A 114,938-nucleotide genomic window follows, 5' to 3' on the forward strand; every position below is an offset into this window, starting at 1 on the left:
ACAGCCTAACCTGCTGAAATGAGCATGCTTCCATACAGGTTTTATAGTTTTTAGAAATCTGGTGTGTGTGTAATACCTAGCATTGCTTTTTGTGTTTTAGTAACATTGAAATGTCACAGATGATAACAGCAGAATTACAGTTCCATAAAGAGAAATGAAATACTCAGGTGGTGCTATGATTATTGACTGTCCATGTGGAAACGGGAAAATTAGGTCTCTACCTTATATTGTGCACCAAATGTCAAATTGTCAAAGACCTGCCCTCTCCAAACTGTTTCTTCCAGGGACCTGATCCTGACCTCCCAGCTAAAGGCCCTCAGGACACCAGTGAGTCAGAAGTCTGGCTTGCCTTCCTGGATATTGCCTGAATGGAGCAAGGTTGGCTTCTGGGCCTCCTGATCCCACCCTGCCCTACCCACATTCTGCATACAGAGCCTCCTCTGTTTACCCATACTTACCTAAGCTTAGGTACAATACAAGCCAGGAGCAGCTGGGATTATGCTGAGGCAACTCTATCTCAGTGAAACAGGTTATCTGGAAGACAAAGAAACCCCAGAATCTAGGCTAGAGGTTATCTCACCTATTTTTCTCTTATTGATCATTGCTCATCCAAAACCAGCTATGTGAATATTTAGTTTAATTATACTGAACACCCCATGTGGAAGGTGGGTGCTTTATACATGTTAACTTCTTTAATCTTCTGAAAAACCTTATGAAGTAGATACTAATATAACCTGTGTTGCACAGGTTAGCAGTAGAGATTCAGAGAGTTTAAGAAACTTGTCCTGGGTTAAGTGTGTATCTCAAGACAGTTACGTCCACTTACCATTTTCCAGGCTACCCATAATCTTTTCTCAAGTGAATCCTCAATGGTTTTTGACAGGAGCTTGTGGTCCCTCATTAGGTTGGAACTCCCTCAGGCTTACCTCAAACACTTCATGATTCCATCCACACTAACAAATAAATTTACCATAAACTATGGAAGTCTACTGAAAGACTTACTCGGACCTGCATGACTTGCATTTTTATACTGATTTTCTTTTATCTTTAGAAGGGAAGAGAAGCGGAGAAGGAGAGATATATCAATGTATGGTTGCTTCTGGTACATCCCCGGCTTGGAACTGGCCCCTGCTGGTTACTAGCCTGCAACCCAGGCATGTGCCCTGATGCGGAATCGAACCACGATCCTTTGGTTCACAGGCCCGCGCTCAATCCACTGAGCTACACCAGCCAGGATGACTTGCATTTTTTTACTGATTTTTTTAAGAGAGAGAGAGAGGGAGGAAGACAGAGAGAGAGCACCACTGATTTCTTTTTTCCTTTATTTATGCATTCATTCTTGCATGTGCCCTGCCTGGGTATCAAAACCCAGACTTTGGTGTGCTGGGATGACCCTCTAAGCACCTGCAGTACTGAACCAGGACCTTGCATGACTTGCACATTAAGTGGAGCACTCCATGATCTGTGCCCAGAAATGCACAGAAACACAAAACTGTGATTTCAGAACTCTCTTGGGTTTCCTTTTATTGTACTGCCACCTTGCTTTCTCTGCCTCTGGGAGAACCGGGTAGGGTGTTTCCCCAGTAGGGGATTTGGAGGCCATGTTGGCATTGTACCACTCTCTGAGTCAGCACCTGAAATCTGAGTTCAGAGACTAGAGTTCCATGTCCGCCTGTTATCTGGTTTGCCCCCTGGCATCTCCATGCCAGGTCCAGCCTCTGCTCTTCTATGCCCTGCTGGGAGGCTATTGCTGCATGATGACTCCCCCAGGCTCCCTTTCTATCTCCCTTGTGCTTGGGTTTGGATGATAGGAGACACCACTAAGAGCTTGGAGGGTGGGAGGGGAATGGGGCTGAGACATTTCTTCTCTGCTTCTGCCCTCTCCAGAATCACTTCTCTGGCAATATTTGCCCCTGCCAGACTTCAGGAATGCTGTCTTTTCCCTTTTTTCCTTCAGGTAAGTGATGTCTATGGGTTTTCTGCAGTTGCCAGTCTCTGGAAGCCACACCATACCTTGTTTGATTCCTTAGTTCTGTTATATCTCTAGAAAAAGCCCTGAATTCGTGTCTTTTCATCTGAAGCATCTGCAGTGAATTGTTTCCTGTGGGATCCTGACTGTTACAACCCAGGACAGGAAGGAGAAATAGCAGACTCTCTCCAGGCAAGGTTAGGGCCTGGGAAAACCTTCTTCTTTATCAGACTTTGGGCTGGGCAATTGAGGGCTACACCTGCCTCACTGTGAGGCTTTGGAGAATTCCCTGACCTTCTCTGGGCCCAAGTGGCTTGTTCCATCAATCCAGGAGGGACTGAATTTGATGATCCTCATCATCATCCTGAAAGTAGTATGGTACATTCTTTCCTGTCAAGTTTGTAGTATGGTCTTGTGATGAAGTTGGCCCTTTTCTGACCCAGAATGTCTCTTCTGGAGCTAGAACCTAGTTCGTGACAGTGCCTCTCAAAAAGAAGACTGAAAGCATCATATGCCTGGCATTTGTGGAAGCCTCCCAGTGGCCTATATTGAAAAGAAAAGTAGAAAGTTCAGGCAAAGCTGATTCTCAGGTTCATTACCCGGAACATGGTATGGAGTGAGTATGTATGACTGCTTCATTTGGGTTAAATGAGGCTTCAGTGTGTAGAAGCCTCCTGAACAATAAGGTGCTTATATGAAAAGGCAGTTGTTATGCCAGTGATTTTACCAAGGAATTGATATTCCTTGTGGGATTTCTTTGAAGCCTGCTTCGTGGTTTCTCTCCAGCTGTTTTGAGACTAGTCAGCCAGGCTGTTTGTGCTGTTGTCTGTGACTTTTGGGGCTGCTTTCTCTTCTTATGAAGCTCCACCCTCTAGAATGTTGCTGCTGGTTTGGCTGGGGGCAGGATCAGGCAAGGTGCCAGCATGTAGAGTATAAGTGAACCAGAAAGGAGCAGGAGGAGCTTGGGTGGCTGCAACTCCAGCTATGGGGCCTGTATTACTCTCCCTGAGCCTCTGTCGCCTGTGCCTGTGGGCTTCTGGATTGATCTTGGTCTTAGGCTTCCTCAAGCTCATTCATCTGCTGATGCGGAGGCAGTTTCTCACCAGGGCTCTGGACAGCTTCCCAGGGCCCCCCACCCACTGGCTCTTTGGGCATGCCCTCGAGGTATGTGGGCAATGGTATGAAGAGGGAGGGGTAGAAAAAGGAAATGGCCCCTTTTTCTTCAGAGAATTCATCCCAGTCTCCTGGGGGCCAAGGCAGGAGACCCTTACTAGGGCAGGGAAATGATATCCTGGGAGCCATGGTTTCCATTCAGCTTTGCCACCCAATCTCCCCCTCGATCCACCTTCTTTGCTGTCCTTGCAGGGGACAATTTTAAGTTGGAGCTCAAGAAGGCCATAGACTCCTTTCCATCATTTTGAGATCCAAGGTTCAAAGAAAGGTTCTGCTAATTACTTGGTGATAACATCCGGGCAAAAATCCTGGACAGTCTGATAAAATTAGGCAATCTTGTTTAATGCTTAGTTAACATCCTCTTTGTTCTGTGCAATGTAAAGATTTCAATTTTATGACAGAGAATTATGAAGTGAAGGCAGAGATGAGTACTGTCACCCAAAGAACACCCAGGGCATCTGAGCTGTTAGTGTCATTAAAGGTGGGGGTTCTCCTGGCCATGGCTTAGGGCTCACTCAGGAATTGTGACATCTTTTTGGGTTCATAATCTCACTTGCTCTGCCAAGTTACTTCAGGGTGGAAAGGCCACCTTAACACCCATTGTCAGGAACACCTCTTAGCTCCCTACCTTCATGGGGATCTAGACCAGAGGTTTCTTCACAGAGGAAAAGGAACACCTGCAGTGGAACCAACCAGGAGAGTAGATTCCTTGTCCTAAAGTCCCTGGAGTACTACTTAGCATATTGCCAGTAGAAGCCTGAATTAACAAACTTCCATGGGGGTATTGCTCTTCTGCCAGGTTTGGGAGCCCAGGTGTGGATGCCAGAGATTAAGGCTCAGAGAGAGGCATAATTACTTCTTCTACCTCCTGAGTACCTTCCCTGATTCAGAGTGTGGGGAATTGCTTCTCTTCCATGATTGATGCTGGAAATGAACTTGATTTTCAGATGAGGATTGCCCAGGCTTGTTCTTGCCCCCACATAATTTCCTCCCTCAGGAAGTCCAGGTAACTTTGGAGACACCCAGGAAAGGAAAGGATGCATGAGAAAGGTGAATCAGACCCAGGCTCTGCTCTGAAGAAGCTTACTGTGTAAAAGGGAAAGCTGAGACCAGAGCCTTCCCTGCCCCAAATTGGGTTAAGTGCCTAACCAGAAGTTTGCATGAGCCTCTTGTTCTTGTCTGCATCAGCACTTGTCTCACTGGGGTGTCCTTTTCTGTTTATTTGTTCATCTTTCCCAATATTGACATAGAGATCTGCTTTGATTCACTCCTGTACCCTCAGGATCTAGCACAAAGCCTGGCATGGAGTAGGCATCAATGCATGAACAAACATTAGATGGTGGAGAGTAGGGAGGGCTATTGGTAGAGGAGAGAGACTGATGGAGAAGACAAGTGGAGGAAGCAGGAGGGGTTTGGGATAGTCTTTGATAAGTACAAAGGGAAGTGATGGAAAGGTTGAGGTAGGGCCCTAATGTTGCCATGAGAGGAATTTAGGAGACCTTTAATCCCTATTCTCTCACAACCCCTCCACTTTCTCTTGCCTCCAGTGAAGCTGGGTTTTCTGGATGGGCACCTTGCTCCCTTACCCTCACATCAGAGTTTGCTCTTTTTCACCCCCATGTTCCACCTTCCCCCTCTTCTTCTGCCCACTATAAGCCTCCTTGAGAGTATGTGGAAGGTCTGGAACATGGCTTAGCTCTGGCTATTGCCTCCAGCACAAGTATGTAAAGGGTCTTGGCACCCAGGAAGGGCATGGAGGTGTTGATGATCTCTGACACTACTAAAGTTAACTGGGGAACTGTGGCTGGCTCAACAAGTCTGCAGTCCTTTGGGCTTGGCACCTCTTCTCTGGTTGGATCCATGCTGCAGCTTTAGAAATAGAATGGAGAGAGGAGTGATTATATTCCCTAATTTGTATGTGTAAAAACTGAGGCTCAGAAAGGGCAAGGAATTTTCCTATGTTCATGTTGTAGCTCAGGAATTAACTTGAGGGTAGACTCGGGACTCCTACCTTTTCATTCAGGATAAAATCAAGGCATAAAAAGTGACTTCAGCTCTGGCTCAGTTCAGTGGAGTGTAGGACCACACACCAAAAAGTGTTGCAGGTTGGATTCTTCTTTAGGGCACATACCTAAGTCCCAAGTTCAATCCCCAGTCAGGGCATGTATTGGAGGCAGCAAACTGATGACTTTCTCCCACATCAATGTTCCTCTCTCTCTAAGAATCAGTAAATGTATCCTTGGGTGAAGATTAAAAAAAGTGATTCCTAGTCCAAGTGATAATGGCAGTAGGAAAGGAGGAGAAGGCCTTGGGTGGATGGAAGGGCCTGGGGCAGGGAGAAACTGTCCATGAGAATTAACTTCTCTCTTCTTGGTCTTAGGTGTAGCCTAGAGGTTCAGAATCACTTAAGTGTCATCCTTCTTAATTCTCAGAATGTGTTTCCTGGAGGCTGGTTTATGTCCTGCCCTATTCTTCTAGGGTTCTGCCCATTGCACTCAAGGGGGCTGGGAGGACTTTGCACATAATGAGAGCTCAGTTAAATTATTGCCCTAGGTTTCGGCCCCTGGAATAGACCCACAAATCTGAGTTGTGTTGAGGTTGGGAGAGGGAATGCCAGTTTCCTGCCCAGGAAAGACCATCCCTTGAAACTGCATGGAGACATCCTGACCTCAGCCCAGTGGAGAATGGCATGAAACTGACCATGTTTTCAGGGCAAAAGCACTGGCAATCAAAGAATTGAGGACACAGGTCCTACTTCAAAACCTGCCCATTCCAGGGGGAGGGTGGTCCCCACAGCATCCCTTTAGACCTGTGAGGCCAGGGGTGGGGTACTGTGTGGTTGGACCACACTGCACTTTTCTATGAGGGCACAGATGTGCAGAGGGATCAGGCTGCCTGTGGGCAGACCAAAGGGTGGGTGACCAGCTGTGTGTCTTAGAAGAGCTGGCCAGGCAGCCAAGTGAACCCCCAGACAGAGGACACCCCAGGGCATTGAATGGGGCTGCAGTTTCAGTAGTGAGGTCAGGTGCTGAGGGCTCCCCTCACTTCAGCTAGACTCCTGGGGCAATCAAGAACATGTAGAAGAAAGCTGGGCACGGGGAGGCAAGGGCTGGATCAAGCTGTGGACATGGTCAGCATGAGGTCAGGGCCTCCTGTCCTGCGTGGGGATGACACAGAGGGGCAGACTCATGACTGAGGAGGAAGGGAGTGGGCTGAGATGAAGCAGGTCAGTCCAGGGCTCCTTCCACCCTTGAGATCCTGTGAGTCTGGCTTCTCTGTGACTTAAGCCTGTCTCTGCCCCTGTCCAATCGAGCTTCTTGGACTTGGGAGAGATGGAGAGGAGGCCAGCATTCATGGTGATTAGAAGTTAAGCTGGCAGGGAAAACCTAGTAGGTCAGATGGAAAAATACGAGATGCTCAAGATGAAGGGAGCACTTCTAGGAATGCTAACCAGCAAGGAGGAAGATAAGGGGTCAAGGACAGCAGAAGTTTCCTCTTACTGGTAGATGGAAATGATGTTTATCATTTCGTGTAAAGATAAACTTTTTGACATCGTGTGCACCAGGTCAGTAAGACACTTACAATGACCTTACCTCAGCCCCTGGGTTAAACTCAGGATGGTAATTCCAAGGCAGTGAGTGAGAAGATCAATGGGGAGATTTCACTGTGCTGTGCAGAGGATCTGGGAGGAGAAGAGCCCCAGAGAAGGCAAAAGATGGGTGGCTGGAGACCAAAGTAGCCATGTTGCATGTCCAGGGCCCTTGGGGAAAGTGGCTTGGGTCAGGCATTATCAGATGCTCAATGTCCTTCTTGGAGGTTGTTTCCTGGCACAAGTGGATTTGTTGCATGGGTAAGGATCATGCAAGAGAACTTTACTTGAAGGAAAAACAGGGCCAGCATTTGCACAGAACTCAAGATTATTGTGCATAAATGTAGAGGATTATGCACCTGAACACAGCAGCCCTGACAACCTTCATTGTGCAGTAGGGAACCTGGGGGCTCTCACCTGAATTAGAGCAGTACCAACCTACAAGCAATAGGCAAGTTTGTTTATAGCTCTGAGCCTCAGTTTCCTCATCTGTAAAATGGGAGTAATTACCCATTCTGCATGAAGCAACCTATGAATTTACTTACATATCACCTGACATGTATAAGATACTGAATACATACCTGTTCCCTTCCATTTCCTATGTCAAGTGATAGAATGCAACTGTGACTGGTGAGGCCCATTTGTTGCACATAGTCTTTCAAAGGAAAAGGTCAACAGTTCAGTTCCTGGCCTGGGCACCTCATGGGTTGTGGGCCAGGTCCACAGGGCCGGATGCATATGACAAGCGACAGATTGATGTTTCTCCCTCACATCAGTGTGTCTCTTCTTCTCTTTCTCTCCCATCTGTCTAACATAAATAAATTTAATATTAAAAAAGAGAGAGCCCTGCCTAGTGTGATTAGTGGATTGAGTGCTGGCCTGTGAATCAAAGGGTTGTTGGTTTGATTCCCAGTCAGGGCATATGCCTAGGTTGTGGGCCAGGTCTCCAATAAGGGGCACATGGGAGGCAACCATACATTAATGTTTCTCTCCCTCTCTCTCTCCTTCCCTTGCCCTCCCTAAAAAAATAAATGAAATATTTAAAAAAGAGAGAGATAGAATATAGAAATTAGCAGAAAATGTAGATTAGCTAGAGCAGGCATTTATAGCCAGCTTGGAAAATCAAATAAACGTCTGCAATGTTATTTGAGCAAGACTTTTGCCTTGTATCTCATGAGACTGACTATCCCTGACCAGTGTCCACATTAGGCAGATGCTTTGTGTGCTGTCTCCGCACCTTTCTTGTCTTCCTCTTTTTCAGTTCCTCTATTCAGTGTATTTGTTCCACATGCACTTTATCAAGTATGTGGTGTTTCTGAGATTCTGTGCTGAGCTCCACAGTGACCCGGACATAGCACAGATGTGATCTGTGCCCTTGAAACTCACGACCCAGATTGGAGTCAGGGGTCCTGGGTGTGGATCCCACTTTTATTGCTAACTAACCATGTGTCAGAGCTTCCCTGCCTCATCTATGAAGTGAGAATTATGATAGTGTCTGTCTTTTTGGATTTTCTGAGGATTAAATGGAAGAATTTGTATATCAGGATTAGTTCAGTGTCTGACAACCTTAAACACTCAATGAACCCCAATAGGAACATTTTAAATATTTTTGGTCATGCAAGCAAGGAATTATAACAGCAAGCAGAGCATGGGTAAGGTAGTAACAGTGCTGGAGAGGCCCAGAGGAGGCAGATTTCACTCAGTCGAGGATACAGAGGTTCCTGGAGCAGGGCATTCAAGCTGGATGTCAAGGAACAGGCAGTACTCAGCTAGAGGGTATATGTGGAGCAAGGAATGCTATCAGCAAAGACACAGACACGATGCCACACCCTAGGAGACCATCTTAGTTTTAGACATTCAGACACACAAGGCTGCCCTAGACACAGCATCAGACATCTCTGAGGATATGGGCATCTTGCCAGCAAGGGCACTTCAGGCATTCCTCACAACATCCACATCAGCCATCAGTCATCCACCTGCTCCTAAGGGGCTGGCCAGGGGCAGGGAAATGAGACTCACGTTAGGGGGATGTATGTCTACCTTGTCTTAGAATCCCCAAGCCCTGCAAACACTCACTGACTATCCCAGGGTTCCTGCAAGAGCCATGCACTTACTCTCAGGAAAATCTAAAGCCTGAGTTTCTATCAAGTGTTTACTGCTCACTCATGGTTCTTCCTAGTCTGGATCTTATTTACCAAACAAAGTTCATTTTTGTTATAGCCATGTTGCCTCGCAACACAGTTGACATCCTACAGGTATCAAGTGTCCAATAAAACAAAGTTAGAGAGTGTAAGCCAAAGTCAACCTCCATGTGACAGGGGACAAGTTTTGGTTAGTCCTTTACCCATAGGTGGAATTAACTTAGGGCAGGTTCAGAGCACATTCTTTAGTGCAGCTGGGTGCATTTGGGAGTAGGAGGTTTTGGGAGATGCTGGGAGAAAGCTTGGAGGAAGAATTTGGGGAGAGGTGGGCTTGAAGGGGAGGGAACTACTTGTTGAGTGCTCGGCTTGTGCAGAATCTCACTCAAGGTCCTTTCATGCATATTTTATCCCTTCATGACTTCTCTAGTGCTGAAGCAATCCTATCAGCTAAGTATTATCACCCCCACTTTCCAGATGAGGAGGGTAAGATTCAGAGAGCCTAAAGAACTTGCCCAAATTCATGCATCTAGACAAGAGAGGAAGTTTGTATTCAAACCAGGTTGTCAAACTCTGAAGGTTGCTGGCCATGGAGTAAACGTTCCTGGTCCCCATCCCACTTCCCTTACAAGTATGTGATCCTTGGCCAGAAGTCTCAGATCTCTGTACTTTAGGCTTCTCTTCCCTCAAATGGGGCTTCATAGAGTTATTGTAACCATTGGATGAGGCCAAGATGTATGGTGCTGAGAAGAAGGCCTGGCACACAGCAAGCACTTAATAAGCATTAGGTGTTCTTCCTGCCAAATGATGCTCAGACTTCATTCTGAGACCCATGGGCAGGTCACTGAAGGGTCTAAAAGACCCTGTCAACATACAGAAAAATGGATAAATACACAATGGTATATCCATATAGTGGAATGATATGTAATTGTTAAAAAATATTGACGGACAGTTAAATGCACTAGTTTCAAAAGTAAGACAAGATATGTTAATTTATTATAAAGCAGGTCTGGGAAGGCATTTATATTGTACTATATTTTTACATGAACACCTCTGGGTGCATAGGTGTGGTTAGAAAAACTCCCAGAGGGCACACACCATCCTTGAAATGATCTCTCCCACCTCAACTCAGGCCACTGTGTCACTGTGAGGCAGCTGCTGGAAGATCCACATTTTTTCCCACCCCAGAGCCTCTGTACTTGCTGTTGCCTCAACTTGGAACTTCCTTCTCTTTCTCTTCACATGGCCAGCCTCTGATCATACTTCAGGTTTCACCTTAAATGTCATTGGCAACAAGAAGCCATGTGAATCACTGTAATCTAAGCAGTTTCCCCTGTTAGTCTCTCATTGTACAGTGCTTATTTCCTTCTTAGAACTTACTATCATCTCCACGATTTTACTTAACTATTGACATGAATTGTCATCTTCCCCATAAAATAAAAGGGCAGGACCATTTTTGTTTCATTGTCTTGAGACATCAAACTATGCCCTGCACATAGTAGATCCTCAAAAAAATGTGTCAAATGTCTTAACAAGATGGAATCATGATGGTTTTCCTTTTAAATAACAAGCTGGGACTATCTTTCTAATGAAGAGTTTAATGCTGACAAGAAATCTTTTTTTTTTTTTTTTTTTTTTTTTTTTTGGCTGCAGTGTAGATACAGGGTTAGTGGCAGGAACCATAAGGCATCAGGTTGGCCATTTGGGGGATGTTGAGCCACCCCAGGTGCAATAGGAGAGTGGTTTGTATGGAAATCAGTGGCTCTGTGGCTCTAGAGGGGACTGAATCAAAGTTGGATAGGACTGGGTGATAGGCTGGGAAAGGGGTGTAGGAGGGAGGACATATACTCCCTGGGACTTCCTGTGCAAGCTGAAGGGCTTATTATGGCTGGTAATGCTGGGTTCATGACTGACCAGCCCTTCTGTCACCATTACAGATCCAGCAGACGGGGAGCCTGGACACGATAGTGTCCTGGGCCCACGAGTTTCCCTATGCCCACTCACTCTGGATTGGGCAGTTCCTTGGCTTCCTGAACATCTATGAGCCTGAATATGCCAAAGCCGTGTACAGCCGAGGGGGTGAGCATTCTTGGGAGAGGGCGGGACATATTGAGAGGAAAGGGATCATGCTACCATGTGGGGAAGAGTCCTGGGACTGTACCTTAATTAGGGCAGCAGAGGTTCACATCCTATTTATCAATTAATCTTTTTTGGAAATCCCCCAATCCTGCCTGAATCCAGTCTTCTCTGTCTCCTACAGACCCTAAGGCCTCAGATGTGTATGACTTTTTGCTCCCTTGGATTGGTGAGTGGTCAACCTCTGTGCTCCTGGTGCTGGGTGATAGGATCCTTCCCTGTCCTGTCCCCACTCAGTCAGTAATCCAGGGAAGTGGGGCCCTGGTACCTTCTCCTGCTGGGTGTGTCTTCATCCCAGGACAGGTAGGGCAAGGGGTCTGGGAAAAAGTGTGAGAGTGAGGAATAGGTTCTTGGAGGGATTAGCTCCAAAGTTGATCCTAGGAGGTATTACAGTGGTGCTGCCCAGGGCAAGGGCTTGAGGAAAGGTATGGTCATAGGCCTAAGGCTGGTGTCACTAGATGCTATGTGGCTGGAAGGTAGAGCTGGGTTGGGGTGTGAGGTTGGATGGGGAGGACTAGGGTAAGGTTGGGTGAGATGGACCTGCTTAGCCTTGGACTGCCAGAGATGGAGCAGAGCTGTGTGCACTGACTAGATCTCCCTCTCCCACCCTTTCTCCAGGGAAAGGCCTATTGGTTCTAGAGGGGCCCAAGTGGTTCCAGCACCGCAAACTGCTCACACCTGGCTTCCATTATGATGTGCTAAAGCCCTACATAGTGGCGTTTGCCGAATCCACAAAGGCCATGCTCGTGAGTTCCCCGTGTCAACATCTTGGAGGCTGTGGCTTCTGGTCAGCCCCTCTATGCCCAGTTTTCCCTGGGGAAGGGCAGTGAGGGTATTGCTGAAGTCCTGAGGTCCTTCCTGCGCATAGCACTGCCAAATCTTGCTATGTCTGACACCAGATTCCTGCTGGGAGCTGACTAGGTGTGGAGCTCCAAGTGACCAGGCATCCCTGGCCCTTTTCTGCCCCAGAAGACCCAAGAGTTCTCCACAGATCAATGGGCCTCTGTGGGACCAAATATGGCTTCTGTTGGAGCAGATTTGAGGGATGCCTATGTTTGGGGATATGAGGAAGGCCATTCATGTCTAAGAAGTATCTCCTCACTATCTACAACAACTGCCTAAAACAATGCCTTTGGCACGTCTTCCCTTTAAAAGAAATGCCAGGGGTCAAAGTCAGATTCCTCATCCCAGGCCCAGATAATCTCCAGAGGTTATTCAGGGTGGCCTTTGCCCTAGCAGGGCACTCCTCTGCCACATTACTGCAGGCCTGACTTACACACATGCTCTGTTGGGCAACTCACTACCCCTAGGCCCATCAATTCCCTTCTATACAGGTAGCCTTGACAGGGAGGAAGTGTCTGTGCATCTTGTGGAAGGCCTGCCTCCTGGTCCTGCCCTCTGAGCCTGAAGCTTTTCTGCCCCCACCCCACAGTCCAGCAGGACAGAGGGCAGGCCAGGGACTGGGTGGCTGGGACAGGTTGTCTCATGGTCCCACCACATTACTTCCCTCTCTGGGCTCCAGGACAAGTGGGAAGAAAAGGCTCGTGAGAGTAACAGCTTTGACATCTTTGGTGACGTGGGCCACATGGCTCTGGACACACTCATGAAGTGCACCTTTGGCAAAGGACAAGGCGGGCTGAGCCACAGGTCAGAGGGCACTTGAGGCACCTAGTCCCAACCCTGGCCACCTTAGAGGGGAGACTTGGCAGGATCCCTGGGCCCTGGTCTGTGAGGAGACAGGGTCTTACCCTAGGGAACCCCTGCTGGGGGGACTGGGACTTGCCCAAGGCAGGGAGACAGATTCTGGCTTAATGGCAGAGAGAGGAAAGCAGAAAGTGCTGACTTGGGGCTGGATTCCTGGTTTGAAGCAGTGAGGGGCTGTGCTGTGGGTCAGGGTCTGAGCACCCCTCCCCCTCCATCTCTCTGCAGGGACAATAAGTACTATGAGGCAGTCAAGGATCTCACTCTACTGACACAGCAGCGTGTCGAGTCCTTCCAGTACCATAATGACTTCATCTACAGGCTTACTGCACATGGCCGTCACTTTCTGCGGGCCTGCCAGGTGGCCCATGAGCACACAGGTGGACCTTTCCCATTTGACACACCCACAGGAAGTCAGGACTCTAATGTCACTCCTTTGGGCCAGTCGGGACAGTGCCATTGTAGAACTTCTGTTCCCGTATGGGCAGAGGACGGGTTCATGGGCAGTGACAGAGTGTTCTCCTGGCCTAGACCAAGTTATCCGGGACCGGAAGGCAGCCCTGCAAGACAAGAAGGAACAGGAGAAGATCCAGAACCAGAGGCACCTGGATTTCCTGGACATTCTCCTGGGGGCTCGGGTGAGTGCACAGTTCCCACCCCTTCCTGTGAATGGGTTCAACTGGGGTGTTCAGGCCACCCTCAGGGGCAGGGACCACTGCACAGCAGCAGGATGGTTAAGCATTTTCCTCTTCTTTCTCCAGAAAATATGGCCTATTCTTTGTCCATGACACATCAGCAAAGGCTCATAGGTGGAATGGTACAGAGTGTGGTTGGCCGTGGCTGTGGGGGGAGATATAGTAGCAGGAATCCTGGTAACAAGCCAGATAGCCAATTCTTAGACTAATTCCAGGTGTCTAAGACTCTGAGGAGTCTCAGTGACCTAAATTTTAGAATCACAGAGTTCATTCATTCATCCATTTATTCATTCATTTACTCACACAGTCCATTGACTCACAGAGCCCTTTCCTGGATTCGTGCCTGTGGTAAGGACGCAGAAGAGGAGAAAGACTTGGAACTTCTCTCCAGATGTTTAGTCTAGTGGACAGGACAGGAGGTGGATGCTGACAAAATGTCTCCCTGTGTCTGGTGGTATTCTGTGTGCTAAAGGAGCAGTCAAGAGTCCATGCCCGGAAATGTCACAGGTCACTTGGCCAGAGGATCAGGGATGAGTTCCTAAAGAAGGTGACATGCAAGCTGAGTTTGGGAGATCAGATAGCAATCTGGGAGAAGGTCCTAACCTCCAGTCTGAAACAGAGCTTTCTCTACCTCCCTTGGACCTTCATTTCACAATTGCTGTTATGAGTACTGCTTCATCCCTACCCCAAATGCCTTGTCTATTATGCCTATCCTAACCCAGGATGAAAGTGGGAGCAAGTTGATGGATGCAGAGCTCCGGGCTGAGGTGGACACATTCATGTTTGAAGGACATGACACCACCACCAGTGGCATCTCCTGGTTCCTCTACTGCATGGCCCTATACCCAGAGCACCAGCATCGTTGCCGGGAGGAGGTCTGTCAGATCCTCGAGGACAGGGACACCTTCCAGTGGTGAGTGAGGCTATGGGTAGCCCAGGCTGTCCTGCTCAGCTCAGGGGAAAGGCTGTGCCCATGTTGTCTGGTCTCATCACTGATGACAGAGGACCATCTTGGAAAAAGGTGAGAACAGTGATCGCTGTCCTGTTACCTCCCTTGTGACAGGATGCACCCCTGACCCCATTCTCCTACAACAGAGCCTTCCCAGATGTCAGTAATGTAGAGAAGGTAGTGAACAGATGGCTGATTTCTTGAGTGTTGACTCTGAGGGTAGAACCTGACCACCCTTATGGCCTCCTGGATAGAGCAGGGAATGCTGGCAAACAAAGAGGTGGAAACTGAGGATGAACAGATTTGGCAAAGCCAAAGGAGCTGATCCCTTCCCACCTGCATTTGGGTGGTCATATGAGCCTCCAGACCTCTGGAAAAGAAGAAAAGGTTTTTTTTACAAACTCCATCACTCATCTTTGAATTATTCTGTCTCTTGGTGCAAGTTGGACTCCTTACCACAACACCACTGATGGTGACCTTTCTTTGCAGCAGGCTCTCTGGGAACCTCCCACAGCTCTGCCCTTGCATCCCTGTCTCCCTGCCTTCCCCCCTCTTGGCAGTATCTGGGCCAGGTACCTGGCCAGGGTGCAGAAAGTGCTTAGTTGGTGGCAGGAAGCTTAGTTTCATTTGAAAGAGACACACATAGTTCCAGTGTCCAAGATTTGCAGGATAAAGTCTCCATAACTTATTTTTAAAGTTTGGGTGTTGGAAGTCTTCTAGGGTGTCCAGCCAGATATCAGGTGCTATTGGGAGTGTGGGTGGGAATTCAAGGAGGAGGAGCCAATTTCTTGCTCTGGGAGTTTTCAGAGACATTAACTCACATAACTACAAAGCTAGAGAAAACTAAAGAATGAGTGACCGCATGTTGCAGGCAGAGACATCAGAAGAGGTGGGGATTAAGTTGGCTTTCTAAGGAGAGGTGAAAGTCAGGTGAAGAGAGAGAGAGCTAGACATTCTAGGTTGGGTAATAATTTGAACAGAGCCTGGAAGCAGGGAGTTGAATTTTTTATTTTTACTTCATTTTACCTAGAATGTGAAGTATCTTAATGAATACTTATTCCATAAAACAATAAACCAACGTGAAAAATGAAGACCTTAGGACAAATCTAGGGGCTATGGATTAGGGTATTGCCCAGTAGTTATAGTTGCACCTCACATTTGGTTCTGAGCTTCCTAGTGGCAAATAAGAACAGACAAGAAATATATAAATACATAAACAAACAAACATATATATTTACCAGAGCTCGTCATTGCTCATGCATTTATTACTGCACTCAGCAGTAATAAATGACTACTAGCCCCTGTTTCTTTCCATTCCAGCTCCAAGAAGGAAACCTAACAGACACTAAAGAACTGTCTCTTGTGGGGCTTCTCTGGGGCTCTCAGAGACACAGGAGTGACCTTGTCTCTGATGGCTGGGTGCACTCACACATCTAAGGTCCTGTGCTTTCCCTTCCTAGCAGTGAGGATGGGGGAAAGATGGAGAAAAGTGGAGTCAGAGTCCCTGGTCCAGGTGGCCACCCTAGTCCAGTCTCCTGAGCACCTGGTGCATTTGTGTTTCTGTGAGCCTTGGGTGTGTGATGGTGGTGAAGGGGAAGTGGGGGCTGGAGCCTGTCTTCCTGCAGTACCTGGTTGCTACCCATCTTCAGAAAAGGCTGGTTGTGTTACTGGCAGGGGTGATCTTGCCAAGATGACCTACTTGACCATGTGCATCAAGGAGAGCCTCCGCCTCTATCCGCCTGTACCTCAGGTGTACCGCCAGCTGAACAAGCCTGTCACGTTTGTGGATGGCCGCTCTCTACCTGCAGGTGGGAGAGGGTGCATTTGGGGCTGGAACTGGGGTCTTTGAGGATGTTTCTCTGACACTCTCTGTGCCTTTGGCTGAGTCTTTGCATCCATGGCAAAGAACTCATGCTTGGTGCTGGCCTGGGTCCAATCCTGGCTCTATAACATGGGTAAACCCCTTTACCACTAAGTTCTTTTTCTTCTTTAAAATGGGTCTGAGGAAAGATCTGCCTTACAAGGTTGCTTCCTGGAGTAAATTATCAGGGATATCCTGTATCGCCGTGCAAGTTGTTCCCTGAACAACTTCAGGAGGCATCATTCACCTAGACTATGATGTGTGCAGCGCCAACCTGTGCAACTCCATGAGGGAGCTTCATAAAGAAAGTTCAACTCCATATCTGGCACATGGTCCACATGCAATGACTGGTAGCTGTCACTATTGATAGCATAATGCTATGAATAACTTCTTTTAACAGTCAATTCACTGAGAGCCAAAAGCGTGTAATGGTCCTTGTGTGTCCCGCCTTGTGGTGGGTGTGAGTTCAGTCGCTTTTTGTTCCATTCCACAAATGTCTGTGTCTGATGCTGTGCCCAGTGCTGACCTACAGAAAGTAGGCATGATGATAATCAAAAGCACTTAATGTGTTGAGAGTTGTCATGAACCTTCTGTCATTAGCTGTGCTGAGGCAGAGGCTGGTGTCTAGTTAGGCAGACATGACGGGAACTGGGCATTATGAGGAGGTGGGCCTGGCTGCCCAGGACCACCTGGCCACCTTCGCCCTGCTCTGCCCACAGGAAGCCTGGTCTCTTTGCACATCTATGCCCTCCATAGGAACAGCGCAGTGTGGCCTGACCCTGAGGTATCCCATTCCTGAGGTTGGAGGTCAGAGGGGGAGGGAGGCTGTGGGGAGTCAGCCTCCCTTTGTACCTGGTGTGTATTTAAGCCTGGCTGTCCCCTCAGGTCTTTGACCCCCTGCGCTTTTCCCCTGAGAATGTGGCAGGACGCCACCCCTTTGCCTTCATACCCTTCTCTGCTGGGCCCAGGTAAGGAGAAGCCCCACATGTCCAGCCCCTCAGGACTGAGGAGGTGGGGTGGAGGATGTCTTGGGGGAGGCATCACTTTGGGGAACTGTGTGATGAGGGGGGCCATGCTGGGTTGTGCTGATTCTAACACAGGGTAAGTTCCAAGGACTTTCTTCTTGCCATTAGCATATTCATGTTGCTAGCAGGGGGAGGGGTGGCTGAGTCATTGCAAGAGAGACCCCAAGCCAGAATCCTCAATGGGAATCTACTTACCAGTAGTCTGGGACCCTACCTTATGATCTGTTTCTAAAGCTCAGGTTGATCAATCCATCAGGCAATTAGTCATGCAAAAATAGTTATTGATTTCTGTTGGCCACTGAGAGCACTGGATTTCACCACTTCAGACACCCCATTCCTGATGCTTCTTTGTGTTGCTCACTGCAGGAACTGCATCGGGCAGCAGTTTGCTATGAACGAGATGAAGGTGGTCACGGCCCTCTGCCTGCTCCGCTTTGAGTTTGCCCTGGACCCTTTGCGGCCACCCATCAAGAAGCTACAGTTGGTCCTGCGCTCCCAGAATGGCATCTACCTTCACCTGAGGCCACTGTGCCCAGGTTCTGGGAAGTAGCTCTGCCAAGAGTAGGGCCCCAGACAGCCCAGGCTGTGGCCTATCCCTGGGCACTGTCCTGTCCAGGCTGGGTTGGGGAGCAGCTGTGGCTCCCTGTCCTTGGGAGGCTTGTATTATAGAAGGGGAGTTGATATTCCCTAGACAGTCACCTCGAGGATGGTGCCAGAAACCAGGTGTGTCTATGAATGCTTACTGTGCATGTTTCCTGGAGCTGACTCATTCATTCAGCAAACATGTGGTGAGAACCCACTTGCTTCTAGTCTCTTCCTTTTCTTTTTGTAATGGGCAATCTTTCTAAAATGTAGCAGGAACTTACACTCCAGTCTGGGTGATACAGTGAACACAATGGAAGCTGTGCCCTGAGATTCCTGGTTATGGCCAGGCACTCCCCCAGTCCACATGACGGGGGTTGGCTTTGGGGGCTTGACCGTTCACGGAGATGGGTGTCTGGGTTTAACTTTGCATATGTGTTTGGAAAGTAGCATAAGGAATATTTGCCTAAAGCAAAAGTGTTCAGAACAATGAATTTCTAAAGCACACACCCAGGTAACCACTGTCAAGGTAAAGCAATATGGAATATGAACTCACAGGTATTATTTCTACCCTCCTGTGATGGGACTCTGTGTCACTACTGCCACTGTCCATCTCTGTGTCAGAGTCACCCGGTGCCCTGGGTGTATGCGCTTTGGCTGGTGAAGGTGGCAGAATGACACTAGAGAGGAGCTTTAGGGGAGGGTGGTGCCTGAATCAGGCCTTGAGGCAGGGTGTGGTATGAGGTGCAAAGAAGGAGTTTGGGGGTGAACTTCATTTTAGGCCCACATGATGAATCAGGGGTCCTTCCCTGGTTGTCTCCACAGCATTTCTTTGGTGGGTACATGTACCAATAGGGTTCAAGGTCTGTGGGAGGAACTGCATCTTGCAGAATCCTCCAGTCCACCACAGGCGGTGACCACATTGTGCTGGACACAATCTTGCTTTTCTGGTGGGAAAATGGGCAGCAATTCCCTCTAGTGGGGAATGCTCCTAGCCCTTCTCCCAAATGGCTTTTATTGGGAATGGTATACAGCATACATGGATAGCTCATAAATCAATGTCAAAAGGCTATAGCAAAAAAAATGGGTATTATCTATAGATAAAGACAGAAGGAACAGAGATCTGTCATAGGTCAGGGTCTGCTAGTCATGCTGAGAACAGAGGGTCTTTGTAAAAAAATTAATTGATTGATTACTTAATGATTTAAATTTTAATTGTTTAAATATAGTTTTCTGCTATTCCCCTGCCAGCCCACCACCCCCAGAGGGTCTTTAGGAAGTATTTCATGAGATAAGGAGTTTACTGCTTATGCCTTGAACTTAAACATCTGGTTTGCATCTACAGGGCTATATGAAGCAGAATAAGCCTGACAGGATACAATATATTTATCAGGCCTGAGCCCACAGGGACCTTCGGTGTCAGAGTCACTTTGTGCCACCTGCATTTTTACCTGGTTTTCCAGGGAGACTTACTAGCCCTTTTTAGGGCTTGCTCTCGTATATGTGCAGTCTTGGAAACCACACACAGGGGTCCCCAACAAAGGTATAAAGCCATTAGTGAGCTGCAATCCAGGAATGCGACAGGTATAGAGGGAGGGCATCTGACACCAGGGGAGGGACAAGAGAGGAGAATTCAGGCCTGGGACATGGGACCTTTCTATGTTGCTCTGAGGAGGGACCACCTGCAGACACGTTTTCTTCCTATTGATTCCACAGCCCTGGAAGCTGGGCCCTGAGCCCCTGCTCACTCTTGCAAAGTCCTGTTAAGACCTACAACTCACTGTGCACCTAAGTCTGGGATTCGGAAACCTTAGTCAGAGTGTTCACCATGCCAGCAACATTCTCCTATGTCCTGGCCCCGGACAGACCTCTCTCTACACAACTGAAGAAAATGGTTCAAAAGCTCTTAGCTGGGAACTGGGTCCAGTGGTCACAACTAAGTTTAGTCCATGGGTGATGCCCCCAAGTCTCCTTTTTGGACTGTCAGGAGGCCTGTGAGTCAGGATTGGATGAGGCCATCATCCCTCTTCAATATTAAGGGAAGGAACCTGCCAAGATGCTCATCAGGGAGGAGCCTGAGTGAGCTCCTGATTCTGGGCCCTTTTGACCAAGGCTCCACAGGTAGTACTGATTCTGTTTGAGGACTCCTGTTGGTGAGAAACAGAGCTGAGAGCTCTGGAGCCTGAGGGAAAGGGGAGGCTCCACGTGGGAGGGGGAGGGCAGAGGCTGGAGACCTGAGAGCACCAGAGATGAGTCCACCTCATGCTTCCAGCTCTCTAGCACACCCTGCTGTGCTGATCCGATCAGATGATCCTGAGCTCTGGTGCGTGTGTGTGGTACAGTGTGGTGTTGTTACCCAACCAGTGGCGTGGGTCCTTCTGCTCGCTGCCTGTGAGGCAAAACTCTAAACACAGGGTTTGGTGGAAAAGAAAGAAATTTTTAATTTAACAATCAAGAAAGGCTATTTAAATATTTGTCACAGCAATACTACATACACACAAGAACAAAAAATAACTCAAGAAGAAGCTATGTATGACTAAAGAAGGAATACTAACTTTGTTCTAAGACACACTAAGAAAAATCTTCTGTCACCCTCTGCCAGCTCAGTTTTTGGTTGTGCCAGGAACCTCTTCCCCCATCAGAAAGCATGGTAAATGTAGGTGGGTTAGCTGGTGTGTAGTCCCTGTTTCGCTTCAGGCATCTTTTGGAGTGTGTGCACCCAGGTTTCCTACTCCTGGTGTGCCTGTGCTGTTCCTGCCGCCACTGGAAGGGCTTGCACTGGCAACCCTTGCCAGGCACTGGTCACCTCCCCACCCACCTCTCCCACCACAGGACTGGTGGTGGGCCTGAGGCCTGTGATAAGGAGGGGGAGCGAGTTGGTTTGGGAGGCTAGGGGTCTGCCCTTAACAGAACTCTGCTGTGTTGTAATGAGTTTTAAATGTTGAAGGTGAGAGTTCAGGGTCCTGCTCCTAACAGGCAGCACCTCATCCCTTCCCCTTCTACAGCCCCTAAGGTCCAGGTCCAGGACTTCCTACTTTTCCAAGAAGGAGGGGATATCAAAGGAGGAGGTTGATTTCTGCAGCCTGCCCCTTTATAAAATGAATCTCCTGCAAACAGCTGCATGTAACTCCCTAGTTGCCAGGGGAACACAAGGGTCTGCAACTCCACCCCTCCTGTGTTTCTGAAGACGGAGTCCTGGTTTCTCCATTTACCTTGTTACAGTGTACAAGGGCACACACAGGAGTAACTGCCCAGGAGTGTGTCTATGTAAGCGTCAGGCATCTGTGTATGTGAACCTGGACTCAGCCTGGGTTTTTCCTATTGCTGGGAGCCAGTAGGGAATCTCCCTGGTCCTTCTCACTGCCTTGGAATGCTGTGGTTAGAGTACGTCAATGTGGCTGACCACCCAGATTTCCAAGTTCCCATTGTCCTGTGCTCTCTGATCATGGTCACTGAGCCCTTCTGCACCACCTCATGTCAGGGGACCTGCCAAACATCCTACTCAGGATGCTCCCAGCTCCCTTTCCTGCTCTATATCTCTGTCAAGCACTTGGTGCTCACCATGCTCCTCCTTAAAGCAGGGCTGAACTACCCCAGTGACCCAGGAGGCCAGGGGACTGGGGTGGGAGATCCTGGCTGCAGGGACAGAGTCAGAGAGAAGCACTTTGGGGAGGCAGAGTCGGTGCCTCCACCACAGGCAGAGGGTGCCTGGAGAGGTCTGTGTATGCATCCAGGGCCCTAGGTTAGGAATGGCTAGGGTTGGACAGGAGGAGAACCAGTGTTTGGAACCAGCAAGAGAACAGGGCTGGGCTGAGACAGGCTGATGGAGGAACACAAAAGGAACAGAGCCCAGAGTCAGAGAACCATGACCCACTTGGTCACCAAATGTAGCAGGGGTGAAGAAGCCCCTCTGCCTTGAAGGCAGCTGGCCAGAGATGCAGGGCCTGTCCTGTGGGGAAGGCATTGCCAGCTGTTTGCTGGTACCCTCCCTGATAGGAAACACATGTCTGCCTACCTGGGCTCCCCCAATCCCTCCTGGACAGCTATCCCCTCTCTGGGCTCTGAGGTGATGGGTTTTGGCACCTCAGAGCAGATATTATCTCCCTGCTTAGTCTTGTCTCTCTCCCCAACCCCATCTTTCTTGCTGTTCTCCATCCAGCTCCTCCCAAGGCATGACAGTGTGAGCTATATTCTGGGAAGGGTGATAGAAGGAGATTGTATGAGATTGATAAGTGGGTGTACAGGAAACACACAGAAGGGAACTGGGAACATGGACCAATGGCAGTGACTAGGGACCCATTAGGCAGAAAGACAGCTCAAAAGATGCCCAGGGTCTTATTCCTACAAGATGTAACTATGTCCTCTTATCTGAGCGAGTCCATGTAGTCACAAATGTCCTCATAAGAGAGAAGGCAATGTGAAGACAGAAGCAGAAAGGACATCAGAGGTGCTGCTGGATTTGTGTACAGAAGAAGGCTCCAGGAGACAAGGGATGTAATAAGGCAGCTCTAGATGCTGGAAAGACCAAGACAGGGGTTTTCTCCTAGAGCCCTGGAGGCGGTGTGGCCCTACCAACACCTCGTGGTGATCCTGTGAAACCCACTTTAGACTTATGAATCCAGATGCTAAGAGAAGATTTGTGGTGTGTTCTGTCACTGAGGCTACAGTAATTTATTATAGCATGTAAAGGAAACTATACAGGGAAGACAAGCAGGAAGAAAGTGAAAACGGCAGATTGGAGAGGCAGACAAAGGACCAGAGGGGGAAGTTAGGGAGAATGGCATGTGAGAAGCAGGACTTGGTTAGAAACCCAGAGGATGGCATCATGTAACAGGGAGACAGGATGGCAGGAAGGAGATCCTCAGAGCTTGCTCTTGTCCCAAAATGGATTAGAGGAGCTTTCTGAGCTGCAGGTGGATTCCATTCTTGGAACTCAGAACAGCTTTTGATACTGGGATGGGGACTCTAAATGGATCCACCGCCAGCTCAAAGCGAAGCAGGGTCAATGCCACGGCCACCTTCAGCTCCTTCATGGCAAAATTCTTCCCAATGCAGTTCCTGTGCCAGGGAGGAGAAATGACATGAGAACTGGCCTTAAACCCTGTTTTCAGCTGGGCAGCCATTGGCTACTGAGCCCTTGCTAAGAAACAGGGCATTTGGAGAATGCTGGGAAGATGGCGACGGAGTAAGATGGAGCTGATACTGGCTCCTGTACTCATGGGTGAAAATCCTGGCAGATCTATAGAGAAACAGCACAATAAACCATCGGTTACCCAGCATTTATGAAATTAAAAGACCAGAGATTGTGACTGACGCTGAAACACCAGATGGCGGCAGAGTCAGCTACTAGAGCAGGGTCTCACGCGGCCCCTGTGCTGCTGCCAGAGCAACAGGCCTGGGAGCCGGGGAGTCAGGTACGGAAGCCGGATACTCCAAGCTCCTGTGACGGTCCTGGGAGACAGAGGAATCAGGACCGGAGCGGGGACATTCTCGGCCCTTGTGCCGATGCCATAGCTACCGGCCTGCGCAACGGAACGGTCAGTTGCAGGAGCTGGGACACCAAAGGCCCCTGTGACGCCGCCATAGAGGCATGCCTGGGCCCTGAGGAGCCAGCTACGGGAGCCGGGACATTCAGAGATCCTGTTCCGCTGCCATAGCAACAGGACTGGACGGCAGGGAGTCAGGTCCGGAAGCCGGGACTCTCCAAACCCCTGTGACGCAGCAGAGGAGCACAACTATGGGAGCTGGGAAGTTCTCAGATCCTGTGCTGCTGCCATAGCATTGGGACTGGACCCAGGGGAGTCAGGTACGGAAGCTGGGACACTGAAAACCCCCGAGACAGCTCTGGGCGGCAGAGGAGCCCTCTACGAGAACTGGGACGTTCTCAGCCCCTGTGCTGCTGCCATAGCGATGGGACTGGACACTGGGGAATCAGGTACGGGAGTTGGGACATTCTAAGCCTCTGTGCCACTGCCATAGAGACAGGACTAGATGCCGGGGAGTCAGGTACGGAAATCAGGACACTCCAAACCCCTGTGACGGCCCTGGGCCACAGAGAGAGCCAGATACAGGGGCCTGGACATTCCCAGACTCTGTGCCACTGCCGTAGTAACGGGCCTGGGTGCTTGAGGAGGCGGCTACTAGAGCCGGGACATTCAGCAGTGGTAGGCGACGAACGCAGGGACCAGCGCGAGGACCACCGTGAGTGTAGGTGGAGACGAAGAACATCAAGAAACTTCAAGGAATCTGCACCACTGAACTTCACAAGGATCATACCACAGAAGTTTACACCATAAAACCAGGGTTTCAGAACAGATCAATTTTAGAAGCAGAGACTAACAAGAAGAGTCTCAAACAATGGGAAGACAAAGAAACAATCCCCAAATGAAAGAAAAAGCAGAAACTTCAGAAAGAATGTTAGATGAAATAGAGGCTGATCAACTATCAGACAGTGAATTCAAAGCACTGGTTATTACGAAGTTCAAAGAGCTCACAGTGAACTACCAGAAACTACAGGGGAACTATAATGATCTCTCTGCAAACTACAGCAACATCAAAAAGGAAATGGAAACTATAAGCAAGAGACAAGAGGAAATGAAGAACACAATTTCCGAATTGAAGTACACAGTAGAAAGTTTCCAAAGTAGGATAGATGAAGCGGGGGATAGGATTAGTAAGTTGGAGGACAAGGTAGAAAGCATCTCACAGAAAGAGCAAGAAAATGAAAAGAGGCGAGAAGCACTGGTGTAAGAGCTTGGAAAAGATGGGCTCTAGGACATGAGGGGATAACTGGCCAGGTGAGGAGAGGGCCACGCTGTTTGGGGCAGAATGGAGATCCCTGCAGCCAGGTGAAGAAGAAAGCCACATGCTTTTGGTGGAGTGTGAACCCCTACAGCTTTGGTAGAAGAGGCCCACACGGCTTTGGGATGCCCCCTTTGGCCACGTGGCCTGGAAAGCAAGAGAGACTTTGACTGGAACTGGGTACAAAGAACTCTTTCCAGTGGACCATGAGAGGGTACCACAGTACTTTGGATTAACTCGAGATCCTGCCTGCACGGTGACACAGCTGAAGGTGCCAGCGGCCTGCAACACAGACGTGTGCTCTTTTCCTGATTTACGATAAATAAACAGGAGGATGCTGGGAAGATGGCGACGGAGTAAGATTGTGAAAGTGGATAAGCCCGGACCATGGGTGAAACATCCGGCAGATCATGGAGAAAAAGAAAATGAAAAGAGGCTCAGAAAGAATGAAGAGGGATTAAGAGAAATGCAAGACAATATGAAACGTAATAATATCCGAATAATAGGAATACCAGAAGGAGAAGAAGAAGAACAAGAACAAGGGATAGAAAACGTATTTGAACGAGTAATGAGAGAAAATTTCCCTAATTTGATAAGAGAAAAAGTCTCACAAATGCAGGAATCACAGAGTCCCAACCAAGAGGAACCCAAGGAGGCCCACTTCAAGACACATCATCATCAAAATGGCAAAATTCCAAGACAAAGAGAGAATCTTAAAGGCAGCAAGGGAGAAACAGAAAGTAACATACAAGGGAGCCCCAATAAAGTTAGCTACTGACTTCTCAATGGAAACACTTCAAGCAAGAAGAGAATGGCAAGAAATATTCCAAGTAATGAGAACCAGAGGCCTACAACCAAGACTACTTTACCCAGCAAGGCTCTCAATCAAGATAGATGGCCAAATAAAGAGCTTCGAAGACAAAAGAAGTCTAAAAGAATATCCCTCCACCAAACCAGCTCTACAAGAAATACTAAAAGAACTGCTTTAAGGGAAGGAAAGATAAGAGGGAGACAGAGAGGAACACAGGTACAAAAATGGCAATGAATAAGTACCTATCAATAATAACTTTAAACGTAAATGGATTAAATGCTCCAATCAAAAGACACAGAATAGCTCAATGGATAAGAAAGCATGACCCACACATAGCTGCCAACAAGAGACCCACCTCAGGACAAAAGACCATCACAGACTAAAAGTGAAAGGCTGGAAACAAGTTTTCCAAGCAAATGGACAAGAAAAAAAAAAGCTGGGGCAGCAATTCTCATATCAGACAAAATAGACTTCAAAAAAAAGTCCATAAAGAGAGACCCAGAAGGTCACTTCATTATACTCAAGGGAAGAATCCACCAAGAAGACATTAACATTGTAAACATATATGCACCAAACATAGGGGCACCCAAATATATCAAGAAAATCTTAGAGGACTTCAAGAAACATATTGACAGCAACACAATTATAGTAGGGGATTTGAACACCCCACTATCAAAAATGGACAGATCTTCCAAACAAATTATCAACAAAGATATTGTGGCATTAAACAACACCCTAGATGAAATGGACTTAACTGATATATATATAGAGCCCTTCATCCCAAAGAAGCTAAATACACATTCTTTTCACATGCACATGGAACATTTTCAAAGATAGACCACATGATAGGACACAAAACGAGCCTCAAAAAATTCAAGAAAATTGAAATCATACCAAGCATCTTCTCTGACCACAAGGGACTGAAATTAGAAACAGACCCCAAAGAAAAAAACCCAAAGCACCCAAAATCATGGAGACTGAATGGTATGCTATTAAACAACAAATGGGTCAAGAATGAAATTAGGGAAGAAATCAAGCACTTTCTGGAAACAAATGAAAATGATCTCACAACAACCCAAAACTTATTGGACACAGCGAAGGCAGTCCTGAGAGGGAAGTTTATAGCAATACAGGCCTACCTAAAGAAAATAGAAATATTTCAAACAAACAACCTAACCCTACGCCTACAAGAACTCAAGGAACAACAACAAAGACAGCCCAGAGCAAGCAGAAGGAAGGAAATAACCAAGATTAGAGCAGAGTTAAATGACGTAGAAACCAAAAGCACAATTTTAAGGATCAATGAATCCAGGAGTTGGTTCTTTGAGAAGATAAACAAAATAGACAAGCCTTAAAGTAGGCTCATCAAGAAAAGAAGAGAGAGGACACAAATAAACACAATCAGAAATGAAAAAGGAGAGATTACAACTGATACCACTGAAATAGAAGGGATTGTAAGAAATTACTAAGAAGAACTGTATGCCAAGAAATTTGAAAACCTAGGGGAAATGGACACATTTCTAGAAAAATACAATCTTCCAAAACTCAGTGAAAAAGAAGCAGAAAATCTAAATACACCAATAACAGCAAAAGAAATTGAAGCAGTAATCAAAAAACTCCCATCACACAAAAGCCCCGGACCAGATGGTTTCACAGGAGAATTCTACAAAGCATTTAAGGAAGAGCTAACCCCTATTCTCCACAGACTATTCCAAAAAATCCAGAAGTATGGAAAACTCCCAAATTCTTTTTATGAAGCCAGCATCATCTTAATTCCAAAACAAGATAGAGACACAACAAAGAAAGAAAACTTCAGGCCAATATCGCTGATGAACATAGATGCTAAAATCTTCAACAAAATATCGACAAATCGCATCCAACAATATATCAAAAAAATCATACACCATGATCAAGTGGGATTCATCCCAGGGATGCAAGGATGGTTCAATATTCGCAAATCAGTAAATGTAATACATCACATAAACAAAAGCAAAGACAAAAACCACATGATCATATCAATAGATGCGGAAAAAGCTTTTGATAAGGTACAACACCCATTTATGATAAAAACACTCAGCAAAGTGGGAATACAGGGAGCATTTCTCAAAATAATAAAGGCCATATATGAGAGACGTACAGCCAATATCATACTCAATGCGAAAAAACTAAAAGCTTTTCCACTAAGATCAGGAACAAGACAAGGTTGTCCACTTTCACCACTTCTATTCAATATAGTATTGGAAGTTATAGCCACAGCCATCAGGCAAGAAAAGGAAATAAAAGGCATCCAAATAGGAAAGGAGGAAGCAAAACTGTCACTGTTTGCAGATGACATGATAGTGTACATGGAAAATCCTATAGACTCTACCCAAAAACTGCTCAAACTAATTAATGAGTTTGGCAAAACAGCTGGTTACAAAGTCAATATCCAGAAATCAAAGGCATTTTTGTATACCAACAGTGAATCAGCAGAAGCAGAAATAAAGAAAAAAATCCCATTTGATATAGCAAAAAGAAAAATAAAATATCTGGGAAGAAACCTAACTAAGGAGGTAAAAAACCTGTATGCAGAAAACTACACAGCCCTGAAGAACGAAATCAAGGAAGACACAAACAAATGGAAACATATACCTTGTTCATGGATTGGAAGAATTAACATCATCAAAATGTCCATACTACCCAAAGCAATATACAGATTCAATGCAATACCTAATAAAGTACCAATGGCATATTTCACAGACATAGAACAAACACTTCGAAAATTTATATGGAACCATAAACGAGCCCAAATAGCAGCTGCTCTTTTGAGAAAGAAGAACAAAGTAGGGGGGATCACAATACCTGATATCAAACTGTATTACAAGGCCACTGTAATCAAAACAGCCTGGTACTCGCATAAAAACAGGCACATAGACCAATGGAACAGAACAGAGAGCCCAGAAATCAACCCAACTCTCTACAGTCAATTAATATTCGACAAAGGGGGCAGTAACATAAAATGGAGTAAAGATAGCCTCTTCAACAAATGCTGTTGGGAGAACTGGACAGCTACGTGCAAAAAAATGAAACTTGAGCACAGACTTACACCATACACCAAAATAAATTCAAGGTGGATAAAAGACTTAAATGTAAGTTGTGACACCACTAAAGTCCTAGAGGAAAACATTGGCAAGAAAATCTCAGCTATTTCACGCAGCAACTTCTTTACTGATATGTCCCCTAGAGCAAGGAATGTAAAGGAAAGAATAAACAAATGGGATCTCATCAAAATAAAAAGCTTCTGCGTGGCTAAAGAAAACATTGTTAAATTAGCAAGACAACCAACTGTATGGGAAAGCATATTTGCCAATGATACCTCAGACAAAGGTTTAATCTCCAAAATATACAAAGAACTTACACGACTCCACTCTAGGAAGACACCCAACCCAATTAAAAAATGGGAAAAGGACTTGAACAGACACTTCTCCAAGGAGGACATACAGAACATTCAGAGACACATGAAGAGATGCTCAATATCGTTAGCTATCAGAGAGATGCAAATTAAAACCACAATGAGATACCACTTTACACCAGTCAGGATGGCTATCATAAACAAAGCAACAAACAACAAATGTTGGAGAGGTTGTGGGGAAAAGGGGTCCTTAGTTCACTGTTGGTGTGATTGCAGACTGGTACAACCATTATGGAAAACAGTATGGAATTTTCTCAGAAAAATAAAAATCGACCTGCCTATTGACCCAGCGATTCCAGTGCTGGGATTATATCCTAAGAATCCTAAAACATCAATATCAAAGAACCTATGCACCACAATGTTCATAGCAGCACAATTTACAATAGCCAAGAGTTGGAAGCAACCTAGGTGCCCATCAGTAAATGAATGGATCCAAAAATTGTGGTACATATACACAATGGAATTCTATGCTGCAGAGAGAAAGAAGGAGCTACTACCTTTTGCAACAACATGGATGGAACTGGAAAGCATGCTGAGTGAAATAGGCCAGGTGCTGAAAGACAAATACCATATGATCTCACCTTTAACAGGAAGCTAAACAACAAAACAAACAAGCAAGCAGAAAAAAAGAAAAGACACTGAAATAGAGAACAAGGGGATAGTGACCAGAGGGGAGAAGGAAGGGAAGTTAAGGGGAAAAAGGGGGAGGGATTTGGAGGAACAAATAGGAAGGACACAGGGACGAGAACTAAGGGGGGGTGGAAATGGGAGGGAGGTGGGGAGCAAGGGGCGGGGGAGGCTGGGATGGGAAAAATAGACAAAAAAACTGTACTTGAAAAATAACTAAATAAAATTTTAAAAAATTAAAAAAAAAGAAACAGGGCATTTGATGTGACTTAATCCAATCCCCTTTGTTTTTAGGACACGCCCACTTCTATCCCTCTGGTCTTGTTTCACATTCTGTACTTGAACTTTGACAAACCCTATCTCTGTATTAGGCATAGCTTCTAACTCCTACTTCTGTAGGAGGCATGAAATCCTAAGAGGGGAAGGTCATTGCCCTAATCCACCAAGTGAAGTCAAATGAATGATTGAAAAGTTATTAATTTGTTTTCTCCTACCACAACCAGTTTCTAATTTCACAATGTGGAAGCCAGGTCAGGGTATGATATGGAGTGGGGTGGGTCATACTCTTAGGTCCTCACTATATAGGGGGATGTCAGGATCTTCATCCTCACAGAGAATGAGAGACAGGTTTGTGTAAGGAAATCCAACTGGCAATGAGGAAGCTGCAGGGGCAACCAGGGATTAGCGACATTCAACCAGTTGCACCACCTGCTTCCCAATCCATGGTCCAGACTCCTGCCACTCCGTTGTCTCTTCAGTCCACCAGCTTCTGTAGCCTTTCTGTCCTACTGCAGAAATGTCCCTCCTTGACATTCATCAGTCCCCACACCTGCACTTCTCTGTCTCCTGAATCCCCTCCCCCTGTGCACTGAAGTCCCTTCCATGCCCCCATCATAGGGACAACATGTCCAAGTGCTTCATCTGGCATTAATCCTTCATGGACTGTTGCTTCACTCACCTCTCACTTGTCCAGCTTCACTTCCTAAGTGAGCTCATGTGGTTGAATCACAGACAGGCCCTCCCTCCACCTCTGCCTGCCACATGCTCAAGGTTAAGTCCAAGGACATAACCTTCACACCTTCACTGCCTGTACCTCTTCTTTTCTAGACCCCCAAGGCACCATTAGTGTTTTATTTGAAGGACACATCACAGTCCAATGCCTAGGATAGTGCAGAAAACAGAACATTCAACACTCTGCTCACTGAGTGAATGAGTGAGTGAAGGAAAGAAGGAATGAATGAAGTGTCTTCAGGAGATGGCTTGTTTCTTGACTGGGAACACCTGGGGGCAGGAACAGTGTCTTTCCCATCTCGTGGCACAAGACTTTGTACACAAAGACAGACTTAAGAAAACATGTATACTTGAATGAAGTTAATTGAGTGTAAAAGTAAATTAAAATTGGAAAAAAGAAAAATACAAGTTCTGAACTAGGAATTGAGCTTCCTAGGGCTCGCCTGTCCTCTAGTGGCAGGCATATGACTTGCAGCCATGGTCTAGGAGGAAAAGACTCAATCCTGGGAGAAAGCAAAGATTAGAGCCAATCAACCCCTGCAAGGATTTGTTCAGAGCCTATTCTGTACAAGTTGATTCAACATTTGAAGAATTCACAAAAAAGCTTGTTGCTGAGTCAAGTACAAAGGTTAAAGACATTACTATATTACAGGAAGTTTTCTTTAATCTGCAGATTTTCCAACAGCAGCCCTTCTGGAGTGTAATTGTCCAGCTCACCAGCTATTTCAAGGATGCTTTGTATTTTACACACCAGGAACCTTTCAAATGTTGTGTGCCATATACAAAATCGTGAATTTTCTCTCAAAAGGAATGGTTGTTCTTAGTTTTATGCTTTTTGCTAAACACTGGGCAGTGTAGATGTGGGGGTTCCGGAAATAATCCCATTTGCATAAACAATTCTGTCAACTGGAAAAGCAGTCTGCTTATGTGAATGTTAATGTGCAGTTAATCTTTTGTGGGGGTAGATTGCAAAAGCAAGAAGGCATACATTGGTGTAAAACACCTCGCTCTGCACCATTTATGAACAGGGCTTGAACCATCAGGAGAGGGAGGTGGCTGGGAATTGGAACACAAACAAATATTGCAGATAGAGTGAGTGGCATATCAGTGATATAAGTGAAGCATTGGCTGCCCTGCCCTGTGAGAAGAGAGGGGAAATTCTGTTTTTAAGTGTACTGGTAATGAATAAAAGCGAGTGGAAGCTTAATTTTTATGAAAAATTTTACCTTTGAGAAGTTGTATTCCTGAAGTGAGAAAGACACCAGAATAACTGAAGTTTAGAAGAACAGCTGACACTGATTTGTAGGTGGCAAATAGGAAAAGGAACTGTTTGAAGAGTTTGAGACCAATACAAGCCTCTCTGTTTTTGCTGCCTATCCCAGCAAAGGCTTTACTGCATAGTAATATTCACATAAGCATAACAGCTTGGTTCAGTTGGAAAGATCCTATGTATGATATGGGATTTATATACCATAGTTCCACTGTCTACATAGTCCAACATTGGCAAAAATCATAAACTTAAGGACAATCAAGTGCTTGGGAGAAAGTCAGTGGGTAAAGTGTGTGTGTGGTGGCCTGCTATGTCATGGTTGTTCTGTGCATATAGACAAGTGCCACCTACACAACACACCAGCATACAAAGGCATATGTTTGGGCACCACATATGAAAGTAGTTCACAAACTTCAGGGTCCCCATGTGGTGGTGGGCCATCCCCAAGTACATGATGGCTCACCTGGATCCTCCTGAGAAGGGCAGGAAAGCATGGCTGTGTAGATCAGAACCTGGTGCAAAACGGGAAGGGTCAAACACCTGCAGAGAGAGGACCAGGGTCAGGACAGGGAGGGTCAAGCCCCTCCTTCCAATGCAAGAGGGCACAGGACTCCTGGGGCTGGATAGAGGAGGAGGTATTGACCTAGAGAAATCAAGCCAACCTTCCTCCCACAGCCATCCTACCTCTGGATTGGGCCACACCTTCGGATTGTGGTGAAGACCATACAAAGAAAGGGAGACTTTGATTCCTATATGGCAGGGAAAACAAAGAAGACTGATCATACACATGGCAGTAGGGGACCAGTAAGTTCCCCAAAACTTGGGAGTTGTAGTGAGTGTCAGAGTGGAATGATCCTATTGCAATACCAGAGGGTGGACTTGGCAAAGCTCACATGCACACACTAAGAGTACATAACCATGTCCCACGACTGAGAAGCCAGACAGAACTGAAGGCTTACTTTCTGGAGCAACTCAAGATAAATCTCATATTTCTTAGGTGCCCTTAATGGGCCTTTGGGGATTATCCATTAAATCATTCAGTCTTAATTACATCCCTCCAAGGAGGGCACTCTTGTTCCCATTGTTAAGATAAGGCACCTGAGCTCAAAGAGGCTGAACACATTGCCTATGATCATAGCTAGAATGTGTCAGGGTTGGGATTCAGACCAAAGGTGAACCTTGAGGTGGCCTCCACCATGACGGGATCTCAGAGCTGATCAACATCTGCTCTCTGCCACCAATCTGAGGGCTCCTGGGAGACTGGACCACCTGACTCATGGCAGTGGATTTGCTGGTCTTCCTTCTCTGCCCAGACCCCAGAGGAAAGAAACCACATGTACCCCTTCCCCATGTATGGTTGTTGAGGCAAATCTCACGTTGAAGAAAAGTAGAGTTTTAGAGTGAAATTCTGGAAGCTGCATTTAGAGTCTAACATCTCCTTGTGAAGAAAATGCCATGGACTGAGTCATTCTTATGTTATCTGGTATGTCTAGAATGATTTGCATTTGTCACAGAGGAATTACGCACACATTACATCAAATACAGAGGATATTCAACTAGACATGAGAACGCAGACAAAATTGCCTCAGAGTGTTACAACTTGGAGCTGGGACTGGAGAATGGAGTGTTGGAATCATAGAACATTAGTGCCATCAAACCATCAAATGGAATTACTGTGGCATCATCAAACCATGGATTCTAAATGCAATAAGATGCTAGACTTGAGAATGATAGCAGCTTTGGATTTCACTTATGTGAGATGTCAGAACTGAGATGGACCCTAGTGAGGTAAATGTACTGATGTGATTCATTCTCTGATTAGAAATGGGGGCTAGTGTTGTCGTCAAACTGTATGACAGCCATTTTATATTCCTAATATAAACTACAAAGTAAGTTTACACTTAATGATGAAGAAACAAGACCAGAGAGGTCAGGATTACCCTAGGACACCTGGACCTCATTTGCTATGTGTTGGTGCAGAGTACCCAGGTTAGTGAATGTGGTGAAGTTCAGACCTCTGGGTAAGGAGCGTCCATCAGGGAAGGTGATTGGCTTGCTGAGCTCTCTTCCAATAAATGGTACAGGTGGATAGAGTCGCAGTGCCTCCTTGATGCACATGGTGGTATAGGGCATCTGATCCAGCTGATCCCTGAAATGAAGGCAGCCCTATCTGAGGGCAGGCAGGACCCAAGCAGACCTGGGCATCTTGTCTAGCTGAGTGAATAGGGCTCTCTCATCTCTCGAGTGCTCACCAGGTGATGGAGGTGCCACCTCCCAGGAGGCTCTGGATCTCCTTGCGGCACCTGTGCTGATGCTCGGGGTGTGCAGCCAGAGAGTAGAGGATCCAGGAGATGCCACTGGCTGTGGTGTCATGGCCCTCAAACATGAATGTGTCCACCTCGGCACGGATGTCCTTGTCAGGCAAGCAGCTCCCATTCTCCATCTGGGAAGGCACAGCGAGAGTGCGGGGTTCTTTCCTTCTTATGCCCTTTGGGTAAAGCCTCTGGCCCCTCCTACAAACACTCACTCTGGCAAAGAGGAGAATGTCCAGGAAGTCCAAGTGCCTCTTTCTTCTGACCTCCTCCATTTCTCCCTCCTCTTGCAGATGTGCCTTCCTCAACTTGATCACTCGCTCTGTCACAGAACAGTGGTCCCCGGGCAGGGCTCAGGGCTTTAGATGTCCAGAAGGAGCAGCTAACAGAAGACCCACATGCCCTTGCCCTGTTCTAGTCTGGGTGCCATGAGTCAGAATGAGTGTGGGAGTAGGGGTACACATCAGGTGGGAGAGGTCCATCACCACCTGATTGGAAGTCAGGCCTCTGCTCAACAGCACACCCATGGAGTAGGGTCTGCTTGAATGCCACTTGCAGGGGGTGACATCACCAGTATGGTGACACGGGTCAATCCCAGCACAAGCTCTGGCACTCTAACACATTGGTTCCCAAGCCTTGCACCAGGAGAGTACCCAGTGTGGGTATTTGCATTTCCCGAAGAGCACCAGTGGGCACTTTCTGAGGGTCAGGGCCAGTCCCTTTGGGATGTGCCTGATGAGGGACAGGAGCAGCCCAGGAGGTGAATCTAACCTGTGTGCTGATGGGCGAGCTGGCAGGCCCTGTGGTTCCAGCGGCCCTCGGGAGTCAGCCCATAGATGATGTCATTCTGGTAGAAGAAACTTCTCACTCGAGAAAAAAAGAGGTTTTTCACATCCCCAATGGCCTGGAGGTAGGAATGGGAGTTCCTGAGGGAGAAGATAGAGAAAAGACTAGGGTATTGAGAGGCCTCTGTCCTTGGGGTTCTAGGTGGGAGTTTCTGTAAACAATGGGGACAGGTGGCACTGAGGCATTCACTGCTTCTGTCTTCTTTCCCTTGGGACCCTCAGTCTTTTACAAGTGAAATGAACAAGGAGGGAAGATGGTGGTGAGTTAGGTGGGAGCAGAGTCCACTTCCCCTATGCACAGATGGAAAACCTGGCTGATCTTCTGAGGAGCAGACTGAACAGCCAGTGGTATCCCAGCAGAGAGGAAGATTGGAGGCTAATCTATAGAGGACATTGAAAAAACAGATGCTAAGGAGAGTGTTTTGGGTATTAAAGTTTCTGGTACCAGCTCAGGGAACAAGGCAGCTGCAGCCCCAGACCTGGCACCCTCTGGGTCTGATGCAGGATTCTTTGGAGGGAGTCAGTCAACATCCTCCTCCCCGACTAAACAAGGTTTGAGCAGCACCAGGATAGACCTGGATGCTTGGAGTGGCTAGGGGGAATAGGGATGAAGTGGGAAACACAAAGGGGCAGTGTGCACCCACTGAAACTGTGGATGGGGGCAGGGAAGAGTTGGTCTGTGATGGCCCCTGACGCAGATAGTCCCAAGTCTGCTTGGAGAGTTGGGCTGTGTGGGAGGCCAGGTGTTTGTTTAGAGTGGCAGAGTTGAATAATAAAAAATTTTCCAAAAGAAAAAGGAAAATAAAGCATTCAGTGGCTGCTTGGGGAATTATCCCACAGTAGCCGCCTGCAGCTCCCCTGGCTGTACCCTTGTGGCCTCTGCAGCCTCACCTGTGGGCCCACTTCCGCTGTCAGGTTGCCAACTATATTCCTAGCCCCAGCTGCAGTGGTGAAAGGCACCCAACTGTGCCTGTGAACCCAGTGGTGCACCACCAGCCCAGCCACCCCCCATGCCATTGCAGCTGCCATATTAGTATTGGAGGCTGGTATGCGTCCAACACCACCTCCTGGCCACTATGTTCTGAGTGGAGCAGCAGAGGCCGGGACCTCTTGCCCAAAGCCCAAGAATGACGGTGCCTGACCCTGCTGCCCAGAGGCACCTTGTGCCCCACCCCATCACCCTGTACCAGCATCCTCAATGGCAGCCATGACCAGAGCCTTCACCCTGCAGGGCCAACTGGCTCTAAGAGGAAGGTGGAGACACCTCTGCAGAGGGGAGCAGCAGGGCTCAAGGTGTCAGTTATCCCCAGAGAGACTTAATCTAGTGTGGGGGCTGACTACTCTGAAGAGTCTCTGAGAGTCCCTAGCATTTAGACAGCAAAGAGTGAGAAGGTGGTGTGTGAGGTGCCCCTAATTGATGCACCTCAAGGATAGCACAACTGGTGGACTGAAGTCATAGGTTAGGCTCAGAAGGGCCCTGAGGGCCCTGGCAGTGAACTGAGGAACTGGGCTGAAGGCTGGACAGCTGCAAAGAGTGTGGCTCAGGCCTGGCCCCCATCGCTGCAAAACCACAGGAGGGGAGAAAAGGGCATCCAATCTCCTTCAGCCTGATGCAGCCAGGAAGACCAGCAGAACTGGCTTGGCTTGTTTAAAGCCAGCAGGAGGCCTTTTAAAAAAATTCCTCCTTCCTTCTTTCCTTCTGTCTTTTTCAAAATTTTTCCTTTCTTCCTTTTTTCTTCATTTTTCCTCCTTTTCTTTTTTTTTGTTTATTATTCTCACAAGTGAGATAATAAAACCTGGAGCTGCGAAAGAACCAGAGTTGGACTGAAAGAGGGGACATCCCAACACCTGAGACAGTGAGACAAATTTAACTTGCTACTCCAGAGAAGTGGCGAGTTATTGTATATTTGTATTATTATTTTTCCTTATATGTACATCATTCATTTTATTAGTATTATTTTCAATATCTCTTCTTCCTGTTAAATTTCCTTCACTTGGTTTTTTCAATTGCATGACTTGACTGGTCTGCCTTGTTTGCTCTTTCATAGAGTATTTTTAATTTTCTGTCTTTCACTTCATTTGTGTTTCAATAGCACATTTCTCTAGGTCTTGTACTTCCTATTCTTGTTATTCAGATCACATGTATTCTGTCATATAATTGTTGTTCCATTACTATTGTAAATAAATGCTGTTCAATACAATTGTAAATACTACACAACACCCCTCTCGGATCTTAGCTCACTTCACTATTTCCATAACTTGATTACTGTTGTGGTAAACTATTCTCTTACACACTACACCTATTTTCTATCTTTACTCTCACTTTACCTCATAATCTGACCTCTCACAAGCTCACTGAATTCTAGATCCAACTCACAATCCTCCCCTCACCCGCTAGCAAGAGTCTTATCTTTTTTCCATCCTTTCTAAAAGTGGCTAATTGGGGGAAATTTCATGGTAATGAAATTTGGATATGTAAACACTTTACATACCCAAACACTTTACATAACCCCCATATACTGTTTACATTTGGATATGTAAACACTATACATATCTAAAGAATCTCCGATACCTTCTTTATGGGTTGGTATTTTAAATACCACAGAATACACTCCCACTGTCTTAAACCATTTTGCCTTCCCCCTTCAACTGATCACAAAAAGAGTAGGTTGGAGCTGTGTACACCAGGATACCTGCTGAAAGAGGAAACATACCAACAAAGAAACCACCAACAGATAACAACAGAAAAAAGTGAAGGAGGGAGTAGAAGACACACTAACCTCAACCCAGGACCTATCTGGAAATATAACTAAATGGTAGAGAAATTCCCCAGAACAAACAATTGAACAATAATGAGAGGCCTCAACATTTCATACACACAGAAGAACTAGTTTCAACGCAACCTGTCCACACCTACACAACAGAATAAAAGATGTGGTGGATGGAGTGACCTAACTCAGTTCACCAGTTGGAGGGAAAAACCCACCAAAAAAAACCACAACAATTAAAATGCAAAGATATACAGAGAGGCAACATAAACAGCAGCCCAAGACCAGCAAGCTCAGGAGATCAAGGAGACTGCACCACTGAATCTCACAGGTCTTCTACCACAGAAGTTCACACTATAAACCCAAGGACCCAGAACAGATCAATTTAAGAAGGAGAGGCTACAAGAAGAGTCTCACAAACAATGGGAAGACAAAGAAACGATCACAAATGAAAGGAAAGGAAGAAGCCTCAGAGAGAATGTGAAAGAAAATAGAGGCAACTCAACTATCTGATATTGACCTCAAAGGAATAGTTATAGGGAAGTCGAATGAGCTCACAGAGAATTATCAAAAACTATCGAGAAACTACATTGAACTCACTTCAAACTATAGCAACATGAAAAGGAAATAGAAACTATCAACAAGGACCAAGAGAAAATGAAGAATACAATTTCTGAACTGAAGAACACAGTAGAAGGAATCTAAAGCAGGCTCAGTGAAGCAGAGGATTGGATCAGCAAGCTGGAGGATAAGGTAGAAAAAAGCACCCAGAAAAAGCAAGAAAAGGAAAAGAGACTCAGAAAGAATGAGGAGGGGCTAACAGAAATTCAAGAGAATATGAAACATAATACTACCCAAATAGTAGAGATACCAGAAGGAGAAGAGGAAAAGCAAGGGATAGAAAACCTATTTCAAAAAGTAATGATGATCATATGGTATTTGTCTTTCCTATTTCACTCAGCATAATGATCTCACCTTTAACAGGAAGCTAAACAACAAAACAAACAAGCAAACAGAATTTAAAAAAAGACACTGAAATAGAGAACAAGTGGGCAGTGACCAGAGGGGAGAGGGAAGGGAATTTAAGGGGAAAAATGGGGAGGGATTTTGAGGAACAAGTATGAAAGACACAGGGATGAGGACTGGGGATGGGGAAATGGGATGGAGATGGGGAGATGGGGCAGGGGGGCTGGGATGGGAGAAATAGACAAAAAACTGTACTTGAAAAATAACTAAATAAAATTTTAAAAAATAGAAAAAAACAGCTGGCATTTGACTTTAACTATAACAGCTTTTAATTTACATGTCTGTAATGATTAGAAACATTGAGAATCTTTTCATAGTCTATTAATCTTTTATGTTCTGTTTGTAGAAGGGTCTATTAAGCTTCTTTTTCTATTTTTAAATTTGCATTGCTGCATATTTTGTATTGATTTTCGATGTTTTTAATAAATTTGAGATATTAAACCTTAAAAAAAAAGCAATGATGAAAAACTTCCCTAATTTGATTAGAGAAAAAGTCACACAAATCCAGAAAACACAGAGTCCCAGTCAAGATGAACCCAAAGAGGCCCACTTCAAGACACATCATAATTAAAATGGAAAAATCTCAAGACAAAGAGAGAATCTTAAAGGCAGCATAGAAGAAACAGGAAGGAACATACAAGGGAGACCCGACAGACTAGCAACTGACTTGTCAATGGAAACCTCCAAACCAGAAAGGATGGCAAAAAATATTCCAACTAACGAAAACCAAAGGCCTGCAACCAAGACTACTCTTCCCAGAAAGGCTCTCAATTAAAATGGAAGGCCAAATAAGGAGCTCCCCAAACAAAAGAAGCCTCAAAGAATATACCTCCTCCAAACCAGCTCTGCAAGAGATGCTACAAAGTCTGATTGGAGAACAGGGAGAAAGACAGTGACAGAGAGAGGAACACAGGTACGAAAAAATGGCAATGAGTAAGTACCTATCAATAACAACCTTAAGCACCTGGATGGTGTAGCTCAGTGGATTGGGTGTGGGCCTGTGAACTAGAGTATTGTGGTTCAATTCCCAGTCAGGGCACATGCCTGGGTTGCAGGCCAGTTCCCAGCATGGGAAGCATGAGAGGCAACCATACATCGATATTTCTCTCCCTCTCTCCTTCCCTTCCCCTCTAAAGATAAATAAATAAAATCTTTTTAAAAAAATTACAGCCTTAAGCAAAATAGATTAAATGCCCCAATTAAAAGACATACTATAGCTGAATGAGTAAGAAAGCATGACCCACACATATGAGGAGACCCACCTCAGGACAAAAGACCTACACAGACTGAAGTGAAGGGCTGAAAACAAATATTCCAAGCAAATGGACAGGGAAAATCTCCAGGGTAGCAATACTCATATCAGACAAAATAGACTTCGAAAACAGAGCCATAAAAAAAGATGCATAAGGTCACTTCATAATACTCAAGGGAAGAATCCATCAAGAAGACAGAAACATTGTAAATATATATGCACCCCAACATAGGAGCACCCAAATACATAAAGAAAATCTTGGAGGATTTCAAGAAAGATGTTGACAGCAACACAATTATAGTAGAGGATTTTAACAACCAACTGTCAAAAACAGAGAGATTTTCCAAACATAATATCAAAAAACATATTGTGGCATTGAACACTGCCCTGGATCAAATGGACTTAACTGATATATATATATAGAGAGAGCTTTTGCTCACAAAGAAGGAAAATACACATTCTTTTCAAATGCACATGGAATATTTTCAAAGATAGACCACATGATAGGATACAAAACAAACCTCAACAAGTTCAAAAAAATTGAAATCATATCAAGGATTTTCTACAACCACAAGGGTCTGAAACTAGAAATTGACCTCAAGAAACAAAACCAAAAAACCCCAATATTTATAGCAGCACAATTTACAATAGCCAAGTGCTGGAAACAAACTAAGTACCCATCAGTAAATGTGTGGATCATAAAACTATGGTACATTTACACAATGGAATTCTATGCAGAAAGAAAGAATGAGCTCCTACCCATTGCAACATAGATGGAACTAGGGTGTATTATGCTAAGTAAAATAAGCCAGGTGGTGAGGGATAAATACCATAAGATCTTACCTTTAACTGGAACATAATGAACAAAAGAAAAAACCAAAAAAAAACAAACCCAGAGACATAGAAATTAAGAACGATCTGACAGTAACCAGTATGGAGTGGGAGGGGCTTATGGGGGGAAGGGGTTTCAGGAGCTACTCTAAAGGACACCTGGACAAAACTAAAAGGAGGATGGGAGCAAGGGAGAGAGGTGAGTTTGGCTTGGATGGTGGAGAGTGGTGGGGGGAAAATGCAGACAACTGTAACTGAACAACAATAATAATATAATTGAAACAAACAAACAAAGAAGTGATATGAACCAACAGGAATGAGCCTGTGCCAGGAATTAGGGGTCTGTGGGTGAGTCAAGCTTTGATCTGACTGCAATTTGTCCATGGTCAGCAGCTCTGGACAGGTTATTGCTTTTTGAGTTGGTGAGCCTCACTCCTGCCTGAACTGCCTCTCTACTGAGTCCATATCAGTTGATAGAAACAAAAAGCCTGCAGCTGCAGGATCATCACAGACCTGTCTGTCTGGACGCTGCCTTGCTGGCTGAAGGCGCACTTCATGATGGTGTCCAGGGTCATCAAGGAGACATGTTCAAAGATCTCCAGATGGGAGTCCTGGCTGATGAGCTCCTCCCATTTGTCCTGTAGTGGGAGGGGAACATTGACCCAAGTCTACTGCTCCAGAGGGCAGTAGCTGACAAAGCCATTTTGTCTCTGTCTCTCCAGACACCTGTTTGGCATCTCTCACTTTCCAGAGCAGAGGTATTATAGCACATTTAGACTGTAAAGCAAATGATGATAAAGTTCAAGCTATATTCTCACAACCTTTGATTATAAAATTGAAGACATTTTCTCATAATGGCTTGAAATACTTTTGAAATTTAGAAATCAGTTATGGTAATCACATTTAAGCAGACCAGAAAACATTGCTTTTTTAGGGGACAAGGAGGGAATTTTGTGTGGGGTTAAGTTAGAACCGAGGGACACCTCGTGCCTTTAACTCTAGGTAGCAAATATGTTAAGGCAAGAGAAAATCTAAGTGACCAGTACTAGGGCCGCTAAGGAAGGGACACCAGAGACTTTAACTCTTTTATTCATCAAATGAGCATAGTTGTGGAGATCGGAGACCAGGTAACAGGTGATGCGATGGCAGGACCTAGCTCTGTGAGTGAGGATGTAATCTCCATTCCCTTCCACACAATGACTCAGTTTCATGTTGAAGCCTGTGCTCCAAGCCAGAGTCCACCTGAATGTCATCCTGGGATGTCCATCATGTCACTGAAGCTGTCACTGCTCAGGTGTGCTAGTGGTGGTTTGTGAAGAGAAAGGACTGTTTCTCTAGTCCACTGTGCTGAAGATGTGGAGGTGACAGGCGAGTTGACCTGTTCCTTCCACAGCCCTCCTTTCCCTTAGCAATGGCCAAATTCATGTGAATTCAAGCTGGTGCCTAGGTACCTCCAGTTCCGTCCACTTTGTGAAGCTCTGTCACATGGTAAGTTCTGACTGGCTGAGTTGTTTTGGTTAGCTCTGTCTGATGGATGTCCCAAGGTTCCATATATCCTAGAGTGGACCATGTGAGTTGTGCCATGAGTGGGTGTGTGCAGATGAGAGAGGGATGGACTTACCAGCATCACTCGGACAGAGTCAGCCATGATCCCCAGGTAGGGCTTCAGGATGTCATAGTGGAAGGCTGGGGTCAGCATTCGCCGGTGCTGGAACCAGGCCTGTCCATTCAACAGGAGCAAACCATACCCTGGCCACAGATAGGTGTGTGGGGGTGGGGAGATGGAATCAGAAGGATGACTGGGGACAATTTGGAAGGAACCAGGGATGTCAGAAAAAGGTACATCATGGGCAGAGGAAGGAAAGGCCAGTGTATTTCAGGAATGTGAATTTCCCAAAGTGGAAGGTACATGGCATATTACTATGACAACTGTGAGTTAAAGGGTGAGATGGAGTTGGGGGCTGGTAATAGAAGTTTGTAAGTAAGTGTCACTCTGAAAACATTGGGGAGCACTGAGAGGTGATGGGAAGAAGCTGGGTTTCAGAGGGGCTCTCACCATGACCTGGAAGCAGTGAGGTTTTATTAGAAGAGAAATAAGGCTTGATTCAGAGATGAGGGTAGTGATATGGTGCTGGTTACCTGTTCTCTGTGAGTCGGAGATAGCTCTTGGTAAGGCAGGTGGACCCCACAGGACTGGCTAGACATACTTACCAATCCATGGAGCCAGGAATCTGTACGCAGCCTGATCCTTCGGATCTGAAAAGTAATAAAAAGGCATTAGAGGAAACTGGAGGATTTCAAACAAGGCAGGGAACCCCCAGGAGGCAGCTGTGGTTCAGACCATGGGCTGTCATCCTCAGCTGGCAGTTTGTCTCCCACCTGCCTCCCATCTCCAAGTCTCTCTGTTCCAATAGTTGCTGTGAGCTCAGGAAGGCAGACTTAGTGTCCCAGAAGCAGAATGCCCACAGGATTAGGATGGTCAATCAGCCAGAAACATAGGCACCATATTCAGTGCCACAGAAAACATAGAGGTCTATCATCTTCCTGCAGTCTCTGGAAGCTTCACGTCTTTAGGACAGGCAACAATTAGAAGTGTGAAACCAAAGTCAGGGTTGATAGAAATTGTCTTTCAGATCTGGGGAATTTATATAACAGATAATCGCAAATCTGATTAAAGGAGAAAGGAAGAAACAGAAGGAAGGAAGGAAGGAAGGAAGGAAGGAAGGAAGGAAGGAAGGAAGGAAGGAAGGAAGGAAGGAAGGGAGGGAGGGAGGGAGGGAGGAAACAACAAAAAATAAAGAACATAGAAGAGATATTGGCCCAGCAGGCTGTTTAAGCATTCAGTTAGAGCAGATGTTGTTGACTTTAAGCTGGCTTGTGGTCTGGCAGAGTGGTTGGTAGAGGGTTCAGAGAATTCTGGAGGAACTGAAATCTCCAGAGGAATTTCACAAGACAGAGGGAAGAGCTGCTCCAGACACAATTCAGGTTTCACTCTCACCTGATCTTCCTAGGATCACCTTCATGTAGTCAGGGTCATAAACCAGGAGTGTGACCTTGCTCCCCCACAACCAGCGAGGACAGGCATGTGGAAATTTCTCTACCCTTTTTAGAATCTGTGGTAACTCCTGGTCATTCTGGAACTATAAGCAAGGGAAAGACAAATCAACAAAACCTTTCTCTTTAGGTCCAGTGCTTGGAGGGCTGGTGAAGGGTAAAACAGCTAGAGGGATAAAATTCTGGATGTATTAGCTGTGATTAGGAGCTTGGAACTGGCTCTAATGAACCAGGTTGTGACCTGGATTCTTGCTCTTCATCAAGACTTGATCTAAGGTCAGATTCTGGCTTCTGGTTAAGCCCTCACTGAGAACTGCCCTTAGATACTTACACGTAGTATGTGGTTGATATATGTTCGGTTATGGACTGAATGGTGCACATGCCTTTTTCCCAGACTTATGTTTGAATTATTTGTTGAATTTTGTCCCTTTCAAATTCATATCTTGAAAGGTTTAATCTCTAGTACCTCAGAATGTGACTTTCCTTCAAGATATGACCTTTATAGTAGTAATTAAGTTAAAATGAGGTAATTAGAGTGAGCCCTAGGTTAGTCTCCCTCCATGCCGGCCCCTCACCTTGCTCTGCACCCTTCGCCCAGGGACTAGTGCAAACAAAGCTGGCTGGGTAGCACTGTCTGTCACCCAACCTGAAAGCTGCTCCTTTTCTTTAGTTCCTGAGTCAGGCATCCCTTGGTGTCAGGCACTGTGCTGGGTCTGAAGGTACAGAAAGAGTTACAATATCCTCAGTCAAAAGGAGCTCACAGGGCAAGCGTTTGGGGAATGAGAGCTGAGAGGAAAAGAGATTCTTTTTACTGGCGCAACTCAAATGCCAGTACTCCTTACCTTGGGCCATTCTGGAAGCCTTCCTGCTCATATGTGCCATTAACTTGTCAGGGTTTTAGCACTGCCATCACCAGTATGAAAAGTCTCAGAGTCACATACCAACCAAGCTGATGGGTCCCTTACTCCTGATCTTACCCGCAGCCACCCTGTGGGTGAGCCTCTCTTCCTGTGACCTGACACTTTTAAATCCCTGTCTATTGTCTCCACAGACTGTGAACCCCCACAGGCAGGGATCCATAAGACCCATGTGTATGTCCCAGGAAACTTAGGGCCTGGCAGAGGGGATGGAAATGAATGGACACAGGCAGGGAAGCACCTAGAAGTTCTGTTCTGTGATCCTGTAGCAGAGAGACTAAGGAACAGCCATTGTCCTCAAAGTGCTGGGCTGCCAAAATAGCCTACAGACCTAAGGAAAGGGGATCTGACAGACTGAGCACAGCAGCACATGGGATGAGGAGCCATCACCTGAGGGGTAAACCGGATTTTGCCCCATGGCCATGTGCTCCTCATACAACAAGGCTTTGTCCCACAGACCTGTTGACCATGACCATGATCCTGTTGGCAATCCCCTGCCCTCCTTGCCTTCCCACTCCCCTGTCCCGCTTGCATTTACCTCCTGCTGGTGCCCGAACAGCCAGTGGGAGGGAAGGCAGGGGAACTGCTGGAGGGCTTTGAGTAGCCACTGTCTGTGCAGGTAGAGCTGGGCTGTCTTGAGCAGCAGCAGAACCAGACCCAGCAGGAAGGTCACCTGCAGGAACCCAGAGGTGCTGCCCAGGGCTATGGTGGGGCTCAGCACAGACACACTCATGGTGCATTGACTTCTGGATGGCTGACTGTCTCTGACTACATGAGGCCAGTCTGCAAGTATTGTCCCTCCCACCAGTGGGGAGGTGGAGGGTGGAGGGGGAGGGCAGAGCTTAGAGCCACTAGAGTTGATTAACTGTGCTGGCTCCACCTTGTGGAATAGGAAGAAAAGCTTTTTCAGCTGACAATGACCGTGGTTTTGCACATTTCAACTTTCTATTCATTCGTTTCCTAAAAAATGTGCAATGAGCACCTATTATGTGCCAGCCAGTATGCTGGGTATCATGACACAGCTGCAAGCAAAACACACATGAAAGCTGAGTTCCAGAAATGACAGTCAGTTCACCAAATGTTCTATAGGTGTTGTTATTTCCTTATTATTTTTATTCCAGAGATACAAAGTAGTTACAGATAGGGAAAGTAGTTATTGAGAGTTGGGTTGGGGCTTAGGATCCCTCTGTGTTGTCTCCAAAACTGCCTGCCTACCTACATCAGAAGTTTTCCCCATACTTGTCCTAGTCCACCTTTCAATTATGACACGAGGTAAATGTACTGGTCAGTCTTGTCCTCAGGAGGTTCAGCCCCAGGTCTTGCCCACTGCATATGAAGTCAGCAACTGATACTCACTTAGCCTCAGTTTCTCCTTTTGTAGATGGAAAAATAATCTTTTTCCCAAGAATGTCATGGGAATGCTCATTCATTCAGTGAGTCACTTGACAGATATTTCTTAGAGTACACAGCTAGTACATAAGGTCAGAAAACAGTACAATAAAATATGGTAAGGCCTTTACTGGAGGAATGGATGGTGGTCTGGGTCTACCCAAAAAAGGAGAGAACTAAAGGAAGAGAAAGGGGTCTTCAGGAATGAATAGAAGTTCATCAGGTGGCGACTGCCCAAGAGGGGGATGGTCACCTAAGCCTTCTGGGAGATCATGGATACAAGAGAAAATCATGGGGCAAGTTAATTTGATTCCCTTACTCTTTTTAAATTCTCTCCCACAATATCAAACCCAAAGCCCACAATTTGGGTGCTAATGCAAAATATATTTGGAAAATTCCTTGGCAGCCAGCCTCCCAAGGGGCCCCATTTTCTCCTGACCTGTTCCTCCACCCATCTACACTCTCACTCCCAACATTCTCCTCACCTGGTGACAGGTGATTCTTCACACACACAAGTTGTTTACTTTCTCCCCTAAATTGTGGGCTCCTGTCCAGACCCAAGGGCCCACATATGTAATCTTTTACACCCATTCCTCCCAAACTTCCCCCCATTCTGTGGTTATTTTCCACCCCTTAGGTTCCAACCCCAGGGACCTTTGGACCCTGGCTATCTCTTACTTGGCTCAGCACTGGCTTTTCACCATCAGCATGAGGGGCAGTAGTGGACTTCAGGCTCAGGAAGTGTTGATATAAATTTTGGTTGTAACTCTTTCTTTCTCAGTCTCAGTAACCTCTGTTTCTTCTACATAGGTGTTCTCATAATGCTTGGTGATAGTAACATTTACTGAGTACTTACTGTGTTTTTGGCACTGAGCAAAGGATTTATGTTTTCCCCTATAACAATTCCATAAAATATTTTAAAATCCCACAGCTCTAGTAAGCAAACAAGGGCATAGAGATCTCAGCTGCCTGTCCGTAGTTACCCAGCTAGTACAGGTAGAGGCAGGATTCAAAGCCAGGCAGCCTGGCTTCAGAGATTTGCTGTCAACCATTAACATAAAGAGATAAATTGGGGGTTGAGATTGCAGACCACACTTGGCAGTCCCCAAACTTCCCAAGATTCATGTCACATTTGATGTGCTTTATCCAGTGTTTCCAAGTAGCAGGTGAGTATTTCACAAACTCCACATATTGGCCTAAATGCCAGCCTTACTATCCAGGGAAGCTTCTGTGGGAAAGGGTTGGGCAAACCATGTGGCTAGATGTAGCAGTCATCGAAATGGTATTCATGGAGAATTTTTAATAACACGAGAGAAGCTTATAACAAAGTGATCAAAGTAGAATGTACAACTTTCTGTTGATTGTTAGCTGACCTCTTAGAAAGTTGTGCTTGCCTTGGTTCTTATTTATTAACTAGTAAATATCTTTTTCTCTCATTTGACATCCTGCCACTCTGACCAAGGTCTTCATGAAAGTGGTAACTAGGTATTCTATGTCGTCATGCTTCCCATAGCCTGGACCAGAGGACTCTGCCTACTCATGAGGCCTGATAAACAATGACTAATGAATGAAGGAAGGAGGGACCAAGAAAAACCTTAGATGGTTAAATCACCACATTAAACAGACTAGAGACAGTTTGGGATGCCATATTTTAGAAGGAAATTACTATTTCTATTCCTAGATTTTTTTCTGGTTCAGCTTATAGGCCATAGAAAAGCAGAGGAGGTAGTGTGGGGTCAATCCCCACAGCAGCCACTTGAAGTATTAGTCCTGTGGGCCAGTAGTCCCAGAAACCTCTCGTTTTCTATGTTTGTTAAACTTGGGTTTGATGCTGATGCAATTTATCATGTTGATTTTGCTCCTGGAGAAAGACTGTATTTACTAAGGAAAAGCTTTTTAAACCCAAATACTTGCCTGTTTTCTTCCATCTAAGGGATCACAGAAAACTATCAGGTTTATATTTCAGCTGGGGATAATCTGTGTCACTACCTCCTCCTGAAATGAAATGTACAGACAACTTTGAGAAAGTACTCAGGACCCTGTACAGTGCTGTCCTGCTGCTAAACTTCCAAGAAATGTCTCCTTCATATTTGCCTGATGCTTATACTTTTCCAAAGCACAATCACAACTACTCCTCACTCTACCAAGTGCTATTAATTTTATTTTTACAGGCAGAAAATTGAGCCCCAGGGAAGCTGGTTGACTTTGTCAAGGTCACAAAGCAAGTAAGTGCTATAGTTAGGACCATCACCTCAGATTTCTAACTTCGGATATCCTACAAGTTGACTATCATTTATTTCTATAATATTTACTATGTGCTGACATGGTGCCAAGTACTTTCATATATTATCTCCTTTTATCCTTAAAATAACCCTGTCAAAGTGTCAAAGCACATACCACACTCTGAATGATCTCTCCAATGTCCTCTCAGGCCACTGTCCTACCATGAGGCAGCTCCTGGAAGGCACCAAAGTGTTTTCCACCCCAGAGCCTCTGTACTTGCTGTTCCTTAGTCCTGGAATGCTCTTCTGTTACTCTTCACATAACCAGCTCCTTATTATTCTTCAGGTTTCACATTGAAAGTCATCTCCAACAAGAGGCCATGTAGATTGCTCTTATTTAAACAGGTCCTCCCTCTTAGTTTCTCTTGTAAAACAGAGTTTAGTTCCTTCTTAGAAGTTACTAGCATCATTTTATTTAACTGTTTACTTGTTTCTTCTATCTCTTTCCCACAGAATATAAAGGGTAGGCTAATGTCTCTCTCATTCCCTCAAGATATTTAGATAGTAACTTGTACTTAATAGGTCCTCAAGAAACATGGGAAGAAAGACTTAACAGTGGTGGAATTGAGGTGTTTTGTAAAATTGTACAACAATTTGTTATTATCTTTTTAACAAAATATTTTAATTCTGAAAAGAATTTTTTTTGGCTGCAGTGTAGATAGAGAGGGCTATTGGCAGGCACTAGGTGGCTGCAGGTTGGCCAGTTTGGAGTTGCTGAGCTAACCCAGGTACCATGAGAGTAGCTTGTACATAAAGCAGTGACTCTGTGGCTAGAAAGGGAACTGAGCCCAGAGATGGATAGAACTGGGTGACAGGCTTGGAAGGGGGAGTGGGAGGAGATAGGGGGTTCCCTGGGCCTTCCTGGGCAGGCCGAGGGACTCGGGGCATGGCTGGTAATGTTGGGTTTCTGAGTGGCCTGGCCATCTGTCACCATTATAGATACAGCAAACAGAATCTGGACAAGATAGTAATCTGGGCCCATGAGTTCCCCTACACCCACCAACCCTGGTATGGACAGTTCCTTGCCTTCCTGAACATCTATAAGTCTGATTTTCCCAAGCCATGTACAGCTGAGGGGTGAGCATTCTTAGGAGTAAGCTGGTCCTCTAGAGAAGAAAGGGCTCAGAGCACCATGTCAGGAGGGGTCCTGGGCTTGCACTGTAAATATGAGTAGATGATGCCCAGACCCCATTTATCAGTAAGTCTCATCTGGGAATCCCACAGTCCATGCTTGACTCAATGTTTTCTTCCTTGTGAAGAAGTGAAGGCCCCAAATGTGCATGAGGTTTTCCTCCAGTAAATTGGTAAGTGGGCACCTTCCTCTCCTCACCTTCTCATTTCAACCTTGGGTGCTGGAAATCCTTTTCAGCCCTGTTCTACTCAGTTTTTCCATTAACTGCACTGCCTGACATCCACGTGCCTCTCCTAAGCTTAGCTGTTTTGAGGGGAGATAACTGATGAGGCAGGAGAGCTGCTTGCTGGGTCAATGAGCAACCCCTTCCAGGTGTGTATTTTTTCCCTCCACAGGCATATATTCTACTGCTTCTGTTTTTCTGATAGGACCCTGACAAAACAAACATGCAAACAAAATATAACCAGAGACAATGAAATTAAGAACAATTTGACAGCAACCAGAGGGAAAGTAGGAGGTGATATTGGGGAAAACGGTTTTCAGGAACAACTACAAAGGACACATGGACAAAACCAAGGTGGGGGGGTTGGAAGTAAGGGAGGGAGGTAGGTTTGTCTGGGTTGGGAGGGGAATGGTGAGGGGTAAATGCAGACAACTGTAATTGAACAACAATAAAATAAAGTTTAAAAAAAAGAAAGGAAAAGAGTACTTTACCTAGTTGCTTTCTCTTTTCCAAACCAAAGGTAAGAGTCTGAAATTCCTGCAAGGGGAGAATTCCTGAGCATTTTACCATCATTATGAAATCTATGTGGGTGTTTTTCTTCAAATGATAATTATAGTGTGTACATCTGTACATTTTCTGAATTGTGTTTTTAATTAAATGAATCCTTAAAATATAGCCACAGCAGTAGTTATAGAAAATACTAAGGAGAAGCTGTAGACAAAAATTAATATAATTCAGACCCTGTTCTTTTTCAAAGGAAAATATAAAATATATAAGTATATATATGAAAAAACAAAAGAGAACAAACTGACAGTAACCAAAGGGGAGGTGGGAGGGGATAATGGGGGCAAAGGGGAAGGGTATTCAGGAACATCTATAAAGGACACAAGGACAAAACCAAGGGGAGGTGGGATTGGTGGAATGGGGGGACAAGTGTGGATAGCGGGGTGAGGGGAGTGGTGGTGGTAAAATGGAGACAACTGTACTTGAACAACAAAAAAAGGGGGGGGGAAGAAAACAAAAAAGAAATTGACATTCACATAGCTGTTTACGCATTCAGTTTATTAAATATTGGTGTCTTTGGGCTGGTTTGTGGGTTTGGAGGGTGGTTGATAGAGAGTTCAGATAATGATTGCAGAGCTGTATCTCTTCCAGAATTTCACAACTCAAGGGCATGTACCTAGGAGAAAAGACCTTCTCCTTCCAGGATTTATGATTCAGGTTTAGCTATCACCTAATCTTCCCAGGTTCATCTTCATGTAGTCAGGCTCAAGTGTGACCCTGTTCCCCATAAGCAGGGAGGGCAGGTGTTGTGGGAAATGAAGCGACCAAACACTGAGGGATTTTGGAGTACGAGGTTTATTCCTTTTACATGCATGGGCTCAGAGGAGTCAGCCTCCAAATTCTGAGCAATGAACAAAGGATTCTTGGGGAATATATAGATTAGGGGTCTTCCTATCTATGTGGCAAAAGCAAGATACAGAAGCAGAATGAGGTAATTAGTCCTGTCTAGGGGCAGAGGCAGGGCTCAAGGACACAGGAGCAGAATGCGATAATTTAGTTCTATTTACGGGGCAGGGTTCAAAGGCTCCCATTATTCAGTTTTTCAAAGTTTCCCATATCACAGGCACAGGGGAACTTCTCTACTCTTTTCTCAAGCTGTTGTTGCTCCTTGTACTTTTGGAACTGTTTAGAACTCTTTCTGATGAGCTAGGCTCTGATCTGGATTCTTGCTCTCTTATCAAGGCTTGGTTTAAGGAAGAAAGGAAGAGCAAAGGCAAAGGCCATGAAGTATGGTGTTTAGGGAATGGTGACAAGTTCAGTGTAGATGAGAAGGAAAATGAAAGGTGAATGGTGGAAGACAAAAATGAAAGTAAAGGGAGGTTTTTAAACTTCTAGTGACCAATGCAGTCCATAATGAGCAAGAGGATGTTTTAAGCCAGTACCTATTTAAACCCATGGTGGTTTTGAAGCAAGTTATTGACATTATCCCACAGGCTACCTAGTGAGATTTTTTGGTGTCAGAGTGACTAGCTAGAAGGTGTGACTCATAACTGTGGCAGCAGCATGACTTAGGAGAAGGGATCAGATGTGAAATAGGTTTCAAAGTTAGAGTTAGTAGTTTGATAGGAAGAACAAGAAGAGTAACGAGAGACTTCCGCCAAGATGGAGGCATACATGGGAACACTTTGCATCCTCGCACAACCAAATCTAAAAACAATAAAGTTTTAACAACAATAAACATAACCAAAGCACACAGAAAATCGAATACGGAGTCTGGAAACAACAGACCACTCAGCTAAACCAGTGAGAGGGGCGAAATCATCAGTGAAGCAGATTGGGCAAGATCCCCCAACCCGGGCAGTGCACAGGCAGCCGAGGGCATGGATCCCAGGTGCCGGCTAGCTACGGGCAGACACAGGGAAGAGGCGCGGCTGGCTGTTTGTAGTCGGTCGCGCATTTGCATGCGGATAAACCAGTGAAGAGGCGAGAATTGAGACCACGCAGCGCTGGGTGGCGGGCTCACACCTTTACACTCAGATAAACAGGCAGGGGCGAGTGGTGAGGCAGACTGGGCAAGTGGAGAAGACCACCATTGCTCCCTCTCTGACCCCACCCCCACACACAGCATCACAAACCTGTGTGTGACCTGGGTGGCCCCGCCCTGGTGAACGCCTAAGGTGCCTCTCCTCATACGTAACAGGCACGAACAGATCAAAACATGGCTCAAAAACAACTCAGAGCCCCAGAGCCAATAAATCTAAGTGATGAAGAAATAGCCAAACTTTCAGATGCACAGTTCAACACACTGGTGATCAGGATCCTCACAGAACTGGTTGAATTTAGTCACAAATTAGAGGAACATATGAAGGCTAAACTAATTGAAATGAATGGAAATGCACAGGAAACCAATAGTAATGGAAAGGAAACTGGGACTCAAATCAATCGAGTGGACCAGAAAGAGGAAAGAAATGACCAAACAGAAAAGGATGAAGAATCAAGAATTCAAAAAAATGAGGAGAGGCTTAGGAACCTCCAGGACATCTTTAAACGTTCCAACATCCAAATTATAGGGGTACTAGAAGGGGAAGAGGAACAGTCACGAGTGGAACACTTATTTGAACAAATAATAAAGGAGAATTTCCCCAAGCTGGCAAAGGAAATAGGCTTCCGGGAAATCCAGGAAGCTCAGAGAGTCCCAAAGAAGTTGGACCCAAGAAGGAACACACCAAGGCACATCATCATTACATTAGCCAAAATTAAAATGAAAGAGAGAATCCTAGAAGCAGCAAGAGATAAGGGGACAGTCACCTACAAAGGAGTGCCCATCAGACTGTCAGCTGATTTCTCAAAAGAGACCTTACAGGCAAGAAGGGGCTGGAAAGAAGTATTCCAAGTCATGAAAACCAAAGGCCTACATCCAAGATTGCTCCATCCAGCAAAGTTTTCATTTAGAATGGAAGGACAGATAAAGTGCTTCTCAGATAAGATCAAATTCAAGGAGTTCATCATCACCAAGCCCTTACTATATGAATTGTTAAAGGGACTTACCTAAGAAAAAGAAGATCAAAAAGATGAACAGTGAAAGGACAGCAAACTGACAGTTATTAACAACCACACCTAAAACAAAAGTAAATTAAGAGGACAGCTAGATCAGGAGCAGAGCCATAGAAATGAAGATCTCAAGGAGGGTTAGCAACAGGGGAGTGGGAGAAGGAGAAGGGGGGAGAAGGTACAGAAAATAAGTAGCATAGACAGTAGATAGAAAATAGATAGGGCAGGGTAAGAATAGTAGGGGAAATATAGAATCTAAAGCACTTGAGAAACGTGTTCATGAACTAAAGGGGGGAATGGTGGGGGAGGGGTATGCAGGGTGGAGGGGAATGGAGGAGGGGCAATATAACAACTGTAATGGCATAATCAATTAAAAAAAGAATGTTTAAAAACAACCTGTCAACACTTCAGAGAAGTTACCAGTAACCCCTCAGGGACCATAGTGTCAGTTAAACCCACTGGGCACCACTAGACTCATTAAAATGTCTGAGTCAGACCCTGGGCAGAGCCTAAGTGTCTTTAAAAAATATCAAGTTCTTCATAGGAAGTATCCATAATGGGGTGGGACAAGGGAAGAACAATGCATTCTGAACCCCCAAAATAAACAGAATTGACTTAGGAATTTCCAACCGGAATTTAAAATGTGGGCTAATGACAGGACTTTGGAACATGCGAGTTCCATGTGTCTATTCCACCCTGGAATGTGGAAGGTTGAGGTCTACTTTTATCATAACACCCTAACATCTGCACTGGCCCTTGATCCACACCCTGATCATGACTTCTTCATCTGGGCCCAGATATCAATACCCCTTGGGTTTCTTCAGCTGGGTCTCTCTGACTTGTGTAACTTAGCCCCTATCCCAGACATTGGATTTTTTCTGGTTTCTCAGCTTGGTTCATTTCAGACCAGCTGGTCATCTCTTCTCCACTCTTTCCTTTCCTACATACTCCTTTTTTTTTGGCAGCTCCCTCATGCCATACAACCAGTTCTGAGAAAATTCTGGCCAGAAAGGACTGGCACAAATGTGAAACAATACTGTTGACCTTAAACAAATAGGAAGCCAGGTATTTCTCCAGGAAAATTAGTTTATTCAGGAACAGCAGAGGATCTCAATTTTGGACATGTGGCCTACTTTTGAACAACACACAAGTCCTGGAAACTAAACTTTTTCAAAGAAAAGAGAAAGTCAGGAGAACCATTAGAAACACAGAGTTCTTGTTGGGCTCCAGAATCCATGTACTGCATAGAACTCCCTCTTCTAGCCTCCTGAGTTCATTTTATGTGAGGAGTTTGTTTACGTATTTTTACAATATGCATGCCAGTTCTTTTGTAATGACTGCCAAGAGCCCAAGCTGAGACCAGGGACATGGATTTAGTCTCAGTTTCCTGTTTGGCTCACTATGGGAGCTCTCTGTATCTCCATGTCCTTATCTGTGAAATAAATCTGTTGCCCTACATTTCAGAATCGTCAGTAGGATCAAGCAAAGTACTATTTCTGAAAGTGGTATATTCCTGCCAGATCCTATTATTTCCACTTCCATGTGTTCCAGGTATGTGTTATTCATTTTTTAAAATATTTTTTTATTTTTCATAAAAATTGATCTGCCTTTTGACCCAGCAATTCCACTGCTAGGATTATACCCCAAGAATCCTAAAACATCAATTTCAAAGAACCTATGCACCACAATGTTCATAGCAGCACAATTTACAATAGCAAGAGTTGGAAGCAACCTAGGTGCCCATCAGTAAATGAATGGATCCAAAAATTGTGGTACATATACACCATGGAATTTTATGCAGCAGAGAGAAAGAAAGAGCTACTACCTTTTGCAACAACATGGATGGAACTGGAAAGCATTATGCTGAGTGAAATAGGCCAGGCATTGAAGGACAAATACCATATGATCTCACCTTTGACAGGAAGCTAAAGAATAAAACAAACAAGCAAACAGAATAAAAACAAAGATGCTGAAATAGAGAACAAGTGGGCAGCGACCAGAGGGGAGAGGGAAGGGAACTTAAGGGAAAAAAGGGGGAGGGATTTTGAGGAACAAGTATGAAAGACACAGAGATGAGGACTGGGGGGGGAAATGGGAGGGAGGGGGGAGACCGGGTGGGGGGGTGGGGTGGGACGGGAGAAATAGATTAAAAAAAATGTACCTGAAAAGTAACTAAATAAAATTTAATATAAAAAATAAAAAATAAATAAATATTTTTTTATTTTTCATACAACATTATGTTAATTTCAGCTGTACAATACAGTGATCAGACATTTATATAACTTAATAAAGGAGATGCTGGGAAGATGGCGACGGAGTAAGATGGAGCTGATACTAGCTCCTGTACTCATGGGTGAAAATCCTGGCAGATCTATAGAGAAACAGTACAATAAACCATCAGTTACCCAGCATTTATGAAATTAAAAGACCAGAGATTGTGACCGACACTGAAACGCCAGACGGCGGCAGAGTCAGCTACTAGAGCAGGGTCTCACGCGGCCCCTGTGCTGCCGCCAGAGCAACAGGCCTGGGAGCTGGGGAGTCAGGTACGGAAGCCAGACACTCCAAGCCCCTGTGACGGTCCTGGGAGACAGAGGAGTCAGGACCTGGAGCGGGGACATTCTCGGCCCTTGTGCTGATGCCATAGCTACCGGCCTGGGCAACGGAAGGGTCAGTTGCAGGAGCTGGAACACCAAAGGCCCCTGTGACGCCACCATAGAGACAGGCCTGGGCCCTGAGGAGCCAGCTACGGGAGCTGGGAAGTTCTCAGATCCTGTGCTGCTGCCATAGTGACGCGACTGGACGTTGGGGAGTCAGGTACGGAAGCCGGAAGCCAGGACTCTCCAAACCCCTGTGATGGCCCTGGGCCGCAGAGAGAGCCAGATACAGGAGCCCGGACATTCCCAGACTCTGTGCCACTGCCGTAGTAACGGGCCTGGGTGCTTGAGGAGGCGGCTACTAGAGCCGGGATATTCAGCAGTGGTAGGCGACCAACGCAAGGACCAGCGTGAGGACCAGCGTGAGTGTAGGTGGAGATGAAGAACATCAAGAAACTTCAAGGAGTCTGCACCATTGAACTTCACAAGGATCATACCACAGAAGTTTACACCATAAAACCAGGGTTTCAGAACAGATCAATTTTAGAAGCAGAGACTAACAAGAAGAGTCTCAAACAATGGGAAGACAAAGAAACAATCCCCAAATGAAAGAAAAAGCAGAAACTTCAGAAAGAATGTTAGATGAAATAGAGGCTGATCAACTATCAGACAGTGAATTCAAAGCACTGGTTATTACGAAGTTCAAAGAGCTCACAGTGAACTACCAGAAACTACAGGGGAACTATAATGATCTCTCTGCAAACTACAGCAACATCAAAAAGGAAATGGAAACTATAAGCAAGAGACAAGAGGAAATGAAGAATACAATTTCCGAATTGAAGAACACAGTAGAAAGTTTCCAAAGTAGGATAGATGAAGCGGAGGATAGGATTAGTGAGTTGGAGGACAAGGTAGAAAGCATCTCACAGAAAGAACAAGAAAATGAAAAGAGGCTCAGAAAGAATGAAGAGGGATTAAGAGAAATGCAAGACAATATGAAACGTAATAATATCCGAATAATAGGAATACCAGAAGGAGAAGAAGAAGAACAAGAACAAGGGATAGAAAACGTATTTGAACAAGTAATGAGAGAAAATTTCCCTAATTTGATAAGAGAAAAAGTCTCACAAATGCAGGAATCACAGAGTCCCAACCAAGAGGAACCAAGGGGGCCCACTTCAAGACACATCATCATGAAAATGGCAAAATTCCAAGACAAAGAGAGAATCTTAAAGGCAGCAAGGGAGAAACAGAAAGTAACATACAAGGGAGTCCCAATAAAGTTAGCTACTGACTTCTCAATGGAAACACTTCAAGCAAGAAGAGAATGGCAAGAAATATTCCAAGTAATGAGAACCAGAGGCCTACAACCAAGGCTACTTTACCCAGCAAGGCTCCCAATCAAGATAGATGGCCAAATAAAGAGCTTCCAAGACAAAAGAAGCCTAAAAGAATATGCCTCCACCAAACCAGCTCTACAAAAAATACTAAAAGGACAGATTTAAGGGAAGGAAGGATAAGAGGGAGACAGAGAGGAACACAGGTACAAAAATGGCAATGAATAAGTACCTATCAGTAATAACCTTAAACGTAAATGGATTAAATGCTCCAATCAAAAGACACAGAATAGCTCAATGGATAAGAAAGCATGACCCACACATATGCTGCCTACAAGAGACTCACCTCAGGACAAAAGACCATCACAGACTAAAAGTGAAAGGCTGGAAACAAGTTTTCCAAGCAAACGGACAAGAAAAAAAAGCTGGGGTAGCAATTCTCATATCAGACAAAATACACTTCAAAAAAAAGTCCATAAAGAGAGACCCAGAAGGTCACTTCATTATACTCAAGGGAAGAATCCACCAAGAAGACATTAACATTGTAAACATATATGCACCAAACATAGGGGCACCCAAATATATCAAGAAAATCTTAGAGGACTTCAAGAAAGATATTGACAACAACACAATTATAGTAGGGGATTTGAACACCCCACTATCAAAAATGGACAGATCTTCCAAACAAATTATCAACAAAGATATTGTGGCATTAAACAACACCCTAGATGAAATGGACTTAACTGATATATATAGAGCCCTTCATCCCAAAGAAGCTAAATACACATTCTTTTCACATGCACATGGAACATTTTCAAAGATAGACCATATGATAGGACACAAAACGAGCCTCAAAAAATTCAAGAAAATTGAAATCATACCAAGCATCTTCTCTGACCACAAGGGACTGAAATTAGAAACCGACCCCAAAGAAAAAAACCCAAAGCACCCCAAAACATGGAGACTGAATGGTATGCTATTAAACAACAAATGGGTCAAGAATGAAATTAGGGAAGAAATCAAACACTTTCTGGAAACAAGTGAAAATGATCTCACAACAACCCAAAACTTATGGGACACAGCGAAGGCAGTCCTGAGAGGGAAGTTTATAGCAATACAGGCCTACCTAAAGAAAATAGAAACATTTCAAAGAAACAACCTAACCCTACGCCTGCAAGAACTCGAGGAACAACAACAAAGACAGCCCAGAGCAAGCAGAAGGAAGGAAATAACCAAGATTAGAGCAGAGTTAAATGACATAGAAACCAAAAGCACAATTTTAAGGATCAATGAATCCAGGAGTTGGTTCTTTGAGAAGATAAACAAAATAGACAAGCCTTAAAGTAGGCTCATCAAGAAAAGAAGAGAGAGGACACAAATAAACACAATCAGAAATGAAAAAGGAGAGATTACAACTGATACCACAGAAATAGAAGGGATTGTAAGAAATTACTAAGAAGAACTGTATGCCAAGAAATTTGAAAACCTAGGGGAAATGGACACATTTCTAGAAAAATACAATCTTCCAAAACTCAATGAAAAAGAAGCAGAAAATCTAAATACACCAATAACAGCAAAAGAAATTGAAGCAGTAATCAAAAAACTTCCATCACACAAAAGCCCCAGACCAGATGGGTTCACAGGAGAATTCTACAAAGCATTTAAGGAAGAGCTAACCCCTATTCTCCACAGACTATTCCAAAAAATCCAGAAGGATGGAAAACTCCCAAATTCTTTTTATGAAGCCAGCATCATCTTAATTCCAAAACCAGATAGAGACACAACAAAGAAAGAAAACTTCAGGCCAATATCGCTGATGAACATAGATGCTAAAATCCTCAACAAAATATTGGCAAATCGCATCCAACAATATATCAAAAAGATCATACACCATGATCAAGTGGGATTCATCCCAGGGATGCAGGGATGGTTCAATATTCACAAATCAGTAAATGTAATACATCACATAAACAAAAGCAAAGACAAAAACCACATGATCATATCAATAGACATGGAAGAAGCTTTTGATAAGGTACAACACCCATTTATGATAAAAACACTCAGCAAAGTGGGAATACAGGGAGAATTCCTCAATATAATAAAGGCCATATATGAGAGACTTACAGCCAATATCATACTCAGTGGAAAAAACTAAAAGCTTTTCCACTAAGATCAGGAACAAGACAAGGTTGTCCACTTTCACCACTTCTATTCAATATAGTATTGGAAGTTTTAGCCACAGCAATCAGGCAAGAAAAGGAAATAAAAGGCATCCAAATAGGAAAGGAGGAAGCAAAACTGTCACTGTTTGCAGATGACATGATAGTGTACATGGAAAATCCTATAGACTCTACCCAAAAACTGCTCAAACTAATTAATGAGTTTGGCAAAACAGCTGGTTACAAAGTCAATATCCAGAAATCAAAGGCATTTTTGTATACCAACAGTGAATCAGCAGAAGCAGAAATAAAGAAAAAAATCCCATTTGGTATAGCAAAAAGAAAAATAAAATATCTGGGAAGAAACCTAACTAAGGAGGTAAAAGACCTGTATGCAGAAAACTACACAGCCCTGAAGAACGAAATCAAGGAAGACACAAACAAATGGAAACATATATCGTGTTCATGGATTGGAAGAATTAACATCATCAAAATGTCCATACTACCCAAAGCAATATACAGATTCAATGCAATACCTAATAAAGTACCAATGGCATATTTCACAGACATAGAACAAACACTTCGAAAATTTATATGGAACCATAAACGAGCCCAAATAGCAGCTGCTCTTTTGAGAAAGAAGAACAAAGTAGGGGGGATCACAATACCTGATATCAAACTGTATTACAAGGCCACTGTAATCAAAACAGCCTGGTACTCGCATAAAAACAGGCACATAGACCAATGGAACAGAACAGAGAGCCCAGAAATCAACCCAACTCTCTACAGTCAATTAATATTCGACAAAGGGGGCAGTAACATAAAATGGAGTAAAGATAGCCTCTTCAACAAATGCTGTTGGGAGAACTGGACAGCTACATGCAAAAAAATGAAACTTGAGCACAGACTTACACCATACACCAAAATAAATTCAAGGTGGATAAAAGACTTAAATGTAAGTTGTGACACCATTAAAGTCCTAGAGGAGAACATTGGCAAGAAAATCTCAGATATTTCACACAGCAACTTCTTTACTGATATGTCCCCTAGAGCAAGGAATGTAAAGGAAAGAATAAACAAATGGGATCTCATCAAAATAAAAAGCTTCTGCATGGCTAAAGAAAACAGTATTAAATTAGCAAGACAACCAACTGTATGGGAAAACATATTTGCCAATGATACCTCAGACAAAGGTTTAATCTCCAAAATATACAAAGAACTTACATGACTCCACTCTAAGAAGACACCCAACCCAATTAAAAAATGTGAAAAGGACTTGAACAAACACTTCTCCAAGGAGAGCATACAGAACATTCAGAGACACATGAAGAGATGCTCAATATCGTTAGCTATCAGAGAGATGCAAATTAAAACCACAGTGAGATACCACTTTACACCAGTCAGGATGGCTATCATAAATAAAGCAACAAACAACAAATGTTGGAGAGGTTGTGGAGAAAAGGGGTCCTTAGTTCACTGTTGGTGGGATTGCAGACTGGTACAACCATTATGGAAAACAGTATGGAATTTTCTCAGAAAAATAAAAATCGACCTGCCTTTTGACCCAGCAATTCCACTACTGGGATTATATCCTAAGAATCCTAAAACATCAGTATCAAAGAACCTATGCACCACAATGTTCATAGCAGCACAATTTACAATAGCCAAGAGGTGGAAGCAACCTAGGTGTCCATCAATAAATGAATGGATCCAAAAATTGTGGTACATATACACAATACAATTCTATGCTGCAGAGAGAAAGGAGCTACTACCTTTTGCAACAACATGGATGGAACTGGAAAGCATTATGCTGAGTGAAATAGGCCAGGTGCTGAAAGACAAATACCGTATGATCTCACCTTTAACAGGAAGCTAAACAACAAAACAAACAAGCAAGCAGAAAAAAAGAAAAGACACTGAAATAGAGAACAAGGGGATAGTGACCAGAGGGGAGAAGGAAGGGAAGTTAAGGGGAAAAAGGGGGAGGGATTTGGAGGAACAAATAGGAAGGACACAGGGACGAGAACTAAGGGGGGTGGAAATGGGAGGGAGGTGGGGAGCAAGGGGTGGGGGAGGCTGGGATGGGAAAAATAGGCAAAAAACGGTACTTGAAAAATAACTAAATAAAATTTTAAAAATTAAAAAAAAAACCTTAATAAGGGATCATCCCAATAAATCTAGTACTTATCTGACACCATACATACTTACTAAGATATTATTGACTATATTCTCTGTGCTGTAGTGTACATCCCCATGCCTATTTTGTCACTACCACTTTGTACTTTTTAATCCTTCAGCTTCTTCTTCCAGCCCCCATCCTCTTCCCATCTTGCAACTATCAAAATGTTCTCTGTATCTCTGAGTCTATTTGTGTTCTGTTGTTCATTTATTTTGTGTTCTATGTTCCAAACAGAAATGAAGTCAGGTGGCATTTTCCTTTTTGTATCTGACTTATGTCACTCCATACAGTAACTTCTAGGTCCATCCATGTTGTTGTAAATGGCAATATTTCTTTTTTTAATGACTGAGTCATATTATACTGTATATAGGCACCACTTATTCTTTATCCATTAATCTATTAATAGACACGTTGCTTCCATACCTTGGCTGTTTTATTGTTTTTCTTTTTAAATTATATTTTATTGAATATGATAAAAGGTTGTCTTAATTTTCCCCACTTAACCCCACTCCCCCCAGTACCCTATACTCCCTCAGGCAATCCTCCCACCATTTTTCATGTCTTTGGAGTATGTGTACATGTTCTTGGGCTACTCCATTTCCTGTACTGTAGTTTATATCCCCATGGCTATTCTGTAATTCCCTATTGTACTTAGTCCCCTCCCCTGTTCACCCATTTCCCCACACCCCCATCCCATCTAGCAACCAACAAAATGCTCTCTGTATTGATGATTCTGTCTCTGTCTTCTTGTTGGCTTAGTTTGATTATTAGATTAAGTTGTTGATATATATGTATTTTTTGTCATTTTCTTTTTCATAGTTTTGATTTTTCCTTAAATCAGTCCTTTTAACATTCTATATACTAGTGGTTTGGTGGCGATGAACTCCTTTAGTTTTTTTCTTGTCTGGGAAGCTCTTTATCTGCCTGTCAATTCTAAATGAGCTTTACTTGGTAGAGCAATCTTGGCTGTAAGTCTCTGCATTTCATGACTTTGAATATTTCTTGCCAATCCCTTCTAGCCTGCAAAGTTTCTTTTGAGAAATCAGCTGACAGTCTTATGGAAACTCCCCTTCAGGTAAATAACTTACCCTCTCTTGCTGCTTTTTAGATTCTTTATCTTGAACCTTTGGTATTTTAATTATGATGCATCTTAGAGTGGGACTCTTTACATCCATCTTGTTTGGGATTCTCTGTGCTTTATGGACTTGCATGTCTATTTCCTTCACCAAATTAGAGAGGTTTTTTTCCCATTACTTTTTCAAGTAGATTTCCAATTTCTTGCTCTTTCTCTTCTTCTGGCATCCCTGAGGTGTGAATTTTGGACCTTTTGAAGTTGTTCCAAAGGCTGCCTATATTCTCCTCATTTTTTGAATACTCTTTTCTTCTTGTTCTGATTAGTTGTTTTCAATTCCTTATGTTCCAAATCATTGATTTGATTCTCAGCTTCATCTACTCCATAGTTGTTTCTCTGAAAATTGTTCTTTATTTCAATGAGCATACCCTTTGATTCTGAATGGATGTTTTTTTAAGCTGTTGAGGTCCTCACTAAATTCCTTGAGCATTTTTATAACCAGTGTTTTGAATTCTATATCTGATAGATTGCTTATCTCCATTTCATTTAGCTCTTTTTCTGGAGTTTTGATCTGTCTTTCATTTGGGCCATATAGTTTTATCTTTTTCTTTTGGCAGCCTTCTTGTGTTGTTTCTATGTATTAGGTAGAGCTGCTATGACTCTGCGTCTTGGTAGTGTGGCCTAATGTAGTAGGTGTCCTGTAGGGTCCAGTGGCACAGCCTCCCCTATCACCCAAGCTGGGTATTTAAGGTGTGCCCTTAGTGTGGGCTGAGTACACCTTACTCTTGTAGTTGAGACTTGGCTATTGTTGGCAGGTCAATGGGAGGGGTTTACTCAGGCCAGTAAGCTGTAAGGATTGGCAGTGACCACTTATCACCAACCTCCATCCTATGTAGAGGATCAGTTATGCAGGAGCTGGGTGTTGGTGCTTCCACATGGTCTGTAGTTGTCCACTGGGTGTGTGGGCCCTGGAGTTTCCTGGTGCAGGCCATAGTTAGCCCCCATCTGTATTTTGTATGGGGCCACCATGCCTGAGCTATAAAGCAATCTGAGATGGGGGTGACTTATGCTGGGATTGGAGAATCCAAAGCAAAGCCAAGCTGTGAATCTAGACTGACTGCTGTTAAAGTTGGGCCTGGGGTTCAATGAAGCCAATTGCTTGTTTGAGAGAATTTAGGAAGTTATGAAGCGTGAATCAAGACAAGTCATTCATATTGAAAAGCAGCTTGGATGGGCCTGTAAGTTGGGTGGGGTGGAGTCTCTGGGGATTTCCGAGGCAGGTCAAAAAGTGTTATTGGGCTGATGGAGTTTCAGATATGGCAGCAGCTTGCTGGCTCTGTGGCTCTGTGGGAGGGGGCATCTAGAAAATGGACAAGGGCCTCATCTTGACTTGATGCTAGACACTTCAGTTTCTCCCAGTATGCCACTAGTACTTTTCAGGCTGCCACCTCAGGGCTTGAGCTCAGAGGTAGTGAGCCTGAGTAGGTTAGTCCATGTGTGAGTTCTTTAAGAGGAACTCCTTGGATCTCCGGCAGTTTTTTCCACCGACTCACTCCCCACTGGTTTTTGCAGCCAGAAGTTGTGGGGACTTATCTTCTTGGCACTGCAACCCTGAGCTGGAGGGCCTGGTGTAGGACTGGGACTCCTCACTCCCAAGATATACCTCCTAAATTTTATTCATCACATGTGGGTGAGGGACAAGCCCTTTCCACATCTGCGCCCTTCCTACCAGTGTGGATGGATGTGGTTTTTTTAATTCCATAGTTTTCAGACTCCCATTCAACTCGAGTTCTGACAGTTCTGAGTAATGATTGTTCCATATTTTAGTTGTAATTTTGATGTGGTTGTGCAAAAAGCAAGCCATATCTGCCTATGTCACCATGTTCACTGGAAGTCTCTTGGTTATTTTGAATAGTGCTATAATAAGTATATCAATGCTTATGTCTTTTTAATTTAGTTTTTTTGGTTTCTTTAGAAAATACTCAGAAGTAGAATTGCTGGATCCTTTTTATCTCTTGATATTTGCTTAGTTTTAAATTATGTTTTATCTGGCACAAGTATTGCTATCCTGGCTTTTCTTTTGTTCCCATATTCATAAAATATTTTTTCCATCCCTTTACTTTCAGTCTGCATGTGTCTTTCAATCTGAACTGAGTATCTTGCCAATGCCATATGTAAAGGTCTTGTGACCCTTCAGCAACCATATGCCTTTTTTAAAAAAATTTAAATTTTATTTTTTCCCATTATCACTTCTGTATGTCTTTTGATTAGAACACTTCATCCTTTTGTATTTAAACTAATTGTTCATAGATATGTATTTTTACCCTTTTATTATTCATATTTTTAATCTTTCTTCTTTTTCTTTTTTAATTTTATTATGTCATTACATTTGTTCTATTTTCCCCTCCATTCCCCTCCACCCTGCACACCCCTCCCCCACCATTCCCCCCTTTAGTTCATGAACACGTGTCTCAAGTTATTTAGATTCTATATTTCCTCTAGTATTCTTACCCTCCCCCTATCTATTTTTATCTACTGTCTATGCTACTTATTTTCTGTACCTTCTCGCCCCTTCTCCTTCTCCCACTCCCCTGTTGCTAAACCGCCCTGTGATCTTCATTTCTATGGTTCACCCCTAATCTAGCTGTCCTCATAATTTACTTTTTTTAAAAATTTTTTATTGATTATGCCATTACATTTGTTCTATTTCCACCTCTCCATTCCCCTCCACCCTGCATATCCCGCTCCCATAACTCCCCTCTTTAGTTCATGAACACGTGTCTCAAGTTCTTTAGATTCTATATTTCCCCTACTATTCTTACCCTCCCCCTATCTATTTTCTATCTACTGTCTATGCTACTTATTTTCTGTACCTTCTCCCCCCTTCTTCTCCTCCCACTCCCCTGTTGCTAACCCTCCTTGAGATCTTCATTTCTATGTTTCCACTCCTGATCTAGCTGTCCTTTTAGTTTGCTTTTGTTTTAGGTGTGGTTCTTAATAACTGTGAGTTTGCTGTCCTTTCACTGTTCATATTTTTTATTTTCTTTTTCTTAGGTAAGTCCCTTTAACATTTCATATAATAAGGGCTTGGTGATGATGAACTCCTTGAATTTGCTCTTATCTGAGAAGCACTTTATCTGTCCTTCTAAAAACTTTGCTGGATAGAGCAATCTTGGTTGTAGGTCTTTGGTTTTCATGACTTGGAATACTTCTTTCCAGCCCCTTCTTGCCTGTAAGGTCTCTTTTGAGAAATCAGCTGACAGTCTGATGGGAACTCCTTTGTAGGTGACTGTCCCCTTAGCTCTTGCTGCTTCTAGGATTCTCTCCTTCATTTTAATCTTGGCTGATATAATTATGATGTGCCTTGGTGTGTTCCTTCTTGGGTCCAACTTCTTTGGGACTCTCTGAGCTTCCTGGATTTCCTGGAAGTCTATTTCCTTTGCCAGAATGGGGAAGCTCTCTTTTATTATTTGTTCAAATAAGGTTTCCACTTGTGACTGTTCCTCTTCCCCTTCTAGTACCCCTATAATTTGGATGTTGGAACGTTTAAAGATGTCCTGGAGGTTCCTAAGCCTCTCCTCATTTTTTTGAATTCTTGATTCTTCATCCTTTTCTGTTTGGTCATTTCTTTCCTCTTTCTGGTCCACTCGATTGATTTGAGTCCCAGTTTCCTTTCCATTACTATTGGTTTCCTGTGCATTTCCATTCATTTCAATTAGTTTAGCCTTCATATGTTCCTCTAATTTGTGACTAAATTCAACCAGTTCTGTGAGGATCCTGATCACCAGTGTGTTGAACTGTGCATCTGAAAGTTTGGCTATTTCTTCATCACTTAGATTTATTGGCTCTGGGGCTCTGAGTTGTTTTTGAGCCATGTTTTGATCTGTTCGTGCCTGTTACGTATGAGGAGAGGCACCTTAGGCGTTCACCAGGGCGGGGCCACCCAGGTCACACACAGGTTTGTGATGCTGTGTGTGGGGGTGGGGTCAGAGAGGGAGCAATGGTGGTCTTCTCCACTTGCCCAGTCTGCCTCACCACTCGCCCCTGCCTGTTTATCTGAGTGTAAAGGTGTGAGCCCGCTACCCAGCGCTGCGTGGTCTCAATTCTCGCCTCTTCACTGGTTTATCTGCACGCAAATGCGTGACCGACTACAAACAGCCAGCTGTGCCTCTTCCCTGTGTCTGCCCGTAGCTAGCCGGCACCTGGGATCCATGCCCTTGGCTGCCCGTGCACTGCCCGGGTTGGGGGATCTTGCCCAACCTGCTCCACTGCTGGCTTCACCCCTCTCACCAGTTTAGCTGAGTGGTTTATTGTTTTTGGACTCTGTATTGTCTATTTTCTGTGTGGTTTGGTTGCATTTATTATTGTTAAAACTTTGTTGTTTTTAGATCTGGTTGTGCGAGGACGCAAAGTGTTTCCACCTACACCTCTATCTTGGCAGAAGTCCTCTTCTTTTTCTTAAAGAAGACCTTGTAACATTACTTGTAATACAGATTTAGTGATGATGAATGCTTTTAGCTTTTTCTTGTCTGGGAAACTCTTTGTTCTGTGATTATAAATGATAGCTGTGCTTGGTAATGTTGGTTATATGCCCTTGCTCTACATTACATTGTATTTTTTGTGCTAGTCATTTCTAACTGCAAAGTTTCTGTTGAAAATTAGCTCACAGTCTTGTGGGAGGTACGTCATAGGTGACTAACTGCTGTTCTCTAGCTGCTTTCAAGAATTTCTCTTTGTCTTTAACCTTTGGCATTTTAATTATGATGTGTTTTGGTGTGAACATTCTTGGGTTCATCTTGTCTGGAAATCTCTTCATGTCCTTGGCTGTATGTCTATTTTCTTCACCAGGTTAAGGAAAATTTCCATCATCATGTTTCAAAGAGGTTTTCAATGCCTTGCTTTCTCTATTCTCTTTCTAGTACACCATGATGGGAATGTTGGTATGCTTGAAGTTTCCCCAGAGACTCCTTAAACAGTTGTCATTTCTTTGTTTTCTTTTTTTCTGTTTGAATTGGCTATTTTCTGCTTCCTTATCTTCTAAATCACTGTCTTGATCCTCTGCTTTGTTTCCTTGACTGTTGATTCCTGTAATGTATTCTTCACTTCAGTTAGTATATTCTTAATTTCTGAATGCACTATGTCTTCTATCTTCATTTTTATGTTTTCTATCTTTTTGTTGAAGTTTTCACTAAGTTTATGTTCTCTTCCTCTAAGTTTATTGAGCATCTCTATGACCATTGTTTTGAACTTTGCATCTGGTAGATTACTGATGCGGTCACTGGCTCTCAGTGTCCACAGCATTATGGATGAGATTAGATAAATTCACACAAACTACTGAGTCCTATGGAGGAAAAGAGATGGCATGACTACTCTCTCAAGGGGAGAGCATCTCGGAGCAGCTTGGCCACTCTCTCAAAACGAGAGTGCCCTGACCCTTGCCTTGACAGGCTTTTATTGGTTTTCTAATAGCATACAACAAAGAAGGTTTTTGTTATACTTAGGTTTGCTTTAGATAATTACTTTTTACAGATAGCAATGGAAGGGATGTTCCTTACAAATTAACAAGGAAGAAATATTGCAAATGCAAGGGAATGATAAGAGTAACAGGTCCGGTTACACTTTAATCCTTGGGAGAATTAGCACAAACTTCAGGAAGTTACTTTAAAGATATGCAGCAAACCTTTTCTGCCTGAACTCAGGGTGAGAAACTTTTAGTAAGAGCAAGTCACAAGGCAGGCTAGGTATAATGCAGGCCTGATTTCCCATGGGAGAACTTCTTCATGGGTGTGGTCCTGTGTGCTAACTTGTTCCCCACTGGTTTTCCACATGGGTGCTGAGCTACATTGCCATGCCTTGCAAAGGGATTCTCTACAGATTACTGTATCCCTCTGTTTAGTTCTTTTCTAAAGTTGTTCTGTTCTTTCACTTGTGACATGTTTCTTTTTTTAAATATTTTATTTATTTATCTTTTAGAGAGGAAGGGAAGAAGAGAAGGAGAGAAATATCAATGTATGGTTGCCTCTCATGAGTCCCCTGCTGGGAACTGGCCTGCAACCTAGGCATGTGACCTGACTGGGAATCGAACTGTGATCGTGTGGTTCACAGGCCCGCGCTCAATCCACTGAGCTACACCAGCCAGGGCTACTTGTGACATGTTTCTTTGTCTCCATTTTTTGTGCCTCCCTGTGTTTGTTTGTATATATTTGGTAAGGTAGAGTTGCTTTAGGTAGAGTTGGTATGTCTTTTGGTTTTAGTAGCATGGCCTAATGTAGCAGGTGTTCTGTAGGACCTAGTGATACAGTTTCACTGGTTACATGAGCTGGGCACTCCAGGTTCACATTTGTATAATCTGTGTGCACCTACTTGTTATAGTTGAGACTTAATTGCTGTTGGCAGATTAATGGAAGGAATTTTTGCCCAAGCTGACCAGCTTCAAGTACTGGCCAAGATCAAAGTGGAGGATCTGCTGTGCAGTGCTAATACCTAGAAAAGGACTTGCTTCAGAAGTGCTCTGGATCCCAATGAGTCTACCCCTTGAGTGTGTCACTTGTGAAGGTCATTGGTGATGCTCAGGTGTGGTGTGAAGTTTTCCATTGTGTGTGCTGCCTCAGGAGTCTCCCAAAAGTTGTAGGCCAAGGTCAGCAACTGCCTGTGTACTGCCCAGAGCAACCAGGCATGAACTACAGAGTGATGAGCTGTTGGCCACTGCTTATGCTGGACTTGGAGGTGCCCAGGAGAGGCCAATCTTGGAATCAAGGCCAACTTCCAATAGCCTGATGCATGGGGCCACATAGAAAAATGTACAGGTCACACCAAGGCCAGATGCTTCTTTTATGGGGTGTGTGACCTTTGAGAAATTTTAGGAAAGTCCACAGCTTGAGGCAAGACATTATATATATATGAAAAGCTACTGGTAAGCCCTCAAGTTGACATAGTGAGGTCTCAGGGTGTTACTGAGGTGAGGTGAACAGTGTTAGCCAGGTTGATGGATACTCAGATGTGGCACCTATCTGCTGGTCCTGTCAATGTGGGGACTAAGCAAAGAAATAGTGACCTCTGCCAGAACTTCTATCTGGGAGAAAACTGTGCCTCCAGCTTATGCCCTGGAGCCAGATCATGCAGTTTCCTCCCCATATATAGCTAAAGCCTTTCAAACTGCTGCACCACCCTGGAGCTCAGAGCAAGTGAGTTCGAGTTAAGTCCATGCATGGGCCCTTTAAGTGGAACTGCCTAAGACTACATCGGCCCACCATCTCACTCAGCCACTACCCTCACTCATTTTCACAGTAAAAAGTTATGGGGGATTCTCTTCCCAGCACTGCACACCTGGACTGGGGCCTGGTGTGGAGCTGGGACCCTTTGTTCCTCATGGGGGACCTCCTCAGCCAAGATATCCATTCCAACTTTTTAACACCACAGGTGGGTGTGAGACCAGCTCATTCTGCATCTCTGCCCTCATACCAGTCTGCATGTGGCTTCTTATGTATATCTGGAGTCACGAGACTCCTGTTCAGCTAGAATTTGACAGTTCTGAATGACAGTTCTTCTGTAGTTTAACTGTAATTTTCTTGTGGTCATGGAAAGGTATGAGAAGCATTTTACCTACTTGGTCATTTTGACCAGATACCCACCAGGTATGGATTTTTTAAAAAATGATTGCAAGAGCCTGAAAGTCCACTTGTTCCCAAAGTAAGTCACTTTGTCTAAAACAAAAAGCAGTTAAAGCCTTTACTTGATCTTGTTTCCTAACTCATTTCTGTACATTTGAACATCTTTCTTTCTGTCAAAAAAATTTTGACTATGTTTTTCAGTTCTTGTGCAGCACATGAAATAATTTCAAGCTTTCAGCTTCATTTTGGGGGAAAGGCGACCTTGTCATTTTCTCAATGGTGGTTTGTTGTAGCTGGTTCATTCAGAGTTTTGGAAGATGTAGGGATTAAGGCATTTAAGAAAAGACTTGAACTGAACTTCATCATTCACTTAATATGCACTCACATGGTGGGAAATATGTGGTAGATACTAAGCTGCGCGACAGTGTCTCTAGCTCTTTGCATATATGCTTTTTTGATGAAATATAGTTTTTTAGTATACATATTATTTGTTTAATGTACATTTGTTTGTGGGTGAAGGGGTGAATGATATACCCCTCATTTCAGTTCCCTGAGTCTCCCTGGCTGGAGCACTTGTTTCTCTGATAATGACGATATTGAAAAACATGTGTGCACTCACTGCTTCAGCACAGTACTCAGTGTTATGCATTTTTTCCAAGCACTATATTTATTTTTTAAATATATTTTATTGATTATGCCATTACAGTTGTCCTATTCTCCCCTTTATTCCTCCCCACCCTGCACACCCCCTCTCCTCATTCCCCCCCATTAGTTTATGTTCATGTGTCATAAGTTCTTTAGCTTCTACATTCCCCATACTCTTCTTGCCCTCCACCCTATTTTTTACCTACCGTCTATGCTACTTATTCTCTGTACCTTCTCCCCCCTTCTCCTCCTCCCACTGCCCTGTTGCTAATCCTCCATGTGATCTCCATTTCTACGGTTCCACTCCAGATCTAGCTGTCTGCTTAGTTTGCTTTTGTTTTAAGTGTGGTTGTTAATAATTGTGTTTGCTGTCCTTTCACTGTTTGCATTTTTTACTCCTTTTTTCTTAGATAAGTTCTTCTAACATTTCATATAAGGGCGTGGTGTAGATGAACTCCTTGAACTTGACCTTATTTGAAAAGCACTTTATCTGCCCTTCCATTCTAAATAAAAGCTTTGCTGGATAGAGCAATCTTAGATGTAGGTCCTTGCCTTTCATGAGTTGGAATACTTCTTTCCAGCCCTTTCTCACCTGTAAGGTGTCTTTTGAGAAATCCACTGACAGTCTGATGGGAACTCCTTTGTCAGTAATTGTGTCCTTATCTCTTGTTGCTTCTAGGATTCTCTCCTTCATTTTTATTTTGGGTAATGCAATTATGATGTGCCTTGGTGTGTTCCTCCTTGGGTCCACCTTCTCTGGGACTCTTTGAGCTTCCAGGACTTCCTGGAAGTCTATTTCCTTTGCCAAATTGGGGAAGTTCTCCTTCATTATTTGTTCAGATAAGTTTTCCACTTGTTGCTCTTCCTTGTCCCCTTCTGGTACCCTGATAATTCAGATGTTGGAATGTTAAAAGATGTCCTGGAGGTTCCTAAGCCTCTCCTCATTTTTTTTGAATTCTTGTTTCTTCATTCTTGTCTTGTTTCTTTCTTCCTTCTAGTGCACTTCATTGATTTGAGTCCCAGTTTTCTTTCCATCGCTATTGGTTCCCTGTGCATTTTCCTTCTTTTCACTTAGTGTAGCCTTCATTTTTTCATTTAATTTGTCACTAAAATTAACCAGTTTTGTAAGCATCCTGATCACCAGTGTTTTGAACTGTGCATCTGATAGGTTAGCTATCTCTTTGTTGCTTAGAAGTATTGGCTCTGGGGCTTTGAGCTGTTCTTCTACATGAGCCATAAGGTTTTGGTCTGTTTGCGCTGGTTATGTATGAGTGGCGGAGCCTTAGGTGTTCACCTGGGCAGGGCAACCCAGTTGCTGGGTTGTGGTGCTGTATGTGGGGGCAGGGTCAGAGAGGGAGCTATGGTGTTTGTTCCTCTCTCTCGGATTTCAGTCCCCTCCGCTCCTTCCCACAAGCCAGCACCTTTTCAATTGGTACTTTTAGGGTTTATTTTCCATGGCTGGGGCCCTGGGTTGCCTGGTCTGTCTTGCTGCCCATTTTTGCCTAGTTTATCTGAAGGCAAATGTGTGACTGTTGTCGGCCCCACGCCACCTGTGCTCCTGGGTCTGGCAGCCACTGCCTTTTCCTGGCACTACCCCTCTCTGCCGGCCACTGACTCCACCCCTCTTACTGGTCTGGTTGAATGGTTGTTGGACTTCTCTACAGTTCAATTTTCTATCTGTTTTGGTTGTGTTTTTGTTTCTAAATATTTGTTGTCCTTAAGTATGGTTGTATGAGGAGGCACAATGTTTCCACCTACACCACTATCTTGGCCAGCCATTTTGTTTTGATAATCCCCATTGTTGTTGCTGTAGTAAAATATCTTTCTTCACAGTAAAAATTAAAAAATTTGAAGTAACATGACCATGATTAATAGAGGTATGCTATTAACCATGGAAATAAAAGCAACTGAGAATGGAATAATTATAACTTGGCTAATATGAAATCACAAAGAGGAATATATTATGTTTATTAAAAATTTTAAAATATGGCTTCTGGGAACAGTGTCATCAGGTATTCACAATGGTCCAGCATTTGACATACCGTCGGAGGCTGTCCTACAATACAGCCTCCAACAAAACGAGGCTGTCCTGAACCCCTGGCAATAGAATTGTTTACCTTTATACCAAAAAGGTTGGCAAAGCACCAAAATCTGCATGTGGCATGTGCCCAGGCCAACTTCATGGAGTTCGTGCTGTGAGACCTAAAGTTCTCATGAGGTCATCCAAAACAAAAAAAACATGTCAGCAGAGCCTATGGTGGATCCATGTGTGCTAAATGTGTCCGTGACAGGATCAAGCATGCTTTCCTTATTGAGGAGCAGAAAATTGTTGTGAAAGTATTGAAGGCACAAGCACAGAGTCAGAAAGCTAAATAAAAAAATGAAGCTTTTTTGAGTAATAAAAATAATTAAAAGGTTAAAAAAAATTTTTTAAATATGCTTGTGAATATGGAGCATTTCCTTTTCTTTATTTTGTCAAGTTTTACCTTAATGTTTTAAGGACCCATATTTGTTTACATAGGGTTTGGGTTTATCAGAATGGATACCATTTTATTATTAAATTTATGTGGTATGTGCATTTAGAAAAATAATTTCTTTTGTTGTCCATCAAGAAGTTTGGGTCCTGTTTTACAAAAATGTTGGAACTTAGGTATATTTTTTAAAATTTTGAGTAATGTCCAGAATTTGTTTTAGCTGGAATAGGTAACTCTGCTCTAAGCTCCAGAAGTTTAAGTATTTTGAAAAAATATGAATAGTGGTCATGTGAAAAAAACACTTAGAAATAGATGATCTAAATTTGGTAACAGTGAACACTTCAAAATGTATAATTCAGGCTTATTTTTCTTTTGCATTTCTTCAGGGAATGATGTTAATATTTAGTCAATAATGAATGTAGCCCTGGCTGGTGTAGCTCAGTTGATTGAGCGCAGGCTGTGAACAAAAGTGTCATAGTTTAATTCCCAGTCAGGGCACATGTCTGTGTTGCGGGCCCAGTCCCCAGTGGGGGCCATGTGAGAGGCAACCATACACTGATGTTTCTCTCCCACTCTTTCTCCTTCCCTTCCCCTCTCTCTCTAAAAAAAAAAAAGAAATAAAATATTAAAATAGGACTTCCGCCAAGATGGAGAAGTAGGGGGAGGGTCCACCTCGCCTCTGTGCACAACCAAATCTAAGAACAACTATTTTTAACAGCAGTCACAACCAAGCCACACGGAAAATTGACAATACGGAGTCCAAAGGACAACTAGATACTCGGCTGGACCGGTACGAGGAGCGAGGCCAGCAGCGGAGCAGGTTAGCAAGAAAAAATTCCCGGGGCGGTGCGCGGTGCGTGCAGGCAACCCAGGGCGCTGATTGCCAGCAAGCTGGCTGCCGGAGCGCACACGGAAGAGGCGCGGTGGGTCGGTCGCGCGCATTTACGTGCGGAGAAACCAGTGAGAAGGGAAACCCTCGCGGTGCAGCAGGCTCGCAAAATTAGGATCGGATAAGCAAGCCCAAGGCGTTTGAGTGACTGGATGCGCTGGGCTAGCAGAGAGGAATGCCATTGCTCCCTCTCTGACCCCGCCCCCACACACAGCGTCACAAACCAGCGACCTGGGTCGCCCCGTCCTGGTAAACAACTAAGGCTTCGCTCCGCTCACTTCACAGCACGAATAAACCAAAAATGGCTCTAGAACAACTCAGAGCCCCAGAACCGATAGACCTAAGTGATGAAGAAATAGCCAGTCTTTCAGATGCACAGTTCAAAACACTGGTTATAAGGATCCTTACAGAACTGGTGGATTTTAGTCACAAATTAGAGAAACATATGGAAGCTAAATTAATTGAAATGAATGCTGATACAAAAGATACCAATAGTAATGGAAAGAAAATTGGGACTCAAATCAAGGGAGAGGACCAGACGGAAGAAAAAAATGATCAAACAGAAAGGAATGAAGAAATAAGAATTCAGAAAAATGAGGAGAAGCTTAGGAACCTCCAGGACATCTTTAAACGTTCCAACATCCGAATTATAGGGGTACCAGAAGGGGGAAAGGCACAACCACCAGTTGAAAAATTATTTGAACAAATAATAAAGGAGAATTTCCCCAAGATGGCAAAGGAAATAGACTTCCGAGAAATCCAGGAAGCTCAGAGAGTCCCAAAGAAGTTGGACCCAAGAAGGAACACACCAAGGCACATCATAATTACATTAGCCAAGATTAAAATGAAGGAGAGAATCCTAGAAGCAGCAAGAGCTAAGGGGACAGTCACCTACAAAGGAGTTCCCATCAGACTGTCAGCTGATTTCTCAAAAGAGACCTTACAGGCAAGAAGGGGCTGGACAGAGGTATTCCAAATCATGAAAACCAAAGATCTACAACCAAGATTGCTCTACCCAGCAAAACTTTCATTTAGAATGGAAGGACAGATAAAGTGCTTCTCAGATAAGAGCAAATTCAAGGAGTTCATCATCACCAAGCCCTTACTATATGAAATGTTAAAGGGACTTACCTAAGAAAAAGAAGATAAAAAAGATGAACAGTGAAAGGACAGCAAACTCACAGTTATTAAGAACCACACCTAAAACAAAAGCAAACTAAGAGGATAGCTAGATCAGGAGCAGAACCATAGAAATGAAGATCACAGGGAGGGTTAGCAACAGGGGAGTGGGAGGAGGGGAAGGGGGGGAGAAGGTACATAAAATAAGTAGTATAGACAGTAGATAGAAAATAGATAGGGGGGAGGGTAAGAATAGTAGGGGGAAATACAGAATCTAAAGAATTTGAGACACATGTTCATGAACTAAAGGGGGAAATGGTGGGGGAGGGGTATGCAGGGTGGAGGGGAAGGGAGGGGGGAATAGAGCAAATGTAATGGCATAATCAATAAAAAAAATAAAAAATAAAATATTAAAATAGTGAATGTAGATTCATATTATCAAATTTTGGTAAATTTATGGCTCACTTGTGTGTCTGTGTAGTGAGAAGAACTGGCAGGAGAGGGCATGTGTGATACCTTGGAAACACTATGAGGTACAGAGGACAGACTTAGGCCAAGTTATTCAGCCTCCTTAGGCTTCAATTTGTTTATAACATGGGTCTAGTAATGCCTACCTGGGAAAATAAAGATATGTATGTATTGGTTCAATATTACTTTGATGTCATTATTATTATTTCAAATGAGAGTGTAGCTTAGCAAAGGCCATTATACCCAATGGTTATGTTACTTACTGGTGCTCAAGTAAAATTTTAATTTTTTTGCATTCCACACAATTCAAACAAATACAATGGATTAATGAAAGCATTTATTTAACTTATTATTGAGAATTTATTTAAGTTAATGTTATACAAGTTGAGAAATAAAGTGCAGAAATAAAGTCACTGTTTAGTCAAGCCACTAAATTACTAAAATCAAGTAGGTAAAGGCATGAAGAAATAATTCTATTCCTGCTTTAGCTTGCCTAGGAACTTAAATTTTGAACTCTGTATATCCATATCCATATCAATGTATCTACCTATATCTATACCTATAACATCCATATGCCCTATATATAACTCTCTGATTACCCTCTGAAGGATTAAGCAAAGAATGTTTATAACTCCAGATCACCTGACATCCATTATCCAGACCATTGGACACCCGAAAGACTATTATCTCAGAATATCCAAAGGCTAAGAATGCAAGACTGATTCTTCCCAAAAGTATACTTTGGAACACTGTGGGTATTGCCTAGTTGCAATTCTTCTTTGCAAACCCTATGGCCCTTGAATTATTTTTTGTCATTATTTCTAGCTAAAACCTCCTGATTTATTTATGCTCCATCAACAAAGTGTATTCTTAATCAGATAACATCAATATAGTTTTTAAAATTTACTTGTATGATATTTTATTGAATATGCTATTACAGTTGTCCCAAGTTTTTTTCCCTTCACTTGCTTCCACCCAGCCCCCTCACTCCACTCCCTCAGGCAAGCTACACATTTTTGTCAATGTCCACAGGTCATGCATATATGTCCTTTGGCCACTGTATTTCCTATGCTCTACTTTACATCCCCATGACTATTCTGTAACTACCAATTAGTACTTCTTAATCCCACCACAATTTTCATCCCCTCATCTGCCAAGCATCCAAATGTTCTCTATATCTCTGATTCTGTTTCTGTTCTGCTTGAGTTTTCATTTTGTTTTTTATTTATTATATTTTTAAAGATTTTATTTATTTATTTAGTTTTAGACAAAGAGGAAGGGAAGGAGAAAAAGAATGAGAGAAGCATCAATGTGTGGTTGCCTTTCATGAGCCCCTCACTGGGAACCTGGCCTGAAACTCAGGCATGTGTCCCAACCAGAAATTGAACCAGCAACCCTTTGGTTAGAAGCCAACACTCAATCCACTGAGCCACAGCAGCCAGGGCTCTTTTTATTTTATTTTATTTTTTTAATTGTTGTTCATGTACAGTTTTCTTCCTTTTACCCCCATCCTAGTCTACTGCCCCCAGTCCTCCCCATCTCCCTCCCATTTCCACCCCCTGTAGTTTTTGTCCATATGTCCTTTACATTTGTTCCTGTAAACCCTTCCCATTTCCCCCTGAAATTTCCTCCCCTCTTCCCTCTGGTCACTGTCAGCCTATTATCTATTTCAGTGTCTCTGGTTATATTTTGCTTGTTCGTTTGTTTTGTTGATTAGGTTTCTGTTGAAGGTGAGATCATATGGTATTTGTCTTTCACCCCCTGGCTTATTTTACTTAGCATAATACTTTCCAGTTCCATCTATGCTGTTGCCAAGGGTAGGAGCTCCTTCCTTCTTTCTGCTGCATAGAATTCCATTGTGTAAATGTGCCATAGTTTTTTGATTCATTCATTTACTGATGGACACCTAGGTTGCTTCGAGTACTTGGCTATTGTAAATTGTGCTGCTATGAACAATGGGATGCATATGTTCTTTTGGTTTGGTGTTTCAGGGTTCTTATGATATAATCCCAGCAGATGAATAGCTGGGTCAAAAGACTATTTTGTTTTTTAGGTTCAGTTGTTGATTGATATGTATTTATTGTCATTTATTCTTTATATTTTTGATCATCTTCTTAAAGAAGACCCTTTAGCATTTGATATACCAGTTTGGTGGAGATGAACTCCATTACCTTTTTCTTGTCTGAGAAGCTCTTTATCTTCCCTTCTATTCTAAGTGAAAGCTTTGCTGGGTAGAGATCTTGGTGATAAGTCCTTGCTTCTCATCATTTGAATATTTCTTGCCAGTCCTTACTAGCCTGCAAAGTTTCTTTTTAGAAATCTATTGACAGTCTTATGGGATTTCACTTGTAGGAAAGTAATTGCTTTTCTTTTTCTGCTTTTAAGGTTCTCTTCATGTTTAGTCTTTGGCATTTTAATTATGATTGTTTTGGTGTGGGCCTCCTTGTGTTCATCTTGCTTGAAATTATCTACACCACCTGTACTTGTATGTCTATTTCCTTCACCAAGTTAGGGAACTTTTCTGTCATTATATTTTCAAACAGATTTTCCTTTTACGCTCTCCCTATTCTCCTTCCATCGACCCCATAATGCAAATGTTGGTTCACTTGAAGTTGTCCCAGAGGCTCCCTCATTTTTTTACACATTTTTCATTTTGAGGCTCTGATTGGTTGTTTTTTTTCCATATATTATTGATTGCTGATTTGTTTCTTGATTTCATCCATGTCATTGTTGATTCTCTGTAAAGTGTCATTTATGTTGATTAGTGTATCCTTATTTTCTGACTGGATATTTTTAATGCTGTTAAAGTTCTCACTAAGTTCCTTGGGCAAACTTATAACAGTGTTTTGAACTCTGTATGTAGCATGTTGCTTGTCTCCATTTTTGTTTAGATCTTTTTTTAGAGTTCTTTAATTTGTGCCACATTTCTTTGCCTGCTCATTTTGGCAGTTTCCCAGTGTTTGTTTCTATGTATTAGGTAGAGCTGCTACATCTGGGCTTGGTAGAGTGACTTATTGTAGTAGGTTTCCTATAAGGTCCAGTGGCACAGACTCCCAAATTTCCCTGGCAGAATACTCATTACTGTGTGGGCTGTGCACACCTGTTGGGAACTGCTCTGCCTGGTTTCAGGAGTTGTAACTGCCCCCCATGGCTAAGGCTGAGTGACTGACCTCTGGAATGCGAGCCATTAAGGAGACAAAGATTGTCTCTGGCAGCAAGTGCTGCTTCTGCTTCTTCCCCTGCCCCCAGTGCTTGGTCAGTTAGTCTATGACAGGTAAGACCCCTCAGAGAGGGGGCAACCTAAGCCAGACATGATCACTTGGGAGGCCATCATGAAAGGATTCAGGGGGCTACAACAAAGAGGGAGTGATGGACCCTCACCCCCTGGCTATTCTGACATAGCCCGAGTCCCCATTTCTGTCTGGGAGAAGCACTTCCTGGCTCTAACCCATTTAAGCCTAAAACCTATGATGGGGGAGACTGTGAAGGCCCTTGCTGGCTAGAGCAGGTTCTGGGGTGATTGGGCATAAGAAAGAGTTCCTAAAGTCCTGTGAAGCCTGCTTTGCTAAGAGTGCTTTCATTCATATGATAAGGGTCCAAGCAAGAAATGAATATGTCTCCCAAAGTTTTTGCAACCCCCTTACCTGACAGACACTGACTCAGACCAAGCCCTCAGATTTCTTTGAAGTGTTAGCTATTGTTTGATCCTTACCGCCTCTACTCCTGTGTATTTCAACCCAATAAAAGCCATTGAGGAGGGGCTCTTGGCTTTTCTCCTCTGAGAGATTAGATACCTCTCCTCCCCAAGCAGATCATGTCTTGGTAGTGTTACTTTCATCTGTGGCAGTCAGGGGGACTTGCAGGTAAAGTTGCTCCCCACACACACACACTCTTATTGTAGTTGAGCCTTGACTGCTGTTGGCACATCCAAGGTCAGCCACCACCTGAGTTCTCTCCAAAGTCACACAGCATAAACTACAAGGTTATCTGCAGATGACTGCTGCTTGGGCAGAAGAGGAGCAAAAAGGCACACAATAAAAAAATACTCACTCTTTAGACATAGCTTTAAGTCCTACCCCACCTCAAGGTCACTCAGCCCCTGGATTACAACAAACATCAAAAGGGCAATGTAGCCCTGGCTGGTGTAGCTCAGTGAATTGAGCGCGGGCCTGCGAACAAAAGGATCGTGGTGCGATTCCCAGTCTCCTTCCCTTCCCCTCTAAAAATAAATAAATAAAATCTTTAAAAAAAATAGGGCAATGTAATTCCTGCAGACAAAAAGGACACATAAAGAAGGACTGCCCACAACTGACTTGTGCTCGACTGCCTTTCTAACCATGCCCCTTCTGCAAGAGGGAAGTGTCTGAGGCTCTGTAGGGAACCTAGTGCCTCCAAACCAATGATGGTTGAAACACCTGAGAATTGACAGAGATTGAGGCCTCCTACTGTCTCTCACTGATCATCTGACCATTATGCCAGAGGAACCGCATATAACCCTTGATGTAGCAATTAAGCCCATTACATTTTTATTACAAATGAAGCTACTTACTCTGCTCTGACTCACTCACCAGGGACACTTTCTTCCAAAGTCTGTTTGATCACTGGGGTAAATGGGCACTACCATTTCCCTCAACCCCTTGACTGCAGTCACAGAAAGCTGACTTTTAGTCACGACTTTTTTATAGTTCCAGGGTGCTGCATTCCCTTGTTAGGGAGGAACAGCTTATCTAGTCTGGGAACTACCATAGACCTAGGAGCATTTGCCATGGAAGATAATAAACCCTCATTAGTATGCCTGGTGGCCAATCTAACTTCTCACCCTGAACCAGAAATTAATAATAATATTTCAGAATCTGTCCTCTTCACATCAACCTCAGGGCATTGGAAACTAGAATACCAGGCAGGGAATCAAGTATACCCCCTGTCAAGATATCTATAAAATTGGGCAGAGAGCTAACAAAAGACAATACCTCTAAAACCTGAGGCCATAAAAAGGAGTTGAGCTTCTCACAGAAAAATATTTAAAGCATGGGTTTCTCCAGCCCTGCCAGTCAGTCCCCATGCAGTACCCCCATTCCCCCAATACAAAAGCCAAATGGGGAATGCCAGTTTGTACAAGACCTAAAGGCAGTAAATGAGGCTCTAAATCCAATACATCCTATACTGCCAAATCCCTGCACAATCTTAACTTACATCTCAGGAGAAGCCAAATATTTTACTGTGTTAAAGGATTATTTTTTGTATCCCTCTTCATCCTGATTTCTAGTACTGGCTCGTACTTCAATGGACTAACACCCAAACTAGGAAAACTTGCCAATATACATGTCTGTGCTCCCTTGGGGATTTAGGGGAGTCTCATTTGTTTAGAAATGCTTTAGCCAAGGGTTTAAGAGAGCTCTAGTTAACCAATGGGACCCTCCTACAATATGTTGATGGCATTGATTTCTAGTACTAACAAAGAGTATTCAGGTAAAATTCCATTCTGGTTTTAAACTTCCTCAGAGATAGAGGATACAAAATCCCTTCCCAAACAACCTTCCAGCAGGTCCAATATTTATCACACCTAGGTACCCAGGATCCCAGACCCTGTCACCCAAAAAACAATGGGCCACACTGGCTCTCAGAGTCCAACAAAGTAAATGACAGCTTCAAGGATATTTAGGAAAAGCCTGCTTCTGCCACCTATGGATACCAGGTTTGGGGCTAATTGCTAAATCTCTATATGAGACTTTAAAGGGAGATGTCAAAAGACTTATAGCCTGGACACCTGAGTGCCACCATGTGTTTGAGGGATTAAAAGTCAAGCTCAGCAGTGCACCTACACTGGGGCTGCCAAATCCACAGAAAAAATCAACCCTACCTATAGCAGAAAAACAAGAAATAGCACTGGGATTCCTCACCAGAAATTAGGCCTGACTTCAAGACCAGAGCTTTCTTTCAAAATGATTAGCTCCTATAGCAGCCAACTGCTCACATTATTTAAAAGTCATAGATGCCACTGCTTTCCTTGCAGGAGAGATCAATAGTCTTACCCTGGGGCAGCCATGAGAATACAAACCCCCCATCAACTACAAGCTCTATTAGAAATAGAGGGTCATCAATGGTTCACAGGGTGAAGGCTAAGTAAATACTAGGCTCTCCTCCCCAACTCCCCTGAATTGACCCAGAAGGTTTGTCAAACTCTCAATTCTGGCACCTGACTACCAACAAACACACAAATCCAGGCCACACACCAGTGCATAGGAACTATTGAACAAGTATATTCAAGCAGGCCTGACTTAAAAGATGAAGTTTTACTTAACCCTGAAGCAAAAGGATAATAAATCACAGCAGTTTCACAAAAGGTGGGAACAGAAAGGCTGGGTACCTCACAGTTAGTCTTTAGGAAGTAAAAGAGGCAAAATCCCTACCCCCTACTACTTTGGACCAAAAAACTAAACTCATAGCACTCACTAGGGCCTTACAGTTATGGAAAAAACTCAGAGTTAATATCTACACTGACTCAAACTATGGGTATCTAACATGTGCTCATGCTACTATTTAGAAAGAAAGATGACTTTTAACAGAAAAAAAACTCCTCCATAAAAGACCATAAAGAAATTTTGGAACTCCCGACAACTGTGCACTCCCCCAAGAAGTACCAGTAGTACACTACCGAGGCCACCAAAAGGGGAACACAGATAGAATCCAAGGCAATACACTGGCAGTTGGGCAACTAGATAGTGGCTCGGTCATCATCAGTCACCCTAGAGACAATCTGTTCCCCAACCCCCCTCAGCCCCTCAAAGGTTCCCCTATGCTACTGTGAAGGTCTCATGGGCCTTAGAGAATGGGTTGTCTATAGACCGGGCAGGCTGATGTCAAAGAATACACTTTTATTATCATGGAAATACATAAAAATGCTCCACAATGACATCCACTTGGGGATGAATGCCCTGAATACCTTTGTCTCCCAGCTATTTGTGACGCAAAATTTCATAATACCATAAAGGAAGTAACCCTAGGGTGTATGCGCTGCTCTAAAAATAACCCCCAGAGTCACGTCCCTCCTCCTCCCCTCCAGATACCAACACAACAGCCAGGAACATACCCTGGAGAGGATAAGCAAATTGGTTATGGTCAGATGTCATCTAAAGCTGGATTTAAATATTTACTAGTATTTGTAGACACTTTCACCAGATGGACTGAAGCCATTCCTACCAGAACAGAAACAGCTACTGAGGTGGCCAAGTACTTACTAAAAGAAACCTTACCTAGGCTGGTCTACCAAGAAACTTACAGAGTGACAATGGACCCCCTTTAGTAGCCAAGATTACACAATGGCTGGTTTAAGCTTTAGGAACCAATTATCACTCATACTCTTCATGGAGACCTCAATCCTTGGATAAGGTAGAAAGAGCTAATCAAACCCTAAAAAGGACTCTAGTCTAGCTTTTCCATGAAACCTCAAAGTCATCAGTGCCTGTCACCTTTAGGTCTCATGAGAATGAAAGCTGCACCTAAAGGAAAGTTTCAAGTTAGCCCCTTTGAACTCACCCATGGCAGGCCCTTTCTCAGATCTGACCTGCTAATAGATGAGGAAATCCTTCAGCTGTTGTTTTACACCATGAATCTAGGACAGGTTAAAAAACATAACAGGAATAGAGAAACAAAATTCTGCCTGCCCCCAATAAAGACTATCAACACAACCAATTTAAACCCGGAGACATTATCTATTTAAAAAGCAGGAGGGAAAACTGTCCTGAGTCCCAGCTACAACTCAGATGGAAAAGTCAACATTAGGTCCTAATAAGCTCCCCGATTGCAATAAAGCTCGAATGGATAAACAGGTGGGTTCACTTATCTCATCCTGTTTCCCGTGAGTCCCTACAGAAACCACAACCTAAGAACTACACTTGTGAATCCACTGAGGACCTCAAACTCCTTTTTGAAAACAAAAATTTGCCCAGGCTAGTGTGGCTCAATTGGTTGGAGCACCATCCCATAACTGAAAGGCTGTGGATTTGATTCCTGGTCAGGGCACATGCTTAGACTGCTGGTTTGATCGAGGTGCGTACAATCCCCACTTTGGGCACATACTGCAGGCAATCAATCATGCTTCTCTCTCACATCAATGTTTCTCTCCCTTTCTATCTTTCTAAAGAGCAATGAAAAAATGTCCTTGGGTGAGGATTTTTAAAAAAAAACAACCTGTTACAGATACATAATTTAATAGCTAGGCCTTAGTGTAATTGTCTTTCTCATATTCCTGGTACTTTTTTTACTAGCCTGTTGATACACGCAGCCTCCTCTCCCAGAAAAGAAATTTTTCTGTCCCCGTTGGATTTAATGCTTCTCAGATAAAATCTCAGGTGTTCCACTCCCCTAACGATCTTGTCAAATTTGTCACCTCTGGGATACAACAAAACCAGGTCAAGATGATGACACTTTAGAGATTCCGGTCCATCCCTACTTCAGAAGAGTCAGCCAATGGCCTCTCTGCTCCAGTCTCACATCCCATTCCCTTGACCCCCTTAGATCAGGCAGGGACAGACGTCCATATCCTACATAAGCCAGGACCATGACCTTGTTAACATAAATCACTTGCTGAAGACAAACTGTCCTCCCTCATCAACCCTAAATGATCTGAGGGATTGAAGTCTCTAATGGAGCAATGAAGCAAAATAGTAAGAAGCGAGGGAAATTCTTTGACTAGTGAAATAAGGGAGACAGAGAAAAAAAATCATTAAACAAGGCCAAATAATTTGAGCAATTTATAGCCAGCTAATGAATCACACAGTTTCATTTTCCCTAACAAAGGACACTTAGGAGCAAATGGCTTACACAATACAGACCCTCCTGGGGAAGACTGGCCTTGGTCCTGGCCCCTCTACAATGATGTTCTTTAAAAAATACAACTGACCAAAATAACCCCTGGCCCTTCTATACCCATTGCGATGAACAGTATATTGAAGGAAACATCTGAAAATCTAATGAATATTCTTTTAAAACCCTCCTGAGACCTGCACTAGAAACCCAGCTGGCCAAAGAAACATAAAAGCCTCAGGACAAAGCAATCATGCTGTGCCCTCTCTGGAGCATCCCCATCCCTCGTATTTCTGCTGTCTTTTTCCTGAATTCTAAGTGACCCCATGAGACTTGCAACCAGAGGAGCAGTGGGCAGGAGCAGTGGGCAGCAGCAGTTCTTCCTAGGCTAGCCCCCTAAACCTGTCTCCAGGGCCCCCTTTTCTCTGACTGTCTCTCTCCTGTTGCTTCTTCTGCCTTCAGCCCTTCTTTTGTTTCACTGTGCCCAGCTTTAACAAACAGCTTTCAAAATCAACTGGACTCATGTTGTGGAATGTTTCCTACATGAGGTCAAGAACCCACACACTACCGGTGGGCCTAAGGCACACAGCACACCTGTTCTGGACCCAGACCCCATCCAGTGACAGAGACATGAGGAAAGGAGAAAGGACCTTGGAATTCTCAGTCTGGAGGAAAGGGGCTTTGGGCAAGCTGCTTTTCTTTTTTTTTTTTTTTTAATTTAATTTCCCTATTTGTAAGATAGAATAGGTTTTAGATAATCCAAACAGATCCTTCCAATAGTAGCATTTATCCATTGCACTGTATCCCTTTGTTTTTCTCTCTGTCCCCTCCACCAGATTGTGAACTTCCCATGGAAAGACTTGCTCTTGATTTTTCTTGGGTTACTGGCAGTGCCCAGCACTGGCCGGTGTCCAGGAGGCAGCAGTGAGAGTGGAGACTGGCTCTATGCCTCCTTCCTGAACATTTCCATTCTTTTTCCTCCAGGCTATTAAGGAAGAAAATAAAGGAACTATAGGCTCTTGGACCTTTGCATAAAATCTGCTTTGCAAGTTTCACTAGTTCTTCATATTTAAAAAATTTCCTTGCCAATGTCCTGTGCATTGATTATATAAACCATTATTTTGAGGTGCTGTCACATAACTTCTAGCTGATGGATGGAGGTAGGAAGAAGTGGAACAGTCTAGGGAAGAAAGAACTGAAGCAAGGACTGGCACAAAATGGAACATTCAAGGGGCCAGTACTTGGTCCAGATGAAATGATCACCATTTAATTCTGTCTTAAGCATTAACCTGACAAATAAAAGCTGGTCCAGAAACTGGAACAGGAGTGGGGGGGCAGTGACAGGGAGGAGAATAGGAAGTAGTAATAGAGATTGGGTTATTGTTCATGCATGTGCCTATCTTAGCATAAATAAATGAATAAATGAGTGAATTTTAGACAATTCTTATAAAGAAGGTTGGGGGTGAGGGATAGCAGCTTAGAGGTCTGAGTCTGATTTATCCTACTTCACTGCTGAATAAGTTATTTAAAAATAACTCTAAATAAACTCTAACTACTTTACTACATTTACTACTATCTATGCTCTCGAAGTTATGTCTCTTGTGTCCAGGGCTGAGTTCATGAGCGTAGAACCTGAGCAGTAACACAGGATCTTGCATTCAGACTGTGAACCACTACAGGGAGGAATCCATGAGACCCATGTTTATGTCCCAGGAAACTTAGGGCCTGGCAGAGGGGATGGAAATGAGTGGACACAGGCAGGGAAGCACCTAGAAGTTCTGTTCTGTGATCCTGTAGCAGAGAGACTAAGGAACAGCCATTGTCCTCAAAGTGCTGGGCTGCCAAAATAGCCTACAGACCTAAGGAAAGGGGATCTGACAGACTGAGCACAGCAGCACATGGGATGAGGAGCCATCACCTGAGGAGTAAACTGGATTTTGCCCCATGACCATGTGCTCCTCATACAACAAGGCTTTGTCCCACAGACCTGTTGACCATGACCATGATCATGTTGGCAATACCCTGCCCTCCTTGCCTTCCCACTCCCCTGTCCCGCTTGCATTTACCTCCTGCTGGTGCCCGAACAGCCAGTGGGAGGGAGGGCAGGGGAACTGCTGGAGGGCTTTGAGTAGCCACTGTCTGTGCAGGTAGAGCTGGGCTGCCTTGAGCAGCAGCAGAACCAGACCCAGCAGGAAGGTCACCTGCAGGAACTCAGAGATGCTGCCCAGGGCCATGGTGGGGCTCAGCACAGACACACTCATGGTGCAGTGGCTTCTGGATGGCTGACTGTCTCTGACTACATGAGGCCAGTCTGCAAATATTGTCCCTCCCACCAGTGGGGAGGTGGAGGGTGGAGGGGGAGGGCAGAGCTTAGAGCCACTAGAGTTGATTAACTGTGCTGGCTCCACCTTGTGGAATAGGAAGAAAAGCTTTTTTAGCTGACAGTGGCAATGGCTGTGTACATTTCAACTTTCTACTCATCAGTTTCCTGACAAATATGTAAAGAGCATCTATTATGTACCAGCTAGTATGCTGGGTTTCTGGACACAGCTGCAGGCAAAACACACATGAACCCTGAGTTCTGGAAATCACAGTTAGTGCACCAAATGTTCTGTAGGTGTGGTTATTTCATTATTATTTTCATTACAGAGATGTGAACAAAATACAGATAGGTATATGGCTATTGAGAGTTTGAGTTGAGGTTAGAATCCTTCTCTGTTGTCTCCAAATCAAAAGTTTTCCCCAGTACTTGTCCCCAGTCTACCATTCAGTTACGATGGGAAATGAATGTGCTGGTCAGCAGAACACTGGACTTGCACTCAGGAGGTTCAGCCCAAGGTCTGGCCCACTGCATATAAAGTCAGCAACTGATACTCAGTCAGCCTCAGTCTTTTCTTTTGTAGGTAAAAAATAATCTTTTCCCCAAGAATGTCATAGGAATGCTCATTTATTCATTCAATCATTCAGTCACTCAACAAATATTTCTTAGAGTACACAATCTAGTATGTAAGGTCAGAAAACAGTACAATAAAATATGATAAGGCCTTTAGTAGAGAAATGAATGGTGATCTGGGTCTACTGAGAGGAGGAGAAAACTAAAGGAAGAGAATGGAGTCTTACAGATAAATAGGAGTTCATCAGGAATTGGAGTGTCAGAGGGGGGGTTGGGCACTGAAGCCATCAGGGAGACATCTGTACAAAAGAAGGGCATAGGGCAAGTTAACCTGTTTACTTCACCGTTTTTACAAATCTGTCCCCCAATATCAAATTCAAGGCCCACAATCTGGGTACTAAAACAAAATATATTTGGAAAAATTCCTTGGCAGCCAGCCTCCCAAAGGGCCCCATTTCCTACTGACCTGCTCCTGCATCTGTCTACACTCTTACTCCCAATACCCTACTCCCCTATCCTGCCTTCTGAAAGGTGACTCCCCACACAACACAAGTTGTTCACTTTTTACCCTAAATCCTGAGCTCCTGTCCAGATCCAAGGGCCCGGGTATGTAACCTTTTACACCCATTCCTCCCAAACTTCCCCCCATTCTGTGGTTATTTTCCACCCCTTAGGTTCCAACCCCAGGGACCTTTGGACCCTGGCTATCTCTTACTTGGCTCAGCACTGGCTTTTCACCATCAGCATGAGGGGCAGTAGTGGACTTCAGGCTCAGGAAGTGTTGATATAAATTTCGGTTGTAACTCTTTCTTTCTCAGTCTCAGTAACCTCTGTTTCTTCTGCATAGGTGTTCTCATAATGCTTGGTGATAGTAACATTTACTGAGTACTTACTGTGTTTTTGGCACTGAGCAAAGGATTTATGTTTTCCCCTATAACAATTCCATAAAATATTTTAAAATCCCACAGCTCTAGTAAGCAAACAAGGGCATAGAGAGCTCAGCTGCCTGTCCATAGTTACCCAGCTAGTACAGGTAGAGGCAGGATTCAAAGCCAGGCAGCCTGGCTCCAGAGATTTGCTGTCAACCATTAACATAAAGAGATAAATTGGGGGGTTGAGATTGCAGACCACACTTGGCAGTCCCCAAACTTCCCAAGATTCATGTCACATTTGATGTGCTTTATCCAGTGTTTCTGAGTAGCAGGTGAGTATTTCACAAACTCCACATATTGGCCTAAATGCCAGCCTTACTATTCAGGGCAACTTTTGTGAGAAAAGGTTGGGCAAACCATATGGCTAGATCCAACAGTCATCAAAATAGTATTCATGGAGGATTTTTAATAACACGAGAGAAGCTTATAACAAAGTGATCAAAGCAGAATGTACAACTGTCTGTTGATTGTTGGCTTACCTCTTAGAAAGTTGTGCTTGCCTTGGTTCTTATTTATTAACTAGTAAATATCTTTTTTACTCATTTGATATCCTGCTACTCCAACCACAGCCTTCATGAAAATTCTAACTAGGTATTCTATGACCTTATGCTTCCCATAATCTGGACCAGAGGACTGTGCCCACTCATGAGGCCCGATAAACAATGACTAATGAATGAAGGAAGGAGGAATAAAGGAAAACTTTGGACTGGTTAAGTCTATTAAACAGACTAGAGACAGTTTAGCTGTCATATTTTAGCAGGGCATTACTATTTTTATTCCTAGATTTTTTTCTGGCTGAGCTTATAGGCAACAGAAAGGCAGAGGAGGTGGTGTGACATGAAGCCCCACAGCAGCCACTCGAAGTATTACTCCTGTGAGCCAGTGGCCCCAGGAACCTCTTATTTTCTATGTTTGATAAACTTGGGTTTGATGCTGATGCAATTTATCATGTTGATTTTGCTCCTGGAGAAAGACTGTATCTACCAAGGAAAACCCTTTGAAACCTAAATATTTGTCTGTTTTTTTTTCCATCTAAGGGATCACAGCAAACTATTGCATTTATTTTCAGTTGAGGGATTTCTGTATCACTACTTCCTACCTGAAATGAAATATATAGACAACTTCGAGAAAACACTCAGGACCCTGCACAGTGCTAAACTTCTAAAAAATGTCTCCTTCATATTTGCGTAATGCTTATACTTTTCCAAAGCACAATCACAACTACTCCTCACCCTACCAAGTGTTATTAATTTTATTTTACAGGCAAAAAATTGAGCCCCAGTGAAGCTGGTTGACTTTTTCAAGGTCACAAAGCAAGTAAGTGCTATAGTTAGGACTATGACCTCAGATTTCTAACTTCAGATATCCTACAAGTTGACTATCATTTATTTCTATAATATTTACTATGTGCTGACACGGTGCCAAGTACTTTCATATATTATCTCCTTTTATCCTTACAATAACCCTGTCAAAGTGTCAAAGCACACACCACCCTCTGAATGATCTCTCCAATGTCCTCTCAGGCTACTGCCCTGCCATGAGGCAGTTTCTAGAAGACACCAGATTGTTTCCCACCCCAGAGCCTCTGTACTTGCTGTTGCCTCGACCTGGGATGCTCTTCCCTTACTCTTCCCATCACCAGCTCCTCCTCATCTTTTGGGTTTTACCTTAAAAGTCATCTCCAACAAGAGACTATGGGAATTACTGGTATACCAGCAGGTCTTCCCTGTTAGTGTCTCTTGGAAAACAGTGCTTATTTTCTCCTTAGCACTTACCATTGTCTGAATCATTTTACTTAACTCTTTGTTTCTTATCAGTCTTCCCCATAGAATGAAAGGGCAGGGTAATGTCTGTCTCATTCCCATGAGATATGTAGATAGTGCCTTGCATTTTAGTAGGTCCTCAACAAAAATGTGTGGAATGACTTAACAGAGGTGGAATTGAGGTGTTTTTCTTTAATTGCACAACAAATTGGTATTATCTTTCTAATGAACAGTTTTAATGCTGAAAAGAAATTTATTTTTGGCAGCAGTATAGATAGAGGTTTGGTGGCAGACACCAGAAGGCAGCAGTTTGGCCAGTTTGGGGTTGTTAAGCCAACCAAAGAGCAATAGAAAAGTTATTTAGACTTAGGACACTGAAACCAAAACTGGATAAAGGACTGAACTGGAGATGGATAGGACTGGCTGACAAGCTGGGAATGGGGTGTAGGAGGAGGATCCGGTGCTCCCAGGGCCTGCCTGTGTAGGCTGAGGGACTCAGGGCATAGCTGGTAATGCTAGGTTCTTGAGTGGCCTGGCCTTCTGTCATTATTACAGATCGAGCAGACAGGGAGTATAGACAAGGTGATGTCCTGGGTCCATGAATTCCCTAAGCCCACCCACTTTGGTTTTGAGGGTTCTTTGGCTTCCTGAGTATTTATGAACCCAACCACGCCAAAGCTGTGAACAGCCAAAGGGGTGAATATTCTCAGGAGAGGGCTAGACCTACCAAGAGCAAAGTTTCGTGGCACCATGTGGGAAGGAGTCCTTAGGGTCTGCACCCTAAGTCTGGGCAGCTGATACTCACATCCTGTTTATCAATAAGTCTGCTCTGGGAATCCCACACTCCCTGCTTAAATTGATCTTCTCTCGTTCTGCAGATTTGAAGGCCCTAAATGTACATGACTTTTTCCTCCAGTGCAGTGCTGAGTGGTCACTCTCCCTGTCCTTGGTGTGAGGTGACAGGATCCTTCTCTTTCTTGTTTCTGTCAGTCAGTAATCCAGGGAAGTGGGAGCCAAGTGCCTTTTCCTGCTGGGTGTGTCTTCTCCCCAGGCCAGGCAGGACAAGGATCTACGAAGTGTGTGAGTGTGAGAAATAGAAATAACTATTAAGAATATCTTATTCCATAGCCCCTAGGTTTTCCCTCTTGGCCCTCATTTTTCATGTGTGGTTTACTGTTTTGTAGAATACATATCAGTTAAGTTGCTTCAAGTTCTAGACGGAATGAAATGAAATGAAAATAAAATAAAAATTTTAACTCCCTGCCTCCTGGCTCTGTTCACATTGTTACCAAATCTAGAATGTCCAGTGCTCCCTCCCTTCACCTGGCTTTCTCTTCTCAGAAAGCCAACTTAAGCCCCACCTCTTCTGATTTCTCTGCCTACAACATGGGGTCATCTATTCTTTAGTTTTCTCTAGCTTTTTAGTTGTGTGAGTTTATCTCTCTAAAAAATCTCAAGGCCAGCAAATTGGCTCCACCCCCTCCTATTCCCACCCACATCCCTGAGAGCACCTGACACATTGAGTGGACATCCTGGAAGGCTTCCAACCTCCAACCCATAAAAACAAGTAATGGAGACTTCATCCAACAAATATTAGAGTATGAAATTATGTGTGTCTTTCTCAAATGAATCTAAATTTTCTCCCACCAACTGAGCATTTTCTGCACCCCAGCTGGGTGTCTATTGCAGGTACTGATGAGAAGAGAAAAGGTAGGGAGACCAAGATGTCAGGGCACAACTGTGGGAGGTTTCCAGAGAGCCAGCCATTAAGAAAAGTCAGCATCAGTGGCAATGTAGTAACTATTTGAACATGAACTAAGAGACAGAATAATTCAAAGTTTCTGAGTGATAGAGTTTGGGAAAAAGCCTTTTCTGCTGCTTCAGAGGGGTCTGGAGGCTGCACATGACCACCTGAAGGCAGGTGGAAAGTGATTGGCTCTTTTGAATTTGCCAACTCTGTTCATCCTCACTTTCCAACTCTTTGTTTGTCAGCATTCCCTGCTCTATCCAGGAGGCCAGAAGGGTGGTCAGGTTCTACCATCAGAGTCAACACATAGGGAATCAGCCTCCTGTACATGACCTTCTCTACATTAGTCACATGTAAAAAGACTGTTGGAGGGAATTAGCTCAGGGGTGCATCCTGTTGCAGTGGGGGTAACAGGACAGTGGTTGCTGTCCTCACCTGTTTCCAGGATGGCCCTGTGTCATCAGGGATGACACCAGACAACATGGGCACAGCCTTTCCCCAGAGCTGGGTAGACAGACTGGGCTACGCGCAGCCTCACTCAGCACTGGAAGGAGTCCCTGTCCTTGAGGATGTGACAGACCTCCTCCCAACAAAGATGCTGGTGCTCTGGGTATAGGGCCATGCAGTAGAGGAACCAGGAGATGCCACTGTCACCTGGTGCTCTGGGTGTATGAGTTTTGGCTGGGAAAAAAGGCAGAATGACCTTACAGGGGAGTTTTCTGGAAGGGATGTACTTGAATCTGGCCTTGAGGCAGGTTGAGGTGTGAGTTGCAAAGAAAGAGTTTAGGGGGAACCTGAGGTGAGCCCACATGATGAGTCTGCATTTCCTTCCCAGTATATCTGTAGAAGCAGGCTGGTGCTTACATATACTTCTAGGGTTCAAAGTCTAAGGCCATTAGTGAGCTCCAGTGGGCACCTAACAGTACAGGAGGGCAAGAGAGGAGAATTCTAGACCTGGGACATGGGGGTATTTCTATGTTGCTTTGGAGGTGGACCCTCTGCAGACACATCCTTCCTGCTAATGATGCTTCCCCTCTTCAAAGAGGGCCATGGCCCTGGAAGGTCAGTCATGGGAACCTGCTCATTCCTGCAAAGCCCTCATTAGACCTAGACCTCATTGGCCACCTAAGATTGGGGTGGGAAAAACTTATCCACCCCAATCATGTGTGGCTTTTCTTGTTCACCATGTCACCAAATGGGTAGACACTAAACATACAGAAGGGAGACTCAAGGAAAGATCCATGTCAGTCACATAGGGACCAATTAGGCTGTATGATGACTCCCAAGATGTCCATGGTCTAATCCCTGCAAGGTGTGACTATGTGCTGTCTTACCTGAGTTGGCCATGTAATCACAAATATCCTCATAAGAGACAAGGTAATGTAAAGACAGAAGCAGAGAGACATTTGAAGATGCTGCTGGATTTGTGTATAGAGAATGGCTTCTTGAGCCAAGGGACCTAATAAGGCAGCTCTAGATGCTGGAAAGTCAAAGCCTGGGATTCTCTCCTAGAGCCCTGGAGGTAGTGTGGCCCTGCCAACACTTTGGTTGTGGCTTTATGAAACCCATTTCAGACTCATGACTCCTGGATCCTAAGAGAAGGAATTTGTGGTGTGTTTCATCTCTGAGGATATATAGTAAATTATTCCAGCATCTAAACAAACCTAATACAGGGGAAGACAAGAGGACAGAAAGTTAAAATATATATATAAAGGAGCAGACAGGCAAAGGACCACAGGATGATCAAATAGAATGGCAGGTGGGCAGGTGGGAAACAAGAGTGAGTGAGATAGGAAGAGAATGGCGGAGTGAAGTAGAGATACAGGATGGCAGGAAGAGGATCCCAGAGCTTGCTGTTGTCCCAACAAGGAATAGAGGAGCTTCTTGAGCTGCAGGAGGATTCCACAATCTGCTCAATGAGCCAATGAGTGAGTGAGAGACAAAATGAATGAGTGAAGTTTGTCTTCAGTGGAGGAATTTGCTTCTTGACTGAACACCTAGAGGCAGGGACAGTGTCTTTCCCATCTCCTGGCACAGGACTTGGCTCACAGAGACAGTCTTAAGAAATACATTTATCCTCGAATGAAGTTAATTGAATTGTAGAAGCAAATTAAAATTGAAAATATAGTAGGAGTAAATGTGATTTCTAACCTAGGAATTAAACTGCTTAGTTCTCTCCTGCCTTCTAGTGGCAGCCACATGACTTGCAGCCATGGTCTGTGAGGAAGGACTCTGTCCTGGGAGAAACCAAAGGCTAGTGCCAATAAACAAACCTGTGGAAGAACAATTTGTTTAAAGCCTATTCTGTGAAAGTTGATTCACCGTTTGAAGAATTCACAGACTTATGGATTCAGAAAAAGCTTGTTTCTAGAAACCAAGTAAAAAAGTTTCAGAATTACTATCTCAAAGGAGGACTTCTGGAGCTTTTGCAGATTTTCCAACAGCAGCCCTTCTGGGGTGTAATTGTCCAGCTCAAGGCGAAACACCTTGATGTGCATCATTCATGAATAGGACTTGAACAGTCAGGACAAGAAGGTGGCTGGAAATCCAAACACATGCAAACATCACAGATACAATGAGTGGCAGATCAGTGGAGTAGAACATGCAGAGCTGGCCTGTACTATGGGAAGAGGAAAGAAACCTCACACCTTTGAATAACATTGATAATTAAAAAAAGAAATCTGATGTTTAGTTTCCATGAAAAATTTTAACTTTGAGAAGTCATATTCCTGAAGTGAGGAAAACACCAGAGTAACTGACATTTGGAAGAACCACTGACACTGACATGTTGGTGGGAAAATGGAAGGCAGCTGATTGAAGAATTTCTGACCAATGTGTGCCTCTCTGCTTTTGCAGCCTATCCCACCAAAAGTTTGACGTCATATTAATATTCCTATAACCATGACAATGTTTATAGTTGGCAACTTCTTTATTTGAAGTGGGATTTATATACCACAATCCCACTGTCTACATAGTCCAACATTGCCAAATGTCATGAAAGTAAGGACACTCAACTGCGTTTGAGAGAAAATCAGTGGGTAAATTGTCTGTGTTGTGCATGAAGTGCTACCTTTCATTTCTACATATAGACAAATGTCTCCTTCCTAACACACCAACATACAAGGGCATAACTGCAGACACTGCATGTAAAAGCAGGGAGTTAAAGACATGGAAGTATGCCTCCATAGATACTCCCAGCCCCTCAAAAGTACAGAATGCCTCACCTTGGTCCTCCTGAGAAGGGCAGGAAAAGATAGCTGTGTAGAACAGAACCTGGTGCAAAATGGGAAGGGTCAAACACCTGCAGAAAGAGGACCAAGGTAAGGACAGGTAGGTTCAAGCCCCTCCTTCCAATCCATGAGGGAACAAGACTCCTGGGGCTGGAAACAGGAGGAGGTGTTGGCCTAGAAAAATCAGCTCATTCTTTTTCCCACAGCCATTCTACCTCTGGGTTGGGGCATGCCTTCTGATTGTGGTGAAGACCATAAAAAGAAAAGGAGATTTTGATTCCTGTAGGGCAGGAAGAAGTGAGAAGACTGACCATACACATGGCAGCAGAAGCAGGAGAGTGCCCAAAAATCTTGGGAGCCACAATGAGTGTCAATCAGAGTGGGATGATCCTTGGAATAGAGGGTGTTCATGGCAAAGCACACATGCACACATTAGGAATAGATAACCATGACCCAGGACTGTGAAGCAGAAAGAATTGAAGTCTTATTTTTTGGATCAACTCAAGATAAAACTCACATTTATCAGGTGCCATCCATGAGCCCCTGGGGATTGTGCATTAACTTATTGAACCCTCAAAACATCCCTCCAAGTAGGATACTCATGTTCCCATTGTTCAGCTGAGGCACCTGAGCTTCAGAGAGGCTGAGCACATTGCCCTATGATCACACATAGGCTAGGATGTGGCAGGGTTGGGATTCAGACCACAGGTGAACTATAAAGTGGCCTCTAGATATGGCAGGATCTCAGATCTGGTCATCAGCTGCTCTCTGCCACCAACCCGAGGGATCCTTAGAGACTGGACCATCTGACTCATGGCAGTGGGTTTGCCAATTTTCCTCATTTGCCTAGACCCCAGAGGAAAGTTATCACACATACTCCCATCTGTCTAATTGTCTCTGCAACCCTCACATCTCAGAGAACTAGAATTTTAGAGTGATGTTCTGCAGTCCTCATCTGGAGTTCAACATCTCCTTCTGAAGTTTCAATGGACTGAGTCATTATTATATTAACTGGCATGTATACAGTTATTTGCATTTGTCACAAAGGTGTTACACATATTACATGACATATGGGGGATATTGAAATAGAAGGGACAATGCAGACAGAATTGCCCCTGGAGTCAGTGTTGTAACCTGGAGTTGGGATTAGAGCGTGGAGTAGTGGCTTTGAGGAGTCTCACTGGCCAGACAGAATGGGAAATGGGAGAACCTGCCCTAGTCACTTTCCTATTCCCTACCCCACCCCTATGGTTGAACTATTGAATGTGGCTTAGGACCTGCATATTTCCTTAGTGTTTTTTCCCATAGTGACCCAGTTCCCTTTCTGCTCAGCAGTTACCCTTGCAACCTGTACACACAAACTTTCTGGCCTTTTGACTTTGAATGTTAACTTTTTTTGTAAAGCCCTTATATGCCTCTTTTACCTGAATAAATCCTGGGTGCTCTTCAATGTTCAGCTTAGGTGTCCTTGACTCTGGAAAGCCTTCCCTGATCTCTCCCCTTAGGTTGCTTAGGTGTCTTTTTTTCTTGTTCCTCCACCTCCTCTTCTTAATTAATATCAGTTGCCCAAAACTGGCCTATCTGTAATCTTGGCTCATTACAATGTCTTCATTAGTCCTTGTACAACCTCTTTCTCTCTCTCTTTCCTCCCCCCCCCACACACTTACAGCCCAACCCAAAAAGTAATATCAGCAAAAATCACATTTAAGTATCAATTTCCTTTTTTTATCTCCAGTAAACCATCATAAATTTTTTACTTACTACTTCTTTGATTTTCAACACACACACACACACGTTTGATATTTTTTGAAATTTGTAAAAAGTGTCATGCTGTATGCAATCTTCTGAAACTTGCTTGTTTGTTTCAATATAAATGTTTCCAAGTTTCATGCAAACTGTAATATGAGTATAGTTTATTCAGTTTTTCTGGTATACCTAAGATATTCTTCTGTGCAAATAAATCACAATTCATTTATTCATTTTTCTGTCAGTGGGCTTTGGAGTTATTTTCAGATTATAAACAACTAAAATATTGCTAAATATATTGTGGTAGGTGCCTCTTGATGCATGTCTCCTTGGACACATACTTACACATACATATATGTACATTCTCAAGGAGTAATTTCTTGGTTGTAGAGTATATGAAAATTCAACTTTATAAGATAATAATAAATTGTTTTTTCAAAATGTTTGTGCCTATTTACAGTACCAACAAAAATGTATAGTAAAATGATCGACTCACCTTTTCTAATATTTGCTATAATTAGACATTTTTCTCTATGTAAATTGAATAGGAGTTATTAGGATATCATGGTAGTGTGTTTTTTTGTTGTTGTTGACCTGATTACTAATGATGTTGAGAGAATGTTAACTGAAGATATGTTTTTTTCCTTGCGAAAAGCCTAATCATGACTTTTGCTCATTTTTAAGTGTTTTTCTTTCTCTGAGTATTTAAAGCATTGTGTAGATTTTTGGTTTAAATCATTTGTTAGTTATCTGTTACAACTATTTCCCCCAGTATGTAATTATTGACTGTGTTTCTTTAAAATGTCTCTTATGAACAGAAGTAATTATTTTAATGTGGATCAATTTATTATTCTTAAAAAAATTTTATTGTTGTTCAATTATAGTTGTCTGCATTTTCTCTCCACCACTTCTCCACCCCAGCATAACCACCTCCCTCCCTTGCTTCCACCCTTTCCTTTGGTTTTGTCTATGTGTCCTTTATAGTAGTTCCTGAAACCCCTCCCCCCCATGAGCCCCTCCCACTCCATTCTGGTTACTGTCAGATTGTTCTTAATTTCTATGTCTCTGGTTATTTTTTGCTTGCTTTTTTCTTTTGTTCATTATGTTCCAGTTAAAGGTAAGATCTTATGGTATATATCCCTCACCACCGGGCTTATTTCACTTAGCATAATACACCCCAGTTCCATCTATGCTGTTGCCAAGGATAGGAGCTTGTTCTTTCTTTCTGCTGCATAGAATTCCATTGTGTAAATGTACCATAGTTTTTTGATCCACACATTTAATGATGGGTACTTAGGTTGTTTCCAGCGCTTGGCTACTATAAATTGTGCTGCTATAAATATTGGGGTGCATAGGTTCTTTTGGATTGGTGTTTCAGGGTTCTTAGGATATAATCCCAGCAGTGGAATTGCTGAGTCAAAAGGCAGTTCCATATTTAGTTTTCTGAGGAAATTTCATACTGTTTTTCACATTGACTGTACCTGTCTGTTTTCCCACCAAGAACATACTAGGGTTCCTTTTTCTCCACATGCTCTACAACACTTGTTTGTTGATTTGTTAAGATAGCCATTCTAACCTGTGTGAGGTGGTATCTCATTGTGGTTTTAATTTGCATCTCTCTGATGGCTAGTGATGCTGAGCAACTTTTCATATGTCTCTGGGCCCTCTGTATGTCCTCCTTGGAGAAGTGTCTGTTCAAGTCTTTTGACCATTTTTTAATTGGGTTTTTGTCTTCTTGAATGGAGTCATGTAAGTTCCTTATATATTTTGGAGATCAAACCCTTGACCTAGGTATCATTCACAGATATGTTTTCCTATATAGTTGGTTGTCTTTTCATTTTAATGCAGTTTTCTTTAGCCATACAGAAGGTTTTTAGTTTGATGAGGTCCCATTTGTTTATTATTTCCTTTATGTCCCTTACTTTATGGGACATATCAGTGAAGATGTTGCTGCATTGAATGTCTAAGATTTTCCTGTTGTTTTCTTCTAGGACGTTCACGGTATCACGACTTATATTTAATTGTTTTATTGATCTTGAATTTATTTTTGTGTATGGTGTAAATTGAGTTTCATTTTTTGTGTGTATGGTTATTGAGTTTCATTTATTTTTGTATGTATCTGTCCAGATCTCCCAACACCATTTGTTGAAGAGGCTATTTTTACTCCATTTTATGCTTCTTCCTTCTTTGTCAAATATTAATTGATCATAGAGACTTAGGTTTATTTCTGGGATCTCTGTTCTGTTCCATTGATCTATGTGTCTGTTCTTATGCCGGCACCAGGCTGTTTTGATTACAGTGGCCTTGGAATATACTTTGATGTCAGGTATTGTGATGTCTCCTACTTTGCTCTTCTTTCTCAAAATTGCAGCTGCTATTCAGGGTCGTTTGTGGTTCCATATAACAATTTTTTAAATTTTATTTAGTTATTTTTCAAGTACAGTTTTTTGTCTATTTCTCCCATCCCAGCCCCCCTGCCCTGTCTCCCCACTTCCCTCCCATTCCCCCCCCAGTCCTCATCCCATATAAATTTTTGAAGTGTTTGTTCTATATCTGTGAAATATGTCATTGGTATTTTAATGGAGATTGTGTTGAGTCTATAAATTGCTTTGGGTAGTATGGACATTTTGATGATGTTAATTCTTCCAGTCCATGAACACAGTATGTAATTCCATTTATTTGCATCTTCCTTGGTTTCTTTTTCCAGTGTTGTGTAGTTTTCTAAGTACAGGCCTTTTACCTCCTTGGTTAGGTTTATTCTTAGGTACATTATGTTTCTTGCTCCTATATCAAATAGGTTTTTTTCCTGATTTCTGTTTCTGATATTTCATTGTTGATGTACAAAAATGCCTTTGATTTCTGAATATTGGCTTTGTATCTTGCTGCTTTTTGCCAAATTTACTTATTAGGTTGAGCAGTTTTTTGGTGCAGTCTATAGGATTTTCTATGTACACTATCATGTCATCTTCAAACAGTGACAGTTGTGCTTCCTCCTTTCCAATGTGAATGCCTTTTATTTCTTTTTCTTGTCTGATGGCTGTGGCTAAGCCTTCCAATACTATGTTGAATAGGAGGGGTGAAAGCAGGCATCCTTGCCTTTTCCTGATCTTAGTGGGAAAGCCCTGAGTTTTTGCCCATTGAGTTTGATGTTGGCTTTAGGTCTCTCATATATGGCCTTTATTAGGTTGAGGAATGCTTCCTATATTCCTACTTTGCTAAGAGTTTTTAACCATAAATGGGTGCTGTACCTTATCAAATGCTTTTTTCCAAATCTATTGATTTTATTATGTGATTTTTGTCTTCCATTTTGTTAATGTGATAGATTACATTTATTGGTTTGCAAATATTGTACCATCATTGCACCCCAGGGATAAGTCCCACTTGATTGTGGTGTATGATCTTTTTAACATATTGCTGGATGTGGTTTGCCAATATTTTGTTTAGAATTTTTTAAATGTTTTATTTATTTATTTTTAGAGAGAGGGGAAGGGAAGGAGAAAGAGGGAGAGAGAAACATCAATGTGTGGTTGCCTCTCATGCATCCCCTGCTGGGACCTGGCCTGCAACCCAGGCATGTGCCCTGACTGGGAATCAAACAAGCGACACTTTGCTTCACAGGCCCATGCTCAATCCACTGAGCTACACCAGCTAGGGCTTGTTTGGGATTTTAGTGACTATGTTTATAAGCAATATTCACCTGAACTTTTATTTCTTTGTTATGTCATTATCTGGTTTTGAGATTAACATAATGCTGGCTTCATAAAAAGAGTTTGGTAGTGTTCCATCTTTTTGCATTTTTTGGAGTAAACTGTGAAGGATGGGGGTTAGCTGTTCCTTAAATGCTTTGTAAAAATTCTTCTGTGAAACCATCCTGTGCAAGGCTTTTGTGTGTCAGAAGCTTTTTGACTACTGTTTCAATTTCATCAGCTGTTACTGGTCTGTTCAGGCTTTCTGCTTCTCCTTCATTGAGTTTTGGAAGAGTATATTTTTCTAGAAATTTGTTCATTTCACCTGGGTTTTCAAATTCTTGGCATATAGTTCTTTGTAGTAATTTCTTACAATCCTTCGTATTTCTGTGGTATCAGTTGTAATCTCTTCTCTTTCATTTTTTATTGTATTTATTTGGGTCCTCTCTCTTTTTTTCTTGATGATTCTTCTTAAAGCATTGTTGATTTTGTTTATCTTTTCAATGAACCAGCTCCTGGGTTCATTGATCCTTAGAATTGTGCTTTTAGAGTGTATATCATTTAATTCTGCTCTGATTTTGGTTATTTCCTTCCTTCTGATTGCTCTGGTCTGTCTTTGTTATTGTTCTTCAAATTCTTGTAGGTGTAGGATTAGGCTGTTTATTTGAAATGTTTTTATCTTTTTAAAGTAGGCCTGTATCGCTATGAACTTCCCTCTCAGGACTGCCTTTGCTGTGTCCCATAAGTTTTGAATTATTGCGAGTTTCTTTTCATTCGTTTCCAGAAACTTTTTTGATTTCTTCCTTAATCTCATTCTTTACCCATTCATTGTTTAATAGCATGTTGTTCAATTTCCATAAGTTTGAGTGTTTGGGGTTTTTTTTCCCTGAGGTTGATTTCTAGTTTCAGTCCCTGTGGTTGGAGAAAATTCTTGATATGATTTCAATTTTCTTGAACTTGTTGAGGCTTGTTTTGTGTCCTATCATGTGGTCTGTCTTTGAAAATGTTCCATGTACATTTGGAAAGAATGTGTATTTTGCTTCTTTGGGATCAATGGCTCTATATATATATATATCAGTTAAGTTCATTTGATCTAGGACATTGTTCAATGCCAGAATATCTCTTTTGATATTTTGTTTGGAGGATCTGTCCATTTTTGACAGTGGGGTGTTAAAATCCTTTATTATAATTGTGTTGCTGTCAGTATCTTTCCTGAAGTCATCCAAAATTTTCTTTATGTATTTGGGTGCCCCTATGTTGGGTGCATATATATTTACAATGTTTATATCTTCTTGATAGATTCTTCCCTTGAGTATTATGAAATGAGCTTCTGGGTCTTTTTTCATGGCTCTTTTTTTTAAGTCTATTTTGTCTGATATGAGTATTTCTATGCTGGCTTTTTGTCCCTCTCCATGTGCTTAGAATATTTGTTTCCAACCCTTTGCTTTCAGTCTGTGTAGGTCTTGTGTTGTGAGGTGGGTCTCTCATAAGCAGCATATGTGTGGGTCATGCTTTCTTATCCATTCAGCTATTCTATGTCTTTTGGTTGGGGCATTTAATCCATTTCACTGAAGGTTATTATTGATAAGTATTTATTCATTCCCATTTTTTTGTATCTGTGTTCCTCTCTCTGTCACTGTTTATCTTCCTGTTCTTCAAGCAGACTTTGTAGCATCTCTTGCAGAGCTGGTTTGGAGGAGGTATATTCTTTGAGGCTTCTTTTGTCTGGGGAGCTCCTTATTTGGCCTTCCATTTTAAATGAGAGCCTTGATGGAAAGGGTAGTCTCAGTTGCAGGCCCTTGGTTTTCATTACTTGGAATATTTCTTGCCATTCCCTTTTGGCTTGGAGGTTTCCATTGAGAAGTCAGCTGCTACTCTTATTGGGGTTCCCTTGTATGTTACTTCCTGTTTCTCCCTTGCTGCTTTTAAGATTCTCTCTTTGTCTTGAAATTTTGCCATTATAATTATGATGTGTTTTGACATGGCCTCTTTTGGTTTATCTTGATTGGGTCTATCTGTGTTTCCTGGATTTGTGTGAGTTTTTCTCTCATCAAATTAGGGAAGTATTTTATCATTACCTTTTCAAACAGATTTTCTTTTTTTGTTTTAAGATATATTTTATTTGTTTGTTTGTTTATTTATTTATTTTTATTTAATTGTTGTTCAAGTACAGTTTTCTGTCTTTTACTCCCATCCCAGCCCACCCCCCTAATACTCCGACTTCCCTCCCATTTCCACCCCACTTAGTTGTTGTGCATGTGTCCTTTATACTAGTCCCTGTAAATCCTTCCCCTTTTCCCCCTGAAATTCTCTCCCCTCTGCCCTCTGGTCACTGTCTGCCTGTTGTTTATTTCAGTGTCTTTGGTTATATTTTGCTTGCTTGCTAGTTTTGTTGTTTAGCTTCCTGCTAAAGGTGAGATCATATGGTATTTGTCTTTCAATGCTGGCTTATTTCACTCAGCATAATGTCAAACAGGTTTTCTATCCCTTGTTCTTCCTCTGCTCCTTCTGGTATCCCTATTATACAGGTATTTTTACATTTCATGTTGTGCTGCATTTCTCTTAAGCCTCCTCATTCTTTCTGAGTCTCTTTTTCTTTTCTTGTTCTCTGTGGGTGCTTTTTTCTACGTTGTCCTCCAGGTTGCTGATCTAATCCTCTGCTTCATTGAGCCTGCTTTTCATTCCTTCTACTGTGTTCTTCAGTTCAGAAATTGTATTCTTCATTTCCTCTTGGCCCTTGTTGATAGATTCTATTTCCTCTTTCATGTTGCTATAGTTTGCAGTGAGTTCATTGTAGTTTCCCTGTAGTTTTTTGTAATTCTCTGTGAGCTCATTCAGCTTCCTGATAACCATTCCTTTGAACTCAATATCTGATAGTTGAGTTGACTCTATTTCATTTAGCATTATTTCTGCAGCTTCTGCCTTTCCTTTCATTTGGGGAGTGTTTCTTTGTGTTCCTATTGTTTGTGAGACTTTTCTTGTTACCCCCTGTTGGCTGTCAACTGGCCAAGCCAGTTTTGCTGGTCTTCCTGGCTGCAGCAGGCAGAGGGGTGTATTGGTTTCTCTTTTCTCCCTTCCTGAGCAGCAGCATCCTTCACAGTTGCTTGTCCTCTAGCCCAGTTCCTCACTTTGCTGGCAGGACCCCAATACCCTTCTGTGCCCAGCCTATGCCTTCAGTCCCTCAATTGGGATGTCCTTGTAGTACACCAATTAGGAGCAACACACATACAGCCTTCTCACTCTTTGCTGTCCTAGGTGCTAGGGACTCTCAGAATCCCTTCAAGGTATTTGAGGCCCCCACACTGAGTTAAATCTTTCTGGGGATTGCTGACTCCCTGAGCCCTGCAGCTCTCCTCTGCAGTATGTCTCAGCCTTCCTCTTAAAGAGCCAGTAGGCCCTCTAGGGCAGGGGCACCACTGTGGGCATCGGCCTCCTCTGCTGCTGACCTCTGGGCTCAGGGACTGTGTGGGAGGTGCCTCTGGGTGGTGGGGTTAGGAGCAAATCATCCCAGGGCTGTGGGCATGCATGCTAGGCTTCTGCTTCTGAGGGTTTTTGGGCAGTTGCTGGGCAGCGGGTTCAGGTGTACACCATCCCTGGGGCTTTGGGAGTGAGCTTGTGGCCTCCACCACCACAGTGGGAGTGTAGCTATAGGTGGGGGTAAGGGCACAGGAGGCAGGGGTGGTTGCTGTAGGAAAATTCCCCAAACAGCTGCTGAGTGACTCTTTTTTCTCTTTTTCTTTTTGAAAAATTCCTCCTGTTCTAGCCTAGTGCTCCAAAAAAGCGCCTGGCCTCTCCCACAGCACAACTCTCCAACCAGCCTGGGGACTATCGAGGTCTGAGTTTGTCACTGCACAACTCTTCCCAGCCGGCATTCACGGTGTGAGTGGGTGCACACTGCCCCTGTGTGTTTGCCACTTTGTCCGTGCTCCCCTCTTTGCAACTTTAAGTATCCAAGTCCCTCCTGGTGCTGCTCAAAACTTGTTTGGCAGGGGAGGGAGCTGTTGACGTGGCTCTTTCCCAAGAAACCTGCAGCAGACCCAGCGGGTACTGAGCTTGGGGCTACAGCCACCCTGGTCCCCATGCTGGTCCCAGGGACCTTATTGTCCTGAAGTACTCTCTTTACTGTCTGATTTTTCAATGCCCTCTACAAGTTTTGGTCTCTAATCTGCATATATGCTGGGATACCATTGGCTGTTCTCTCTGTTCCTCAGGAGATTGGTTAGGTGTTTCACCCATGCACAGGGGGAAGTAGACCCTGCACCCACCGATCTTGTCACCATCTTCCACCAACTCTGAGTCAATTCTTTATAATATAGTCATGTATAATGAATAGATAGATGACAGATAGAGAGATAGTTCTAGATCTAGTCATCTATCTGTCCACTGTCAGTCTCTCTTTTTCTTTTATTGTTGGCTCCTTTTGTAAATTGTTCAAGCAATTATTTCCAGGTCATAGTTATAAAGATATTAACCTGTATTTTATCCTAAATGTTTTTAAGGTTTTATATTATCTGTTTTGGTTCTTAGTCCACCTAAATGTACTAATGTGTGTGTGTGGAAAAATATGGATCGAATTTCATGTTTTTCATTTTTATCATATTATATGATAAGTCTTTGGGGCGAATGTCTATTCCATTTCACATTGACCAATTGTACCACCTCACTGTTTTAATTACCATGATTTCATAATACATTCTGATAAGTGGTAGGGCAAGTGCTTCCTCCCTATTCTTCTTCAGGATTATCTAAGACGTTCATGTCCCTTCCTTCTTCCATATCAATTTAAAATAAACTTGTCCAGTTTAATTTTAAAAGGTTCTGTGGGGATTTTGATTTGGATTGCATTAAATCTAAGATTAAACATATTAAGCACTACTTCTATCTAGAAACATGGGAGAGATATTGTCTCAAATACCTTTTGTCTTCCTTTCTTGGTTGTCTTCCTTTCTTGGTTGTCACCTTTCTCTTTGCTGTTCTGCAGACTCACTGTGATGTGTTGAGATATGACTTTTTTTCAGTTATCCCATGTAAAATTTATTACATTCTTCATCCTAAAAAATTATTATCTTTCATCAGCCCTAAAAATTCCCACTTATTAATAATTTTAAAATAATTTCCTCAAGTTGTCTCTCCTCCAGACTCTTTCTCTTCCTATTGTAGAATTCTGATGAATTGAAGGTCAGACTCTTTCACTCACTTCTTCCTGTTTATGAACCAATATCATGTGTTCTTTCTCTCTCTTTGAGCTTTACTATAAAAATTGTCTCACACTTATCTTTCAGTTTCTAATTCTCTCTTTGGCTTAGTCTGTTATTAAAGTTATTGGCTTTATTTAATTTAATATTTCTCATATCTAAAATTTATATTTGATTTTTTCCAAGTATACTTTAATATTCCTTACAATTTATTCCTTGCTTATATTTTTAATCTTCAAAAAGTTTGTTTAAGTTAATGGAGTCATGTAGGTAAGGAGCATTTGGCATGGAGATGTGAGGGATCGGGCACTCTCAGTGCCGTCTATCCTAGGGTTAGCCTCCCTGGTGTTTGCTCTTTGTTCCATTTCATGAGGTGCCAATATTGTTAAAAAGGAGTGATTTCATATAAGAGGAAAATGAGGCTGTCTGTGTAGAATTCCAGAGATCTGGCAGCCTGGGTTGCAGGGAACTGAGAGAGTGATCATCAGCTATGAAGGTGGGAGTCAGGATGGGGCATTCTTCCCTGTGCTACTGGAGACAGAGCACACTGGTGGAGGGTTCTCCCATCCCAAATAACACTGCCAGGGCTTCATGGCTGAGAGAGCCATTTTTGTTCCTTAGTGCTGGCCTGTCAACTCTAGTCAACAATCCCTCCCCATTAACAAACTGGACCCTTCCCTGCTTTTGGGCACTGTGGGTTGCTGGTACTTGATGAGCTGGCAGCAGTGGGTCAGCCAGGAGCCAGGACTCTGAGCTCTATTCCCAGCTCTGCCCAAGCCCCTCTGGGACATCTCAGCATGAGAAAGTGGTTCTCAGCCAGGGGCCCTTAATCCAGGAGTGTGAACTTCTTGCAATTTTCACTCAAACAGCCAAGTAGAAGTAGCATTACTTTCTTTATATCTCCTTGAATATTTCAGTGAATGGCAGCATTTCCCAACTTCCCAGTCTCTGAGAATGCCCTTTGCTGCTCTCTGGGCTTCCTGCTACTGTGACCATCTCAAGAAATCCCCAGGAGCTGGCTGGGGTTATAAAATCACTTCTGGTTGAGTTTAGCTCAGATGGGCCCCTTCTGGAGCCAGGAAGACACCATAACTATCATCAGAAGCTCAAGGGGACACCTGCTGCTGCCATTGCCACTGCTGTTTCTGAACCTGTCAGGGCATCAAGTCCCACCTGAGGCTGCTCTTGCACTGCCCCAGCCCTGCTACAGAGCATCCTTGCCAAGGTGACACTTTAAATTTAGCTTTGAAATGATGAGACCAAGGTTCAAACAACTGAAAATACAGAAAACAATAGAACAGAACGGATGTACCTACCTCCCAGGTTTTGTTTAATACATGTGAATATTTTGCAATAATTGTTTCAGATGATTTTTTCTCTTTTAAAAGCAACTCAATTTTAGATACAGCTAAAATGCTACCCTGGTCATCTCACTTCCTTTCTTCTCACCACAACCTCCTAATCTGAAATAAGCATGCTTCCATATAGGTTTTATACTTTTTAGAAATATGGTGTGTGTCTAATACCTACTATTGCTTTTCTTCTTTCAGTGATATTGAAATGTCATAGATGATAACTGCAGAACTACAGATCATTAGGGAGAAATGAAATACTAAGATGGTGCTGTGACTGTTGACTGTCCACATGGAATAGGGAAAATTAGGTCTCCACCTTCTATCATGCACCAAATGTCAAATGTATCAAATGTCTGCCCTCCCCAAACTGCTTCTTCCAAAGACCTGATCCTGATCCCTCAGCTAAATGCCCTCAGGACACTACTGAGGCAGAAGTTTGGCTTGCCTTCTTGGGTAGTGCCTGAATGGAGCAAGTTGGCTTCTGGGCCTCCTGATCCCACCCTGCCCTACACACATTCCACAGCCAGAACCTCCTCCCTCCACCTGTACATACCCAGGCTGAGGTACAATACAAGTCAAGGGCAACTGGGATTATTCTAAAGCAACTGTATCTCAATGAGACAGGTTATCTGGAAAACAAAGAAACCCCAGAATCTAGGCTAGAGGTTATATCACTCATCCTCCTCTTATTGATTATTGCTCATCCAAAAATAGCTATGTGAATATTTAGTTTAATTGTGCTGAACACCCCATGTGGAAGCTGGATGCTTTACACATGTTAATTATTTTAATCTTCAAAAAAACTTATGAAGTAGATGCTAATATAACGTGGTTACTAGTAACCTGCTTGCACAGATTAGCAGCAGAGATTTAGAGAGGTTAAGAAACTTTTCCTGGGTTAAGTGTGTATCTCAGGACAGTTATGTCCACTTACGATTTTCTAGGCTACCCCTAGTGTCTTCCCAGGTGAATCCTCAATGTTTTCTTCCCAGGAGCCATGGCTCCTTCATCAGTTGAGAACTCCCTCGGGAGCACCCCAAACACTCCATGATTCCATAAGGCTGAGTCCACACTAACAAATAAACTTACCATGTACTATGGAAGTCTACTGATAGCAGTTTCTGACCTGCATAACTTGCATTTTTTTTATTGATTTTTTTTTTGAGAGAGAGAGTGCCATTGATTTGTTGTTCCACTTATTTATGCATTCATTGGTTGTCTCTTATAAGTGCACAGACTGGGGATCAAAACCTAGACCTTGGTGTCCTGGGATGACCCCCTAACCACCTGGGGTACTGGACCAGGCTTTGCATAATTTGCACATTAAGTGGAGCACTCCATGTTCTACCCAATTCACAGAAACACAATCATTCTATTTCAGAACTCTCTTGGGTTTCCTTTTATTGTATTGCCACCTTGCTTTCTCTGCCTCTGGGAGAACTGGGTAGGCTGTTTCCCCTACCCAGAGGATTTGGAAGCCATGTGGCAGTGTGCCACTCTCTGAGTCAGCACCTGAAATCTGAGTTCAGAGACCAGAGTTCCAGGTCCGCCTGTTTTCTGATTTCCATGCCAGGTCCAACCTTTGCTCTTCTCTGTCCTGCTGGGAGGCTGACTGTTGCATGCTGACTCTCTAAGGCTCCCTTGCTATCTCCCTTGTGGTTGGGTTTGGATGACAGGAGACACCACTAGGAGCTTAGAGTGTGGGAGGGGAAAAGGACTGGGACATTTCTTCTCTGCTCCTTCCTTCTCCAGCATAATTTCTCTGGCAATATTTGCCCCTACCAGGCTTTAAGAATGCTGTCTTCTCCCTTTTTTCCTTCAGCTTAGTAATGTCAATGGGTTTTCTGCTGTTGCCAGTATCTGGAAGCCACACCATTTGATTCCTCAGTTCTGTTATCTCCCTAGAAAGAGCTCTGTATCTATGTCTCTTCATCTGAAACATCTGCAGGGAATTGTTTCCTGTAGGACCCTGACTGTTACAATCCATGACAGGAGGGAGAAATAGACTCTCCCCAGGCAAGGCTGGGGTCTGGGAAGAACTTTTTTTAACAGAACTTCAGCTGGACAATTGAAGGCTATACCTGCCTCACTGTGAGGCTTTGGACAATTTCCTGACCTTCTCTGGGCCTAAGTGGCTTATTCCATCAATCCAGGAGGGACTGAATTTGATGATCTTCCTCATCACACTGAAAGTAGTGTTGTACATTCTTTAGTGTCAAGTTTGTACTATGGTCTTGGGGTGAAGTTGGCCATTTTCTGACCCAGGATGTTCCTTCTGGGGCTAGAACCTTGTTCATGACAGTGCCTCTCAAAAAAAGTACTCAAGCATCATGTGCCTGGCATAAATGGAAGCCTCTGAGTGGCCCATATTGAAAGGGAAAGTGGAAAGTTCAGGCAAAGCTGAGCCTCAGTTTCATCACCCGGAACATGGTATAGAGTGAGTATCTATGACTGCTTCATTTGGGTTAAATGAGACTTCAGTGTGTAGAAGCCTCCTGAAACAACAAGGTGCTTATATGAAATGACAGATGTTATTCCAGTGATTATACCAAAGATTGCCTTGTGTTTGCTCCTCCAAGGAACCAAGGCATGATACCCATTTCTGGTTCATTTGAAGCCCACCACCTGGTTTCTTTCCAGCTGTGTTGAGATGAGTGAACCAGGCTGTCTCTGCTGTTGTCTGTGACTTTCGGGGCTGCTATTTTTTGCCTTATGAAGCTCTGCCAACTCTGGACTGTACTGGTGATTTTGCTGGGGGCAGGATCAGGCAAGGTGCCAGCATGTAGAGTATAAGTGAACCAGAAAGCAACGGGAGAAGACTGGGAGGCTACAACTCCAGCTATGGGCCCTGTCTTGCTCTTCCTGAGCCTTTCTCGCCTGGGCCTGTGGGCTTCTGGACTAATCTTGGTCTTAGGCTTCCTCAAGTTCATTGGTCTGCTGACACAGAGGCAGTTTCTCACCAAGGCTCTGGACAGCTTCCCAGGGCCCCCACCCACTGGTTCTTTGGGCATGCCCTTGAGGTACATGGAGGTTTGTAGTAGGAGGGAGGGGTGAAGAAAGAAAATGGCCTGTTTTTCTTCAGAGAATCCAGCCCAGTCTCCTAGGGGCCAAGGAAAAAGACCCTAGTAGAGCAGGGAACTGGTATCCTGGGAGCCATGGTTTCCATTCAGCTTTGCTACCCAGTCTCCCCATCGATCCACCTTCTGAGCTGGCCCGGGGTGGGGCACTTTAAAGTTGGAGCCCAAGCATGCTCCTTCCCATTGTTTTGACATCCAAGGTTCAGACAAAGGCTTTGCTAAGGGCTTGGCAATAGCATTGGGGCAAATACCCTAAATGCTGTGTTAAAATTAAGCCATCTCATTTAAAGCTTAATCAGCATCCTCTGTTCTGTCTAGTGTAATGATTCAATTTTAAGGCAGAAAACTAAAGTGAATGCAGAAATGAGTATTGTCACCCAAAGAACCCCCAGGCCATCTAAGCCATTGGTGTCCCCAATGGTGGGGTTTTCCAGGCCATGCCTAAGGTCTGGCTCAGAAACTGTGGCATCTTCTTGGGTTCAAATTCCCAATTATTCTGCCCACTCAGTTGAGGATGGATAGACCTCCTTAACACCTATTATCAGGAACACCTCTTAGCTCCCTACCTTCATGGGGATCTAGACCAAAGGTTTCTACACACAGGGAAAGGAACACCTGCACCGGAACCAGCCAGGAGAGTAGATTGCTTGTCCCAAAGCCCCTGGAGATACTACTTAGCATATTGCAAGTAGAAGCCTGAATTAACAAACTTCCATGAGAGTATTGCTCTGCAGCTGGATTTGGGAACCCAGGTATCGATGTCAGAGATTAAGGCTCAGAAAGAAGCATAATTACTTCTTCTACCTCCTGAGTTCCTTCCCTGATTCACAGTCTGGGGAATTGTTTCTCCTCCATGATTGATGCTGGAGGTGAACTTGATTTTCAGATGAGGATTGCCCAGGCTTATTCTTGCTCCCACATAAACTTTTCTCTCAGGAAAGTGAATGAACCTTATATGTACCTTGTTGACACCCAGGAAAGGAAAGGATGCATTAGAAAGGTGTATCAGACCCAGGCTCTGCTCTCAAGAAGCTTACTGTGTAAGGGGAAAGCTGAGACCAGAGCCTTCCATGCCTTGGCCTGGGTTAGGTGACTAACCAGGAGTTTGCACCAGCATCTTTCTCTGTATGTCAGCACTTGTCTCATTGGGGTGTCATTTTCTGTTTATTTGTTCACCTTTCCCAATATTGACCATGACGCCTAGAGGATAGAGATCTGGATTGATTCACCCCTGTACCCTCAGGGTCTATCACAAAGCCTGGTATATAATAGGCATCAATGAATGAACAAAGAGTGGATGGTGGAGAGTACGGAGGGCTATTGATAGAGGAGAGACTGATGGAGAAGACAAGTAGAGGAACCAGGAGGGGTTTGGGAGAGGCTTTGCTAAGAACAGAAGGAGGTGATGGAAAGGTTAAGGTGGGACCCTAATGGTGGTATGAGAGACCTTCAATCCCTATTCTCTCATAGCCCCTCCACATTCTCTTGCCTCCAGTGAAGCTGGGTTTTCTAGGATGGGCACCTTGCTCCCTACCCTCACATCAGAGTTTGCTCTTTTTCACCCCCAAATTCCACCTTCCCACTCTCCTTCCACCCACTGTGACCCACCTTGAGAGTGTGTGGAAGGTCTGGAACATGGCTTAGCTCTGGCTATTGCCTCCAGCACAAGTACATGAGTGGTCTTGGCACCAGGAAGGGCATGGTGGGATTAATGATCTCTGGCACTACTAAGGTTACCTGGGGAACTGTAGCAGGCTCAACAGCTCTTCACTCCCCTAGAACTTGACACTTCTGCTCTGGTTGGGTCCATGCTGCAGCTTGAGATATAGGAAGAAGAGGGGAAAGATTATTTTCTTTTATGTGTTTATGAGAAAGTTGAGACTCAGAAAGGGCAAGGAAATTGCCTATGTCTGTGTCATAGCTTAAGAATTGAGTTAAGGTTGGACTCAGGACTCCTGCCTTTTCATTCAAGATAAAATCAGGTCATAAAAAGCTGACTGCCACCTTGGCTCAGTTGTTTGGAGCATTGGTCCATACACCAAAAAGTGTTGCAGGTTCGATTCCTGCTCAGGGCACATACCTAGGTGGCAAGTGCATTCCCCAGTCAGGGCATGTATGGGAGGCAACAAATTGATGCTTTTCTCTCATATCAATCTTTCTCTCTCTCTCTCTCTGTCTCTCTCTCTCTCTCTCAGAATCAGTAAATGTATCCTTGGGCTAAGATTTTTTAAAAAAGTGATTCCTAGGCCAAATGACAATGGAAGTAGGAAGAGAGGAGAAGGACTTGTGGTGGAAGGAAGGGTCTGGGGCAGGGAAGAACTGTCCATCAGAATTAACTTCTCCCTCTTGGTCTCAGGTGCAGCCTAGAGGTTCAGAAGCATCTACCTGTCATCCTCCTCAATTCTCAGAATGTGTTTCCTTGAGGCAGGTTTATGTCCTACTCTTCTAGGGTTCTGTTCATTCCACTCAGGGGGACAGGGAGAACTTTGCACATAATGGGAACTCAGTGACATTATTGGCCTGAGGCTAGGGACCCTGGAATGGACCCACAAATCTGACTTGTGTGTTGGGGTTGGGAGAGGGAATGCCAGCTGCCTGCCTAGGAAAGACCATCCCTGTAGACTGTATAGAGACATTGGGCCTCTTTTTACCTCAGCCCAGGGGAGATGGGCATGAAGGTGGATGGGTGGTGTCTGGCCATGTTTTCAGGGCAACAGCACAGGCAGTCAAAACCTGAGAGGACAGGCCTTACTTAACAACCTGCCAGTTCCAGGAGGAGGGTGTTCCCCACAGCATCCCATTAGACCTGTGGGCCCAGGGCAGGAATACTGTGTAGTTGGGCCATGCTGCACTTTTCTATGAGGGCAAGAGGGAGCAGGCTGCCTGTGGGCAGAACAAAAGGTGTGTGACCAGTTGTGTAACTTAGAAGAGCTGGATAGGCAGCCATGTGAGCCCCCAGACAGAGGAAACTTCAGGGCTTTAAATGGGGCACAGTTCTAGTAATGGGGTCAGGCGCTGAGAGCTCCCCTCACTTCTACCAGGCTCCTGGGGCAATGTAGGAGAAAGCTAATTTGCCTGGGGCAATGTAGAAGAAAGCAACTGCATGTAGAAGAAAGCTGGGCAGGGGGAGGCAAGGGCTGGATCAAGCTGTGGACATGGTCAGCATGAGGTCAGGGCCTCCTGTCCTGTGTGGGGATGACACAGAGGGGCAGACTCATGACTGAGGAGGAAGGGAGTGGGCTGAGATGAAGCAGGTCAGTCCAGGGCTCCTTCCACCCTTGAGATCCTGTGAGTCTGGCTTCTCTGTGACTTAAGCCTGTCCCTGCCCCTGTCCAATAGAGCTTCATTGACTGGGGAGGGATGGAGAGGAGACCAGCTGTCATGGTGATTAGAAATTAAGTTGGGGAGGAAACCCCAGGAGGTCAGGTGGAAAAATGAGACACTCAAGATGAAGGGGGCATTTCTAAAAATGCCAACCATCAGGGAGGAAGGAAGGGGTCAAGGACAACAAGAGTTCCCTATTACTGGTAGATGGAAATAATGTTCATCACTTTGTGTAGTGATAAACATTTTGACATCGTGTACATCAGGGCAGTGGGAACACTTATAGTGCCAGTACCTTAGCCCCTGGGTTAAACTTAGGATGGTAATTCCAAGGCAATGAGTGAGATCAATGGGGAAATTTCATCAGACTCTGCAGAGGACCTGGGAGGAGAAGAGCCCAGAGAAGGCAAAAGATGGGTGGCTGGAGACCAAAGTAGCCAGGCCCAGTGTCCAGGGCCCTTGGGGAAAGTGGCTTGGGTCAGACATTATCAGATGCTCAGTGTCCTTCTTCAAGGTTGTTTCCTGGCACAAGTGGATTTGTTGCATGGGTGAGGACTATGCAAGGAAACTTTACTTGAAGGAACATCAGGGCAAGCACTTGCACAGACCTCAACATGTTTGCATATCCTAGGATTGTACAGCCCTGACAGAATTCACTGTGCAGTAGGGAACCTGGGGGCACTCACCAGAGAGAGTAGTACTAACCTACAAGCAATAAGCAAATCAGTTCTCACCTGAACCTCAGTTTTCTCATTTGTAAAATGGGAGCAATTATTCATTCTGCATGAGGCAATCTGTGAATTTATTTACATATTACCTGATATATAGGAGATAATGAATACATATATGTTCCCTTCCATTTCCTATTTCAAGAGATAGAATTCAGCCATGACTGGTGAGGATGAGTTGGTTAGGTGTCATTTCACAAAGCAAAAGGTTGACTGTTCCATTCCTGGGCAGAGCACCTGCCTGGGTTGGGGCCAGGCCCCTGTTGAACTGATTATGATTGGGAACAAACTGATGTTTCTCCCTGATATCAGTGTGTCTGTTTTTCTCTTTCTTCCTCCTATCCCCTCTCTCTAACATAAATAAATCTAATATTTTAAAAACAAAGAATGTAGAAATAAGAAGCAAATGTGGATTAGCCAGAGCATTCATTTAGAGTCAGCTGGGAAAAATAAATAAATGTCTGCAATGCTATTTGCCAAACTGACTGCCTGATTGAATAAGACTTTTGGCTGTTTCCTCATGAGACTGACTA

The 114,938-nt window shown here is 43.7% G+C and overlaps 2 protein-coding genes and 1 pseudogene across 3 annotated transcripts; 2 read left to right on the forward strand and 1 right to left on the reverse strand.

Annotated features, from left to right (window-relative positions):
• The first annotated feature begins 2,920 nt into the window (after window positions 1–2,920).
• LOC119037794 (cytochrome P450 4B1-like) lies at window positions 2,921–18,035 on the forward strand. The gene is made up of 12 exons (XM_053673455.1): window positions 2,921–3,133; window positions 10,807–10,948; window positions 11,130–11,174; window positions 11,624–11,751; window positions 12,528–12,652; window positions 12,935–13,086; window positions 13,238–13,344; window positions 14,124–14,314; window positions 16,025–16,158; window positions 16,931–16,995; window positions 17,097–17,179; window positions 17,603–18,035. The coding sequence occupies exons 1-12, from the start codon at window positions 2,954–2,956 to the stop codon at window positions 17,784–17,786; spliced, it is 1,536 nt and encodes a 511-aa protein (XP_053529430.1). The 5' UTR covers window positions 2,921–2,953; the 3' UTR covers window positions 17,787–18,035.
• A 4,412-nt stretch (window positions 18,036–22,447) lies between these two features.
• LOC119054461 (cytochrome P450 4A11) lies at window positions 22,448–87,008 on the reverse strand. 2 transcript variants are annotated; one of them, XM_053673454.1, is made up of 12 exons: window positions 86,796–87,008; window positions 43,822–43,963; window positions 43,035–43,079; window positions 42,445–42,572; window positions 41,337–41,461; window positions 34,873–35,027; window positions 34,317–34,423; window positions 34,042–34,232; window positions 33,805–33,938; window positions 32,474–32,538; window positions 32,253–32,329; window positions 22,448–22,876 (listed from the first exon to the last, which is right to left on the reverse strand). In XM_053673454.1, exons 1-12 carry the CDS (start codon window positions 86,988–86,990, stop codon window positions 22,708–22,710), a joined length of 1,533 nt encoding a protein of 510 aa, XP_053529429.1. In that variant the 5' UTR covers window positions 86,991–87,008; the 3' UTR covers window positions 22,448–22,707. The 2 variants fall into 2 exon arrangements, with proteins under 2 accessions (XP_053529429.1, XP_053529428.1); XM_053673453.1 differs by lacking the exon at window positions 86,796–87,008 and adding an exon at window positions 45,333–45,539.
• LOC119039833 (60S ribosomal protein L34-like) lies at window positions 72,983–73,384 on the forward strand (annotated as a pseudogene).
• Window positions 87,009–114,938: the final 27,930 nt, after the last annotated feature.

The sequence above is a fragment of the Artibeus jamaicensis genome, unplaced genomic scaffold, assembly GCF_021234435.1.
Source record: "Artibeus jamaicensis isolate MK-2021 breed Jamaican fruit bat unplaced genomic scaffold, CSHL_Jam_final contig_866, whole genome shotgun sequence".
Taxonomy (NCBI): Eukaryota; Metazoa; Chordata; class Mammalia; order Chiroptera; family Phyllostomidae; genus Artibeus; species Artibeus jamaicensis.

Coding starts and splice junctions, on each gene's coding strand:
- LOC119037794 (XM_053673455.1), top strand. CDS start 2,954: ATGGGGCCTGTATTACTCTCCCTGAGCCTCTGTCGCCTGTGCCTGTGG. Junction 3,134..10,806: donor TCTTTGGGCATGCCCTCGAG/GTATGTGGGCAA, acceptor TCACCATTACAG/ATCCAGCAGACGGGGAGCCT. Junction 11,175..11,623: donor CTTTTTGCTCCCTTGGATTG/GTGAGTGGTCAA, acceptor CCCTTTCTCCAG/GGAAAGGCCTATTGGTTCTA.
- LOC119054461 (XM_053673454.1), bottom strand. CDS start 86,990: ATGAGTGTGTCTGTGCTGAGCCCCACCATGGCCCTGGGCAGCATCTCT. Junction 42,573..43,034: donor ATTCCTGGCTCCATGGATTG/GTAAGTATGTCT, acceptor ATCTGTGGCCAG/GGTATGGTTTGCTCCTGTTG. Junction 32,539..33,804: donor TGGACGCTCCTTACCCAGAG/GTCTGAACTTCA, acceptor CCTGCCATATAG/GAATCAAAGTCTCCCTTTCT.